The sequence below is a fragment of the Saccopteryx bilineata genome, chromosome 2, assembly GCF_036850765.1.
Source record: "Saccopteryx bilineata isolate mSacBil1 chromosome 2, mSacBil1_pri_phased_curated, whole genome shotgun sequence".
Classification (NCBI taxonomy): Eukaryota; Metazoa; Chordata; class Mammalia; order Chiroptera; family Emballonuridae; genus Saccopteryx; species Saccopteryx bilineata.
In genome coordinates this window covers 263450509-263589802 of record NC_089491.1, presented here as the reverse complement: position 1 = coordinate 263589802, position 139294 = coordinate 263450509, and the positions used below count along the sequence as shown (strand labels likewise).

General features: G+C 45.6%; 8 protein-coding genes and 1 non-coding gene across 13 annotated transcripts; 5 read left to right on the top strand and 4 right to left on the bottom strand.

The window, feature by feature from the left end:
- The first annotated feature begins 720 nt into the window (after window positions 1-720).
- Window positions 721-3197, top strand: COX6A1 (cytochrome c oxidase subunit 6A1). Its single transcript, XM_066260425.1, has 3 exons — window positions 721-876; window positions 1021-1163; window positions 2920-3197. The coding sequence occupies exons 1-3, from the start codon at window positions 774-776 to the stop codon at window positions 3001-3003; spliced, it is 330 nt and encodes a 109-aa protein (XP_066116522.1). The 5' UTR covers window positions 721-773; the 3' UTR covers window positions 3004-3197.
- A 1481-nt stretch (window positions 3198-4678) lies between these two features.
- On the bottom strand, window positions 4679-6433 carry TRIAP1 (TP53 regulated inhibitor of apoptosis 1). Its single transcript, XM_066260427.1, has 2 exons — window positions 6254-6433; window positions 4679-5629 (listed from the first exon to the last, which is right to left on the bottom strand). The coding sequence occupies exons 1-2, from the start codon at window positions 6431-6433 to the stop codon at window positions 5546-5548; spliced, it is 264 nt and encodes an 87-aa protein (XP_066116524.1). The 3' UTR covers window positions 4679-5545.
- Window positions 6434-6454: 21 nt separating this feature from the next.
- GATC (glutamyl-tRNA amidotransferase subunit C) lies at window positions 6455-17084 on the top strand. The gene is made up of 4 exons (XM_066260424.1): window positions 6455-6575; window positions 6682-6854; window positions 12752-12855; window positions 16460-17084. The coding sequence occupies exons 1-4, from the start codon at window positions 6495-6497 to the stop codon at window positions 16510-16512; spliced, it is 411 nt and encodes a 136-aa protein (XP_066116521.1). The 5' UTR covers window positions 6455-6494; the 3' UTR covers window positions 16513-17084.
- Window positions 17085-20793: 3709 nt separating this feature from the next.
- Window positions 20794-28592, bottom strand: SRSF9 (serine and arginine rich splicing factor 9). Its single transcript, XM_066260423.1, has 4 exons — window positions 28265-28592; window positions 25717-25877; window positions 23804-23976; window positions 20794-21283 (listed from the first exon to the last, which is right to left on the bottom strand). The coding sequence occupies exons 1-4, from the start codon at window positions 28450-28452 to the stop codon at window positions 21140-21142; spliced, it is 666 nt and encodes a 221-aa protein (XP_066116520.1). The 5' UTR covers window positions 28453-28592; the 3' UTR covers window positions 20794-21139.
- Window positions 28593-55343: 26751 nt separating this feature from the next.
- On the top strand, window positions 55344-58008 carry DYNLL1 (dynein light chain LC8-type 1). The gene is made up of 3 exons (XM_066260389.1): window positions 55344-55500; window positions 55721-55858; window positions 57580-58008. Exons 2-3 carry the CDS (start codon window positions 55727-55729, stop codon window positions 57715-57717), a joined length of 270 nt encoding a protein of 89 aa, XP_066116486.1. The 5' UTR covers window positions 55344-55500; window positions 55721-55726; the 3' UTR covers window positions 57718-58008.
- Window positions 58009-60335: 2327 nt separating this feature from the next.
- Window positions 60336-80168, bottom strand: COQ5 (coenzyme Q5, methyltransferase). 2 transcript variants are annotated; one of them, XM_066260412.1, is made up of 8 exons: window positions 79956-80168; window positions 78654-78803; window positions 75469-75618; window positions 72096-72317; window positions 64523-64629; window positions 61755-61843; window positions 61048-61159; window positions 60336-60965 (listed from the first exon to the last, which is right to left on the bottom strand). In XM_066260412.1, exons 1-8 carry the CDS (start codon window positions 80155-80157, stop codon window positions 60864-60866), a joined length of 1134 nt encoding a protein of 377 aa, XP_066116509.1. In that variant the 5' UTR covers window positions 80158-80168; the 3' UTR covers window positions 60336-60863. The 2 variants fall into 2 exon arrangements, with proteins under 2 accessions (XP_066116509.1, XP_066116511.1); XM_066260414.1 differs by lacking the exon at window positions 75469-75618.
- Window positions 80169-80372: 204 nt separating this feature from the next.
- On the bottom strand, window positions 80373-129963 carry POP5 (POP5 homolog, ribonuclease P/MRP subunit). Of its 2 annotated transcripts, XM_066260420.1 has the most exons (6): window positions 129201-129278; window positions 128969-129111; window positions 127926-128075; window positions 127668-127751; window positions 127326-127556; window positions 80373-80383 (listed from the first exon to the last, which is right to left on the bottom strand). In XM_066260420.1, the coding sequence occupies exons 1-5, from the start codon at window positions 129218-129220 to the stop codon at window positions 127444-127446; spliced, it is 510 nt and encodes a 169-aa protein (XP_066116517.1). In that variant the 5' UTR covers window positions 129221-129278; the 3' UTR covers window positions 80373-80383; window positions 127326-127443. The 2 variants fall into 2 exon arrangements, with proteins under 2 accessions (XP_066116517.1, XP_066116518.1); XM_066260421.1 differs by lacking the exon at window positions 127926-128075 and having other exon boundaries at window positions 129201-129963.
- RNF10 (ring finger protein 10) lies at window positions 88224-125946 on the top strand. Of its 3 annotated transcripts, none has more exons than XM_066260391.1 (17): window positions 88224-88843; window positions 103954-104153; window positions 108978-109177; window positions 110756-110846; window positions 112050-112234; window positions 112314-112450; window positions 115057-115217; window positions 117364-117489; window positions 117741-118014; window positions 118226-118359; window positions 119676-119793; window positions 120028-120123; window positions 120592-120747; window positions 123095-123195; window positions 124044-124101; window positions 124199-124357; window positions 124973-125946. In XM_066260391.1, exons 1-17 carry the CDS (start codon window positions 88687-88689, stop codon window positions 125047-125049), a joined length of 2430 nt encoding a protein of 809 aa, XP_066116488.1. In that variant the 5' UTR covers window positions 88224-88686; the 3' UTR covers window positions 125050-125946. The 3 variants fall into 3 exon arrangements, with proteins under 3 accessions (XP_066116488.1, XP_066116489.1, XP_066116487.1); XM_066260392.1 differs by having other exon boundaries at window positions 120028-120129; window positions 124278-124357; XM_066260390.1 differs by having other exon boundaries at window positions 120028-120129.
- LOC136327661 (U1 spliceosomal RNA) lies at window positions 89609-89775 on the top strand. The gene has a single exon (XR_010729836.1). It is a non-coding gene; the product is annotated as a U1 spliceosomal RNA (small nuclear RNA).
- Window positions 129964-139294: the final 9331 nt, after the last annotated feature.

Genomic DNA, 139294 nt, shown 5'->3' with positions numbered 1-139294 from the left:
ATTCCTGGGCATGCTGCAGTGGGACAAACTCTTGGCATCAGAGTTTACATTCTATCAAAGGAGACAGAGAAAATAATAATAATGATGGTGCCAGGGAGGAGGGGGGACTGGCATTTTAGATAGGTTTGGAGCGATCACGGAAGCCATGGTGCCCTCCATAAACCTTTCTTTTGTGCTTAGCTTCACCAAGGTAGGGACAGTAGGGAGAGGGGAGTACAATCTGGAGGCACACAACGCAAGAGCTTCTTTTTTTTTTTTTTCTTTTTCCCCCAGAGACATAGAGGAATAGCTAGAGACAGACAGGAACGGAGAGAGGAATAGCTAGAGACAGACAGGAATGGAGAGAGATGAGAGCATCAGTCATCAGTTTTTCGTTGCGACACCTTAGTTGTTCATTGATTGCTTTCTCATATGTGCCTTGACCGCGGGCCTTCAGCAGACCAAGCAACCTCTTTTGCTCTGAGCCCACGACCTTGGGTCCAAGCTAGTGAACTTTTTACTCAAGCCAGATGAGCCCGCGCTTAAGCTGGCGACCTCGGGGTCTCGAACCTGGGTTCTCCGCATCCCAATCCGACGCTCTATCCACTGCGCCACCGCCTGGTCAGGCGGCAAGAGCTTTTTTTGACAAGTACATGGTATGTCAGAAAAAGAGTGCGCAGGCTCCTAGGATTAAAGGACACGGTCCAATATGAACTTCTTTTGAGGCTGGAATCCCGCCTCCACAGCCCGTCCTTCAATTTCCGCTTCCGGCGTTGTGGAGATCTTGATCAAAAATGGCAGCCGCAGCTGGTTCCCGGGCGTCTGAGCTGCTGAGTCGGTTCCGGCCGCAGCTGGCGCGGTCTATGTCGAGTGGTGCCCACGGCGAGGAGGGCTCAGGTAGTGGGGCTGCGGTCGGTGGGGCGGGCCTCAACCTGTCTCCGGCGAGGCGGGCGGTACTGTGACCTTGGCTTGAAGCCTTGGGGGAGGGGGACGAAGCCCTGTGGCTCTGCCGCAGGCCTGAGCCGCCTTGCCCCTCCGCAGCCCGCATGTGGAAGGCCCTCACCTACTTCGTTGCGCTCCCCGGGGTGGGAGTGAGCATGCTGAACGTCTTTCTGAAGTCGCGCCATGGGGAGCACGAGAGACCCGAGTTCGTCGCCTACCCCCATCTCCGCATCAGGTCCAAGGTACGTCCTTGCTTTCTCTTGGAGTGTCCGTTGGCCTTTCATTCCAAATGCCCTCATTCTCTGGAAGCGTGGATTCCGGGTGTATACAGTTTTTCTTTTTTTAAAAAAAGATTTTATTTATCCATTTTTTATTGGAGACAGAGAGAGAGAGAAAAGAGATAGAGAGAACAGGGGGAGGAGCAGGAAGCATCATCAACTCCCATATGTGCCTTGACCAGGCAAGCCCAGGGTTTCGAACCGGCGACCTCAGCATTCCAGGTCGACGCTTTATCCACTGCGCCACCACAGGTCAGGCCAGTTTTTCTTTTAATAATAACCAATTTTTATTTTCTCCCATTTTGCGGAAAGGAACCTGAGACAGGGGAGGGGTGTCACTTCTCACTTTTTTCTTCAAAGTCATACAATAAGTGCCCATCAGTTTTCCTTTTCTGATTCAGCCACCTTCTGCCTTCTGATAGCTGTTCTGAAACAGTTGTCGGTTGTATAAAACTTGAAAGTTTGGGAAACTTTCTTAGAGTGACAAAGTCGGAACGTGGTTCATCTTGCTAGGATCTGGGCATCTGGCAGGTGCTAGCTACATGATAAAGAGACACCCTTTATTCTCCTCTAGGTTATATATCTTCTCAACTATTTTATTCTTTGGCTGTTGATGTAGATTTATAATTTGTTTTTCATTGTTTGTATTTTTAGCAGGAGCCTCTTCTGTTTTTTTATTCTTTAATAACTATTACATTAAATTCTTTAGTCCAGGTAGAACTGGCCTCATAGGAACTTTTTTGTTGTTGTTGTTATTTTATTGATTTCAGAGAGAGAGAGAGACAGGAACTTATGTTCCTCTACATGCCCTGACTGGGGATCGAACCAGCAACTTCTGTGCTTTGGGACGATGCTCCGAACCAACTGAGCTATTTGGCCAGGGCTGGCCTCATAGAACTTAAGATAGATTCATAGATTCAGAAATAATTTTTTGAGTCTTTGAGCCCCACTTGCACCCTTGTACAGTAGAATTAGAAGCCATACAGCAAAGTTTCTCAGCCTTTGAAATGTTCACATTTGGAGCTGGATAGTTCTTGTGGGGGCAGGCCATTCTGTTAGTTGTAGGATGTTTAGCAGCATCCTTGACATCTACCCATTAGATGCTACTAGTACCCTCCCCTCCCCCAGATGTCTCCAGATACTGCCCAGTGTCCCTGGAGAGGCAAAATCATTCTGGTTTGGAAACCACTACCCAAGAACAATGCCTTTCAAAGGTAGAATGTGAATAACTTCTCCCCCATACCCACCTCTGCCTTTTTGGTAGTGATAATTAGGACTGATACGCCAGTTAGCAGGGAGGTGGTTGTGAATAACAAACCTGAACTTGCTTTTCCTCTTATGCCCTGGAAGTTATAAGAGCACTCTTAAATTATAGGAAGGCCTGACCTGTGGTGGAGCAGTGGATAAAGCGTCAACCCGGAAATGCTGAGGTCGCCAGTTCGAAACTCTGGGCTTGCCTGGTCAAGGCACATATGGGAGTTGATGCTTCCAGCTCCTCCCCCCCTTCTCTCTCTGTCTCTCTCTCTCCTCTCTAAAATGAATAAATAAATAAAAAATATTAAAAAAGTCTAGGAAGGCTGAAACATGCTAGTAGTTAAAGGACTAATTTCTATTTTGTTTTATATATTATCTGTCACCCTATCTATTTTAAGCAGTTCATAGCAGTGCTGTTTCTGAACTATTTTCTGGGAATGTATTAATTGCCATCTTTGCTCCACAGCCCTTTCCCTGGGGAGATGGTAACCATACTCTGTTCCATAATCCTCATGTGAATCCGCTCCCAACCGGCTATGAAGATGAATAAAGAGAACCGGGACCACTACCCAGTGGGGACCACAGCACTGGTTTGGACCATTACTCTGCACTAGGACCAGAGAAGTGTATGGGACCTTAAGCTGACCTTTCCTTGTATCAAATGATTACTAGAGTGTACTAACCTTCTGTCTCATTCCTTATGGTAGGAGATGGCTTAAATAAATTAGATTGGTCATGAGCTGCGAGCTGCATTCTTTGGTATTTTTCCCTCAGAAGTTAGCATTAATGTTATTCTTTTTTCTGCAATGAAGGTCTGTGGCTGCTGTTTAGTTTTCAAGTTCCATTCAAGTCTCTGAATAACAGGGTTTATAACAGGCCTGTCCTCGGTTTCTTGTGCCTGGAGTATGTAGAGCAAAGGGAGTAGAGCCAATTAAGTAACAAGATTGGGTCCTGACAGACATTGAGTGGCCAGCAGAATGGCTGCAGTTTCATCTAAAAGGAGGTGTCTGTGATTCTCAGAGGGAGTGCTTCCTCTGTGCCATTCCATCAGCATTTGAAGTAACTGAAATAGTTGGAAGTTGAAGTCAAAATAGCATGTGGAGCAATTTTTAGAAAATCCTCAGTAGCAATTACAGTAAAAGAACATGGTTGGCTTGGAGTTGATTTTATTTATTTTTATTTTTTGTGGCAGAGACAGGGAGAGTCAGAGATAGGGACAGACAGACAAGAAGGGAGAGAGATGAGAAACATCAATTATTTGTTGCGGTTCCTTAGTTGTTCATTGATTGATTTCTCTGTTGTGCCTTGACTGGGGTACTACAGCAGACTGACCCCTTGCTCGAGCCAGTGACCTTGGGTTCAAGCTGGTGAGCCGTGCTCAAACCAGATGAGCCCACACTCAAGCTGGCGACCTCAGGGTCTCGAACCTGGGTCCTCCACATCCCAGTCTGACGCTCTGTCCACTGCGCCACCACCTGGTCAGGTGAGCTGATTTTATTTTCAAGGCTTACCCAACATTTTTGTGGTAAGATTCAAGAAGCTACAGGTTTTGGTGTCAGCACATACAGTTAACTGGTACTGCATGAAGGTGAGGCACATAGAAACACAGGGCGTGAAAACCATTTATAATCAAGAAAGAATCCCTGCTATCCTTGCCATTTCATGATATAATCACAGCCTGTGCTTCCCCGTAGAACTGTTATGCTTTGGTCAGCCTGAGTTCAGGAAAAAGGTACTTATCTTCAGCTTGCTGTCTGGCTTCCCTTGGCCAGCTTCCAACTATCTCTTTTAATCCTTGTAAAATGGACCTTAAACAGCCAAATATAAATGCAGAATGTTTTGAAATGACATTAAGGACTGCTCACATTAAATGAGTAGTAATTGGTAAAGTGTAGAGAACAGAATTTAGGCTTTTAAATCAAGTTTCATACTATTGAACCAAACTACTCAAGATAAGCAGTTGTGAGAAGTACATGACATTCCAAAGTATGTAAATGCTCACCTGATCCTGACTTTTTGTGTCATTATATAAGCATTTTTAAGATATTTGTGTAGCCAACATAAATTTTATAAGTCAGTGAAGTTTCTAATTGCTGGGCCATACTGCCTAGCTTAGCTAAAGCTTACTTTTCTCCCTTTTAAACATATAAAACTCCCCCCCCCCCAGTGTGTATCTAGGGTAATAACTGTTCTATATAGTACACCAAGTTACAAGGGGCAAATAATGATAGAAATTAAATGTTACAATTTATTGTCTTCATGATTACAGATATTACAAGGCAAGAAAGCAAACTTCTTTCTAACCGTTTTACCAGATACAGCATTTTGGCACTTTCATGATAATACAGGTTGACATAATTCATTGACTTAGGCTGAAAGCTGGCAACACCTAATCTTTCCAATTTAGGGTCTTCTTCCATAGCATACTCCAAGGATCTTAATGACTGAAGTACATTATGAGCTCCGAAATGGTGTTCTAGCATTCTTGAAGCTTAATCTGAGATCTGACACCTCTTGTTAAAACAGGGAACTGTTAAAAGCTTCCTCTTGGCTAACATAGTCCACCAACAATCTTAACATTTGTTACTACATAAACATAAAACTGCTCCTAAGCATTGACTGAAACCGTTGTGCTGGGATCCCTTTTCAGAGTATTAGTTCCCTGAGAGAAAAAGAGGTCCTAACCAATTGCTTCCATGGACAATGACCCCAGTACAGTATACCAAATGTCCTTTGAAGCATAACTTGAGAGGTCAGGCAACCGTGATCATCCTGACAAGTTTATCAGTATTTACATACAAGATATATTTAAAGCCGATATCAGATGAAGTATTGCAATCATAATCCCAAAAAATCATTCCGTTTTAACACAGTAAGTTCCTGCAAGATGCCAAAGCAAGTGAGAAATCATCCCAAAGTAAAAAGTGATGATGGTTCATCATCTTTTCCAAGTGAGAGGAAAACATCTAGAAGGAGGGGAAAAAAACCCTAAATTCATTGAATTGATGGCTATGTTCACAACCCTAATTGAGAAAATCCCCAGTGCTCAATTTTCCTGATTTAAGGAATCCATTTTCAACGTGACTGTCAGGTCAAGAAGAGCTTTCAGGCTTTTCTCTGCCATGGCCCATGAACTCCAATCCTTCAATGGGAATCTCCTTTTCCTTTATTGCTTTCTGATGGAAGAAAACACATTATAAAGATCAATATGAAGCTTATTAGTTCTGAGCAAGTCTCACTTTTCCTGTCTGCAAATGGAATAGACAGCAACTGGAGGGAGGAAGAGGGGAGAGAAACCAGACCAATGAGAGGATAATAAAAATAAAACCCTCATTAATGTCTAACAGATCAGAGAAAGGCTAACACCCAGCCTCGCCCCTGAACAGTAACAGTGGAACGAAGAGTGCACCACCACAAAAATAAAGGCAACTTGATTCTAGTTAACTTGGCCTAATCACTTCCTATTTCTGGGCGTGACTGTTCCGTTTTTCAAATACAAAGAGCTCCCACTTTGCAAATTTTAAAGTGAACACCAAGTGAACCAAAGAATATTACCGTGCTCCGTAAAAAGTAAAGCACTACAAAAATATTTTACTTTGTCATCTGGAGAGATACCAGGCGGCCTTGGCGGTGAGAGGAGGAGAAAGAACTGCCAGTGGCCTCGGTAACAGAAGAAGAACTGCCACTGGCCTCGTTTTCTCCACCCTCCCGGTCCCAACCCCCGCAGGATACGAGACGGGAGGCCGGGGACACCGCAAAGAACGCGGGGCCTAGGCGTAGAAGCGAGGGCTGCAGCTCACCTGAACACACTGCTGGTAGCGCTTGAAGAGGTCGGTGCATGGGTCCCCGGAGCTGTCCCCCTTGAGGAACTTCTCGGCAAACCAGCGATTAAAACACTGGTCATACTCGCGTTTCATGTCAGTGCATCCCTCCCCTACGCTGTTCATGGCGGCGACACTGGCGGCGCACTTTGACGTCATCACTTAGACACGTCGCTCGGCTCTGCGTCTGGGCGCCGTACGGAGGCCGAGAAGAGGAGAAATGTGGGCTCGAGCTGTGTGGCGGATCCTTCGGGCCCCGGTTGCCGGGCGCCAGGGTTTCACTTCCAAGGCAGTTCCTTCAGTAAATACCAGGAGGCGGGGGTGTCTACGCGGGTTGTGCAAGCGGGCCGGGAGGCGGAGCAGGCTGTATGCATGACCCCATACCCTCCCTCACGCGTCCTCCCCAGGGAAGTGAGAGAATCACCGCCGACGTGATCGAGCACCTGGAACGTCTAGCGCTTGTGGACTTCGGCAGCCAAGAGGCCGTGGCACGGCTGGAGAAAGCCATCGCCTTTGCCGACCGGCTTCGCGCTGTGGACACGGAAGGGGTGGAGCCTATGGAGTCAGTACTGGAGGACAGGTAAGCTCGCTACTGCAGCCCCAAAGCCTTGCCTGTGGCGCCTTCGCATCCATTTAAGGTGACGATTAGTTCCAAATCCTTTCATATTTTGATGCTCAGGTCTAATTTGCTCAGATTTACACAGCGTTTCAAAACAGAAATAATTCTTACCCAAACCCTTCAAGTGGCTTTACTGACTGGTTTATTATTTGAGAGAAAGGGAAAGAGGCACACACAGATATGTTCCTGTGTGTGCCCTGACCCTGGCTCGAACCGCTAGCTTGGGGACGACGCTCTAGGCAGGTGGCTGCATAGACAAAAGCTTCACCAAAGCAGGCAGGGCATTACTTAACCAAAGCCCTGCCCACCTCTCCAAAATGAAGCTAACTTTAAATTCCTCTAGCTTTCCATTCTTTTTGCTTCTTAAAGGCCCTTGCCCTTACCTTCAGTTTATCACACGTCCACTCCTTTTTTGCCTGCGTAATCTTTCTTCAGATTTCAACTGCTACTTTCCTCAGGACTTGTGGTTCTCTCGTGGTATTCAATAGTGCTGCAATCTAACGTATTTTATACATCTATCCGAGGTGTACTGGATTCTCTGCCTTTCCCCTTCCTCTCATGTTTGTTATTGCTCATCATGTTCTCAGCATCCAGTACTAAGCCCTCAGTAAATGTTGACTATTCTTTATTACAATCTTTGGGAAAGTAGGGAATAGAAGCACAAATTTAGAATTTCCCCAAGTCATCTAGAGGGTAACTAAAGAAATGCAACAATTATTCAAAGAATAGTTTTTGAAAAAGATGAAGAGGGATTTGGATCTGGTAGCTGGAATGGTGACTTGATATTCAGTGATTAGCAATCTTGCCATAAATTTGGAGACCAGTTTGGGTTAATGATTCCATTTTAGAGATATGACATTTGTAGGACTTTAATGTTTTGAACAGCTGCCTGACATTTTTTTTATGTGCATGCATGAGACAGGAAGTGAGAGATGAGAAACATCAACTGAGTTGCAGTACTTTTTAGTTGTTCATTATTTCTCATAAGTGCCCTGGTTGGGGGGGGGGGGGGGTCCAGCTGAGCTAGTGACCCTCGCTCAAGTCAGCGACCTTGGGCTCAAGCCAGCAACCATGGGATCATGTTGATGATCCCACACTGGAGCTGGCAACCTGGGACCTTAGCATCTCAGGTTAATGCTCTATCTAGTGTGCCACCACTGGTCAGGCATGTTGCCAGACATTTGAAATGGAACCCAGGGTGTTAGGCGATAGCCACTGTTGCTGTAAAAGCCCCGAATGGCTAATAGAAATCCCCACCCCACCCCCAAGCTAGAAGCAGGGAGGCAGTCAGACTCCTGCATGTGTAGGACTGGGATTCACCTAGCATACCTACCAAGGGGCGATGCACTGCCCATGTGAGGTATTGCTCCTTTGAGGAGGGAGCCATTCTAGCACCTGAGGTGGAAGCCATGGAGCTGTCCTCGGTGACAGGGCCAACTTTGCTCCAGTGGAGCCTTGGCTGTGGGAGGGAAAGAAGAGGGGGGAAGGTGGAGAAGCAGATGGGCACTTCTCCTGTGTGCCCTGGCCAGGAATCGAACCTGGGACTTCCACATGCTGGGCCAACACTCTTCCGCTGAGCCAACCCACCAGGGCTAACAGAAATCTTTAGGCATGTTAGTAACCTATCATTTGGTTTGAACTAAAAAGCATTAACATGCTTATGTGTTAGGCACTAATGGTTATATGCATTAACTCAGTTGTTACATAAAACCCTGGAAGGGAAATACTAGTATCTCTTTTATTTATTTATTTATTTATTATTTTTTTTTTCATTTTTCTGAAGCTGGAAACGGGGAGAGACAGTCAGACAGACTCCCGCATGCGCCCGACCGGGATCCACCCGGCACACCCACCAGGGGGCGATGCTCTGCCCATCCTGGGTGTCGCCATGTTGCGACCAGAGCCACTCTAGCGCCTGGGGCAGAGGCCACAGAGCCATCCCCAGCGCCCGGGCCATCTTTGCTCCAATGGAGCCTCGGCTGTGGGAGGGGAAGAGAGAGACAGAGAGGAAAGCGCGGCGGAGGGGTGGAGAAGCAAATGGGCGCTTCTCCTGTGTGCCCTGGCCGGGAATCGAACCCGGGTCCTCCGCACGCTAGGCCGACGCTCTACCGCTGAGCCAACCGGCCAGGGCACTAGTATCTCTTTTAGAGATAAACAGACTCAGAAAGGTTATATAACATGTCCCTAAGTTTCACTGGGAATAAGAGATTTCACGGTTTGGAACTCAGAGCCTTACTGCTTTAGATATGCCATCTAAAATCAACCCCTAGTGCCTGACCCGCGGTGGCACAGTAGATAAAGCGTTGAACTGGAATGCTGACATTGCTGGTTCAAAACCCTGTTGCTTGCTTGGTCAAGGCACATACGGGAGTTGATGCTTCTTGCTCTTCCTCCTCTCCTCTCTCTCTAAAAATGAGTAAAATCTAAAAAAAAAAAGAAAATAAGCCTGACCAGGCGGTGGCGCAGTGGATAGAGCGTCGGACTGGGATGCCGAGGACCCAGGTTCGAGACCCCGAGGTTGCCAGTTTGAGTATGGTCTCATCTGGCTTGAGGAAAATGCTCATCAGCTGGACCCAAGGTCACTGGCTCGAACAAGGGGTTACTCGGTCTGTGAAGGCCCGCAGTCAAGGTACATATGAGAAAGCAATCAATGAACTAAGGTGTCGCAACGAAAAACTGATGATTGATGCTTCTCATCTCTCTGTTCCTGTCTGTCCCTATCTGTCCCTCTTCTTTGACTCTCTCTCTGTCCCTGTAAAAAAATTAAAAATAAAAATAAATAAAATCAACCCCTTGAAACTTCTCTTTAATCGCAAATCCAGACTAACTCAGGTGACATCTAATTGCAGTCAAATACTTCAATGCTTGGGATGTCCATTAGAGCCTTATTTGAACTAAACACTCATAGTCAAAATGATTAGCTTTCATTCCAGTCTGCACCAAAGTAGAAATAAATTAGGAGGAAAGGAAACAACTTGTAGATGATGAAAGGCGGTCTGATAGTAAACTAGTTTTCTTTAGAAACTAAAACCGCAGAACTGTCCTATTGCCTGTCCAAGGGCCAGCAGAGCCACTTCTCCTTCCTTCCTGCTGCTATACTGTTTTCCATTAAATTAAAAGCTTTTTATTTGCACTTCCCAGTTACTGGTTTAAATACAGGTCTGTGGGCTTTAGAGGGCAGGGATTTTTAGTTTACAGTTGAAGCCTTTCTCACCCAGAGTTTTTCATCTGAACTAAAATACAAAGACCCAAGTGACTCTTTTCAATTCTCCCAAGAATAGTTCATGACTAATATTAGCCAAGATACACCAAAGTCGATTATCAAAATGGGTGTCCTCCAGTATCTGGGCTAAATTCTCTTATAGAACTCAGACTGAGAAAAACAATGTGAGGTAGACATTTAGTCAATCAGTAGTTCACAGGCTCCTAAAGAGCTCATCAGTTCCTGGTTAGTGTTTTATGCATGATTCCAAAGTCAAGAAAAATTAAGCAACTTGTAAAGAAAAAGGTCTGCTTGGTGTACCACTCAGACTCTGGGTTCTGTAGCTTATGATGAAGAAAAAAGGGAGGTGTGGGTTTATTCTAAAAATAACTTCATTATAAACAGTAATTAGGTGGAAATGTGTGATATTTAAATGGGGTAGCCCTGGCCGGTTGGCTCAGCGGTTGAGCGTCGGCCTAGCGTGCGGAGGACCCGGGTTCGATTCCCGGCCAGGGCACACAGGAGAAGCGCACATTTGCTTCTCCACCCCTCCGCCGCACCTTCCTCTCTGTCTCTCTCTTCCCCTCCTGCAGCCAAGGCTCCATTGGAGCAAAGATGGCCCGGGCGCTGGGGATGGCTCTGTGGCCTCTGCCCCAGGCGCTAGAGTGGCTCTGGTAGCAACATGGCGACGCCCAGGATGGGCAGAGCATCGCCCCCTGGTGGGCAGAGCCTCGCCCCTGGTGGGCGTGCCGGGTGAATCCCGGTCGGGCGCATGCGGGAGTCTGTCTGACTGTCTCTCCCTGTTTCCAGCTTCAGAAAAATGGAAAAAAAAAAAAAAAAAAAAAGAATAAATGGGGTAAATTTTGTTTTATTGAAAATGTCACAAACAGGAAATCTGATTACGAAATGAGTGAATAAACCAGTTGCTATTAGATCAGCTGTTGGGAAGCAGTACCATTTAACCTGCTGGCGGTAGTCGAGAATCTTGAATCAGAATCTCCAAGCACCCAGGAACAATTAGCACCCCTCCAGTCTGTAGGGACTAGGTAGGTTAAGCGTGATTACAGCAGGTTAAGTGCAGTTATACTCTGAATGAATGAATAGTGTACCAGGGGTCTACTAACGCCTACCAAAAGGAGCAGGTGCTATTTAGCATCCATCTCTTACTGACCTGAGAATACATCCCAGCATTATCAGATCTTTTTTTAATGTCCTTTTATTTAATCTTCCCATCAACTACATATATGAAGCATTCTACATACAAATAAGGATACTGATACACAGAGATGATAAGTAATTTGCACACATGCTATGTATGTTAAGGTGGCTGTGGTGGAAAAAACGCTTATCACTGGGGTGTGAATTAGCTGTGATTCAGAACCCAAGATATTATCCATTTTGTTCTAGTGCCCAACAGAAATATAAATTCCAGAAAGTCCAATGGTCACCTTTATGATAGTTTTTATTTTTGTTCTCAAAGTTTTCTTAAATAAACACATAATCCTTGTATGATTAGCAAGAAAAAAATAGTGCAACCTTCACTTTTTTGGCAAGACACTTAAGGTCTGGGAAGATCACACCTGTTCAGGACCACACAATTAAGACAGTACCAGATCCTGGAATGGACTCTTCATACTATGAATAAGTGTTTACTCTGTCTAGGTTTAGGCTGGGTCACACACACACAAAGAACTGTTCCTTTTCTAAAAGAATCATACACCTTAGCCCTCTAGGCAGCCTCTGCCCAGATGTTCATGTCACATCCTTGCCCCTTTGTCCCACTGGGTTTAGCCCTAGGTCTATGCCTGGCTCAAAGCAGAAAGATTGGCTGCTCCCGTCAGTGATCGAGCAGACTGATTATTCTTCAGCCAGAGTATCTGGAAGCAGGTACAGACCTCCTGTCATGCACTCTTAAACCCTGAAACAGTAGTGAATCCTCATAAGATATTTTTAGCTCCTGTTTGGTTTCACTAGTTTGCCATCTGGATACTCGAGTGGAGCCATAGGCCCAGTGAACAGTGGGAGATTCTGAAACTATGTGGTACATCTTACAAGGAGCACTTTTATCTCCACAAGGGTGGCTACAGTGACAAAAGCACTTAGGAGCATCCGAAGTGGGCGCAGACCCCAGTCCTATCACTGAGGAGCTAGTATTCTAAGTCGCTTATAACCACTCTTGAGCAGGTTACCTGCTAGGAAGACGATTTGCCATCCTTCCAATCCAGCTATTTTTTGCCCATCCTTTAGCATTGACATCACCTGTTCTGAGTTCTTGTTCCTCTACCCAGTCTGGGTCAGTGTCCTTTTCTACTCCCTTGGCAAGCTGTGCTTACCTGTTAGATTTAACACATTGTATTTTAATTGTCTTTAATTACCTATATCCACCAAAAGCAACTTACCCATGGTAATTATCCAAAAATATATAAACATCTCAATCCCAAAGATTAATAACCACTTACCGCACAGGGTTGTTGGGAGAATCTATAAACTGTAGACTGTCATTTGATTTAATGTTGACCACAGCTCCTCCACTTTTGAGCAGTGACCAGAACCTTAAGAATATGCTGTGCCTTATTCTCCCATTCTTGACCCTCTCTATCTATGCCCTTGAAGCCATGTTCTCCCACAAGGTAACCTTAAGCTTCTGGTTTTATAGATGTCTATACTTGAGATCCGACAATGTGGTAGAAGGCAACTGTGCTGAAGAGCTACTACAAAATTCCGGTCGGGTTGTGGAGGAGTATTTTGTGGCCCCCCCAGGTATGTGTTTCCCAAAGTGGTTTAACAAGATTGTCCCACAGTAAACTATAAACTAAGAACATATTAGGAACTGCGAGGCCCAAATTTGGTATGTGAAAGCACTCCAAGGAATATAAACTGAGAATTAGGTGAAAGTGGTTAAAAGGTACAAAATTCCAACTTATAAGATAAATAAGTCCTGGGGATGTAATGATAACTACAGTTAACAATACTGTATTTTGCCTGACCTGTGGTGGCGCAGTGGATAAAGCCTCGACCTGGAATGCGGAGGTTGCCGGTTCAAAACCCTGCACTTATCTGGTCAAGGCACATATGGGAGCTGATGCTTCCTGCTCCTCCCCCTTCTCTCTCTCACTCTCTCACTCTCTCTCTCTTTCTCTCTCCTCTCTAAAATAAATAATTAATTTAAAAATATATTGTATTTTATATTTGAAAGTTGCTGAGCCTGACCTGTGGTGGCGCAGTGGGTAAAGCGTCGACCTGGAAATGCTGAGGTCTCCAGTTCAAAACCCTGGGCTTGCCTGGTCAAGGCACATATGGGAGTTGATGCTTCCTGCTCCTCCCCCCTTCTCTCTCTCTCTCTCTTCTCTCTCTCTCTCTCTCTCTCTCCCTCCCTCTCCTTTCTAAAATGAATAAATAAAAAATTAAAAAAAAAAAAAGTTGCTGAGTAGATCTTTAAAGTTCTCACAAAGAAAAAACTATGAGATGAATATTAATAATATTCATCCAGGTCCGATAAATATAATTCCAGTTATTGTGGTAACTGGCAATATGTACATATATCAAATAATTATGTTGTACACCTTAAATTTATACAAAGTTATATGTCAGTTATATCTCAATAAAACTGAAAGTAAGTAAAAAAGATTAACAACTTAAAAAAGTATAAAGTGGCCCTGGCCAGCCTGACCAGGCGGTGGCGCAGTGGATAGAGCATCGGACTGGGATACAGAGGACCCAGGTTTGAGACCCCGAGGTCGCCAGCTTGAGCGCGGGCTCATCTGGTTTGAGCAAAAGCTCACCAGCTTGGACCCAAGGTTGCTGGCTCCAGCAAGGGGTTACTTGGTCTGCTGAAGGCCCGCAGTCAAGGCACGTTTGAGAAGGCAATCAATGAATAACTAAGGTGTTGCAACGCGCAATGAAAAACTAATGATTGATGCTTCTCATCTCTCTCCGTTCCTGTCTGTCCCTATCTATCCCTCTCTCTCACTCTCTGTCTCTGTAAAACATAAATAAATAAAAATTAAAATAAATAAATAAAGTGGCCCTGGCCAGTTGGCTCAGTGGTACAGCGTCAGCCTGGAATGTGGAAGTCCCGGGTTCTATTCCTGTTTAGGGCCCACATAAGAAGCTCCCATCTGCTTTTCCATCCCTCTCTCCCTCTTTCTCTCTTCCCCTCCTGCAGCCAGGGCTCAATTGGAGAGCTTTGGCCCTGCGCACTGAGAACAGCTCCATGGCCTCTGCCTCAGGTGCTAAAATGGCTCAGTTGCTGAGCAATGGAGCAATGCCCCAGATGGGCAGAGCATCACCCCCTAAGTGGGCTTGCCCGGTAGATCCTGGTCTGGGCAAATGCAGGAATCTGTCTCTTTGCCGCCTCTCCTCTCACCGAATTATTTATTTATTTTATTTATTCATTTTAGAGAGAAGAGAGGGAGGGGGAGAGAGAGAGGAGAGAGAGACAGGGGGGAGGAGCTGAAAGCATCAGCTCCCATATGTGCCTTGACCAGGCAAGCCCAGGGTTTTGAACCGGCGACCCAGCATTTCCAGGTCGACGCTCTATCCACTGCGCCACCACAGGTCAGGCTCTCCTCTCACCGAATTAAAAAAAAATTTTTTTTAGGCATAAAAGTGCATATAGGCGGTACATTAAAATGATAGTGGAGTCTAAGTGTTATGTTCACCTATAGGGGCCAGTCCAGAATAAGCAAAACAGAACTGGGGCGGGGAGTGTGGACAGCAGCAAACCTGAAGCTCAAGCCCTGCCTGAAAGGGCGCATTCCCTGCTTTCACTGCTTCTCATTCAGTGCCACGCAGGAAAGTGAACCCATTTAACCAAGGAACCTAGACATCTGGCATTTGTGTGATACTTCCCAAATTTTAAGTACTAGCAACTAATTCAAAATTTAATAAAAGACCATGCACATAAAACATACCTGCAACCCAGATGCATCCTATGAACCATCAGTTTGCAACCCCAGGTATAAAGATCAGCATCTTTAAACCTCCCTGCAACTATTTTAAATGGAAACTTTAAAATAACTCTGTGCCAGCCCTGGCTAGGTAGCTCAATTGGTAGAACATATTCCCAATATGCCAAAATTGTGGATTCAATCCCCAGCCAGGGCACACACAAGAATCAACTAATGAATGCATAAATAAATGGAATAATTTGGTATTTCTTTCAAATAAGTAACTTTAAAAAAAAATTAAAATAACTGGGCTGGCCTGACCTGTGGTGGTGTAGTGGATAAAAGTGTCGACCTGGAATGTTGGGGTTGCTGATCCAAAACCCCGGACTTGCCTGGTCAAGGCATATATGGGAGTTGATGCTTCCTGCTCCTCCCCCCACCTGTCTCCCTCTTTCTCTCTAAAATGAATAAAATCTTAAAAATAAATAACTGGGCCTTCAATAATAAAATTCAGAACCTTGGGTGGGTTGAATTGTTTTCATCTATTCTGCAGATAATGGGTCCTCATAGCTTCTGTACATTAGATATTTGGGGATAGGACTAGCATAAGCACTTGGGTAGACAGATTTCCAAGTGCCAACTTCAGAATCAGGAGATCCCCTTAGAGGAGAAAATTCTGAGCAGCCTCCAGAGACAAACATCACCCTGCCCACTGAGGGGTTACCTCTTTGGTCAGGACCAACCAATTAAAGGAAAGCTCTGGTTGAACCAAGGATGTGAAGGAAAGGTAAAAAACTTAACCATGCCTCTGATTCACTAAACCACCTCAGTTAACTGTGGAGAGAAATAAGATTTCATCCTCTATCTTAAGGCCTGCTGGTTGTCCCTGTTTCAGCAGACATATCTATTGAGCACATGCTATCTCTAAATAGAACCTTATGTCAGACTTTGCTTCTTGGGACAAAGTGAGTTCACAGTCAGTCTCCTTCCACTCCTATATGCATATAAATGGCTAATTTACCTATCTCTGCTCCTTATTTAAAAGTGCATTCCCCTCGGCTTCCTGTACCTTGTGAGCAATAAAGTTGGACAACGCGAAAAAAAAAAAAGTGCATTAATGAGGTTTCACTTATAACTGATTCTTTCAGCTATTCAGGTAGAAAAACAGGATAGTACTGCCTGACCTGTGGTGGCGCAGTGGATAAAGCATCGACCTAGAATGCTGAGGTCGCTGGTTCAAAACCCTGGGCTTGCCTGGTCAAGGCACATAAGAAGCAACTACTAGGAGTTGATGCTTCCTGCTCACCACCTTCTCTCTCTCCTCTCGCTAAATAAGTAAAATCTGTAAAAAAAGAAAAAACAGGATATTAGCTACACTTGTTTCTATGACAAACCAAGTGAGAAGTCAGCTCAGTAGAGCCACTTGGAAAGCTGGCTCAGCAATAACATTCTTTTTTGTTACTGTTTTCAAACAGGTAATATCTCTTTGCCAACGCTGGATGAAGAGCCTCCTCATAGAGCTGAGTAGCTATTCTGGGAAGGGGTGCCCTATGAAAACTTGGAAACATGTGAAAGCATTTTGTTATTATGAACACTAAAGCTCTAATTCCTTCAGTTACCTAAAAAAAAAAATCTTTTTTTATTTTTTTTATTTTTTATAGAGAGAGTGAGTCAGAGAGAGGGATAGACAGAGACAGACAGGAACAGAGAGAGATGAGAAGCATCCATCATTAGTTTTTCATTGCGCATTGCAACACCTTAGTTGCTCATTGATTGCTTTCTCATATGTGCCTTGACCGTGGGCCTTCAGCAGACTGAGTAACCCCTTGCTGGGGCCAGCAACCTTGGGTTCAAGCTGGTGGGATTTTTGCTCAAACCAGATGAGTCCGCACTCAAGCTGGCAACCTGGGTCCTCTGCATCCCAGTCCGATGCTCTATCCACTGCGCTACCGCCTGGTCAGGCGGTAACTAACTCTTCTAAAGACAGAATTGGGGCCCTGGTCAGTTGGCTCAGCGGTAGAGCGTCGGCCTGGTGTGCGGGGGACCCGGGTTCGATTACTGGCCAGGGCACATAGGAGAAGCGCCCATTTGCTTCTCCACCTCCCCCTCCTCTCTGTCTCTCTCTTCCCCTCCCGCAGCCAAGGCTCCATTGGAGCAAAGATGGCCCAGGCTGGGGATGGCTCCTTGGCCTTTGCCCCAGGCGCTAGAGTGGCTCTGGTCGCGGCAGAGCGATGCCCCAGAGGGGCAGAGCATCGCCCCCTGGTGGGCAGAGCGTCGCCCCTGGTGGGCGTGCCGGGTGGATCCCGGTCAGGCGCATGCGGGAGTCTGTCTGACTGTCTCTCCCCATTTCCAGCTTCAGAAAAATACAAAAAAAAAAAAAAAATTAAAAATAAATAAATAAGTAAATAAAGACAGAATTGGGGCTCTGGCCAGTTGGCTCAGTGGTAGAGTGTCGGCCTGGCATGCAGGAGTCCCGGGTTCAATTCCCGGCCAGGGCACACAGGAGAAGCACCCATCTGCTTCTCCACCCTTCCCCCTCTCCTTCCTCTCTGTCTCTCTCTTCCCCTCACACAGCTGAGGCTCCATTGGAGCAAAAGATGGCCCGGGTGCTGAGGATGGCTCCATGGCCTCTGCCTCAGGCGCTAGAATGGCTCTGGTTGCGACAGAGCAACGCCCCAGATGGGCAGAGCATCACCCCCTGGTGGTTATGCCGCATGGATCCCGGTCGGGTGCATGCGGGAGTCTGTCTGACTGCCTCCCGGATTCCAACTTCAGAAAAATTAAAAAAAAAAAAAAAAAAAAAAAGGCCCTGGCCGGTTGGCTCAGTGATAGAGCGTCGGCCTGGCGTGCAGAAGTCCCGGGTTTGATTCCCAGCCAGGGCACACAGGAGAAGCACCCATCTGCTTCTCCACCCCTCCCCCTCTCCTTCCTCTCTGTCTCTCTCTTCCCCTCCCGCAGACGAGGCTCCATTGGAGCAGGGATGGCCCGGGCACTGGGGATGGCTCTGTGGCCTCTGCCTCAGGAGCTGGAGTGGCTCTGGATGCAACAGAGCTATGCCCCAGATGGGCAGAGCATCGCCCCCTGGTGGGCATGCCGGGAGGATCCCGGTCAGGCGCATGCAGGAGTCTGTCTGATTGCCTCCTCGTTTCCAGCTTCGGAAAAATGGAAAAAAAAAAAAAAAAAAAAAGACAGAATTCGGAATGAACTAGCCAAAATAAGGCAATGAGTTCCTGATGCTAGTGGAAGTAAAGGTATTGTCAATTAAAAAAAAAAAATTTTCAATTTGGAAGACGTTATCTCCTTTTATCTCCTCCCAAAAAGACTTACCAAATTGCACTTAAGTGGAATTTTTCTATTTATAGAACTATTAGACATTGCATATGATCACTATGTGACAACCTGAGTTGTCTTTTTTTAGTTGCTGTTTCTGTTGACCTGAGCAAACTTTTATCTTCATCAAACACTTGAATTTGTTCTTGGGTACCCACTTTGTTCTGAACTGAGGGCTAACTTTCTGCTAAGGTTTGAAGTGTTCAAAGTAGACTACAGCCTCGGAACAAACACCTGATCTAGAACCATCTACCTTCCCACAAAATGATTATATGCAAAAAGGCTATTAGCCACACCTACAGTTTCTCTTTCTAAAAAGAACTTATAAAAAAAAAGTCTTGGGCCTGACCAGGCGGTGGCGCAGTGGACAGAGCGTCAGACTGGGACACAGAGGACCTAGGTTCAAACCCCAAGGTCGTTGGCTTGAGCCCAAAGGTCACTGGCTTGAGCAAGAGGTCACTTGTTCTGCTGAAGCCCTCCTCCCCATCAAGGCACATATGAGAAAGCAATCAATGAAGAATTAAGGTGCCTCAATGAAGAATTGGTGCTTCTCATCTCTTCCTGCCTGCCTGTCCCTATCTGTTCCTTTCTCTATCACCAAAAAAAAAAAAAAAAAAAAAAAAGTCTTGGGATAGCTAACAATACTTACTGTATATTAAAATTTTGCTGAGCCTGACCTGTAGTGGCGCAGTGGATAAAGCGTCGACCTGGAAATGCTGAGGTTGCCAGTTCAAAACCCTGGGCTTGCCTGGTAAAGGCACATATGGGAGTTGATGCTTCCAGCTCCTCCCTCCTTCTCTGTCTCACTCTTCTCTCTCTTTGTCTCTTTCTCTCCCTCTCTCTATCTCTAAAAATGAATTTAAAAAAATAAATAAAAATTTGCTGAGAGAATAGATCTTTTAACTTTTTTTTTTTTTATTCATTTTAGAGAGGAGAGGGAAAGACAGAGAGAGAGAGAGAGAGAGAGAGGAGAGACAGAGAGAGAGAAGGGGGAGGAGCTGGAAGCATCAACTCCCATATGTGCCTTGACCAGGCAAGCCCAGGGTTTCGAACCGGCGACCTCAGCATTTCCAGGTCGACGCTTTATCCACTGCGCCACCACAGGTCAGGCTGAGAGAATAGATCTTATGTGAAATATTCTTCCCTTATATGGGATGGATATGTTTATGGCCTTGGTGGTGGTTTCATGGGTGTATACTTAACCCCAAACTCATTAAGTTGTACTTATGAGCAAAATCTAACATAGTGGAGGGTCTTGTTTTTCAGGGTTTTTTTTTTTTTAAAGCTCACATAGCCCATAGACACAGAGTGTGGACTGGTGGTGGCCAGAGGGGAGGAGCATTGGGGGACTGGGTGAAACAGGTGAAGGGATTGTTGCAAAATAATCACAGGGACATAAAGCACAGCATAGGGAATATAGTCAATAATATTGTGATGTATGGTGCCAGGTACATACTGGAAATACCGGGGAAATCACTTTGTAAGTGTGTGATTTTCTAACCACTATGCTATACACCCAAACCAATACAAAATAGTATTGAAATTAAATTGTAATTGAAAATTGAAAAATTTTTAAAAGCTTAGATAGCAAGGAGAAATGAGACACATTTAGAAATAAGTGATTGAACAAAGGCCCTGGCCAAGTAGCTTAGTCCTGACAAGCCAAGGTTGCAGGTTCGTTCCCTGGTCAAGGCACAGACAAGGATCAACCAATGAATGCATAAATAAATGGAACAATAAATTGATGTTTCTCATTCTAAAAAAAAAGAATTATTATTATTATTATTTTACAGAGACAGAGTCAGGATAGATAGGGATAGACAGGAACGGAGAGAGATGAGAAGCATCAATCATCAGTTTTTCGTTGCGACACCTTAGTTGTTCACTGATTGCTTTCTCATATGTGCCTTGACCGTGGGCCTTCAGCAGACCGAGTAACCCCTTGCTTAAGCCAGCGACCTTGGGTCCAAGCTGGTGAGCTTTGTTCAAACCAGATGAGCCCGCGCTCAAGCTGGCAACCTCAGGGTCTCAAACCTGGGTCTTCCGCATCCCACTCCAACGCTTTATCAACTGCGTCACCGCCTAGTCAGGCACAAACATTTTTTAAAGTGATAGAACAAGAACTTAAGAGATTTTTTTTTGGTAACAAAACCGTCAACTTTGTTTTTGGCTAAGAGTTTCCCAATGATCTTCATGCTGCTGCCCATTCCCTTCCCCTATTTGCAGTGGGTTTTTTGTTTGTTTGTTTTTTAAAGCAGCTTAATTTACAAACTTGGTCTTGAACTTTAAGAGAACCCTGAACCTGCCCTTGGAATGGAAGTTCTCCAACCACCATCAGAGCAACTACCTTTATCCCCCAAATAAAGTTATTCACTCCTGCACCTTACCAAGTGGAACAACAACTCGGTGTTGTTTTTTAAATTAGCATGCCTGTTTGGTATAATCTATGAACTTAATCAAGGACAACCACACACATCAATTACTAAACGTTTAAAATATATTTCTAAACAGACTGGGCCCACTCAGTCACAGTAACTGCTTATCTCCATAGCAGAGCAACCCACAAAGACACAGCACTGATTTTTTTTTTTCTCCCATAATCAAGGGTGAAAAATATACAACTTGTTTCTGAACCAAAACCACAATTTCTGCAGCTGAAAATGTTTCACTGCTAATATGGCCCTGGTAGAAATTATGTAGTTTTATTTCTTTAAAAAAAAATTAAAAAAATTTCCTAAGACACTAAATCAATCTGGAATGTAAATTCTGAGCACAAAGCAGCTCAGTTCGCCTAAAAAATAAAGAAAAAATTCCCGTCACCTGTTTCAGTAGGGCCTGAAAGGAGAGAAGTAGTGTGGGGAACCCCTGCTTTGGTATGGAGAATCACGGCCTCTTGACCCAGACCGAGACCGTGAGTAGCCATAGCTGGTGCTTCTCTCTGGATAAACTCGGATGTAGGAAGTTTCTCCCTGAAATTCAAACAAAAAGTAAAGGGAATAATGAGACACAGACGAACAAAATATACCAACACTTAGTATAGCTGCTTAACAATAGTTAAGCCTGACCAGGCAGTGGCACAGTGGATAGAGCCTCGGCCTGAGATGCAGAGGACCCAGGTTTGAAACCCCAAGGTCCAAGGTCGCCGGCTTGAGCATGGGGTCACTTGTTATGCTGCAGCCCCAAACCCCACCCTGTCAAGGCACATATGAGAAATCAATCAATGAACAACTAAATTGCTGCAACAAAGAGTTGATGCTTCTCATCTCTCTCCCTTCCTGTGTCTGTCCCTATCCCTCTGTCTCTCTTGCAAAAACAAAACACACAATAACAAGTACTAAGCACTAACTAATTGCCTGGTACAATGTTATTTCATCAAGCCCTCACAATTCTATGAGGTACGTACTCTTACTAGCCCATTTCAAGAATGCTATCATTGGCCCTGGCCGGTTGGCTCAGCAGTAGAGCGTCAGCCTGGCGTGCAGAAGTCCCGGGTTCAATTCCCAGCCAGGGCACACAGGAGAGGCGTCTTCACCCCTCCCCCTCTCCTTCCTCTCTGTCTCTCTCTCCCCCTCCCGCAGCGAGGCTCCACTGGAGCAAAGATGGCCTGGGCGCTGGGGATGGCTCTGTGGCCTCTGCCTCAGGCGCTAGAATGGCTCTGGACGCAACAGAGCGCCGCCCCAGAGGGGCAAAGCAACGCCCCCTGGTGGGCATGCCGGGTGGATCCCGGTCAGGCGCATGCAGGAGTCTGTCTGCCTCCCGTTTCCAGCTTCAGAAAAATGAAAAAAAAAAAAAAAAAATGCTATCATCTGCCCAAGGTGACACAAATAATAAATGGCAACTTGATATGTGGTAAATGCTCGAATACTAGCTACTACTGTTAACATATCTATTTTTTTTTTAAGATTTTATTTTTCGGTTTTTAGAGAGGGGGGAGAGAGAGAGAGAAGGAGGGAGGAGCAAGAAGCATCATCTCCCATATGTGCCTTGACCAGGCAAGCCCAGGGTTTCAAACTGGCGACTTCAGTGTTCCAGGTCAATGCTTTATCCACTGCGCCACCACAGGTCAGGCACTGTTAAGATATCTAAATTACCACGACTAATCCCTAGAGTCTGAGAACTGTAAAGGATCTTAGAAGTCATATACAGAGTGAGGCAAACGTAGGTTTACAGTTGTTTGTATGGAAAATAAAATAATTAAATAAAAATGCAAGAATTAACTCTGTTTCACACAGTCACAACTGTAAGCTTGCTTCTGTCTCAGCCCTGTATAGTTCAATCCCCTGCCTCCTATGCATCCTTTGATGGCACCTATGAAAGGAGGTAAGCTGTACTCACTATCTCCCAGGTGTCAGGACCTGGGCTAGTTGCTCTAGTTATTTTCATAATTTATTTCCTAGCAAGTCTTACAAGACAGAGCTATTATTGTGACTATTTTGCTTATGGAGGAACCAGGGTTGAGAGTAGCTCAGCTAAGAAGCAGGAGTCATGTTTAGGCCAGCCTTTCTCCAGGCCCTTTGCCATCAGCCAGCATTCTCAGAAGATCTAAAGATGCTAAAATGAAAGAAGCCAGATGCTTTTTTCCTAGATGAAGTCGGTAATTGGATTTACCCTGAGGCTCTGCTTTGCAGTAAATTTGACCAGGTGTTGTTTTGTTTCTCCAAATTCAAGTCCTAGGGATTAGTTTTAGCAAAAGGATTTTTAAGCCACACAGTCTCCAACTCATAAAATTAGGGAAATATATGAATTCTTAGAAAAAGAACTGGGCCTAGATATCATATCCCCAGACTTCCCTTAACCCCAAAACAAGTCAGGACAGAATAATCAGAAAAATACAAACAAAAAAGAAAACAATGTCCAATTGGTAGTCTAGTATCTGGTCTCAATGGCTGGCATCAAAGGGATAGTCACTACCCAAATCAGACTGATAGGTCCAAAGCAGCAGCTGCCTTCTTGAAAGGAAGGACATCCAAGAAGGACATTGAAAACTAAGCCCTGAGGGTGAGGTGTTCAACCACAAGGAAATAACAAGGTAGCTCAGGTTTCAAAAAGAATCCTGTGCTACCCTTTGGGAAAGAAAAGTGAAGTGACAGCTCAGCCGTAGTAGCAGTACCTAGAAGAGCTGAGATGAAGAAATTGGCTTGCAGAGCCCAGACTAGACCCAGAGGAGGGACAGCCATAATATTTAGGTTCGAGAGACATTGCAGATAAGCCAGTCATGAAAGGGATGTTATCACAATAGCTCACCACATTATGACAGACTGCACCAGTATTGTCTCCAGGTTAAAAATACTATGACTGCAGACTTCTCTGTTATGACCCTGCAGGGCTTAGGCATGATGAATTCCTTGGCTTTGTCCACTTAAGATAGATCTTTAATGGTATTGTGAGGTCATCAAATGGCAAACGCATGGCCTGTTGCTACTTCTGCTAGGTCAGCTTCAGGTGGAATGGACTGGGTACAAGCTCCTCAACAGAAGGTGGGGACCCACCTCATGAGAGCGGAATTTGGTGTCATCCAGTTTACGCAGGGCATATTCCATGTCTTCTTTTCTGAGATACTCAACCATCCCCATTCCATCCTTCTGCACATCTGCATAACAGACATCCCCAGCTTCTCGCATGTGATCCTTCAGGTCCTGCCAGCTTCCTGAAGGAGGAAGTCCTAGTCATGGAGAACATAAGAGAAGAAGCCACATCCTTCAGCCGTGTAAAATACCCTGTTAGGATCCAGCAATACCTAGAGTCCCTTCTCCATTAATCACTATTTTTTAATCCTGAGGGTCCCCAAATCACAACTCTTGATAAGGGACACAAAACCAGAGAAGAACACTAAAGTATGTGTGGTAAACCACCTTAAGAAGCTAGTCCTACCTAATCTTCCAGAACAAGCCTTTCCAACATAAGTCCACCTCATTATAGATTTAGAATCTCTTAAGTATTCATAGCCTCTCTCTTTGTTCTTCATAATTAATACCAAACTCCCAAGACTTTTGAGTTTTTTTTCCATGTGAAATTTATCAGTACCAATGATTTCTTGCCTAACTGGGTTCCCAGGACATGGGAATTTGAAACCATCCAATGAAATAACCAAAGCCTAGCAGAAGATAACACAACAAAAATGTAAAGTTTGTTTCTTTGTAGGTGTGATTAACTGACAAACTAGACAAAGTACCTCTTAAAAGATCAATATTCTCCAATACAGTGAGGGAAAAGGTAAGACTCAGACGCTAAAACTAGTCGGGAGTCATACAACCCTACCTGATGTCATGAAAGGGAAATGTGCTCCTGCTCTCAAAGGCTGTGTTTACCGCTCACAGCTCAGGACTGCAGCCATTTCCTAATAGTTTTCTAAGCAGGATTTCAGAGCAGCATGGAGAGAAAAAAAGATATGTATGACATCCTGAAGGAGGGAATAGAGTCCTGGGGTTAAAAAATTACAAAGGGGCACAAGATAGGCAGATACTGACCATATCACTCTTAAGCACCAATGTGAGTCAGGTGTGATTGTGATATTCACATCTAAAAAGGTGCCAGACTCAAGACATTTCACTCCACCAAAGCCCTAAAAACACTCCTGAAATGTGCAAAAGCCCCCAGGTCTTGACCAGTATGTTATTATTTTGAAAGATGCATAAACCTCAGAGTTTATCATTTCATCACTTGTCAACACTAGACATTTCGATCTACACTTTATAATACAATCCCTAAGACATCAAGTTGTTCTTTTTTTTTTTAATTAATTTATTTATTTATTCATTTTAGAGAGGAGAGGGAGGGAGAGACAGAGAGAGAGAGAGAGGAGAGACAGAGAGAGAGAGAGGAGAGACAGAGAGAGAGAAGTGGGGGAGGAGCTGGAAGCATCAACTCCCATATGTGCCTTGACCAGGCAAGCCCAGGGTTTCGAACCGGCAACCTCAGCATTTCCAGGTCGACGCTTTATCCACTGCGCCACCACAGGTCAGGCAAGTTGTTCTTTTTTTTTACTTAAGTCCAAAATCACAAAAACTGGCTTTTTTAGGGATCCAAGGCTGGGTTAAGTTGTTTAAATCTGGCTCCTGGGATATCTTTTCTATTAAGTCCAATATGGTACATTCCAAAAGAAAACATCTTTAGAATTCCAACTCCAGGGGTTTTGCCATCATCTCTCCTTGCAACACTAGAAAACTCCTTTATAAGAACTAGTTTATGTTCTAACAAGGTGCACTACTGGTGCAATTCATTTGCAAGATACCTGTCTCACTGACAAAACAGGGCAAGGCTTCAGATTGTCAGTGTGCACAGACTATGGAAAAGGAAGCCCCTGAATGCCATGCACTGAAGAATAACAGTTAACATTTCTTGGAGGCCAGACTATGCTAAGTATTTCACATGCATCATCTCATTTGGTTTGAAAGGAACATACCTGAAACAAGAACTCGGAAATCAGATCTTCTTGTAGGAGGCCCATTCCTCCCACCACGGGGCCACCCACCCCGACTTCCGTAAGTTCTGGGGAACTCCACACGAAGCCGACACTGGCCATAATCATAACCATTCCTTCCATAAATTGCATCCTCAGCATCTCTGCAAAGAAAAGTTTGGCATTAGTGAGGGGCATGAATAACAAGTATCAAAGGAAAACCTAGAGTGAGGGGGAAATAAAAAAGGATTTTGATGCAATACTGTTTTGGTTGGAAGACCTTTCATAAAATTGGAACTAAACTTTACAGCTGTCACAGGGTTTTCTGGTGATGAAATAATATTGAATGGGAAAACAGATTGCTTACAGGACTAATTAAAAAAAAATAACAGATGACTGATTTTGCAAATAAAAGAGTGCTTCTCTAATCTTGGTGGGCACTTTCTCAAAATGCATACCATCCATTAGTCCTTTAATATTTTTTCAACAAGGCCTAGTACCATCAAGTCTACAGAAAGAAAAGCCCATTTAAGAAGAAAGCTGAAAAGACAAATGCAAATTGTCTCAAGCTTGTTTTCCTGGTAGTTTGGAAAAGTTGTCAAAACCACTATCTGGGTACAATTTCACCAAAAAAGGTAGTTACTTTTAGTCTTTCCTAGGGTTCTAGGAGAATTGGGAATGCCAATTTGATTCTCCAGTATTGGATGGCAGAAAGAATGGCCTCAGAGCTTGGGTGGACAAGCAGAGCTGAAGATAAACTAAGGAAGGCTTCATTCAGTTGTCACAGGCACAAAATCACTTGTCAAAATTTTTGCCACAGGATTAAAAGCAAGGACCATATGCAGTGCAACCCTGGCTATATTTATCATGCAGTAGGAGAGAGGCAGGACTGCTAAGGTATAAAGCAAACTTTGAATGCAAATTGAATTAAGTTCAAAATTCTTCTGCTCTTTACTAGCAGAGGTGTCTGGGTAAATGGTCAAGTTTTCACATCTCTAAATATAACTAATGTCTTTCTCACAAGAATACTGTTAGGCCCGGCTGGGTGGTATAATTGGTTAGAGCACTGTCCCCATAGGCCAAGGTTGTGGATTTGATTCCTCAGGGCACATGGCAAGAAAGAATCAACCAAGGAATGCATAAATAAGTGGAACAAATCCATGGTTTTTTCTTTCTAAAATCAATAAAAAGTTACTGTTAGGATAAAATAAGATACTGTGTGTGCAGTGCTTTGCCTGAAATTTGGCATCTAGTAATACCAAATGATAGCTTTTCTATTAGCAAAAAAACGAGGGAAGAGATGACCATGGAGCATATTATACAATAAGAATGTATTCTGAAAGGGCAGAACAGGGGGTTGAAATTCTACCTTGACCCCTTACTAGCATTCTCTTTTAGCAACTCTCTAAAACCTTAATTTCCTCATCTGTAAAACGTGATTAACATTACCTACTACATAGGTTAAAAAGGTTAAATAATGCCTACATGGTACAAGGACACAGAGGAACTGCTCAAAAACTACACCGGACCTGAATGCCTAGTTCCACTTTTGAGGCAAATTGGCAATCAAAGCCTCAGGGTGCTACCTCCCTCCCCATCCTCAAAAGCTCTCCGTGCCCCACACTACTACCCTCCCGGTTCAGGGTCAGGGAAGACACCCACGGTCATTCCTTAGAGAAGCCTGCAGGGTACAGACCGTAAAGAGTCCCCTGAGACAATGACAATGCTGGGAAACAGAACGGGGTTCCTATTCATCCCGGGTTGAGTAACCAGCAACGTCAGTTTTGAAAGTTCCTAAGTCTTTTCACGGCCAGCGGCCCAGCAATGTTTGCAAAATCACAAAGACCCCTTTAAGCTGGTGTGGGGATCGAGAGCTTCCAAGTCCTTGGGTCCCTTAGCAGCTAGCGGTACCTCACTCGTTAGGGGGCGGGGGTTCACACACACCCTCCGCGGGTGTCAGTGTCTTCGGATCCCGGATACTTTTGGAGGGACGAAGCCCCGGCCGCGCAGGGCGGCGCGCGCGGACGGAAATCTGTCCGGTCTCAGAGACCCCGTTACGACCTCCAAAGGCATCTACAGCCCCGCAGTCCGTACCCCCCTTAACGGCGAGGCCGGGTGGGGCTGCGGGCAGGGAGGGCGACGGGCCACTCCTGCTCTTTCTTCCCCGAGTCCTCTCCGGGCCGGTTCGAGGGCCAAGTTCCTCTTCAGGGTGCCTTCCGGCCGCGAGGGAGAGAAAGGTCATCGGTACCAACCCTGAGGCAGGTTTCGGCGGGCTTGGGCCCTCCGAAAGCCCAGCTTTTGTGTTAAGTAAAAAAAAAAAAAAATAATAATAATAATAATAATAATAGAGGAAGTGACGACGGCGCCAAGGGCGGCCCGGAGCCTTCTCTTGTGAGAGGAGGCCACAGCCTCCACCCGGGGGCGCCGCGAGGGGTCTGCGCTGAGAGGGGGAGGGGAAGACCGGGGGGGGGGGGGGCGGAGAGAAGGAGGCGGGGGAGGGCGGGGGCCCGGGGCCTACGGTCGGAGGGGGCCGGGAGGAGCGGGGCCTCACCGGGGATCCTCGAAACGCACGAAGGCAAAGGGCACGAGGCCGTGCCGGTTCTTGAGCTCGATCTCGCGGATACGGCCGTACTTGTAGAACAGGTCCTCCAGGTCCTTCTCGCGCACGTCGGTAGGAAGGTTCCCAACGTAGATGCGCCCGTCGCCCTCGCCGCCGCGATCGTCCGCCCAGCCCGACATCCGCACCGCCCGACGCCGCGGGCCCGCCGCAGCCCACGTCGCCGCAGCAGCCGCCGCCTCAGTCGGGGTGCCCCCGCAGCGTCCCCGCGGGCTCGGAGGCGCTCAGCCGCACAGCATTGTGGGAACGGGGAGCGGAAGCGAAGAGGTCGGAGGAAGCTAAAGGAATCCTCTTAAAGGGGACGCGGCTGAGAGAATTGCGCGTGCGCGCAAGCCAGCGCCCCCGCCCCCACCCCTTGTAGGTGAGGGCGGGCCCCTGGGCGCCAAAAGGGAGGCCATAGAATCCAGCTAATTGGGTTCAGTTCTCGAAAGCAATTCACTCACCAGTTGCGTGGAGGTGGACAAGTCGCTCAGCCTCCCTGGGCCTCAGTTTTATGCCTCTGTCGCGCCGCCTACCTCACAGGCACTAGTGAGCACTCACTGAAGTGACGCGGGCTGCGCCCAGAGTGTGCCCGGAGGGCTGTCATTCTGCTTGTAGGGCGTCGGAGGGAGGAAGCCGGGCCGCAGGCTGACCCCGCTGCGCCAAAACTAGACCTGGACGGCTGGGCTGGGCCGGGCTGGGCTGGGCCGGGTGGGGCCATGGCGGCCCTCAGCCTCAGGTCAGTAGCTCGCTGGGCCAACTTGCCCCCATTTTAAAACTGCTTAGACTGAGGGTGTAAAATGGACTAAGATGGATGTACGAGGCCTGCGGTGGATTCTATAGCTTGGACTTGGAAGGTCATCCGATACTTTGGAGGGAATAAAAGAGTCGTAACTATGGCAACTATCATTCTAGAATGCGTCCGTGGTTTATGCTTTTATTCCTCATCAAGGATGGAGGGATTCCGATGTTACAGGTGAGAAAACTGAGTCTTATAGAGGGATGAGGATTAGAAGCTGGGCTCCCACCTTGGCGCTTTTTCACATTTACATTCCTTAGTAACAGGGCGTTGCATTTGGGGACGTTACAGAAATGAAGCCTTGCATCTGAAGAGTTTTGATCTACAAAGATTTGTCATGAAACCTCTAGGGTAAATATAAGAAAGCAAATAGAGCAGAATGTAAACTGTAGCATCTAGATGGTAGGTGCAGTCAGCGTATTCACGAAACCATTCTTGAAACCTTTCTGTATGTATGAAATTTTTCATAATAAAATGTTGGGGGAAGGCATAAAACTTGTTAAAAACTAACTCTGTTAATGCTAGTAATAGGAAGGAATAAAACCAAATATTTATTCTGAAGGTAGCTGACTTGCAATTATACCACCTTTGAGTCTTTTAAAATCAAAACAGACAAAAAATTAGACCCCATATATAACTACTGAGTGTTTAACCTTTTTTTGTGTGTGTGTGTTTAACCTTTTTGGAAGGGTAGTTGAATGGCATACATCAGGCCCTGATAATATACATGTACCCATTGGTCCAGTAAATCCACTTGAAGGATTTTATCATAAGGAAATAAGAAAAATCTTCACAATAAATTATGTTCATTGTGTTTGGGAGGGGGAGATTTCCCCTCCACTACTCGGGGGTCTTATGGGTGGACCAATAATAAAATGGACATAAGACCAGATTAACAGGAAAAAATACACTTTAGTATGTGTACATGGGAAATCATGAATAATAATGCTCTCTGAAATGATGTACCCGCCAGCTTTTTGTACTTTTTAAACAACGAAACAGTAAATTTGTAAAGAAATGACAGGACAGCCCTGGCTGATTAGCTCAATTGATTAGAGCAATATTTTCCCAGGCCCCATCAGTGCCAGTCTGCCAGAAATTTCTTGCCCATCTGCAAGAGCATTAACCACTCTAATGGTGTATGAAGATTACAGAGTCTATAATCATTGGGTCTATAATTTTCATACACCATTAAGTGGTTAACTATTTCATGGACCTGCACACAAACTTGGACGGTCGGGCACCAGTCCACAAACCATTGGTTGAAAAACACTGGTTGTCCAGAAATGCCAACGTTGCAGGTTCTATGCCCTATGACCGGTGAGGGCAATGTATGGGAGACAACCAGTGAATACACAACTAAGTGGAACAACAAATAAATGCTTCTCTCTCTCTCTCTTTCTCCCCCTCCATCCCTTCCTCCCTCCCTCCTCCTCCTTTTCCTCTTACCCTCCCTGTTTCTCTTCTTTTCTGTCTCTCCAAAATCAGTTGATTAAAAACAAACAAATAGCTCCATTGGTTAAAGCATTATCCCGATACACCAAGGTTGTGGGTTTCATCCTGGGTCAAGGTACATACAAGAATTAATGGCCTGACCAAGCGGTGGCGCAGTGGATAGAGCATTGGACTGGGATGCGGAGGACCCAGGTTCAAGACTCCGAGGTCGCCAGCTTGAGCACGGGCTCATCTGGCTTGAGCAAAAAGCTCACCAGCTTGGATCCAAGGTCGCTGGCTCCAGCAAGGGGTTACTCGGTCTGCTGAAGGCCCATGGTCAAGGCACATATGAGAAAGCAATCAATGAACAACTAAAGTGTCACAACAAAAAACTGATGATTGATGCTTCTCATCTCTCTCCCTTCCTGTCTGTCTGTCCCTTTCCATCCCTCTCTCTGACTCTCTCTGACTCTCTCTCTGTCTCTGTTAAAAAAAAAAAAGAATTAAACAATGAATGCATAAATATGTGGAGCAACAAATTGATGTTTCTCCTTTCCTTTCTTTCTCTCAAATTTTAAAAAGACAGGACAAAGATACTTAGGTTTGGATGCTTATTACTGAGGAATCTAAACAAAATTTGGGCTTGGGTAGTAAATTAGTAAAGGAATAACAAGGTTTGCTTATTCATGCTTTGGGCCCTGGATTTCTTAATTCTAGAGATAGAGGGTTTCTCTTCACTCCCCTAAAGCAAGGAGGGCACTTTTCACAAGGAGATTTATTCCTGCATTCAAGGAGACAAGGGAGGGTCAACGGTGCCCTTCTTGTGCTCGCTGTTTGTCAAGTAACTTTATTTTACAGTAATTAACATTGTAGGATATTTGGGGGCAGCCTACCCTGGGCCCCTACAATTGCATTTTCTGAAATTAAAAAAAATTAAACTCCTGATAATAAGGGAGTGGTTCAATGCAATGATAATGAATATTACACAATTACTAAATGTTTTGAAAGATATTAAGGTCACGCTAATTTACTTATAATTAAAATGAATTTCAAATGGTGTTTAGTATGTAATATACGCAAGTATATGTTCTGAAAGTCTATTTAAACTGGTTGACACCAATTGTCCCTAAAGAATGGAATTATAGGAACTTTTCACTTTAAATGTTATATATTTCTGTGAAGTTGAAGATTGTTATTGCAACTATGCTTCATTTTTATATTAAAAAAAGGAACAAAATTTTATGAATTCCTATCTAGTTCTAAACAATACTATATATTGTATTTATACTTATATATACTTTTTTTTTTTTTTTTTTTGCATTTTTCTGAAGCTGGAAACAGGGAGAGACAGTCAGACAGACTCCCGCATGCGCCCGACCGGGATCCACCCGGCACGCCCACCATGGGGCGATGCTCTGTCCACCAGGGGACGATGCTCTGCCCATCCTGGGCGTCGCCATGTTGCGACCAGAGCCACTCTAGCGCCTGAGGCAGAGGCCATAGAGCCATCCCCAGCACCCGGGCCATCTTTGCTCCAATGGAGCCTTGGCTGCGGGAGGGGAAGAGAGAGACAGAGAGGAAAGCGCGGCGGAGGGGTGGAGAAGCAAATGGGCGCTTCTCCTGTGTGCCCTGGCCGGGAATCGAACCCGGGTCCTCCGCACGCTAGGCCGACGCTCTACCGCTGAGCCAACCGGCCAGGGCCCCTATATATACTTTTATTATACCTATATATACTTTTCATTGCTTGTAACAAAAAAGTATGGAAGATAATATCTTGATGATACCTCTTGATGGAAATGATTTCTCTATTTTTATTTTTATTTATGCTTTTCTGCATTTATCAGATTGTTTGTAATTAGCAGGTACTACTTTTATAATTGGAATAAAACATAATAAATTATTGCTAAAATAAAACAATCAGGACTTTCTGTTGTATTCTGGATTGTGTAAAGCTTCTAGTTCTTTGCTGGCCTTCAGAATACAAGCAGGAAAGAGTCCTGAACAATTGTGATCTTGAGTTTAAGTACATAGCCTTATAGGAGCTTACATATCCTAAAAGCACCCTAAAGTCCAGATGCTTCCTCACTGAGGGGAAGTGGAGGTTAACAGCAGCTTCTGAGTTCTACCACTCCTACACAATTGTTACCACGAAAGACAAAAAAAAAATGCTGTCTGAGACAATTGGGTAGTTTTCAAGGGGGAGGGATGAGTGGAATCAGCTAAGTGACCACTCTAAGTGGAAGACTGCTTATGAATAATAATGATTCAGTTTGTATTGTGCAAAATGTTGCAGCATGCAGTCTTACCTGGCCTAGAACATGTTGTGCCCAGATACGGGATGTGGCAATTACTGCCTCTGAAATAGAAGGAACACAGCTAAATTGCTAGGAGGCATTTATGATCATCCATAGATGATCATCCAAACGTGGATTTTGTGTTTTTTTTTTTAAATAGTTTATTCTTTTTTATATACATTTTTTAATTTATTTATTCATTTTAGAGAGGAGAGAAGGGGGGAGAGAGAGAGAGAGAGAAGGGGGGGGGAGCAGGAAGCATCAACTCCCATATGTGCCTTAACCAGGCAAGCCAGGGTTTTGAACCGGCAACCTCAGTGTTTCCAGGTTGACACTTTATCCACTGTGCCACCACAGGTCAGGCAAGGTGGATTTTGTTTAATGAGCCCAGGTACTAACCCAGTGGTAGTCAACCTGGTCCCTACCATTCACTAGTGGGCATTCCAGCTTTCATGGTGGGCGGTAGTGGAGCAACTAAAGTATAAATAAAAAGATAGATTTGGCCCTGGCCGGTGGGCTCAGAGGTAGAGCATCGGCCTGGCGTGCGGGGCACCCAGGTTCGATTCCCGGCCAGGGCACATAGGAGAAGCGCCCATTTGCTTCTCCACCCCCCCTCCTTCCTCTCTGTCTCTCTCTTCCCCTCCTGCAGCCAAGGCTCCATTGGAGCAAAGATGGCCCGGGCGCTGGAGATGGCTCCTTGGCCTCTGCCCCAGGCGCTAGAGTGGCTCTGGTCGTGGCAGAGCAACGCCCCGGAGGGGCAGAGCATCGCCCCTGGTGGGCGTGCCAGGTGGATCCCGGTCAGGCGCATGCGGGAGTCTGTCTGACTGTCTCTCCCCGTTTCCAGCTTCAGAAAAATACAAAAAAAACAAAAGATAGATTTAACTATAGTAAGTTGTTTTATAAAGATTTATTCTGCCAAACTTAGCGAAAATCTGACATAAAGTACTTGGTAAGTAATTATTATTATATGCTTTAACTTGCTGTAACTCTGCTTTATAATTTTATAAAGTAAAGTTACTTCCCTACTTTATAAATCACCATTACTGCCCTGGCCGGATGGCTCAGTGGTAGAACGTCGGCCTGCAGGAGTCCCGGGTTCAATTCTCGGCCAGGGCACACAGGAGAAGCGCCCATCTGTTTCTCCACACCCCCCCTTCCTCTCTGTCTCTCTTCCCCTCCCGCAGCCAAGGCTCCATTGGAGCAAAGTTGGCCCGGGCACTGAGGATGGCTCTGTGGCCTCTGCCTCAGGCGCTAGAATGCCTCTGGTTGCAACAGAGCAACGCCCTAGATGGGCAGAGCATCGCCCCCTGGTGGGCATGCCAGGTGGATCTCGGTCGGGCACATGCGGGAGTCTGTCTGACTGCCTCCCCGTTTCCAACTTCAGAAAAATACACACACACAAAAAAAAGTTATCACCATTACTGTGGAACCAGTGGGCAGTTAGAAAATATTACTACTAACAGAGATACAAAAGTGGGCGGTAGGTATAAAAAGGTTGACTACCCCTGTACTAACCTTTGCAGGTTAGAACGCAAACGAGGCCAAAATTTTTGCTTCATGCTCAAGGGGCCTATGGACTCCATCTTCTGCTAAGGCCACAGATCCTAGGCAGGGATGCCCTTTTGAGTTTTTGCTCCTCTATTCAGCATCACCAAGTGCATGCTATAATTTAGGCCCTGTATGAGGCTCATGGCATGCAGAACTCTGTCCTCAAGTTCTGTCCTACAGATCTGACTCAGTCTGCTGTAGCCGCCCCCCCCCCCCCCCCCCCGTCAAGGCACATGAGAAAGCAATCAATGAACAACTAAGGTGCCACAACAAGAATTGATGTTTCTCATCTCTCTCCCTTCCTGCCTGTCTGTCCCTATCTGTCCCTCTCTCTGACTCTTTTTGTGTCTGTCACGAAAAACAAAACAACAACAAAAAAGAGTTAATGCATTTCCCACAGCAAGCCATTTACTCCCTAATAAGGAGTTGGGCAGTGCCCAGTAAAAAAAAAATAATAATAAAACACTTAACAGTGAAGATAAAACATTCTCCAAACCTGCCCATCTGGTTTTCTTCCTTTCCCTATGACATCAGTCCCCTCTGGCATCCAAGCAAACAATTTCTTCTCAGTCAGGCTCAGTCATGACACTGGCCCTGGGAGCAGTGGGCAGAGGAGGAAGAGATGGGGAGTAGACCATCAGTGGGAAAATGACTCATGTCAGAGAAACGAGTCCAGGCTGGCAAGGAGAGCTGTGGGCTGGGTCGCTGTGCAATGAGTTCCTGGGCACAGCACCGTGGGAGCTTTCTCTCTGTCGATCATTGCCACTATATTTGTGATGGGGTAAAATAAAACATCTTCTGGAGAGCTCTGTAATAAAGAACTTGCCATGCAGAGGAGGACGGGGATCAGCAGCAGCAGAGCTAGGAGGTTTGGGAAGAGTTTGGATGGGGGTGCAGGGAGCTTTAGGGAAGCAAGTGCCTTGTGTGGGAGGATGAAAAGAGAAGGATGGGAAAGATAATGCAGGAAGAGTTTCAGTGTCTTGTGAATATTATTCCCTTTGGGTGTTTTCTTAAGAGGCTGTAGAAAATCTTTAACAGTGTTTTTCACATTATTTTTGGATATTGAACTGATTTTTTCTTTTTGATGTGGCCAGACAGGTAGTAACCCAAGGGCCTGGTTTTATATGAGGTACATGTACAGCAGTGAGCATACTGAGTTTGTAGCAGCTTTATTGCTCTATTTTTGCCAACTTGCGGTATTCTGATGGAATATAGCTTGTCATATCAGGCCCAATAAAATACATCATTCCTGATATGAGGATAAGAATGGCTCCAATGACCCTGGCCGGGCAGCTCGGTTGGTGCATCCTCCCGATACAGCAAGGTTGTGGGTTCGATCCCTGGTCAGGGTGCATACAAGAATCAATCACTGAATGCATAAATAAGTAAAACAACAAATCGGTGTTTCTTTCTTTCCCCCCACCACCACTTCCTCTCTAAGATCAATAAATAAAATTATTTTTAAAAAGTACATCTTTCTCATAAACAAAATAAAACCCAACCCCAAAACGCTTGTCTTCAGATTGAAACAGTCTGCTAAGGTCAAAGGCTTCCTTTTCTTGGATTCGTGGGTTTCAAGGACCAGTGAACCACTGCCTAAATAGCAATCCCCACTCGAATCCTGCAAAGTTGTAGAAGTTATAAAGTTGGATCCAAAGTATTGCATATGAGCAGGAAACTATTTATTCTGGGAGAATATCCATGTAGTGCTACCAATAGAACTTTGGATAATGATGGAAACATTCTATATCTGGGTTCTATGTGGTAGCCATTTACTGTACGCAGACATTAAACACTGAGAATGTGGCTACTGCAACTGAGGAACTGAACTAGTCATTGGAATTGATTTTAATTTAAATAGCTAAGTGTAGCTAGTGGCTACCATATAGGACAGCGCAGTTCATCACTCTTAGATGTGTGTGAACCACACCCCCACTGCCCCACTGGGACCAATGACTTTCTGTTACAGCTCTTTTGAGTTGGCACATAGTAGGTGCTTCAAAACACCTGTTGATTTTATTAACTAGTACTTAAAGAGTTACTCTAGCTCCAGAAAAAGGGAACTGAGGTCAAAAAGGACAAATGGGTTCCTTAAGTTCACCAAGTTTTATTTTCTAAGCCCCAAATTCCTTACCCTCAACACAGATCTTTTCCCTAAACATTTTCCACTCTGTCACATACCTTGGAAACTTACTGTATAGCAGAGTAAACCAGAAACACAAGCAAAGGCTTGAAGGGATTATGAAAAGATAAATAACAGTGCTAATAATGTTTTTTTAAAGACAGGGCCTTAATTTAATAGAATCCTAATGTTTTTGGACTCAAATCAATTTTGTACTAAGCAGATTTTTAATGAACTGTGTTAATATATATATAATATATATATATATAATTTGGCAATGGTATCTTAAAAGCAAACATGTTCCTTAAAGGTAAAAAATATATATATATATGGAAAATATCTGGAGGTTCTTTTTGTGTGTGTGTGTGACAGAGACAGAGAGAGAGAGACAGAAGGACAGATAGAGACAGACAGACAGGAAGGGAGAGAGATGAGAAGCATCAATTCTTCATTACGGCTCCTTAGTTGTTAATTGATTGCTTTCTCATATGTGCCTTGACCAGCCAGTGACCTTGGGCTTTACGCTAGAGATCTTTGTGCTCAAGTCAGTGACCATGGGGTCATGGTTTTGATCCCACGCTCAAGCCAGGGACGCCATGCTTAGGCTGATGATCTCACACTCAAGCCGGATGAGCCTATGCTCAAGCTGGCGACCTCGGGGTTTTGAACCAGGGTCCTCTGCGTCCCAGTCCGAAGCACTATCCACTGTGCCACTTCCTGGTCAGGCCTGGAGATTTTTTAAAAGTTAAAAAAATGAAAAGAGTCAAGAAGCTTATAAGTTATACATCCCCCAGTGTTAACACATGCACAGTAACTGAAGTTCCTTCTGTCTGGCTGAGGCTGGCTCTCCTCAGCCAGCACATGTGCAGGGCTTCTGTGAATGTCACATTGACAAACATTCCCTGCATCTAGGCAGCTGGGGACCAGTTTCTTTTGTTATTGCATCCTTCTTATGGGTTGCCAGTTCGTCTTGTCATGGCACACTCTTTGACGGGGCCTGCAGGAGCCCAGAGTTTTTCCCTCTTTGAATGCTTCAACCCCAGCTCTAAGAGCCCAGGGCTTTTTACCTGGCATCTGGGATTTGGGTGGCTTCCCCACTCCTTGTCCACTCAACATTTGTTCAGTCATTCAACTTTTACAGAGCTACAAAACGCCTGGCTCTGTGCTGGGTGCCAGAGATATAACAGTGAGCTAGAGCCAAACTCTGCCCTCACACCATTCACAGACTACTCAAAAGACTATTACCAGCCCTGGCCGGTTGGCTCAGTGGTAGAGCGTCGGCCTGGTATGCAGAGGTCCCGGGTTCGATTCCTGGCCAGGGCACACAGGAGAGGCGCCCATCTGCCTCTCCACCCCTCTCCCTCTCCTTCCTCTCTTTCTCTTCCCCTCCCGCAGCGAGGCTCCATTGGAGCAAAGATGGCCCAGGCGCTGGGGATGGCTCCTTGGCCTATGCCCCAGGCGCTAGAGTGGCTCTGAGCGCGGCAGAGCGATGCCCCCGGAGGGGCAGAGCATCGCCCCCTGGTGGGCAGAGCGTAGCCCCCTGGTGGGCGTGCCAGGTGGATCCCGGTCGGGCGCATGCGGGACTCTGTCTGACTGTCTCTCCCCGTTTCCAGCTTCAGAAAAATACAAAAAAAAAAAAAAGACAATTACCAGCCCCGGTCAGATAACTCAGTCGCTTCTCTCTCTCCCTCCCTCCCTCTTTCCCCCCCCCCCCCCCTCCCTCTTTCTTTTTTTTTTTTTTTTTTTTTTTCATTTTTCTAAAGCTGGAAACAGGGAGAGACAGACAGACTCCCGCATGCGCCGGACCAGGATCCACCCGGCAAGCCCACCATGGGGCGACGCTCTGCCCACCAGGGGGCTATGCTCTGCCCATCCTGGGCGTGGCCATGTTGCAACCAGAGCCACTCTAGCGCCTGAGGCAGAGGCCACAGAGCCATCCCCAGCACCCGGGCCATCTTTGCTCCAATGGAGCCTTGGCTGCGCCTCCCTCTTTCTTTAAAGTTAATAAATTAAAATTTTAAAGACAATTACACTCCCCAAAAAAGACAATTACAAATTCTATATGCTATGAGAAAAACAGGGTGCTCCTCAATCTCTTAACTAGGGAAGACTTCCTGGAGGGAGTGGCCTTTAAGCAGAGATCTGAAAACCCAGATGGTGTTAGCTAGATAAGTGAGGAGAAGAAAAGAAAAGCATTCCAGACAAAAGGAAAAGCATGTGCAAAGAAAGCCAAGAGGACAGAAAAAACAAACAAACCACGGTTGGTGCTTTGGGGAAGCTAAATAGCTCAGCACAGTTGGGACATGGGGTGGGAGTGAGGGGTGTTCTTTCTCACTCTACAGCCACAAGTGACTTAGGGTGAGATGCCCTCATGTAAATCAGAGCCTGGCTAAGTTAGAGTATACATGTAAGTCCTAAGTTTTTCAGCTGCTCAATGAAATCAGTGTGAGTTGCCTTTACCATACAAGTATTTATTGTATACCCCTGAATAGGGAGATTGTAAAGGGGATGAGATGCACAAGCTGGGGGGAGGGAAGGACCTGAGAGGGGTACAATCTCACCATCTCCTAGAGGAGCGAGTGGTGAATAGCAAAAAGTTGCTTGTTTGGAAGCCAGAAAGAAAGCAAAACAGGACTAAGCAAAAATCCAGTGATACCTCCCTGGCCTGAGGAATAAGGGCCACAGGGAGCGCTGTATTCAAAATGCTGAGGTGTTTATTAATAAGTCTGATGATGACCCCTAAAACTGAAAAGGACCACAAGGTCCAACCAGAGGGAACTTGTTACATGGAAAATGTGCAGTTCTGAATACCATAAAGACCTTAAAACAGGGGTTGGGAACCTATAGCTCACGAGCCAGATGTGGCTCTTTTGATGGCTGCATCTGGCTTGCAGACAAATACTTAATAAAAAAAAAAAGTAACGTTAAAAATATAAAACATTCTCGCCTGACCAGGCGGTGGCACAGTGGATAGAGCGTTGGACTGGAATGCAGAAGACCCCGGTTCGAGACCCCGAGTCACCAGCTTGAGCATGGGCTCATCTGGTTTGAGCAAAAAAAAAAAAAAATTTCACCAGCTTGGACCCAAGGTCGCTGGCTCAAGCAAGGGGTTACTCGGTCTACTGAAGGCCCATGGTCAAGGCACATATAAGAAAGCAATCAATGAACAACCAAGGTGTCGCAATGCACAACGAAAAACTAATGATTAATGCTTCTCATCTCTCCGTTCCTGTCTGTCTGTCCCTGTCTATCCCTCACTCTGACTCTCTCTGTCTCTGTAAAAAAAAATTAAAAAAAAAAAAATATATAAAACATTCTCATATATTACAATCTATTCATTTCCTACTGCTCATGTTCATGGTTGCAGGTGGCTGGAGCCAATCACAGCTGTCCTCCGGATAACACCAAATTTTTATTGGATAATGCGTAAGGGACACGGGTCGTTGTATGGCTCTCACGGAATTACATTTTAAAATATGTGGCATTGGCCCTGGCCGATTGGCTCAGCGGAAGAGCGTCGGCCTAGCGTGCGGAGGACCCGGGTTCGATTCCCGGCCAGGGCACATAGGAGAAGCGCCCATTTGCTTCTCCACCCCTCTGCTGCGCCTTCCTCTCTGTCTCTCTCTTCCCGTCCCGCAGCCAAGGCTCCATTGGAGCAAAGATGGCCCGGGCGCTGGGGATGGCTCCTTTGCCTCTGCCCCAGGCGCTAGAGTGGCTCTGGTCGCAACATGGCGACGCCCAGGATGGGCAGAACGTCACCCCATGATGGGCGTGCCGGGTGGATCCCGGTCGGGCGCATGCGGGAGTCTGTCTGACTGTCTCTCCCTGTTTCCAGCTTCAGAAAAATGCAAAAATAAAATAAAATAATAAAATAAAATAAAATATGTGGCATTGCCTGACCAGTCAATGGCACAGTGGATAGAGCATCGGACTGGGACGCAGAGGACCTGGGTTCGAGACCTCGATGTCGCCAGTTTGAGCGTGGGCTCATCGGGTTTGAGCAAGGCTCACCAGCTTGAGCCTAAGGTCGCTGGCTCAAGCAAGGGGTTACTTGGTCTGCTGTAGCCCCCAGTCAAGGCACATATGAGAAATCAATCAATAGACAACTAAGGAACCACAACGAAGAATTGATGTTTCTCATCTCTCTCCCTTTCTGTCTGTCTGTCCCTATCTGTCTCTCTGTCTCTGACTCTGTCACCAAAAAAAAAAAAAAAGTGACGTTCATGGCTCTCTCAGACAAAAAAGTTTCCGACCCCTGCCTTAAAAAGACCAAGTTCAGACCTGTGGTGGCACAGTGGATAAAGCAGCGACCTGGAAATGCTGAGGTCGCCGGTTCGAAACCCTGGGCTTGCCTGGTCAAGGCACATATGGGAGTTGATGCTTCCAGCTCCTCCCCCCTTCTCTCTCTCTGTCTCTCTCTCTTCTAAAAATGAATAAATTAAAAAAAAAAAACCAAGTTCATATATATGCATGCATGAAAAGATCTCCAAGCTATTTCTGGAACGCTTACTGTGTGCACTGTGCTAGATGCTAGGGACAGAGCAGTGGAGGAGACGGAGTGTCTGCCCCCCTGGAGAGAAGCCCCATCTCCACTGCCTTCATAATTTGCTTGCACCAGCCCCATCTCCCACACCTCTGCCAGCTTCCCTAGGATCCACTGTGTCTGAAGCCTGTACTAGGTTTTTGCAGGGGCTACTTCTCCCTGGAACATTGATTTCTCCACCTCTACCTCTTTGGAGAGGAGAGAGAGAGAGAGAAAAGCATCACTTCGTCGTTCTACCTAGTTGTTCAGCCATTGATCACCTCTCTCGTGTGCCCTGACCAGGGTTCCAACTGGCAACTTCAGCTCCAGTGGGACGCTCTATCCACTGCACCACTGGCCAGGGCGCATGCCTCTCCAGTCTTTTGCCTGGCCACACCCTCCTTGGCCTTCAGGTCCCTGATTTGGTGAGTTGGTGTTCAGTGGTGCCAAGACCTGTGTGACCCAAGTCTAGAACTTTCAGTTTGTACCTCTGTAAGCCCTAGTTGTTCCCTATTGCTGCTTTTATTCCTTCAGTATTTATCCTGGTTGATTTGTCTAATCACATTCTAGAATCTTTTTATCAAGTTCTGTATGGCATCTTGTCAGTGTTTTAATTGGAATGGTGTGAAATCTATTAATTTACATGGGGAAACTTTTTTTCATTCTTGCTGTTTTTGGCCTTCCTAGCCAGTCTTGGTATCACTTTCCATTTATTCATTTTTTTTCTATCTGTGGCTTTTAATTTTTATATTTATTGAAGTCTATATATCTAGCACTGTGCTAATACTCACTGACTTTTTGTGGTATCTTTTTTTATATTACCTCTGACAGCAAAGGTGTCATTTTTCTACACCAATTTGCCAAAACCAGCTCAGTGTCCAACAGCTTGATTTTAGCACTGCCCAGAGTGAGTGCAGACCCCCTCAGGTTAAGGGCTTAGTACCACAAGACTCACCGTCACTGTCATTTCAGATACTGCCTGCAGATGAGGTTCTTAGTCTACGCACACTTCTAACTGGCTGACTACAAATGTGGGGGTTCCTATAGACTGCATATTTATTTATTTCCCAAAATTCATATATTGTCCCAACTGCCACACTGGCTACCCAGCCCTCTCTCTTCAGTGACCATTTGATCATGTGAGCCCCCACCTATAGTCTTTCAGGGCCAGTAGTGGTCCCAGACAGAATTCATGTGTCTTAACCAGGTTCACAAGGCCTGGAAGGTCTAGCTACTGCCCACCCCTCAAGCCTCATCTCTCCTGTTCCCCCAGACCACTTCTCTGCAGCCAAGCTGGCCTTCCTTTGGTTGTCAACCTCCTTCCAGCCTTCAGGCCTTTGATCATGGTATTCCTTTCATCTGAGAAGTTCCATACACTTCTCCTTAGCATAGGCTCCTGGTCCATTAGGTTGCTGCTCAAACATGACTTTCCAGCAAAACCTTCCCTGCCTTCCAGGCTAGGGCAGAGCCCCATTAACAGCTCTCATACCAGCCTACCTTCTCTGTCATTGTATTTGTCACAACTGTAATTACATCATTGTGTGCATCTTGTTCATTGCCCACCTCTTCCACATGCAAAATGTAGACTCCATTAGGACAAGAGCCATATCTGACTTACTCCTTTTCATGTCCCTAGTGCCTAGATGGTGGCCTTATACTAAGTAGGTGCTCATCATTTGTTAGAAAAATGAATGAGTAAGAGGCAGGGCAGGAACTCTCAAGTTTATCCTCTAAGTGGCCGAAGCACTTAGGCAGGAAAAATTAAATAAGTAATGGAGTGTCTCTTGGAAAGGTGCCAAGCACCTAACTTAGGGTCTGGCCTATGGTAAAAGTTCAGAGAATGTTGCTAGCAGAATAAGTATTACCTCTCCCATCTGTAGGTACTCCTCTCTTGGAGATGATCTCATCCAGTTTCATGGCTTTAAAGGTCCTCTATAAGCTGATGGCTACCCAGATTATAGCTCTAGCCTAGGCCTCTTCCCAGAACTCATGTACAGTGTATCCAATTGCATATTTGACACCATTTGGAATGCATCTCAGACTTATCCTGGCCAAAACAACTTTTTGTTTCTGTTTTGGCCAGCACTCTTCAAACCAATCTATTATTCTTGTTGTTCAGGCTGCAAGTCTTGAGTTATATTTGACTCCTCTCTTTCCCTCACACCTTATATTAATCAGCAAATCTGTCAGTGTCACCTTCAGAACATAACCAGAATCCAACCACCTCTCATCCTACCTCTGCCTGGTCCAAACCTCCATAACCTTTGGCCTGGACTGTTGCTATAGCCTCTACCTGGCCTCTCTTCTCACACTGGTTTCCCTATGCTCTATCCTCCGTCCAGTAGCCAGGGCATCAAATCTTGGCTCAAATGGCACCTTCTCAGAGAGGCCTGCCCAGAAACTTCTATTTGAAGCAAGACCCCCTGCCTGTCACCCTTGGTCTCTACTTTATTTTTATCTTCTCAGAGTTTTTTTTTCTTTCTTTCTTTCTTTTTTTGTATTTTTCAGAAGTTAGAACCGCAGAGGTAGACAGATTCCCACATGCACCTGACTGGAATCCACCGGCATGCCCACCAGGGGGCGATGCTCTGCCCATCTGGGGCCATTCCAGCTCCTGAGGTGGAGGCCATGGAGCCATCCTCAGCGCCTGGGCCAACTTTGCTCCAATGGAGCCTTGGCTACAGGAGTCTTGACTGCCGGAGGGGAAGAGAGAGACAGAGAGAAAGGAGAGAGGGGAGGGTGGAGAAGCAGATAGGCGCTTCTCCTGTGTACCCTGACCGGGAATTGAACCCGGGACATCCACACGCCGGGCCACTGCTCTACCCCTGAGCCAACTAGCCAGGGCCAGGGTTTGATATTTTTTTATTTTTTACAGAGACAGAGATTCAGAGAAAGGGATAGACAGGGACAGAGAGAGATGAGAAGCATCAATCATTAGTTTTTCATTGCGACACCTTAGTTGTTCATTGATTGCTTTCTCATATATGCCTTGACCGCGGGGCAACAGCAGACTGAGTAACCCCTTACTTGAGCCAGCAACCTTGGGTCCAAGCTAGTCAGCTTTTGCTCAAACCAGATGAGCCTGCGCTCAAGCTGGCGACCTCGGGGTCTCGAACCTGGGTCCTCCGCATCCCAATCCGACACTCTATCCACTGCACCATCGCCTGGTCAGGCGGGTTTGATATTTTTGCTTGTTATCTTTATTCTGACAAAATGTAAGTTCCATGAAGAGGAGACTTTGCTTGTTTTGTTTTCTTGTGCATCTCTAACAGGGCTGTGGTCCCCAATTACTGTGTGTGGAGAGGGGCAGGGCTTCTTTCACACCAACCAGCAATTCTCCAGACACCAGCTGAGTGGCCTACAATTTCAGCTCAATTCTGACACCTAGAGATAGTATCAGCTTCCTCAGGTTAAGGGTTCAGTCTCATAAGACTACCCTACCCACCCTTCTTCAGATGCCAGTCGCAAGCCCAGGTTGTTACCTGTACTCCTGACCGACTGGCTATAAATCAGAAGTTCCCATGACCACGATTAATTTGTTCGAGCAGCTGACAGAACTCAGAGAAACATGTTACTTACTAGAGTACTGGTTTATTATAAAAGGACATAAGTCAGGCATAGCCAGATGGAAGAGATGCACAGGAGAAAGGGTGGACAGCTTCCATGCCTTCCCCAGGGGCATTGCCCATCCATGTGTTCACTAACCTAGAAGCTTTCTGAACCCATCTTTTTTTTAATTTTTATTTTTTGAGATTTCATTACATAGGGACACTTGGTTAAATCTTTGGTCACTGGTGATTGACCTCAATCTCCAGCTCACTCTCCTTTCCAGAGACCAGCCCCTACCCTTAGGTGCTTTCCCCAAGTCACCTTATTAACACAAACCCAGTTGTGGTGGGAAAAGTCTTGTTATAAATAGCAAGACACCCATTTCACTGTATGACTTTGAAGAGATTTCAGGAACTGAGGACAAGAGACCAAATACTATTGTGACAAAGGATGCTCCCATTACTCTTATCACTCAGAAAATTCCAAGGGTTTGGGGAGCTGTGAGCCAGGAACTGGGATGAAGACCAAACATATACTTATTATTATAAATCACAATATCACAATCCCCAGCACCCAGAACAGTTCTCTTTCAAAAATCTCTCAGCAATCATGAATGAAGGTCTAAATGAAATCTTAAATGCTCCAGAGAGTCAGGTTTCCCCTAGTCAATGAATAATAATGGAGATGCCAAAAATCAGATACCAACTACCTGTCCCTTTGGGGCCCTAGAATAATTGAGATTTAACTCAGGGCCACTTTTCATATAATTAGAGAGTGACACAGAGGTCACCTAGTGAGTCAGAGGGGGTCATTGGCCTCTAGAGCAGACTCAGTTCTTGCCTCTGAATCATGCCGGAGGGAGCTTTTTCTATAATCATTAGACCTCCCATCCCCTCCCCTGTAAGTGCCTTGTGGTTTTTTTTTTTTTAAGCAAGAGAGAGAGAGACAGGGACAGACAGGATGGGAGAGATGTGAGAAGCATCAATTCTTTGTTGTGGTTCCTTAGTTGTTTATTGATTCCTTCTCATATGTGCCCTGATGGGGGGGAGGGGCCTCCAGCAGAGCAAGTGACCCCTGATCAAGCCAGTGACCTTGGACTCAAGCCAGTGACCTCGGGCTTCAAGCCAGCAACCATGGGGTCATGTCTATGATCCCACACTTGAGCCAGCAACCCCGTGCTCAAGCTGGTGAGTCTGTACTTGAACCAGCAACCTCAGGGTTTCAAACCTGAGTTTTCAGCATCCGAGGCCGACGCTCTATCCACTGCACCACCGCCTGGTCAGGCTGACTTGTGGTCTTTACATGGGGCTGTGAGCTTGGAAATTGTGACATTTGGACTCAGTCCAGAATATCTAGGGCAGGGGTCCCCAAACTACAGCCCGCAGGCCACATGTGGCCCCCTGAGGCCATTTATCCGGCCCCTGCCGCACTTCCGGAAGGGACACCTCTTTCATTGGTGGTCAGTGAGAGGAGCACATTGACCATCTCATTAGCCAAAAGCAGGCCCATAGTTCCCATTGAAATACTGGTCAGGTGCCTGACCTGTGGTGGCGCAGTGGATAAAGCGTCGGCCTGGAAATGCTGAGGTCGCCGGTTCGAAACCCTGGGCTTGCCTGGTCAGGGCACATATGGGAGTTGATGCTTCCAGCTCCTCCCCCTGTCTCTCTCTCTCCTCTCTAAAATGAATACATAAAAAAAAAAAATAATAAATAAAAAAAAAAAAAAAGAAATACTGGTCAGGCCCTGGCCAGTTGGCTCAGCGGTAGAGAGTCGGCCTAGCGTGCGGGGGACCCGGGTTCGATTCCCGGCCAGGGCACATAGGAGAAGCGCCCATTTGCTTCTCCACCCCTCCGCTGCACCTTCCTCTCTGTCTCTCTCTTCCCCTCCCACAGCCAAGGCTCCATTGGAGCAAAAATGGCCCGGGCGCTGGGGATGGCTCTGTGGCCTCTGCCTCAGGCGCTAGAGTGGCTCTGGTCGCAACATGGCGACGCCCAGGATGGGCAGAGCATCGCCCCCTGGTGGGCAGAGCGTTGCCCCATGGTGGGCGTGCCAGGTAGATCCTGGTCGGGCGCATGCAGGAGTCTGTCTGACTGTCTCTCCCTGTTTCCAGCTTCAGAAAAATGCAAAAAAAAAAAAAAAAAAAAAAAGAGAAATACTAGTCAGTTTGTTGATTTAAATTTACTTGTTCTTTATTTTAAATATTGTATTTGTTCCCGTTTTGTTTTTTTACTTTAAAATAAGATATGTGCAGTGTGCATAGGGATTTGTTCATAGTTTTTTTTTATAGTCCGGCCCTCCAACGGTCTGAGGGACAGTGAACTGGCCCCCTGTGTAAAAAGTTTGGGGACCCCTGATCTATGGCAGTGGTTCTCAACTAGGGTCAATTTTCACTCTCCAGAGGACATTTTTAGTTGACAACTGGGCATGAGGTGCAATTGGCATCTGGTGGGTAGAGGCCAGGATGCTGTTAAGCATCCTCCAATGCACAGGATAGCCCCCCACAATAATAAAAAAAAACTTTCTGGTTCAAAATGATAGTACCAAGGTTGAAAAATCCTGGTTTAGGGTAACATTGTGGCATCGTTGACTTTCTCCATGTGCAGAGTTCTGAACCATCTCAACTTCTAGATTGTCCCTGAGAAACAAGGACTATGGCAATACCCATTGTACAAATGAGGAAACTGAGGCTCAGAGAGGCAGACTCACTTATCTAAGGTCACACACCTTTGTAGAGTAGACCTAGGTCTGCTTGGCCTCAAAGTCTGTACTTTGTCTCTCCTCTGGCTTGGCCTGCCCACTGATTGGGAGCAGAAGGGGGACTTACTAGGCCTATCTGTATGTGCCTGAATTTACCTACTGCCCCATGGACAAGAGGCTGAGCACTGAGACTTCAAAGGTATCTGTCCACGCAGGTGTGGCTTGGCTGTTGGCCAGAAGGGAGATTTTTCTTCCCTGAGTTGTCCCAGCCTGCCTGACCTCACTCTCCCTGCACTGCAGTACAGTAATTGGCTCCCAAGCTCAGTTTTCTTGCCAGCCCCAGGCTAGTGCCAGTCCTTCTCTATCAGGATCAAGCTTCTGACGTAGGAGCACTTTCCCATGGAGTCCTTCCTTTCTGGGTAGGGGCCTTTGAGTCAACTCTAGGGGTTGGTGATAGAACTCATGGTCCAAGAAAGGGCCTGAGATCCCAAAAAATCTTGAAAAGTGATTGCTGGACAGGGCTGGGAACAGTGTCATCCTGGGCTAGTGGCAGGGTTCAGGTAGAACAAGCTGTGGTCCTGTCTAGCCTGTTTGCGGAAGTAAAGCTCCAAGCCCTCCAAGGAATCCCTCAACCTGCTTATGAACAATCCCAAAGGACTTCCTTAAGGCCCTGGGAAAATTTGATAGCTAAAGTACAAAGGTAATTTGTCCAGGGAAACTCAAGACAGTTAAGGATCATTCCACAGTCAAGTTTGAGAGGAAACAATGCTGAATTAATTCGAAACACCTATCCATTCATCTCCCCAACATATATATATATATATTTTTAATTTTTTTTTAATTTATTCATTTTAGAGAGGAGAGAGAAAGGGGGAGAGAGAGACAGAGAGGGAGAGAGAGAGGAGAGAGAGACAGAGAAGGTGGGGAGGAGCAGGAAGCATCAACTCCCATATGTGCCTTGACCAGGTAAGCCCAGGGTTTGGAACTGGTGACCTCAGCATTTCCAGGTCAATGCTTTATCCACTGCGCCACCACAGGTCAGGCTCTCCCCAACATATATTTAGGGAGCTCCTGCAAGGGACCAGGATACTTACAATCTCCGGGGACACACATCAGCTCTCCTTGTCTGGGGAGGTAGGGCAGCTCAAAGATTCCAGCTACCACATGGGACTGTGGAGTCAGACCAGAGTTCAAATTCCAGCTCTATCATTCCCTAGCAGTGTGACTTTAGGCAAGGGACTTCACTTCTCTGAACCTCATTTTCCTTGTCTATGTAATAGAGAGACCACCAGTTCTTGAACTATACCTTATAGAGGTCAATGAGATAATGTGTCCAAAAAGCTTGGCACATAGTAAGATGTCAATACCTAAGAGCAAGAGCTACTATTTTTGGGACCTTAGCTAGGTCTTTAGATGCATTATCTAATATAATCCTGTCCACCAGCCTATAATGAATGTATTATCTCTATTTTAAAATCAGGGACCTGTCCCTCTGAGAGGTGAACTAACTTGTAGGAGGTCACACAACTTAGGCTTTCCCAGGTCTGTCTGATTCTAAGGCCTATGCTTTCAGAAATGTTGCCTCCTTCTAATTTTGGTTTCCTGTGATAAGAATACAAAATGTGTTTTTAGGCTCAAAAGGCTTTTCTAGCAAATTTCTAGCAAGTAGGAGTAGAACAGCATGAGTTGCCCAGATATGTATGCTATGGAACCTCAGATGGGCCACTTCAATTGTATCTGGTGAAGGAATCTTACATTCATTCCAGGAGTTTGATTTATTCTAGAGCAATTATTCTTTATCCTCTTTGGGCTCTGAATCCCTTAGTGCATCTCATGAAAGCTATAGATATATTCTCCCTGGAAAAATACCTGTAGGTACAACACACTCTTTGGCTTGTGAAACCTTTGAAATCCATCTGTGGATCCCCTTTAAGCCTTCCTATAAGGCAGCATTTCCCAAATACGGGGCACATTTCACTCGTGGTGTCCAAGATCAGTTTAGCAATATGAGAACAAAACTTTTTATATTCTAATAGTTATTTATATTTTATAGTTACCTTCTCCTTATGACAGATGAGACTGGCTTTCTATTTATGGTGATGATATAAGTTTGCCTTTAAAACTACACATTTTTAAAAGTAAAGGGAGTTGAGCCTGACCAGGCGGGGGCGCAGTGGATAGAGCATCAGACTGTGATGCAGAGGACCCAGGTTCAAGACCCCGAGGTCGCCAGCTTGAGCTAGGGCTCATCTGGTTTGAGCAAAGCTCACCAGCTTGGACCCAAGGCTGCTGGCTCGAGCAAGGGGTCACTCGGTTTGCTGACAGCCCAAGGTCTAGGCACATATGAGAAAGCAATCAATGAACAACTAAGGAGCCACAACAAAAAACTGATGATTGATGCTTCTCATCTTTCTCCGTTTCTGTCTGTCTGTCCCTATCTATCCTTCTCTCTGACTCTCTCTCCGTCTCTGTAAAAAAAAAAAAGTAAAGGGAGTTGAGCCTGACCAAGCAGTGGCGCAGTAGATAGAGCATCTGACTGGGATGTGAAGGACCTAGGTTCAAAACCCCGAGGTCGCCAGCTTGAGTGTGGGCTTGTTTGGTTTGAGCAAGGCTCACCAGCTTGAACCCAAGGTCGCTGGCTTGAGCAAGGGGTCACTCAGTCAGTTGTGGTCCCCTGGTCAAGGCACATATGAGAAAGCAATCAATGAACAACTAAGATGCCATAACGAAGAATTGATGCTTCTCATCTCTCTTCTTGTCTGTCTGTTCCTATCTGTCCCTCCCTCTGTCTCTCTCTGTCTCTATATAAAAAAAAAAAAAAAAAAAAAGTAAAGGGAGTTGCAAGGAAAAAATCGAATAAGCCATAGTAGCAGTAGGGTACAGGTATGGTAAAAATGATTCATACTGGGTTTACTTTAGTGTCATCTGAACCATCAGAGGACCTGGAACTGAACTATTCTGAGGCTCTCTAAATCTGATGGGATGGTTCTGATCAACCAAGGATACCGTTGAATCTCCACTTCCACCTCTTCCCCTGAATCCTCCCTACTGCCTATCAAAACTACAGCAGACATAGTCTTCATTCAGCCCTAAGTGCAGGCATTTTGGGGTTATACCTATTCATTTACTCAGTACTCATTCAGCAAACATCACATGCCAAGTGGCAAACATAGGCCATGCTCCATTCATTCATTCCCAGAAAGTATGAAATCCCCAGCACCCACAGATAAGCCAACCTGTCTGATGTGATGGAAAGTGCACTAGATTTGGAGTCAGAGAATCTTAGAAAACAGCTCCGCAGGTCCCTTCCCTTTTGTATTCTTTTTCCCTAAGACCAAATGCTTATTTTTCCACACCAATCCCCAGCATTGACTGGGTGTCCAACAATTCAATTTAATTTGGAGACTGACTCACAGAGTTAGCGTAGATCCCACAGACTAAGGTTTCAGTCTCACACGACTGTCCCCACTTCTGATGCTAACTGCCAGTGGGGTTCCCAGCTACCCTCACTTCGCCCAGCTGACTACAAATTTGGAGGTTTCCACAACCGCCTCCTCGGGTTCAATAATTCTCTAGAGCCTGACCTGTGGTGGCGCAGTGGATAAAGTGTCGACCTGGAATGCTGAGGTTGCTGGTTCAAAACCCTGGGCTTGCCCCGTCAAGGCACATATGGGAGTTGATGCTTCCTGCTTCTCCCCCACTCCCTCCCCCCATCTAAAATGAATAAATAAATAAATAAAATTATAAAAAAAAAAATAATAATTCTCTAGAATGACTCACAGAACTCAAGAAAATATTCTACTTACTATGACAGATTTATTATAAAGGATACAACTCAGGAACTGCCAAATGGAAGGGACGCATAAGGCAAGGTATTGAAGATGGAGGTGGCACCCATGCCCTTGCTGGGTGCAGGTGCACCAGCCTCACAGCACCTCATGGCTTTGGAGTTTTATGGAGATTTCATTTCATAGGCATGGCCCCTGGTGATTGAACTATCTCCAGCCCTTTGCCCCTCCCAGGAGGTCAGGAGATGGGGAAGGTGAGAGAAGGGACATGGGCTGGGATAGAAGGCTGAAAGTTTCAACCCTGTAATCACATGGGGGGTTCCTCTGGTGACCAGCTATCTAGATATTTGAAACTATCTAGGCCCCTCGCCCCCTAAAATAGTCACTTTGTTAGCATAATCTCAGGTGTAGTTGTTAGGGACTTATTATGAAAAATGAAAAAGATACTCTTATCAGGAAATTCTAAGGTTTTCAAGAGCTCTGTGCTAGGAACCCTGGACAAAGACCAAATATATAGATATAAAATATATATATATATTTTTTTATTTTTTATTTTTTGCCTGACCTGTAGTGGCACAGTGGATAAAGCGTCAACCTGGAATGTTGGGGTCCCTGGTTCAAAACCCTGGGCTTGCCTGGTCAAGGCACATATGGAAGTTGATGTTTTCTGTTCCTCTCCCCTTCTCTTTCTCTCTCTCTCCTCACTAAAATAAATAAATAAAGCATTTTTTAAAATAAAAAAATATATATATTTTAAATTATATCACACCTTTGAATCTTCTTAACCACAAAAAGAGAGTATTCAACTAGATAAGAGGTTGAGTGGACCATATCTAGACTGCACTACATTTTAAAAAGTGATTATGTGCCTGACCTGTGGTGGCGCAGTGGATAAAGCGTCGACCTGGAGATGATGAGGTCTTTGGTTCGAAACCCTGGGCTTGCCTGGTCAAGGCACATATATGTGAGTCGTAGGTTTGAAACCCTGGGCTTGCCTGGTCAGGGCACATACAAGAAGCAACTATGAGTTGATACTTCCCACTCCTCCCCCATGCCTTTCTTTCTCTTCTCTCTAAAATCAATTAATAAAACTTTAAAATAAAAGAGAAGACAGAAAATGAATTTGTGATCAATGTTTAAAAATATTTCTCATAAGCCCTGGCCGGATACCTTGGTTGGTTAGTGCCTCATCCTGAAGTGCAGAGGTTGCTAGTTCAATCCCGAGGCAGGGCACATAAAGGAACAGATTAATGTTCCTGTGTGTGTCTCTCTCTCTTCCTCCTTTTCTCTCTCACTAAAATCAATCAATAAAAAATTTAAATAAAATATAGTTAATATATTATAGTATATTAGTTTCAGGTGAATAACATAGTGATTCAAGAAGACTTGGTCTTTTTAATTCAATGCATAGTACGGTATGTGGCAGACATGGAATTAGATCCTGAAGATGCAGCAGTGAACACGACATGCAGGGGCAGATAAGACAATAACCATGCAAATATATACATGAGATAATTCCTTTAAAGGCATAAACGAGGCAATATCATACAATGGAGGAACTGAAAGTGGTGTTGTAGAGAGTAACTGAAGGGTAGTGGTAGAGATGGGAGTTCAAGGAAGCTGGTGTTTCAGCTGAAATCTAAATAAGCAGACAGCTATGCCAGGAGGGCAATAAGAGGAAAGGGGTCCCAGGCACAGCTGCTGGAATAACTGAGTGAATGCAAACCACTAGGTGGTAAGCAACCACTCAAACAGCTGCTATTCTTATTACCTCATCCACTTTACTCTCAGCAACTTCTGTTCAAACAAGAAGCTGGCCAAGCTCTACAGAGGGACAGATAAATAAATAAATTGTGTGTGTGTGTGTGTGTGTGTGTGTGTATGAAAAGTAAAGGCCCCCAAGAGAGATTCAGGTTCTGGTATCATCAGTAGATTCCACAGGTCTGAATCATACACTGAAGTCAGGTAGAAGCACTAACCCAGCCTCACTCCTAACTTCTTACTCAGGAATGACACCACATAGAACTATTTTAACTCCTTAAATCCATATCTAAGTATTGGAAACGTAACTGGGACGTTATCTGTTGTTCAATTTATTTACACATTAGTTGATTGTTGTATGTGCCCTGATTGGGTATGGCATTGCCACCTTGGCCCTTTCCCACGAGGCTCTAAGTAACCCAGCCAGGGCCTCATTATTCTCACTTCTTTCTCTCTGGAGTTGTGTGACTCTTCCTGGTCAAATTGTAAGGGGCTCTGGGCTCGTAAGAGTAGGTGGTCAAGAAAAATGCAGAAATGTAAACAGAAAGCTTCTGATGATTAATCTGATGACTTGTTTATGGAAGTTCAAAAACACATTATAGCCATTTAAGGGTTGGTTCAAATCCTTGCTGACTCTTGGGGACAGTTACATAAACTGATAGTTATTGATAAGATTCTCTGAGAACTATTATAAGATTCGCTGAGGACGTTGTGCTTAGAACTTTGAAAGTATTCGTTTATTTAATATTCCCAACATGCCCATGAAGTGCTTTCCTTTTAGATTTACCCCCCCCCCTTCCCCGCCATGCAGCTAAGAAAACTGAGGTTCGAACAGCTATTAAACGACAGTGCTGGGATTTAAATCTAGAACTGACCCTGCTCTCTAACCTCCCAAAACCTTGCTTTTTTTCTAACCATTTAGTGGTTAGGTTAGCCTCCCTAAACCAAAGGAAATACCTCTGAGAGGGATGCCTTTCTCTTCATCGGAGCACCTCCGCCCTAGAGATAAATCCTCAAGAAACTCCCACACAGGAAAGACTGCCACATCGGAGCAAGAAGCCCCACCCTGGGCACACACACCCAAATTCACCCAGAGGGCCTCCTCACCCCCTTTAAGGAGGTCTGCATTGCCCAGCAAGGAGACCTCACTCTTGGGGATAATCCCTTAATTCATAAGGAAACCTCTCTCATTCCTGAGGAACCTCTCCCTTATATTTAAAATAGGAGGACAGGATACATATTTTGCGGGACCCAATAATTTGCAAAAAAGAAAATGTGGAGTCCTTTGCTTAAAAATTTTTTTTCAAGAATGGGACAGTAGCCTGACCAGGCGGTGGCGCAGTGGATAGAGCATCGGACTGGGATACGGAAGGACCCAGGTTCGAGACCCCGAGGTTGCCAACTTGAGCGCGGGCTCATCTGGCTTGAACAAAAAAATAAATAAATAAAAAGCTCACCAGCTTGGACCCAAGGTCACTGGCTCGAGCAAGGGGTTACTTAGTTTGTTGAAGGCCTGTGGGCAAGGCACATATGAAAAAGCAATCAATGAACAACTAAGATGTTGCAATGAAAAACTGATGATTGATGCTTCTCATCTCTCTCTGTTCCTATCTATCCCTCTCTCTGACTCTCTCTGTGTCCTTGTGGAAAAAAAAAAAAGGAATGGGACAGTAGAACATTAAACCCTGGGGTTCCCTTTTCTGCGACTGGACTTGTCATTTGCCCAGGTAGCCGGGTCTGCTTCAGATACCCTTTCAGTAAAGGAATTGCCCACCTCTGTCAAAATCCGTAAATCTTTCTGATCTGGGGATGGACTGACTATCCTTATTCAATTTTTAAATTTTTATTTATTTATTTATTTACTTATTTATTTTTTTATAGAGACAGAGAGAGAATCAGAGAGAGGGATAGACAGGGACAGACAGACAGGAACGGAGAGATGAGAAGCATCAATCATTAGTTTTTCGTTGTACATTGTGACACCTTAGTTGTTCATTGATTGCTCTCTCATATGCGCCTTTACCACGGGCCTTCAGCAGACCGAGTAACTCCTTGCTGGAGTCAGCGACCTTGGGTCCAAGCTGGTGAGCTTTTGCTCAAACCAGATGAACCCACGCTCAAGCTGGCAACCTCGGGGTCTCGAACCTGGGTCCTCGGCATCCCAGTCCGACACTCTATCCACTGCGCCACCGCCTGGTCAGGCCTATCCTTATTCAAGAACAAATCTTGGGACAACCTCCATAAATTTGGAATCACTTCCTTGGGCTTGGGCAGAAGCTTTCCCTTGCACCCCTCTAGGCGCTGGTGGTTCTCCATAGCTCGCCTCAGCTCCACCTTCGGGTGTGTGGGCCTCACCGCGTGCGGACCATTGCCGGGGCAACCGACGCCACGAGCAGTGCATTATGGTCTGCAACAAGACGCAGAAGAAAGATCCTGGCGAAACCATTGAGGCGATGGACCAATGGGAGAGCCCTAGGCGCTAAGTGAAGCCAATAGGAATGTTTGATGGGGCGGGGGCCCAGGAGTGGGGCGGGGCATAGGCAATAGGCGGCGGCGGCTGGTGTGGGGCTTCTTAGATGCGCCACGGCTTCAGTAGCGACGGCTTCTCCTGCTGGGTTCGAGCTTTGCCAGCCCCTCCCCCAGGAGACTGTTGCAGTCGGCCATCCCCTACTCCTCAGTGAGAGACTTGGGAGTCCCCGGGGCTTTACCACCTGGTTTTGTCTCCCGCCGGACTTCTCCCGCCGTTGGGTCTGCGCGGCCCGTGTTCCCTGAAAAGTGGGGTGGGGGACATCATCCTGGGATGGCGTGGGACGGGCGGAGTGGGCCAGGGGTGCTGGCGCTCCGCAGGCGCAGTCTCCACCGCAACTCCTCACCCCTTGCCCGGCCTCCTCCCCTAGGTAACCATGTGCGACCGAAAGGCGGTGATCAAAAATGCCGATATGTCGGAGGAGATGCAACAGGACTCCGTGGAATGTGCTACTCAGGCGCTGGAGAAATACAACATAGAGAAGGATATTGCGGCCCATATTAAGAAGGTGAGGACGGGGCATGGGTGGGGAGCTCGGGTGATTGCGCGCAGCTGGGGCTAGTCACAACTTAGTTTTTCTCTCAGATCGTGCATTCTCCAGAGCGCCTGCAGAAATCCTTGAGGGCACGCAGGGCAGCTTGGGTGTAGAGGTTTCCAGAACGAACGCAAGTGAATTTTGCGCACCTTTTGGGAAGACCAGAACCTCAGCTCCCGAAGTTTTTTTATTACCCAGCTCCACGGTGGGGAAGCGCCACCTAGCAACGGTTTCTAGGATCAGGGAGCAGCGATTCCCCCTTCTGCACGATTCCTGCGCGAAAGATCCATCTGGGTGTTCGGGAGGGGGGAGCTGCGTGGGTGTATCCAGCCAGGCCGAGGGAGATCGTGCCAGTGCCAGCCTTGCAGTCGGGAGTTGAGTCGGCAGTTAAGAGAAAGGGGGTGGTAGTGGTGGTTGGGGGATTTGGGGGGGGGGGCTTGGTAAATGACAGTCTGTAGAAAGCTGGCAGAACTGCCAACTTCTCCAGCTCTGTTTTCTGGAAGAGAAGAAAGCTGGCAGTCTTAAGCCGCGAGTTTCAGTCTAGAATGGGAAGATGAGAGACTTTAGATGGAATAGAAATAAATGCCTTTATTTTTTTGACAAACGCAACAGTGCGTCCCTCTAGCTTGTAAGAATGTTAGTCTTACTCTAAAAGATGTTCATGCTGCACACAGTATAAGCTTTAGCCCCTGTATACAGTCAGTGAAGAAATTGACATGGGCATTCTGGTTAGTCCCCAAGCCTCTTGGGGAAGGGAAAATAAAGTGTTCTTGGAACTTGTTATCCTTGTGGACCAGGTGGTATATCAACATCAAGATAGATGTGGAAAGGAGGGCTGTTAAAATTATAATTAAAGATAAAATTTGACCGGTGGCTGTCAGATTCTGCTTCCAGCGTTCTTTTTATTTTTAATTTTTTAAAAGAATTTATTCATTTTAGAGAGGAGAGAGAGTGGGGGAGAGAGAGAGAGAGAGAGAGAGAGAAAGGTGGTAGGAGCAGGAAGCATCAACTCCGGAATGTGCTCTGACCAGACAAGTGCAGGGTTTTGAACCAGCGACCTCAGCATTCCAGGTCTACGCTTTATCCACTGCGCCACCACAGGTCAGCAGCATTCTTTTATAGGAGCAGTGGAAACCCAAATGTCTTGTCTCAAGTTAAAATTTTAATCCATAGTGGTTTAGATACTAATAGAGACTGTGTCTTTTTGGAAATCGTTTTTGTTATCAAGGGTACGGGAGTACAGTTAAGGAATGAATGAATAAAATGGGGTATTTTGGACTAAATATTTTCTTCAGTTTTGGGGTGCATGACAAAGAGGATTATTTAGTTCTGTTTACACAAAGAACACGATAAACTAGAAATAACTGATGTCACCTGCTATCAGTGAATATTATGGAAGTTCTAAAGGTGAAATTACCATGATAACCAAGTGCCCTGTCTTTTGAGGCTGCCCTTTCTGCCTCTTACATCCCAGCCCCCATTCCCAGCTTAGCTCAGACTGCAAGTATGTTTGCATTAATGCACTATGTAGGCGACTTGGAGTGGGGGAACATTCTTTCATTCTAAGAATTTGCAGATGCTAAGGTTTCTTCTTTCTGCCCCTTCAGGCTCTGCTTATACAGGAGGCAAACTCAGATCTCTAGTTTAATCCTAAAATTCTAGTGTTCTTTTTCTCTCCACCCCTCTCTCCCCAGGAGTTTGACAAGAAGTACAACCCCACCTGGCACTGCATTGTGGGGAGGAACTTCGGTAGTTACGTGACACATGAAACCAAACACTTCATCTACTTCTACCTGGGCCAAGTGGCCATTCTTCTGTTCAAATCTGGTTAAAAGCATGGACTGCACCACACACCCAGTGATCCATCCAAAAATAAAGGATTGCATCCTAAATTCCAAATACCAGAGACTGAAACCTGCAGCCTTGCCTAAGGGAACACCTTGATCTTGAACCTTTACTGTGTTGTTTTTGTATAGGGCATTCTCTGTACTCATTTGTTGTGGTTATAAAACAATTAGGAAAACAGCTTACATTGTATTTATTTTCTATTCCATACCTGTCTGCCCCTTGTTGTTCCTCAAAATCCATTCCTTTTCCCCCAAAATAAATCAGTTGGAGAACTATGTGTTAGTTAAAATTTGTTCAACTGATCTGGGGTTTGAAGGTGGCCCATAGCCATGGATGTTAGTTGGGGTAAGCCCTTGAAGTTTCTGTGGGATGTAGAAAAGCCTACTCAGTACTTTTGAGTCTAATTCTCATCCATCTGCAACTGTTATATATGGTAGAATATTCAGAAGTGCATGTTAGAGAAACTTTGATTAAATCTTACTTCTTACCTGGTAACTGTCCTTAAGCACTTGCTTAAAAGATGTTGCTATAGTATGTTCTGGGCCTTGGGCTTCGGGTGGTGGTGATAAATGTGTAGAACTCCTTTACATAAGCTTTCTACGGTTGTAAAATGCAAATAAGCTGATAATTAAGTTGGGCTAATGAGAAATTTGGTCTTTGAGCTATGCCCCTTCCCCTGTCAGGCCCAAAAGATAACTGGAAAGATTAAAGATGGTTTTAAAAGGGAAAGATTTTTTTGAGCTACAGCTCTCCAAGTGATTTTTTTTATATAAAGTCTTAGGAATTGAATTAAATGTGTAAGCCTGCTGTGTTGTGTTTTAATTAGCTGTGGTCAGAAATCCAGTTAACGTGAATTGAAGTTTTGGTAAAAGGCCCAATTAATGGATAAATACAGCCTTCATTAAAGATCTCCTGCTATCAATTTTTTTTTTTTTTTTTTTTTTTTTTTTTTTTTCTGAAGCTGGAAACGGGGAGAGACAGACTCCCGCATGCGCCCGACCGGGATCCACCCGGCACGCCCACCAGGGGCGACGCTCTGCCCACCAGGGAGCGATGTTCTACCCCTCCGGGGGGTCGCTCTGCTGCAACCAGAACCACTCTAGCACCTGGGGCAGAGGCCAAGGAGCCATCCCCAGCAACCGGGCCATCTTTGCTCCAATGGAGCCTTGGCTGGGGAGGGGAAGAGAGAGACAGAGAGGAAAGCGCGGTGGAGGGGTGGAGAAGCAAATGGGCGCTTCTCCTATGTGCCCTGGCTGGAATCGAACCCGGGTCCCCCGCACGCCAGGCCGACGCTCTACCGCTGAGCCAACCGGCCAGGGCCAGAACTTGAGGTTTTAAGAGTCCTGGTGAAGTTGAGCTATGTTAGAACTGGGAATATTTTCAGTCTGTGCATGTAAATACAAGCAGCCGGACATTGGGGGTACTATCTTGATTAAGCCCATATCTACTTCCAGGAAGTGGCAGCTTTTATTTTTTGATTCAGATGGGAGGAAACCACATTGCCATGGATAGAGCTGGGTCTGTGGTTTATGAAGTTCCCTCCAGTGCCTGTTCCTTGTTCATTTCAAAGGCCCACAGGCTCCAGCTGGTTGGGGAAAAAAATGTAAGCTAAAGTTTTTCTAAGGTTTAGCATTTTATTAAATGCTCTTAGTTTCTGTCTTTGAGGTAGTTGCATGTAAGATAGCCGTATCTGAAAGCCTTTCAGTGACAGGGCAAGATCTTATGATTGAAGGTACATAAATGACCCTTACTGTGCTGGGATAAGAGGCAGTGTATCTGAAGCCTTTTCAAATAGTCCTGAAATAAGCTACAATTAACAAACTGTCAGCCAACTCAAAGGTTGGTTTTTGCAATTTCTTAAGCAAGGTACCATCATAAAAACTTTAAGCTTTATCCACATATGCTAGGCCTAGTAACTCAATTGGTTAGAGCAACATCCTGAATTGCTAAGGTTGCAGGTTCAATCTCCAGTCAGGGTATGATCGTATGAATAAGTAGAACAACAAATTGAAGGATTTTTTCTTTCTCTGCCTCTGCCTCCCTCTTTCTAAAAATCAATTTTAAAAAAGCAAAAAACTTTTTTAAAACGATATGTCAGTTACTGTATTAAGGATATAGGCACTCTGTCCAGCTCTGTCCCTGAGGACTGGAGGGCATTCGACTAGACAAATAGTTTTCAGACTGTTTTTGTGATAAAGCCCTTTAAAATTTTTTTAATTTTAATTTTTGTTTTTACTGATTCTAGAGAAAGAGGAAGGGAGAGACAGAAGTTTCGATTTGTTGTCCACTTACCTATGCATTCATTGGTTGACTCTTGTATGTGCCCTGACTGGGGATCAAACCTGCAACCCTGGCGTATTGGGACGATGCTCTAATCAACCAACCTACCTGGGCAGGGCTATAAAACCTTTTCTTCAAATGTATTCTGACAAAGAAACTCTCTGTATAAGATGTAAAAGCATGAGTTTGCAGATACATTTATTCCTTTGAGGATTTGTTTTCTTCATGACAGGTATGGAGGGCACAATAGTGGCTTTCAGTAGAAGAACACTGAGTGATGACAAATGTGTTTCCCTCAAGAAAAAACCCCCAACAAATATCATAAATTGTAAACTCGTTTAATTATTCAGTACGAAATTCTAGTCGTGATTGTTAGCCCTCTGATAGACCTTGGTTTTTGGCCCTTACCCAGTCCTAGGCTGAAAAGTTGACTCAGGTATGGTTGGGAAGTTTTCTGGTTCAAATCATCATTAGGTTCCAATGATGCATCATCCCTCTGGAAGTCAGCACCAGCACAGAAACTATAACCATGCTTCAAAACTGAGCATTAGTGCTGGTTTTACCTTAATGACACACTCACTGCACGGCTGAGAAAAAGATAGGGGGAGTTGAGCCAAAAATACAGACACAGTACCTTGGAGAGAAGGCCTGAAGCAGTTCCTAATGAAAACTGAAATCAAGTGATGGGAATTTGTTTTGTCCACTGTGAGATTGGTCATATTAGAACATGAGTCCAAGGCACATATCCTTAAGAGGAGATACTCTGTTGCTGTCTCACTAGCCTGATGATCCTTCCGTTGCAGGCTTTTGACAGGATGTGAGTGGTTCATTCTCCAGGACGGTAAAGGAGTTATAGTTTGAAGCCGGAATGAACGGCCACTATGCCTGATGTTAGATTTTCATAAGTCACCTTCTGAAAACCTGCATCTTCTATCATCTCCTTGAACTCTTCCTGAAACAAAAAGGGAGACAGAGCAAGGATCACCTGCATTTCACTTTTTAGGGTTTTGTCATAAGCTACAGACGTTTCATACCTGAGATGGGAACCGTCGAATACTCTCTACAAGGTACTGGTAGGCTTTCCAGTCTCCTGCAATAACCTCTCCCAGGACAGGAATGACCTGGAAGCTATAGAGATCATAAAGCCTAAACAAAAAGGCAAAAAAGGTTAAGGTTAGAACATGCCCCTTGGTAAGAAGGAAGAAGGTCTAGATCAGGGGTCATAAACTCAAATGCCTATAGGGGTCAAACAAGTATCTAAATTAAGTGAAGTGAGCCAGGTTTAAGATCAGCAGGGAGTAGCAAGGATGTGGTTACAGGTACAGTTAGGAAGTACCATAAAAGTGGAGAAGGGCTAGTTACTGCTCAGCTCTGACTATGGCCATGTGGGAATATGCTTGCCCAAGGTTGCCATTTTATCTGATTTCTCAAGTGAAGCTAGCAATCCAGATTTTTATGTAAAGTTCCCTGATTTTTAAATATAGATATCCAAGTCAACTTAAAATGCAGGAGTCAAACTGTGGACAGACTAAAGCCTCTGGTTGTTGGTTGAGACTCTTCTGGCCTAGATGTTATCCTTTAGCAGTGGCTGACCTCTGAGGTGGCACTATCCCTCAGGGAGTCTGGGACTGAATTATGAGGTTGATGCTTGATGCTTTCGTTTACTAGCTACTTTCTATCCATTTTGGGATGGGAACCCTTGGCTAAAGAATGAGAATCAAACCCTGTTAATGATGCCAACCTGGATACAAGGGGGTTGTTCACTTGACTAAACTCCAGACAGAGAAACTGTCCTCCTGGTTTCAGGACCCGATGGGCTTCCTGGAGTGCCTGCATGAGAAAAGGAACGAAAGACACATTCCTCAGCAGGCTCACTCAATTCCGTGAGGCCGAGACAGCGTCAGCTTCTGTGGGCGCAAATTACCATCCCACGGATCCCTTGTTCACTCTCCATTGGGAAGCTAAGACAGCAGAAATATCCCTACAACATCCTAAATTTTATACGTCTTCTGCTGTTCATGAGGAGAACTTTACTGAGAGTAATCTAAACTGACTCTGGTTGGTACAACCCACATGAAAGGCATTTAAATTTTTTAAAATTTATTTATTGAGGCCCTGGCCGGTTGGCTCAGCGGTAGAGCGTCGGCCTGGTGTGCGGGGGACCCGGGTTCGATTCCCGGCCGGGGCACACAGGAGAAGCGCCCATTTGCTTCTCCACCCCCCACCCCCTCCTTCCTCTCTGTCTCTCTCTTCCCCTCCCGCAGCCGGGGCTCCGTTGGAGCAGGGATGGCCCGGGCGCTGGGGTGGCTCCTTGGCCTCTGGCGCTGGGGTGGCTCCTTGGCCTCTGCCTCAGGCGCTAGAGTGGCTCTGGTCGCCGCAGAGCGACGCCCCGGAGGGGCAGAGCATCGCCCCCTGGTGGGCAGAGCGTGGCCCCTGGTGGGCGTGCCGGGTGGATCCCGGTCGGGCGCATGCGGGAGTCTGTCTGACTGTCTCTCCCCGTTTCCAGCTTCAGAAGAAAAATAAAATAAAATAAAATAAAATAAAATAAAATAAAGAAGTTCCCCTTCCTGACTTCTTCATAAAATTTATTTATTGATTTTAGCAAGAGAGGATGGGAGAGAGAGAGAGAGGGACATTGATCTGTTCCTGTATACGCCCTGGCTGGAGATTGAACCTGCAACCTTTGTGCTTCAGAATGATGCTCTGACTGAGCCATCTGGCCAGGGCAGCAATTTTTGAATTATCAAAATCACAATGGATATCTTCTTTGATAAAGCAATTTTATGTTAAGGAATCTTACAGAAATACTTCTATGGAAATGTACTACAGCACAAGATCAGAAACATCTTAACCATTAGTGAGAGACTGGTTAAATGATAGAACATCTATACAAATGGAATCTATGCAGCTATCGAAAAGGGGAAGAGCCTGACTGGGTGGTGGCACAGTGGATAGAGCGTCAGACTGGGATGCATAGGACCCAGGTTCGAGACCCCGAGGTCGCCAGCTTGAGCGCAGGCTCATCTGGCTTGAGCAAAAAGCCCACCAGCTTGAACCCAAGGTCACTGGCTCCAGCAAGGGGTCACTCGGTCTGCTGAAGGCCCACGGTCAAGGCACATACGAGAAAGCAATCAATGAACAACTAAGGTGTTGCAACGTGCAATGAAAAACTAATGATTGATGCTTCTCATCTCTCTCCGTTCCTGTCTGTCTGTCCCTGTCTATCCCTCTCTCTGACTCATTCTCTGTCTCTGTAAAAAATAAAAAAAAAAAATTAAAAAAAAAAAAAAAAAAAAAAGAAAAGGGGAAGAGCCAGTATTTTTTATGTACCAACATGGAAAAATTTCCAAGATTTATTTTTGAGGGTAAAAGCAAGGGGAAAAGTGTTTCATATGTTAATATTTGTATTAAAAAATAAAAAAAGCCCTGGCTGGTTGGCTCAGCGGTAGAGCGTCGGCCTAGCGTGCGGAGGACCTGGGTTCGATTCCGGCCAGGGCACACAGGAGAAGCGCCCATTTGCTTCTCCACCCCTCCGCCGCGCTTTCCTCTCTGTCTCTCTCCTCCCCTCCCGCAGCCGAGGCTCCATTGGAGCAAAGATGGCCCGGGCGCTGGGGATGGCTCTGTGGCCTCTGCCTCAGGCGCTAGAGTGGCTCTGGTCGCAACATGGCGACGCCCAGGATGGGCAGAGCATCGCCCCCTGGTGGGCAGAGCGTCGCCCCTGGTGGGCGTACCGGGTGGATCCCGGTCGGGCGCATGCGGGAGTCTGTCTGACTGTCTCTCCCTGTTTCCAGCTTCAGAAAAATGAAAAAAAAAAAAACAAAACATTTAATGTGCACAAAACATCTTTCCAAAACACAAGATACTAATGATTAAAGGGAGAAGAGGCTCTGAATGGTTGGGATACAAAGGTGGGAGGAGGACTCACTGATACACTCTTGTACCTTTTGAACTTTGAATCTATTTCAGTTTTTAATTAAAAAATTATTAACTGGCTGCAGACATAGGACAGGTCTCAAACACCAAGCTAAAGACCACCATAAAGGATGTCCGAGCCAGAGCAGAAGTCAGGTAACTGGAGCCCACATTACAGAAACCAAACTGATGCCTTGTACATTGTCTTAAATGCTTTGGACAGAATGTTAAAGTATAAATAAAGAACAGCTGCATCAGATTAAGAACTGAACATTCCCTTCTTTCTATAGAGGAACCATAAATCTAGCTACTTTCTGCCAAAACAGTGTTTGAGTGCCTTGTTCCAAATCAACTTCAGAAATGCCTGTAAACCTTTGCAAACTCACAGGGTCAGATGGCTTCACACATGAGAGGAAACAGATGAAATATATCAGAGCAAGACTGACAGTCTCAAAGAGGTAAGTACCAACCCAAGCAGCCAGGGTTTCTATGGGGATCTTGCTCTGTGGTTGTGGAGAAAAGAATCTCTCCGTCTTTCATCATTCACTATGGAGCCGCTCCAAGAGAACTAGCATCCTGAGATGCAGCCATTCGTACCCGATCCATGTGTGTGACATTCCGGATCCCAAAGGCAATGGTGTAAACATCAAACTTGTCATCATCAAAGGGTAGTTCTTCAGCATCTCCCAATACCCAAGCAAGTCCTAAAAGAGAAAATTAGTTTTTTGTCTCAGTCTGGGTAGCTGTCTGTTCTGCACCCAGTGACTTGCCAAAACTGAGGTGGGAACCTCTGAACCTGTACTCAGCCAGGCAGAGCTGGACAGCCTGGATACCCCCTTTGCAGCTGGCTTCTGAAGTGGGTCAGTCTCAGCAAGCTTAGCCTTTAAACCTGTGGAATCTGATACTAACTCTGGGTGGTTACTGTCAGAATTGAACTGAACTATTTAAGATGCCTAGTTGGTGTCGGAGAATTGGAGAACTGTTTAGTGATGGACAAACATCACACCTTTGGTATCAGAAGTGGTGTCAGAAAACACCACACACCTGCCTTCTCCCTTGGATTCCTGGCCACTGTCTTAATGGGTATACTCCAATCCTGAGAACTTGAAACTGGTGTCCTTGAAGTTTAGGTGAAGTCCTCCGCCCAAGGCTCTCAGTGAAATCTAATGTTGATTTAGTTATGTCTACCCTCAAGCAGTTTTTAGTCAACTAAGGGTTTTGTATAGTGCACTGTGGTTAGGAGCCCAGATTCTGGGGTTAGACTGCCTGGGTCCAGCTTCCCCATTATTAGCTGTACAATCTTGAAAAAACTACTCTGCCTCAGTCTCATCTGTAAAATGGAGTAAACAATAGTACCCACGTCAGAGGGTCATTGGAAGTATTGTAAATACAGAATTTTGTGTTGTTATATTGATTCTACTGGAGTCATAGAGAATCAAAATGTCTCGACCCTAAGTCTGGTCGTGAATTCAGAAAACTTTAAGGATCCTGATTCAATTTTAACATTATTCAGTTTGCAGTGAACTAGATAGATATAATATATGATGTAGAAGGCAGGCTCTATGAGGAAGGCAAATGAAAATAACCTTTCTGGAAAGCAAACTAGCAGTATATAATAAGAACCTTAAAAATAAGCATATCAAAAAAAAAAAAAAAAAAAAAAAAAAAAAAAGGCCCTGGCCGGTTGGCTCAGCGGTAGAGCGTCGGCCTAGCGTGCGGAGGACCCGGGTTCGATTCCCGGCCAGGGCACATAGGAGAAGCGCCCATTTGCTTCTCCACCCCTCCGCCGCGCTTTCCTCACTGTCTCTCTCTTCCCCTCCCGCAGCCAAAGCTCCATTGGAGCAAAGATGGCCCGGGCGCTGGGCATGGCTCTGTGGCCTCTGCCTCAGGTGCTAGAGTGGCTCTGGTCGCAATATGGCGACGCCCAGGATGGGCAGAGCATCGCCCCCTGGGGGGCAGAGCACCGCCCCTGGTGGGCGTGCCGGGTGGATCCCGGTCGGGCGCATGCGGGAGCCTGTCTGACTGTCTCTCCCTGTTTCCAGCTTCAGAAAAATGAAAAAAAAAAAAAAAAAAAAAAAAAAAAAGCATATCCTGAGACCCAGCTCTTTTGACTTTTAGGAGAGGGACATTGTTGACATCGTCATAGCTACTGCTTACTGAACCCCTGATGGCAGTCTGCATTCTCACTTTCCAGTAGTGCCCCCTTATCCAAGGTTCCACTGTCTGTGGTTTCAGTTACACATAACTGCAGTTCAGACATACCAAAAAGAAGCTGTCAAGAGCTTCTTTTAAGAGAAAAGGTGAAAGCTGTCGACTTAGCAAGGAAGGAAAAAAAATCATATGCTGAGATTGCTAAGATCTACAGTAAGAATAAATCTTCTATCCATGAAATTGTGAAGGAGGGAAAGAAATTCTAGTTTTGCTGTTGTACCTCAAACTGCAAAAGTTACAGTCACAGTGTATGATAAGTACATAGTTAAGATGGAAAAGGCATTAAATTTGTGAGAAGATATGAATAGAAAACACGTTCCATTTGATGGCATATTGCGCCAGAAAACATTGAGCCTATACAAAGACGACAGCAGAGGATCTTCTGAAACGAGTGACATGAAACCATTTACTGCAAATAAGGGATGATCACACAGATTCAGGAATAGGTTTGACATTTTATCCTCTGATATCACAAGAAGAAGAAGGATACGTATAGAACAATAAGAAAGTTTGAGAGAGAGAGACCACATTCACATAACTTTCATAACAGTATATCATGATTATTCCATTTTATTATTAGTTACTGTTGATCTCTTACTGTACCCAATTTGGAAATTAAACTTTATCATAGGTGTGTATATACAGTATTGGGTAAAACAGTATGTATGTATAGGGTTTAGTACTATCCGAGGTTTCAGACATCCACTGAGGATCTTGGTACTTATCCCCCAGGGATAAAAGAGACTAGTGTACATATATTGTTTTATCCTATCCTCATACCAACGCCATGAGATAGCTGTTACTATGACCCTCATGTTTCAGGTAAGCAAAGTTTAGTCTCAAAGGTTAAAGTAGCTTGTTCAAAGTCACACCGATGGTTGAGAACTCAGGCAGCTTTATCTTAGATCCTGTGTTTCTAACACCTATAGTACTGCCTACTATGAGGTGGTTATTATTTTCTCCATTTCACTGATTGAGAGCTAGAAAGTTTAAATATTTGTCTAAGGTTATATAGTCAGTAAAAAAAATTAATGAATGCATGCAAAAATGTATAAATAAGGATGTCACAATGTTGTGCTATATGCAAAACCATTAGAAAAAATGAAAGATCAATTGGGTGTTGGTTATGTAAATTGGTTCTATGAATCATGAAACATCCATCTGGGGAAATATCATAAAAAGTAATTATTTTAAGGAATTTTTAATGTCATGGAAACATCTCATAATGATGAGTTAAGGAAGAATACTAAATTGTATATACAGGATGTTCTCAGTTTTTTTTTTCTTTGTTTTTTTTTTTTTCTTTGTTTTTTAAAAAAAATTTTATTTATTCATTTTTAGAGAGGAGAGAGAGAGACAGAGAGACAGAGAGAGAGAGAGAGAGGAGAAAGAGCAGAGAAAGAGAAGGGGGAGGAGCAGGAAGCATCAACTCCCATATGTGCCTTGACCAGGCAAACCCAGGGTTTCGAACCGGCGACCTCAGCATTTCCAGGTCGACGCTTTATCCACTGCGCCACCACAGGTCAGGCTAGTTTTGTTTTTTTTCTTAATTTATTTTTTTATTTATTCATTTTTTTAGAAAAGAGAGGGAGAAACAGAGAGAGAAAGAGAAGGTGGGGAGGAGCTGGAAGCATCAACTCCCATATGTGCCTTGACCAGGCAAGCCCAGGGTTTCGAACCAGCAACCTTAGCATTTCCAGGTCGACGCTTTATCCACTGCGCCACCACAGGTCAGGCTGTTCTCAGTTTTATAAAAAGGAAATGATTAGAAAAAAGATAGGGAGTAAATCTATTAAAATATTAAAGAGTATGTCCAGATGTTGGAATTATGGATAACATTTACTTTCTTTTCAATATTTTCCCAAAATTTTGAATTTAGAAATCCAAAATTTCAAACATATCACATTTACAGCACATCAAATCTAAGGCAACTGCCCTCAGAACTTCCATTTGGGGAGAAAGTGCTACATATAAGCATTTAAAAAACCCCGCCTGGCCTGACCTGTGGTGGCGCAGTGGGATAAAGCATCGACCTGGAAGTGCTGAGGTCGCCGGTTCGAAACCCTGGGCTTGCCTGGTCAAGGCACATATGAGAGTTGATGCTTCCAGCTCCTCCCCCCTGTCTCTCTCTCCTCTCTAAAATGAATAAATAAAAATGAAAAAAAAAAAAAAGATTTAAAAAACCCCGCCTGGGCCCTGGCCGGTTGGCTCAGTGGTAGAGCATCGGCCTGGCGTGCGGGAGTCCCAGGTTCGATTCCCGGCCAGGGCACACAGGAGAGGCACCCATCTGCCTCTCCATCCCTCCCCCTCTTCTTCCTCTCTGTCTCTCTCTTCCCTTCCCGCAGCCAAGGCTCCATTGGAGCAGCGTTTGCCCGGGCGCTGAGGATGGCTCTGTGGCCTCTGCCTCAGGCGCTAGAATGGCTCTGATTGCGGCAGAGCTACGCCCCAAGATGGGCAGAGCATCGCCCCCTGGTGGGCATGCCGGGTGGATCCCGGTCAGTCAGGCGCATGCGGGAGTCTGTCTGACTGCCTCCCTGTTTCCAACTTCAGAGAAAAAAAGAAAAGAAAAGAAAAAACGCCTGACCTGTGGTGGAGCAGTGGATAAAGCGTCGACCTGGAAATGCTGAGGTCGCCGGTTTGAAACCCTGGGCTTGCCTGGTCAAGGCACATGTGGGAGTTGATGCTTCCAGCTCCTCCCCCCTTCTCTCTCTCTGTCTCTCTCTCCTCTCTCTCTCTCCCTCTTTCTCTCTCTCCTCTCTAAAAATGAATAAATAAATAAATAAAAAAATTAAAAACCCCAAAACACCCACCTAACAGTGCTACACAGAGAAGTGCCTTTACTCATTCACTTTTACATTTATTAAATATTTCTAGGATCCTCCCACTTAAGTTTCTTCTATTTTTGCATGGTATACTTTTGCAAAGGCATTATAAGTGGAGGTTGAAAAAGCAAGGAGGAAAGATAAAAATAGTTCTATCCAGCATTTAATGATTCCCATGCAGGTGGATTTGTCCTGGCAGGTAGGAGGGCCTGAAGGGCAAGCTCTGCTATGGAAGAGAAGATTGAAACATTCCTTATTATTTCTATGTTTGCTCCCCATTCCTTATGGCTGAGTACCAGCGAGATGGGAAACATGTTTTTTCAGTAGGCGTAAGGAAACATAGTGCCTTTGTCTGGAAACACAAGTGACTGGTCTGCCTTCTGGTCAGTGTTGATGGTTAACAAAAGAGCCCTTCATCTGGGGGGTCGGGTGGGCTGCCCTTGGTGTAGGCAGCTGGTCTGAGGGTGGGGGCAGGAGGAGGAAGAATTGAGCTAAAATAACCATAGACTCTCCTGGTGGGGGAGGGAAGGAGAGGAGTACTGATGTTGACCTGAGGCACTCTGTTTTCTTTGTTGTACACCACTGCCTCTCACAGCGGCAGCCTGCATGCAGTGCTTGGCCAGCGTGGGAGAGGGCAGAGCAGGGGCTCTGGAAAGCTGGGTAAACAGGGTGCAGCTGCACACGGTGCAGCTGCCGGGATCATTCCTTCTACTTGAAATAACTGGTGGTGTGGGGGAGAAGTAGTACTTCAAAATATTTAAATGAACAGAAAACCAAATGTAAATTGTATATCTTCCCCCCACTTCCCTCAACAGACTGAGATAAATGCTTCTAAAATGTCCATCTTTAAGCTAGGCCACTTTGTGGTTGCAGTGGCTTCCTGGACATACGCAGTCACTCTGTTGTGGAGAGGACTGTGGTTTCAGAGGAGAGTAAATGCTCACTTAACATCGTTGATAGGTCCTTGGAAACTACGACTTTAAGTAAAACGATGGATAAAAAAATCAATATGACCATAGGCTAACTGATTCAAACAAGAGTTAAGTTCCTATGGTATCTTTCCAGTCATAAAAACAGCACCCAACTTCTAAAGAAAGACTCAAAACTCTTCTAATATTAAACATTGAAATAAATGTGAGCTCTAGATACATTTATGAAAGATTCATAAAAACAAATCAGATAATGGTTTTCCAACCTGATTATTCCAGTTCAGAGTTGCAGATGGCCGGAGCCTCTCTTGGCAGCTCAGATCGAAAGTGAGACTAACACTGGACAGGACGGCCTTCCATCACAGGGCCACTCACACACCCACACTCACTCAGATGGTACAATGTAGACATGCCAATGCACCTCATGTGCACAGCCCAGGGACGTGGGAAGAAACTGGAGTACCCGAAGAAAACCCACACAGACATGGGGAGAATGTGCCAACTCCTCACAGACAGTGGCCCTGGCTGGAAAACCAAAATTTTTTTCTCATCAATGTTACAATGTTGAACAGAAAAACATTATTCTAGGATATGCTGTACTGTTTATGGGTGTTTTTTCAACTATCAGTTGGGACTTCTGAGAAACTGATGTTGACATGGAGTGCAAAGGTTTTTTAGGGTTTGGGTGGTTTTTTGGGAGGGGAGAAGGAACACCAGGAAAAGATAAAAGGATGAGGAAGCATGACTGAGTGGGGAAACCTGTTAGATCTTGCTGCAGGTCAGATAGAGTCGTAGACTACTCAACAGGGGGATCTGGAGCAAAGAATGCCTGGTTAAGAGCCCTGCCTGGGACCATGGCCATCTGGGTCAGCAGTAGAGCATTGGCAAGGCGTGTAGAAGTCCCTGGTTCGATTCCTAGTCAGGGCACACAGGAGAAGTGACCATCAGCTTCTCCTCCCCCTCCTCCCTCTCTCTTTCTTTCTCTCTTTCTTCTTCTCCCACAGCCATGGCTTGAATGGTTTGAGCAAGTTGTCCCTGGGTGCTGAGAATTGCTCCATGGCCTTGTCTCAGGTGCTAAAATAGTTCAACAGAGCAGCAGTCCCAAATGGGCAGACCCTTGCCTGGTAGTAGGCTTGCCAGATGGATTCTAGTTGGGTACATGTGGGAGCCTGTCTCTCTACCTCTGATGTAATTTAAAACAAATAAACAAACAAACAAAAAAACTTTGCCTGGGAACTGTCCAGGTGCTCAGCCATCAGCTGGGCGCTAGCAGGAGAAAGCCAGGCTGGGAAGCTCAGGCAGAGCCTACAGGTGCTAAGAGCGGGAGGCTGTCAGCTAACTACACTCCTGTAGCTGAAGACCAAGTTCCTTCTTTAAGGGCAGCGCACCTGCTTGGCTTCCACATCAATCAAAGGATCCTAGTGCTGATATAGGAATGGACTGGCTCAAGAATAGGACATTTGGGGTCATAGGGGGATGGCTAGGAATTGAAAGCAAAACTTCTGTCTCAGGGCCCAGGAGTTAAGATCCAAAGATTCAGCTCCACCTGGAGATCTGACATTTAGGTTGTATTACTTGAGTGACATATATAACCTCCTTGGGCTTTGGTCATTTCCTCTGTCACACAGGGCTGATAATCTAACTCCCTGGCTTGCTGAAGGAAGGTACATTAACAGCACAAACTGGATTCACTCACACAAATTATCTTCAACTCGGCCTGACCAGGCGGTGGCATAGTGGATAGAGCGTCGGACTGGGATGCAGAGGACCCAGGTTCGAGACTCCGAGGTCACCAGCTTGAGCGCGGGCTCATCTGGGTTGAGCAAAAGTTCACCAGCTTGAGCCCAAGGTCGCTGGCTCCAGCAAGGGGTTACTCGGTCTGCTGAAGGCTCACGGTCAAGGCACATGTGAGAAAGCAATCAATGAACAACTAAGGTGTTGCAACATGCAATGAAAAACTAATGATTGATGCTTCTCATCTCTCTCCATTCTTGTCTGTCTGTCCCTGTCTATCCCTCTCTCTGACTCACTCTCTGTTTCTGTAAAAAATAAATAAATAAATAAATAAATAAAAATAAAAAAATTTTAAAAAATTATCTTCAACTCTTACCTAGCTATGAGTTTTTGAAAACAGGAAAATAAAGCACTTCAACATTTCCTGTATTCTATCTTATTTTATAAGCATGCAAACATTTCTGTAGGACTTACCTGTTTTGTATCCTTGAGCATAGGCTTTCTGCTTTCCAATCTTCAGCATCTCCTTATTGATGTCACAGACCACGACGTGGGAACTATGCAAGGAATCCTCTTCATTCTGGTACTTTTGGGCAATTTCTTCCCACGACAAATTTTGCTGGGCCCTTAACTGCCTCTTCTGCTTTCTCCGATGCTGTGTCTGAACATAGTTAAGGAACCGGAATGCAATGTCACCTGTGGGAAGTCATCAGGAGGAAAGATGGAAACATAAACAAAAACAAAAACACGCCTAACCAGGCGGTGGCACAGTGGATAGAGCATTGGACTGGGATGCGCAGGACCCAGGTTCGAGACCCTGAGGTCGCCGGCTTGAGCGAGGGCTCATCTGGTTTGAGCAAAAAGTTCACCAGCTTAGACCCAAGGTCGCTGGCTCGAGCAAGGGGTTACCTGGTCTGCTGAAGGCCCGTGGTCAAGGCACATATGAGAAAGCAATCAATGAACAACTAAGGTGTCGCAACGAAAAACTGATGATTGATGCTTCTCATCTCTCTCCGTTCCTATCTGTCTGTCCCTATCTATCCTTCTCTCTGACTCTCTCTCTGTCCCTGTAATAAATAAATAAATAAATAAATAAGAATTCCTTAAAAACACACACACACATAAAAAAAACAAAAACCCAGCATTTCCTAAACCCAAACAGGGCCACAAAGGTATAGGAGTTGGGGACTGTATGAAAATGAAGTTTGTCCTCATTTCTACAGTGACTTATTTTTTTAACTTCTAAGATTATTTAGAAAACTTTTATTTATTTATTTATTTATTTTTCATTTTTCCGAAGCTGGAAATGGGGAGGCAGTCAGACAGACTCCCGCATGCACCCGTCCAGGATCCACCCAGCATGCCCACCAGGGGGCGATGTTCTGCCCCTCTGGGGGGTCGCTCTGTTGCATCCAGAGCCATTCTAGCGCCTGAGGCAGAGGCCACAGAGCCATCCTCAGCACCCGGGCCATCTTTGCTCCAATGGAGCCTCGGTTGCGGGAGGGGAAGAGAGAGACAGAGAGGAAGGAGAGGGGCGGGGGTGGAGAAGCAGATGGGCACTTCTCCCGTGTGCCCTGGCCGGGAATCGAACCCGGGACTCCTGCATGCCAGGCCGACGCTCTACCGCTGAGCCAACCGGCCAGGGCCAGAAAACTTTTTTTAATTGCATAGTTAATTCATGGACATATTCTTACTATAAAAGACTCAATATCTCAAAATATAGACTAAAACACAAAAGTCATATCCTCTGTCCTTATCTTCTCCAGACATAACTAGAATTAAAAGCTTAATGTATAGCTTTCTAGTCTTTTTCCAATAATTTTTATGAAAGTAACATATGGGTCTAGTTACAAGCAATAATTCTCTGTCCCACCACTTCTCACTCCCCCTTCAGTTCCCCAGAGACCGTCTTTCCCAACTCTTTTAGCTCTTTCCTCTCTAGGTTACAGCTATTGCTTTTCTTTGAAATTTATACCTGCCCCGCTGTCTCTGCTTGCCTTTACTCAGCAAATTCAAATTCATCACTTTTCTTTCTTTCTTTTTTTTTTTTTTTAGTGAGAGTAGTGGGAGGGAGAGAGAAAGACTCCCGCATGCGCAGGGACTGGGATCCACCAGACAAACCCACTAGGGGGCAATGCTCTGCCCACCTGGGGCCATTGCTCCATTGAAACAGGAGCCATTTTTTTTAGCGCCTGAGGCAGAGGCCATGGTGCCAACCTCAGTGCCAGAAGTCAACTCCCTTGAGCCAATCAAGCCATGGCTGTGGGAAGAGGAGAGAGGGAGAGAGAAAGAGAGAGAAGGAGGAAGGGTAGAGAAGCAGATGGTCGCTTCTGTGTGCCCTGACCGGGGAGCTGATCATGGGACATCCACAAGCTGGGCAATGCTCTGCCACTGAGCCAACCAGCCAGGGCCCATATCACTTTTCATACTTCCTCATGGATGCCTTTGCAATCTACAGTAATGAACTAATCAATATCATATTTCTTATCCCATCACCTACAGATGGTATCTCTTGACTCCCTTCAGCCTTCCATCCCAGGTACTTTTTTTTTTTTTTTAATATTTTTTTTTAAGAAAAGGTTCTCGACCCCTGCCTTAGTGGTTCATTGATTGCTTTCTCATATGTGCCTTGACTGGGGGCTATAGCAGACCGAGTGACTCCTTGCTCGAGCCAGCAACCTTGGGCTCAAGCTGGTGAGCTTTGTTCAAACCAGACAAGCCCGCGCTCAAGCTGGCGACCTCAGGGTCTCCTCTTGGTCAGGCCATCCCAGGTGCTTTTACTGTCAAGACTGGTAACAATCTGCCTGACCAGGCAGTGGCGCAGCTGATAGAGTGTCGGGCTGAAATGTGTAGGACCCAGGTTTGAGACCCCTGAGATCACCAGCTTGAGCACGGGCTCATCTGGTTTGGGCAAAGCTCACCAGCTTGGACCCAAGGTCGCTGGCTTGAGCAAGGAGTTACTCGGTCTGCTGAAGGCCCACAGTCAAGGCACATATGAGAAGACAATCAATGAACTAAGGTGCCGCAATGAAAAACTGATGCTTCTCTTCTCTCTCCGTTCCTGTCTGTCCGTCCCTATCTATCCCTCTCTCTGACTCTCTCTCTGTCTGTATAAGCAAAAAAAAAAAAAAAGGACTGGTAACAATCTGCTTTACTGCTATAACGTCTTCTGTGCTTTGTTGACGGTTTGAGTCTAAAAGCTGAAAATCAAAGTGTTTTTTTTTTTTTTATTGATTTTTAGAGAGAGGGGAGAGAGAGAGAAGGGGGAGGAGCAGGAAGCATCAACTCCCATATGTGCCTTGACCAGGCAAGTCCAGGGTTTCGAACCGGCAACCTCAGTGTTCCAGATCGACGCTTTATCCCACTGCGCCACCACAGGTCAGGCCTTTTTTTAAAAAAAAATTTTTTTTTTTAAATTTTTTTTCTTTATTCATTTTAGACAGGAGAGGGAGAGACAGAGAGAGAGGAGAGACAGAGAGAGAGAAGGGGGAGGAGCTGGAAGCATCAACTCCCATATGTGCCTTGACCAGGCAAGCCTAGGGTTTTGAACCAGCAACCTCAGCATTTCCAGGTCGACGCTTTATCCACTGCGCCACCACAGGTCAGGCCTAAAGTGTTTACATGATTGTGACCAGGTAAATACTGTTCAGGAGAAACTAGTGCTTTCTTGTAACACTGTTTCATTGTCTTTGTTTTTCTTACACTATTTGCTAGAAATGCATCCTTAAGTTTTTCCAGTCTCTCCATCCAATGAGGTATTCTCCAGTCACTTTCTTATATATCATATTTAAATCTATTTATATGTACTCATATGAATCGACTTAAAAACATAAATGGGAGGCCTGACCTGTGGTGGTACAGTGGATAAAGCGTCGACCTGGAAATGCTGAGGTCGCTGGTTCAAAACCCTGGGCTTGCCTGGTCAAGGCACATATGGGAGTTGATGCTTCCAGCTCCTCCCCCCTTCTTTCTCTCTGTCTCTCCCTCTCTCTCCTCTCTAAAAAAAACAACAAAAAACAAAAACACAAATGGGTAGATAGCTCAGTTCGTCAGAGCATTGTCCAGAAGCACAGAGGTTGTTGGTTCAATTCCTGGTCAAGGCACAAACAGGAACAGACCGATGTTTCTGTCTCTATCTCTCTCCTTTCCTCTCTTACTAAAATCAATAAATGAACAATTTAAGAAAGAAACATGGTCTGGCCGTTTGGCTCAGCGGTAGAACATCGACCCCCTTGTGGAAGTCCCCTAATTTTTCTGAGAAGTATATATGAGCGTGCGGAGGACCCGGGTTCGATTCCCGGCCAGGGCACACAGGAGAAGCGCCCATTTGCTTCTCCACCCCTCCGCCACGCTTTCCTCTCTGTCTCTCTCTTCCCCTCCCGCAGCCAAGGCTCCACTGGAGCAAAGATGGCCCGGGCGCTGGGGATGGCTCTGTGGCCTCTGCCTCAGGCGCTAGAGTGGCTCTGGTCGCAATATGGCGACACCCAGGATGGGCAGAGCATCGCCCCCTGGTGGGCAGAGCGTTGCCCCTGGTGGGCGTGCCGGGTGGATCCCGGTCGGGCGCATGCGGGAGTCTGTCTGACTGTCTCTCCCTGTTTCCAGCTTCATAAAAATGGAAAAAAAAAAAAAATTAAAAAAAAAAAAAAAGAAGTATATATGGGATTACTTTTTTTTGTTTTTTTCACAGAGACAGAGAGAGAGTCAGAGAGAGGGATAGATAAGGACAGACAGACAGGAACGGAGAGAGATGAGAAGCATCAATCATTAGTTTTTCATTGCGACACCTTAGTTGTTCACTGATTGCTTTCTTTTTTTTTTTTAATTTTTATTTATTTATTTATTTTTTACAGAGACAGAGAGTGAGTCAGAGAGAGGGATAGACAGGGACAGACAGACAGGAATGGAGAGAGATGAGAAGCATCAATCATTAGTTTTTCATTGCGCGTTGCAACACCTTAGTTGTTCATTGATTGCTTTCTCATATGTGCCTTGACTGCGGGCCTTCAGCAGACCAAGTAACCCCTTGCTGGAGCCAGCGACCTTGGGTTCAAGCTGGTGGACTTTTCCTCAAACCAGAGGAGCCCGCACTCAAGCTGGCGACCTCGGGGTCTCGAACCCAGGTCCTCTGCATCCCAGTCCGACGCTCTATCCACTGCGCCACCGCCTAGTCAGGCTGATTGCTTTCTTATATGTGCCTTGACTGTGGGGCTACAGCAGACCAAGTAACCCCTTGCTGGAGCCAGCGACCTTGGGTCCAAGCTGGTGAGTTTTTGCTCAAACGCGATGAGCCCGTGCTCAAGCTGGTGACCTCAGGGTCTCGAACCTGGGTCCTCGGCATCCCAGTCCAACGCTCTATCCACTGTGCCTGGTCAGGCGGGATTACCTTTTTAAAAACTTTTTTTAGCCTGACCAGGCGGTGGCGCAGTGGATGGAGCGTCGGACTGGGATGAGGAGGACCCAGGTTCGAGACCCCGAGGTCGCCAGCTTGAGCGCTGGCTCATCTGGTTTGAGCAAGGCTCACCAGCTTGGACCCAAGGTCGCTGGCTTCAGCAAGGGGTTACTCGTTCTGCTGAAGGCCCACGGTCAAGGCACATATGAGAAAGCAATCAATGAACCACTAAGGTGTTGCAACGAAAAACTGATGATTGATGCTTCTCATCTCTCTCCGTTCCTGTCTGTCTGTCCCTACCTATCCCTCTCTCTGACTCTATGTCTCTGTAAAAAACAAACAAACAAACAAAAAAAACCTTTTTTAAAATGTTCATTTAATTGATTTTAGAGAGAGGGGTAGGAGGAGAGAGATAGAGACAGGAGCATTAATCTGTTCCTGTCAGTGCCCTGACCGGGGATCAAACCAGTAACCTCTGCTCTTCTGGATGATGCTCTAACCAACTGAGCCATCTGGCCAGGGCTATGGAATTACCTTTTAATTACATTTTCAAATGGGCTGCTGTCAGAATTAAGTAATGCTACTGGAGTAATGCATACTGGAGATGTAGGCAGCTCTGACCAAACCACTTCTGTAGCTTTATCTTTGTGCAACCCTTTTTTTTTATGACTGAATATCTAAAATTGGAATTGTGGGATCCTACCATAAGTATTTTAGATTTTGATAGGTTCTGCTAAACTTTCCTCCACTGAGCAGGATCTTTTACTGCCTTCTAAGATTCCATTTGGGGAGAGGACCACACCAACAAAGCCACACATTATTTTCAAACATGGAGATTAATCTACTATAATTATACATTATTCTGTTTATATAATCACATTATTGCATTACATTATACATTATTCTAATGTAATTTAACATGTACATTAACCATCTAACAATATCACCACGATGCATTTTAGAATATATAGATATATTTTTCTCACCAGATGTGTAGTGTGCACCAAGTATCAAAAAACCATGCATAAATAATTGAGCTTTTGATATCTGATGTGACAATGAATTAAGCAGAAAAGGCTGCCTAGAAAACTTATGTAATATGATAAAAGGCATTCCCCCAGAGAAAGAGACAAAATGAGTCAAAGGCTAAACAAAAGCTAAAAGTCTTTCAGATGTTAAATGTCACTGGAGTAAAAAACTGGTTTTTTACTTTTGTAATCCTGTGCATTTTATTTTTATTTTTATTTTTTAAAAAATTTTTTTTTTTAATTTATTCATTTTAGAGAGAGAGAGAGAGACAGGGGGGAGGAGCTGGAAGCATCAACTCCCATATGTGCCTTGACCAGGCAAGCCCAGGGTTTTGAACCGGCGACCTCAGCATTTCCAGGTCAACGCTTTATCCACTGCGCCACCACAGGTCAGGCCTCCTGTGCATTTTAGAAAAGTGGCAGCCACAAAGCTGATATTCTGTGCTTTTGATTGACATTCAATTGAAAAGAAAAGAGTAAAAATTTCTTAAAGCATAATGATTTTCAGCTACCATCTTTAGGCTAATGGTGGGTAAAGTAGCTCATTCCAACAAGAGATGCTAATTTCTGTAAAAGGTGCTCAATGGTACCTGAGGATACTTATATGGACATTACCTGTGCCTCCAGCAACATCGACTAGCTGGGTCCCAGGAAATGGGTGCATTTTCCAGAGCAAAAAATCTTTCCAAAAACGATGGATACCAAGAGTCATCGCATCATTCATCACATCATACTTCTTGGCCACACTTTCAAACACCTGATAGACTGACATGGGAGAAATACAATGCAATTGTGCTGCTGACAAGATTAACTTGGAAAAGTCTTCTATGAAAGAGAAGGAAGCTTTTTCACCCCTGAAATTGCCTGTCTTCCCATGTGTGCCCTGACCCTGGATCAACCTGGGAGCCAACGTGGAGCCAACGCTCTATCCACTGAGCCAACTGGCCAGGGCTTGTAGACGTTTTCTTATTCCCTGGGTGACCATAGGCTATTAGGGGTCCCCAAACTTTTTACACAGGGGGCCAGTTCACTGTCCCTCAAACCGTTGGAGGGCCACCACATACAGTGCTCCTCTCACTGACCATCAGTGAAAGAGGTGCCCCTTCCGGAAGTGCAGCGGGGGGCTGGATAAATGGCCTGAGGGGGCCGCATGCGGCCCTCCAGCTGTAGTCTGGGGACGCTTGGAAGTGAAGGAACCTCTCAGAGCCTCATCTTATCCACCTGTAAAATGGCCATAATACCTTCCCCATTATGAAATGTACAGTTGGAGTTTTAAAGTTGTTCTTTTCCATGCCTGTAGCACAGCGCTGGATTCAAACTGCTCTATAATATCTAATATTTATTGAACAATTATGAAATGTCAGGTATTGCTGAAAATGAAGTAATCTAATCCTCACAAGCACTCTAAAAAAAAAAAAAAGGTTACTATTATTACTACTTGGCAAATTTGGAAGCTGAGGTACAGAGAAGATTCTTTCCTTTTACTTTTTATAAAAAATGACCTACTCCTTTAGCAAGAGTTAAGAACGTAGTCTCTGCAGTCAGACCCAACTGGATTGGAATACTGGTTCCACCACTTACGGTTAAATTGGATAAGTTCTTCCTTAACCTTTAGGTATCAATTTCCTCATGTGTAACATGGGGAAACAATACCCACCATAAAGGTGAAATGAAAATGGAAATGTCTGTACTGTTTCTGGCACGTTATAAACGCTACATTGGTGGGATTTAGTGATAATTATTTTGCTTAAAAAGAGGAGGTGGGTCCAGGCTGGGTGGGACTCCTTCGATGTCAGGACTGCACAAGCTCAACACCGAAGCTAACATACCACGACGTTAAATCAACCCTTAGCTAGGCAGAAGAAACTAGGTCGTAGACCGCTAGATCCCTCCAGCCACTTCTCTCGCCCCTTTCACCTTTGCTCCCCTTTTCCTCCTCCGACACAGTTTCAAACCCGAAGTGCGTTTCTGCTGCCCGCTTTTCTTGCGACAAGAGCCGCGCACCCAGCGGGCTGCCTGGCCAGGAGCTACGAAGTCCAAGTAGCTGGCCGAGCCGCATCACCCTCGACCACCCACGGCCGCAGTAGCCCCATACAGCGCGACTCATGGGAGCCGCCATCTTGACAGTCGTGTGACAGCAGCCAGACAGTACGTTACGTTGCATCACTAGACGGCCAACGGCGGCCGGCCGGAGACATTCGCCGAACGCGTCCTGAAACCTGGTATTAACGAGTTATGCACGTATTTGTGGAATCCCGAGTCGGCTTAGTCTTTCAATACCTGAAGTGCCTTCTTTCACTTCCCATATCGAACACAGGATTCACCAGGAATGAGCGGACTTTAAGGAGAGCCTACAATCACTTCTCAGCGGCTGTATCTCTGAATTTGCCAACCAGTATTACCAACTTGCAAGATACCACGAAGTAACTCGTTTTCTGGTGAAGAAGGTGGGGGAAAAGAGGTACAGTGTGGTAAAAGACTGAGATTGCAGATCAATTCTATCAAACTTTGGTGTGCGTAAGAATCACCTGGTTTGATATTTAAAATGCAGATCACCAGGCCACAAATACCAGAGATTTTGAATCAGTAAATCCTATATAGGTTCTGGGAATGTTTATTTGACCAAACTTTTTGGGTGATTTTTTTTTTTTTTTACTTTTTTTTTTTTTAAGATTTTATTTATTCGGCCCTGGCCGGTTGGCTCAGCGGTAGAGCGTCAGCCTGGCGTGCGGGGGACCCGGGTTTGATTCCCGGCCAGGGCACATAGGAGAAGCGCCCATTTGCTTCTCCACCCCCACCCCCTCCTTTCTCTCTGTCTCTCTCTTCCCCTCCTGCAGCCAAGGCTCCACTGGAGCAAAGATGGCCTGGGCGCTGGGGATGGCTCCTTGGCCTCTGCCCCAGGCGCTAGAGTGGCTCTGGTCGCGGCAGAGTGATGCCCCGGAGGGGCAGAGCATCGCCCCCTGGTGGGCGTGCCGGGTGGATCCTGGTTGGGCGCATGCGGGAGTCTGTCTGTCTCTCCCCGTTTCCAGCTTCAGAAAAATACAAAAAAAAAAAAAAAGATTTTATTTATTCATTATAGAGAGAGGGGAGAGAGAGAGAGAGAAGGGGGGAGGAGCAGAAAGCATCAACTCCCATATATGCCTTGACCAGGCAAGCCCAGGGTTTTGAACCGGCAACCTCAGCGTTTCCAGGTTGACGCTTTATCCACTGCGCCACCACAGGTCAGGCTGGGTGATTTTGATGCAAGGAATTTGCAGACCATTCTTAAGAAATTTATGCCAGACAACTCTGAAAAGTAAACATCCAAAAGAAATTGGAAAGCCTATCTAGCAAGTCAGCACAAATCACCATTCAAACTTCCTCTCCTGCTGTCACACTTCTATAGTTCCACCCCAACTGGCATAGCATGGATGTTTTTAAGCTGACCAACTTTTTTACAATGAAAAAGAGGACAAAAATAAATGGAAGAAAACAATATCGTAAAGAAAAGAAACATTTTATTCATTGCAACAATAATACACTATAATATAACCGTATAATAAAAACATTTGTAATATTTTATATTGTAATTATGCTTACATGCTTATTAATTTTTTAATAATAATTGTAAGAAAAAAGTACTCATTTAGATACAAATACGTCAAATCACACGCAATGGATCGACTGTATCGATCAGACAGTTACAGATTAGTCTTCCAATATCAAAAAGGAGGACATGGCCTGACCTGTGGTGGCGTAGTGGATGGGGCATAGACCTGGAGGTGCTGAGGTCGCCGGTTCGAAACCCTGGGCTTGCCTGGTCAAGGCACATATGGGAGTTGATGCTTCCTGCTCCTCCCCCTTCTCTCTCTCTGTTTCTCTCTCTCTCTCCTCTCTAAAAATGAATAAATAAATTTATTTTTTTTTAAAAAAAGAAGGACACTTTTCAAGGGAGGACAGAACTTACAAAAGAAGGACTGTCCTCCCTAAAGGAGGACGATTGGTCACCTTAATGTTTTACGTCAACCTCAGATCCCCTCTTTTTTTAAAATGGAAAGGGTAGGCCCTGGCCGGTTGGCTCGGCGTTAGAGCGTCGGCCTGGCGTGCGGGGGACCCCGGTTCGATTCCCGGCCAGGGCACATAGGAGAGGCGCCCATTTGCTTCCCCCCCCCCTCCTTCCTCTCTGTCTCTCTTCCCCTCCTGCAGCCAAGGATCCATTGGAGCAAGGATGGCCCTGGCGCTGGGGATGGCTCCTTGGCCTCTGCCCCAGGCGCTAGAGTGGCTCTGGTCTCGGCAGAGCGACGCCCCCTGGTGGGCGTGCCGGGTGGATCCCGGTCGGGCCCTGTCGGGCGCATGCGGGAGTATGCGGGAGTCTGTCTGACTGTCTCTCCCCCTTTCCAGCTTCAGAAAAAAATACAAAAAATAAAATAAAATAAAATAAAATGGAAAGGGTAATTGTAGACCACCTTGCATGAAAGAAGATGGGGGTGTTGAGTTTTGCTAAGTTTTCTGTATGCTTCCTCTTTGATTCTTTTTTAAATTTTTTATTTATTTTTTTTGTGTGTGGTAGAGACAGAGTCAGAGAGAGGGACAGATAGAAAGGGAGAGAGATGAGAAACATCAATTCTTCACTGTGGTTCCTTAATTGTTCATTGATTGATTTCTCATATGTGCCTTGACCGGGGGCTATAGCAGATGGAGTGACCCCTTGCTCAAGCCAGTGATCCTGGGCTCAAGCTGGTGAACCTTGCTCAAACCAGATAAGCCCGCACTCAAGCTGGTGAGCTCGAGGTCTCGAACCTGGGTTCTCCACATCCCAGTCCAATGCTCTATCCACTGCACCACCGCCTGGTCAGACTGTTTCTTTTTTTTTTTTTAATGTATGTTTCCTGTAAATATTTCACAAGGAGAAAGGGCCACGGACCCTAAGAAACTATTCTGAAAAGGAGAATTTTCTTCCTGGTCTAAAGTAGCCTGACAGACACCTACCACTTTCTTTTGGAAGAACTAGACTGGGATTTCTCTTTCCCTGTTTTTTATTTTTATGAGTAATTAGAAGGCATAATTCATCCATGTAATCAGAGTCCTCATATCTTTGTTAAAGGAAATAAAAATTCATCAAGGAATCTTAGTATATCTTTCAAATCTAGTTATACATGAGAATGGACTTCAGGATTTGAAGTGGTTCTTTCTAAATACCAAATTAACTTCCTAGACCAACATTATGTAGCTATTCTCTCATTTCAATATGATCAATGGGGGGAAAAAACTGGAAAAGATGAACCAAGATAAGAACTGGTGGAGGGGCCCTGGCTGGTTGGCTCAGCAGTAGAGCGTCGGCCTGGCGTGCAGAAGTCCCGGGTTCGATTCCCAGTCAGGGCACATAGGAGAAGCGCCCATTTGCTTCTCCACCCCCCCCCCTTCCTCTCTGACTCTCTCTTCCCCTCTCGCAGCCAAGACTCCATTGGAGCAAAGATGGCCCGGGAGCTGGGGATGGCTCCTTGGCCTCTGCCCCAGGCGCTAGAGTGGCTGTGGTCACGGCAGAGCGATGCCACGGAGGGGCAGAGCATCGCCCCCTGGTGGGCAGAGCGTTGCCCCTGGTGGGCGTGCCGGGTGGATCCCGGTCGGGCGCATGCGGGATTCTGTCTCTCCACAAAAAAAAAAAAAGAAAGGAAAAAAAAAAGAACTGGTGGAGGAACCTAACCAGTGGTGACCAGGTGGTGGTGCAGTGGATAGAGCATCGGACTGGGATGCGGAGGACCCAGGTTCGAGACCCCGAAGTCGCCAGTTTGATGAGCGCGGACTCATCTGGCTTGAGCAAAAAGCTCACCAGCTTGGACCCAAGGTCGCTGGCTCGAGCAAGGGGTTACTCGGTCTGCTGAAGGCCCATGGTCAAGGCACATATGAGAAAGCAATCAATGAACAACTAAGGTGTCGCAACAAAAAACTGATGATTGATGCTTCTCATCTCTCTCCGTTCCTGTCTGTCTGTCTCTATCTATCCCTCTCTCTGACTCTCTCTTGGTCCCTGTAAAAAAAATATTAAAAAAAAATTAAAACCTGATAATTTCAAGATATTAACTGGGATCTGACTGGGTAGCTCAGTTGGTTGAAGCATCCTCCTGATACACCAAGGTTGTAGATTCAAGGATCAACCAACAGATGCATAAATAAGTGGAACAATAAATCCAGCAAGTCATTGTTTTTCTCTCTCTGTTGCAACCAGGGCCATTCTAGCGCCTGAGGCAGAGGCCACAGAACCCTTCTCAGCATCCGGGCTAACTTTGCTCCAATGGAGCCTTGGCTATGGGAGGGGAAGAAAGAGACAGAGAGGAAGGAGAGGGGGAGGGGTGGAGAAGCAGATGGGCGCTTCTCCTGTGTGCCCTGGCCGAGAATCGAACCCGGGACTCCTGCACTCCAGGCCGACGCTCTACCACTGAGCCAACCCGCCAGGCCACTTCCTCCCTCTTTAAAACCAATTAAAGCTTTTAAAAAATGATTGGCATATATATATTTATACTAATTAATGTTTTGTATAAGGTGATAATTAATAAGGAGAAAAGAGGCCTGACTTTTGGTGGTGCAGTGGATAAAGTGTCGACCTGGAAATGCTGGGGTCGCCGGTTCGAAACCCTGGGCTTGCCTGGTTAAGGCACACATGGGAGTTGATGCTTCCAGCTCCTCCCCCCTGTCTCTCTCTCTCTCTCTCTCTCCCTCCCTCCCTCTCTCTCTTCTCTCTAAAAATGAATAAATTTAAAAAAATTAAAAAAAAAATAAAGAGAAAAGAAGGGCCCAATTACAGGAATTCTAGGATTCCACCTATTTACTTGTTCATATTTGACTGCTGAAATTCCACTCATTCTTCTATTTTCTGCTCAAGTGACACCACCTTTGGGAAGTCCTCTTTTACTCCTCCCAACTGTTTGTACTTCTCTCCTTGGAACTTCTGCTCTGGTCAGCATTTTGTGTTAATTTTATAATAGCCCTATCACAATCTTTCACTGTAGTTTCTTTTTTCTTTTCTTCTCATGAATGATACTGTACAGTGTGTCCTTAAAATCATGGTGCACTTTTGAACGGTCACAGAAAAGCAAAAAAAGAAGATAGAAATGTGAAATCTGCACCAAATAAAAGGAAAACTCTCCCAGTTTCACTCCTATTCAGTGCAGTTCGATGTGGGCTCACACACAGATTTTTTAGGGCTCCTTAGGTAGCTATCCCGTATAGCCTCTACAGACTCATCACTGACTGATGGCCTACCAGAACAGGGTTTCTCCACCAAACTGCCGGTTTCCTTCAACTGCTTATCTCACCGAGTAATGTTATTCCTATGGGGTGGCGCTTCGTTATAAACGCACCAATGTTTACGTTGCACTCTGGTCACAGATTCGAATTTAGCAAGCCACAGAACACACTGAACTTTCTCCTGTACCATCCACATATTGACTGGCATGGCCGGGGGCTGCTCTGCTGTATACACGGTGTTACGTCATCATCTGCGAATGCGCACATGCTGCCACATCATCCTACAGAAAATGGGAAAGTTTTCCTTTTATTTGGTGCAGATTTCACATTTCTTTTTTTTTTTTTTTTTGTATTTTTCTGAAGCCGGACACCAGGAGGCAGTCAGACAGACTCCCGCATGCGCCCGACCGCGATCCACCCGGCACGCCCACCAGGGAGGCGAATGCTCTGCCCATCCGGGGTGGCGCTCTGTTACTACCAGAGCCACTCTAGCGCCTGGGTCAGGGGCCACGGAGCCATCCCCAGCGCCCGGACCATCTTTTGCTCCAATGGAGCCTCGGCTGCGGGAGGGGAAGACAGAGACAGAGAGGAAGGAGAGGGGGAGGGGTGGAGAAGCAGATGGGCGCCTCTCCTGTGTGCGCTGGCCGGGAATCGAACCCGGGACCCCTGCACGCCAGGCCGACACTTTGCCACTGAGCCAACTGGCCAGGGCTAGATTTCACATTTCTATTGTCTTTTGTTGCTTTCCTGTGACTGGTCAAAAGTGCACCATGACCTTATGGACACACTGTATTCAGTCATTTTATTTTATAACTGGAATTCTGGGAATTCAAAATTTACATCCTTGTGAGCTTCTTATGGATATCAGAAAAAGTTTCAACCTTGTGTTCCATATTGTTCTGCAGTGCTCTATCCAAATGAACTTTTTATTTTTTAAAAAGACTTTATTCATTTTAAAGAGAGAGAGAGAAAGCAAGAGAGAGAGAGAGAGAAGGGGGGAAGAGCAGGAAGCATCAACTCTCATATGTGCCTTGACTGGGCAACCCCAGGATTTTGATCCAGCATTCCAGGTTGATGCTTTAATCGCTGTGTAACCATAGGTCCGGCCTAGATGAACTTTTATGAGCTGGCTGCTATCCAGTTTCACTAGGATTCTCATGCGGCTTCTGGGATGCTTTTGTTTATTTCTCCTAGGCTTTTTCCAGTTGACTTAAGGCAACTCTGAGCAAGAGACAATGTCCTTCCCACTGAACTTTTTTCCCCCCAATTTACTTACCTAACTTGGGTTTTCTGGAAGGATTTCAGTTGAGTAATGGGAACAGAGATTATAATAACTTTATTTTTTTTTATTTTAATTTTTATTTATTTATTTTTTACAGAGACAGAGAGTGAGTCAGAGAGAGGGATAGACAGGGACAATCAGGAACGGAGAGAGATTAGTAGTTTTTCATTGCGCATTGCAACACCTTAGTTGTTCATTGATTGCTTTCTCGTATGTGCCTTGACCACGGGCCTTCAGCAGACTGAGTAACCCCTTCCTGGAGCCAGCGACCTTGGGTTCAAGCTGGTGGGCTTTTCCTCAAACCAGATGAGCCCGCACTCAAGCTGGTAACCTCGGGGTCTTGAACCCGGGTCCTCTGCATCCCAGTCCGGCGCTCTATCCACTGTGCCACCGCCTGGTCAGGCTATAATAACTTTCTGATCACCACTAACTTCAATATCCATGGCAGTTGTTATCGTCAGCTGCCTTAGCTGGGCCTCGACAGCCAAGTTCATTTCCAGCTCAAGGAGAGCCTGGGAAATGCCAGACTACGACTTGTCCAGCTTCTCACCATTGGGCTTCATGATCTTTGGTATCAAACTGAGCGTGGCTTTCTCCTTGGTGAGCTAGGCCTAGCCACTGTAGTTTATTTGCTTAACTACTGATAACTTAGGAAAGTAGGAGTATATTAAAATCCTCAATTTTAATGTATTGTAGTTTAATGTAGGCATTCCTTGTGCTCAGCACAATGTCTGACATATAACAGGTTTCTAACTAACTAAGGTTAGTGTGAAAATTATTTGTTGATCTCTTTAATAGTGTGTGTATGTGATCCTTTGAATCTCAAACTGCTATGGTTGGAGTGCATAATTTATAATTTTCCAAAGTACAGATGGATATGATGTGTTTCTTAGTGTCCATATTTGCAAAAATGGATAGCTGCTTATGTCATAGGTAGTGAAGACATTTACTCAATAGCTAAGTTGTGACCATGGGTAAATGATCTAAGCTTTTTTAGCCCATTTTCTCATCTGTAAATTTAAGTTATTATGAGAATTGTGTGATAATCTGTATAAACTGAACAGCATAGTGCCTGCTAATAAGCTCAGAATGACAATTATTAATGAAATGAAACATTAATTAAATATTAATAAATGATTTATTAACAATGAAATTAAGTATTGTATGAGGATGTGCTGTAAAGTGACTTTTTTTTTAAACATCTATTTGTTGTTCCATTCATTATGCATTCATTGGCTGTTTCCTGCACGTGCCCTCCTGGGGAGAACCTGCAACCTTGGCATATTTGGAGGGTACTCCAATCAAATTAGCTACCTGGCCAGGGCTGTAAAGTGATATTAAATGTAAGGTTTTGCCCTTATTGTTATTAAGAGATAGAATAAGAGCCATGAATAAATTGATATTAATACTAGTGTAAGAACTATACATTAAACAATGAATCAATAAAGGAATTCTACAGGCATTCCAATGTTTGGATGCGTTATTAGTAGTGTTTATCATTATACAATACGTTACTAGCATGCTAATACTAAAACTTGGACTACAAGTCCCATCATATTGTACGCCCTTACACAACGAGGGGAAAAAACGTGCCTGGACCCGGATGCAAGCCGAAAACCACATTTCCCAGAGTGCTTCACTTTCATCCCCTCCACATATATATATAGTCCATCCGGGTTCTTCGAGATGCTGTTTGGCGACTCGTCGCCATTCCAGGAGCAACTCGGCCTCGGCCTAGAGGCGAGTGTCGGTCGCTGTGTCGGAGACACCCGTCCCCGACACCAAGACAGCCAGCCCTCTCCCCTGCCCCGCGGTGGGAGAGCGTGTCCGGCCGGCCGGCGGGGCTCGCGCACCCTCCCTTGCCTCCCCCCCTTAGCTTCCGCCCCGCCAGGCCCGGCCCGGACCTCCGAGCCCCGGCCTTCTCCTCTTCCTCCGTCTTGGTCACTGCCGCCACCGGGCTCCACAGCCTCGCCCGCCGCTTCTCTTCCCAATTTGAGAAGCCGAGTAAGGAAACAGGGAAAAATGTCGCCATGAAGGCCGAGAACCGCTGCCGCCGCCGACCCCCGCCGGCCCTGAACGCCATGAGCCTGGGTCCCTGCCGCGCCCGCTCCGCTCCGACCGCCGCCGCCGAGGCCCCCGTTGATGCCGCAGAGCTCCCCCAACGCCGCCGCCACAGCTTCCGACATGGACAAGAACAGCGGCCCCAGCAGCTCCTCCGCCTCTTCGGGCAGCAGCAAAGGGCAGCAGCCGCCCCGCTCCGCCTCGGCGGGGCCGGCCGGCGAGTCTAAACCCAAGAGCGGTGAGGGCGGGTTGCCACGGCGGTGGGCGGGGGGCCGACCCTCGCTCTCCGTCTGCTGGGTCACACCCAAGGACAAGCTCCGCTTTCTATGAGGGTTCTTAGCTTTCTCCCCTTTTCCATGGTTCCCATTACTTACAACTAGCTTTTAATGAGCCTTGAACCGCGTGGATTACTTGAATTCTTGCATTAATACTCGAAACAGGTTGTGAAGTAGGTGCTATTCTTATTCCCATTTTGCAGATGAGGAAACTGAGGTTCAGGAAAGCTAAGGTCGCCCAGCTAGTATGTGCCTCACAGCAGGCCTTATTACCTAGTTGACTGACTCATCAGTCTATGCTCCTGACAACCCTGAGTTGTTCTGCCCTTTAATGTTGAATTAGGGTTGGATAGTGTTCAAGTTGAAATAGGGAGGGTGGGGCCCAAAGACTTTTCAAACTCAAATCTTTTATTTAATAACCTGGCACCAGAGCCATCCCTCTCTACTGAGGAGGACTTGCCCTTGAAAAGTTTTGTTCAGTGTGGAGTAGAGTTTAAGGGCGCAGGTTCTGGGTTCAGTCTTTTTAGGTTTTACAGACCTTGAGTGTGTGTCTGAATTTCCTTACCTTTAAAGGTGGAGATAATGAGAATTAAATAAGTTAATTTAGAATGCACCAAATACACATCATACTTATTTCCCTGTGTTAGGCTCCAGTTGTGTTCTTTTACAGGGAAGATTTTTGTCATTTCTGTAGTCATGCCTCTCAATGTTAAATTATGACTATGATGATACTTACCTGGCAGGGGAAATCCCATGATCACCAGGGTGGTTTTCCCAGGTCGAGGCTAATGCATTGCAATCCAGATGTGCCCACGACCCCTGCGATTTCTCCAAATGTGGGAAACTGGACTGCATCATTTGTGGTAGTGGGAGACTGCGTTCACGCTTCCCCCTGAAAAAAAAATTATGACCATGATGATAATAATAGTCTACCATTTATTGAGGGCTTACCATGTTCCAGGTGCTAGGCTAGGCTTTTACCTCTGTTAGGGACACTCCAGGCACTAACCTGTCCAACAAGTTGGAGTTTTCATCTAAAGAAGGAAACGTTGAGAGGCCAGTTTAGGAGTTGGCAGGTCTGGAGTTATAATAATCTCTGGTCTTTTGTATTGTGATTATGTTAGCAGTGGTAGAAAGATGTTTTCAGTGGGAGCAGGAAAATGTGTCAGAAGGAACATTTGGAGTCCAGTTGATTAAAACTTTCTAAGGTTAAATAACTGTATGGCTGACTTAAAAACAAAAAGAGCCTGACCTGTGGTGGCGCAGTGGATAAAGCATCGACCTAGAAATGCTGAGGTCGCCGGTTCGAAACCCTGGGCTTGCCTGGTCAAGGCACATATGGGAGTTGATGCTTCCTGCTCCTCCCCACCTTCTCTTTCTCTCTCTCTCTCTTCTCTGAAATGAATAAATAAAATAAAAAATAAATTAAAAAAAGAAAAAATTCACTTATAAAAAAAAAAAAAAAAACAAAAAGAAAAAAACAACTGTAAAGCTGACTTGAGTTCAGAGTTGGCCTGTTGGATATAGCGAACTAGTTTACCTGAGGTGCTGAGGACTTCTAGAGACTGCTTATGGAACTCAGGTGGAGACCAGTTGTCAAGATAATATGTAAATGAATGCTTTAAGTATCTAAGCTGGGATTAGTAGGTACTCTTAGGCCATGTCAGGCAGTATTATGCAGACTAATTTTGGGCTTTTGCACATGTATAGCTTTATCACAGATCCCTTTAGAGATAGAGGGTAGACAGTCTTTGAGGCCAGTGTTGGAACTGGTCAAGAGTGGTTTGACTGTTTTCTCAGTATAGGTAGTAAATAACTACTTTTGCACACTATTCCCAGATGTAAAGTTAAAAGATTTTGATTCACCAGCTATCTGAATTCTCAATTGCTGTAATTTTTCTGGGGCTCCTCTTCAACTCATTAACATAAAGTCACGAGTCAGTTGCAATAATGCTGTCAAGTTTATTCTTTGGTGAGGCGGCAGGTGAAAGTTTGCAACAATCCAAACAAAATAAAACAAGAGCAAAACCTGAGGTATTTAAGGTATTTTACTCATGCTGACCCTGACTTTGAATATGTTGACTAATGGAACTAACTCCTATTACCCCACAGGATGATACAGAATTCTGTTTTGTAGTGTGACCAAAGCAAATATTTCAGTGTTAACGCTTCAAACAGACTTGTATATTAGTTGTCGGGTTGATTTTGACTAGAGTGATTTTTGGCTTTCTGGGTTTTTTTTTGTGACAGAGAGAGAGAGAGAGAGAGACAGATAGGGACAGACAGGCAGGAAGAGAGAGAGATGAGAAGCATCAGTTCTTCGTTGTGGCTCCTTAGTCTCCTTAGTTGTTCATTTATTGCTTTCTCATATGTGCCTTGAGGGGTGGGGGTGCTACAGCAGAGCGATTGACCCTTTGCTCAAGCCAGCGACCTTTGGGCTCAAGCCAGCGACATGGTGGTCGTGTCTATGATCCCAAGCTCAAGCCAGCAACCCCATACTCCAGCTGGTGAGTCCGCGCTCAAGCTGTATGAGCTCGTGCTCAAACCGGCAACCTTGGGGTTTTAAACCTGGGTCCTCCATGTCCCCGGTTTATCCACTGTGCCACTGCCTGGTCAGGCTTGTTTTTTCTTTAAAAATTTTTTTTCATTGATATATATATATGGAGAGAGAGAGAAGCGTCAACTCAGTGTTCCACTTAGTTCTATTTATTTATTTATTTATTTTGTATTTTTCTGAAGCTGGAAACCAGGAGGCAGTCAGACAGACTCTCGCATGCGCCCAACCGGGATCCATCCGGCATGCCCCTGCCCACCAGGGGGCGATGCTCTGCCCCTCCGGGGCATCACTCTGTCGCGACCAGAGCCACTCCAGCACCTGGGGCAGAGGCCAAGGAGCCATCCCCAGCGCCCGGGCCATCTTTGCTCCACTGGAGCCTTGGCTGTGGGAGGGGAAGAGAGAGACAGAGAGGAAGGAGAGGGGGAGGGGTGGAGAAGCAGATGGGCGCCTCCCCTGTGTGCCCTGGCCGGGAATCGAACTCGGGACCTCTGCATACCAGGCCGACGCTCTACCACCGAGCCAACCGGCCAGGGCCCACTTGCATTTTTTTTCACCTATGGACAGAATGAACATTACTACAGGTGCTTAGAATACACTGTTAAAAAAGAGTAAGGAATGTAAACTTATTTCCACATTGGGTGGCTTCCCAAGCGCCCTCCTTAGAGAGAACCCTGATTATGAGTGCCATTTTAACAACTGTTTAGCTGAACTCAACAAAAAAATGAGGTATCTGTTCTGCTGAACTGGTGTCAACTGGCTAAATCCCGCCACTGGTTATATGAAATATGCAGGTGTGCCCTCAGGTAGCATTAGTTTTGTTTTTTTGTTTTTTTTTACAGAGACAGAGAGAGAGTCAGAGAGGGATAGACAGGGACAGACAGACAGGACGGATAGATGAGAAACATCAATCATCAGTTTTTCGTTGCGACACTTGAGTTGTTCATTGATTGCTTTCTCATATGTGCTTTGGCCATGGACCTTCAGCAGACTGAGTAACCCCTTGCTGGAGCCAGCGACCTTGGGTCCAAGCTGGTGAGCTTTTTGCTCAAGTCAGATGAGTCCGTGCTCAAGCTGGCGACCTCGGGGTCTCGAACCTGGGTCCTCCGCATCCCAGTCCGACGCTGTATCCACTGCGCCACCGCCCGGTCAGGCAGCATTAGTTTTTGTTTAGTGTATTTGTTAGAAAGCTTGGTCATAGTTGTCATGAGCAGTGCCTACTTTTCTGACTGCAGCCATGTATAATATTTTCCCTTAGCATAAAGGAATGTTTGTAGAGAAATACATAGTACTTAATCTATAATCCACTGCTTGCATTTAGGAACAAATTCAAAGGTAGAGTAGGAAGAGATTCGAAAATGGTTTACAAAACTCTGGGTATTGACTGTTTTTAAAGGTTGAATTGAGGAACAGCATATGCTGCCTTCAGAACATTAAGCTGAGACGAGTGCTGCCATAACAGACAGCCATCAGGACCTCTTCTACCGTGACTTCCAGATGGTTGCGATAACAAAAGTGTAGGCTCAAATTCAGCATAATTCCATAAAAAAGTTTTTCAGAAGCTGACTCAACTTTTGATGAACTTAATTCTCTTGGAAATTGTTAAAAGGATTTCTTGAGTTTCAGAGTACTGAGTTGAAGAACAGCAAGGGTAACTTGAAAAGACTTAACTTATGCCTGACCAGTGGTGGCGCAGTGGAGTGTTGACCTGGTACGCTGAGGTTCCAGGTTAGAAACCCTGAGATTGAGCATGGGTTTATCTGGCTTGAGTGGCAGGGGGATGGTGGGTTGCTGGCTTGAGCAGGGTATCATCAATGTGAACATGATCCCAAGGTTGCTGGCTTGAGCAGCAAGGGGTCACTGGCTTGGCTTCAGCCCCTCAGCCCATGTGAGAAGCAATCAGTGAACATCAAAAGTGCCGCCACTATGAGTTGATACTTCTCATCTCTCTTCTTTCCTGTCTGTCTCTCTTGGAAAAAAAAAAAAAGTAAAGTTTTAATTTGCCTTTCTTTTGTCCAAGTAACAAGAACAAGAGTTTTTCTTTGTTTTTTCAATTTCTAAATATTTAATTTCCTTTTCCTCTCTGTTTTTCCTACCTCATGTGAAGAAAGAATCTCTAGTTTCTAGTCCCTAAACTATGTGTGTCATAAATGGTCATTTGCTCCCTAGCTAGATGATTAATATACTTGAGTCTTTGTTCCTGCGACTGGCTTACATTTGCCCTTCCTGCACACAAGAAAAGGTAAATTTGGCTACCAGGATTTATTTGATCGTTCCAGTCAGAGTGGCATACCATGGTTTTTTTTGTTGGCTTATTGCTGCAAACATTTTACGTAACATTTCCTTTCTGGATATATTCCAACAGCTTTGCTCTGGGTAGAGTTAAGATGCAGTTCTAAGAATGTTTTAACAGTGGCTATCCAGAAATCCAAGAGGTTTGGGGAAAGTGATTTAAAAACAGCAAAGAAAGTAAAAAAGAGGTGAGAGAGAGGCTAGGCAGTTTATGGGCAAACACTGGACCCTGGCCAGGAGCCAGGCTCTTGCCCCATCCTACTGGGTGGGGAATGGTACTGCTGTGGAGGTTAAGGGAAGGTCAGGTATTATGAAGCAGTTATTTTGAGGTTGGTGATATGAAGCACTGTCCTGACACTCTTCCTCTTATTCTGGTACCAGAAGCCAGGTTTCTAGTAGTAATCGCCTTGAAGAATGCCTTTGAGCTGTAAATGGACCTGGAGGTTTTGATGGCTTTGGAAATTGAGGTGACTTGAAGCCTTCAGTAAAAAACCACTTAGAGAAGTTATAAGAATTTCCAGGCCTTTTGGCTTAAGTCCTTGCTTTATATGACTTTGTTGGCAGTCTAGTGGGTGCTCTTGACTGGAATAATTTATATTTATTAATAATAGGCCTTCAAATAATAATAGCAACTGTGCCAAGCACTGTGGGAGGCATTTCACAGAAATTTTCTCCTAAGCTTTATACTGTGAGGAGGGTAATCTTACAAGAAAACAGTCCTAGAGGGGTGAGAGTGATTTGTCCAACTGAATTCTTTTTTTTTTTTTTAAAGATTTTATTTATTCAATTTTCAGAGAGGGGAGAGAGAGAGAAAGAGAAAGAGAGAGAAAGGGGAGAAGCAGGAAGCATCAACTCCCATATGTGCCTTGACCAGGCAAGCCGAGGGTATTGAACAGGCAACCTCAGCATCCCAGGTCGACACTTTATCCCACTGCGCCACCACAGGTCAGGCTGTCCAACTGAATTCTTAAGTCCTAGGCAATATTTATACATATACTTTGTATGAATTCACTTAGCAAGCAGGTGACTTACTGGCACATACATCAGTCCTAATACCACTTCTCTTTTCCTTTCATTCAGAATTACTAATTTCAGGTGGTTTTACTTAATTGTTAATTGACTTTGTAGTAAGGCCATATATTGTCCCTCCAGAAGTGCTTGTCAACCACTCTGGGCGATGGGTGAGCATCATGCTTGTGATTATTATAGCATGAATCAGCAGCAGAAACTTCTTAACTGATATTCTGATCTCTAGGCTGTGCCACCTGTTAGTACTAGAACTAGAAATGTTGATGATGCCAAATTATTTAATGGAAATATTTAAGGTCTTTAATTTGGCAATGGGGAGAAGAGACTGAGATATACTTACAGTTGTTCGTAGAGAATTTTCTGTTAGGGAAATGTAGAGTAACTGAGACACTGGGTTAAGTTCTCAAGTCTCTTGTTGATTCTGGGATCCCCAATTCTGGATCTGAGCCATTTAACTAATAGTCTTGTCCCTTTTGGAATATGTCTTGACAGTAGTTCTTGGAAGGCTATGCATTAGAATCTCCTGAAGACCTTTTTTAAAAATATGGATGTATGGCCTGACCTGGTGGTTGTGCAGTGGATAGAACATCGGACTGGGATGTGGAGGACCCAGGTTCAAAACCCTGAGGTCGCCAGCTTAAGCGCGGGCTCATCTGATTTGAGCAAGGCTCACCAGCTTGAGCCCAAGGTCGCTGGTTCGAGCAAGGGGTCACTTTGTCTGCTGTAGCCCCCGGTCAAGGCACATATGAGAAATCAATCAATGAACAACTAAGGAGCTGCAATGAAGAATTGATGTTTCTCATCTCCCTTCCTGTCTGTCTGTCCCTATCTATCCCTCTCTCTGACTCTCTCTGTCTCTGTCACAAAAAAAAAAAAAAAAAAAAGGATGTGTGATGTCCTTCCCTAGTGATTCTTTTGATCTGGGTTGGTTCCTTGAGTCTTGATATCCACAGCTTAAAAAGTGTCTGCAAGTGATACTCTTGTGTAGCCAGGATTTAGAACCAGCACTTTGAAATTTAAAATTTTCAACAGAGAACGTTTATCCCAGGAACTTAACTTGACTTTTATTCTGTTTTCCAAAAATTAAATCAGATCATTTCATTACTATCTCCTATAAGAGAAAGGAGAACAAATTTTACCCCAAAGTTATTTACATGTATATCCTGGCAAGTTGTCTATAAAACGTTTCCAAAACTGTACTCTCAATTTTATCTCTCGGTTCCAGGCCTGACTGTACCTTCAGTCTTGAGCTGCCTGTTGCCTGGATGAAGAGATAAGAGCCAACCTTTCACTTTAATTTGTTTGTTTTTTAAATGTATTTATTGATTTTAGAGAGGGAGAGGGAGAAACATCGATTTGGTTTTCCATTTATGCATTCATTGGTTGATTCTTTAAAATTTTTTTAAAAATTTTGTTTTTTTATTGATTTTAGAGGCAGGGGGCAAGAGACAGAAATGTTGATCTGTTCCTGTATGTGCCCTGACCAAGTATTGAACCTATAACCTTTGCATGTCAGGATGATACTTAACCTAGCTATCCATTCAGGGCCGTTGGTTGGTTCTTGTATGTGCCCTTACCGGGGATCACAGTCTTGGCATGTAGTGACAATGCTCTGACTGAGCTGGGCTAGGGCCCAGCCTCTCACTTGAGCTGTCTGGCCTCATACCTTTAGGTAAATGGAAGACAAGATGAGGGAGTTGATTTTAGCAACTAAAATCGTAAATCTGTATGTGGTCAGTTGTTGTAATCTGTTTTAGAAATATCACTTCTCTCTCCATCAGAGAGCAGTTCTGTAAGGATTATGAAACTCTTTCCTTGCCAGTGTGGTAATAAGTAGCTAAAATGAAAGCAACCCTTCTGCTAAGTTCCAGCTTACTTTCTTGAGCCCTCAAAGTATAGAATCTGGCTTTACCTAAATCTGTGCAAGCTATCAGGTGCTTGTCTTGGAAGCATCAGGGTCAAATACAGGATCATCTGAAACAGTCTTGAATAATGAGGTTTGGGGAGTATGTTTTCTGTATATTCCTCTTCATAAAGCCTCATTTGTTCTCATGGGATAGTTAGCCGGGATTCTGTATCCCTCTGAAATCTTATTATAAATGAATTCCTTGGGAAGAGGGCAAGGCAAAATTTGTATATCTGAAGCCTCATTTTTTTTTTTTTTTTTTTGGTTTAGTGAGACAGAGAGAGGGAGAGACAGGAAGGGAGAGAGATGAGTAGAATCAGCTTGTTAGCTGTTCATTGATTGCTTCTTATATGTGCCTTGACTAGGGGACTCAAGCCGAGCCAGTAACCCCTTGCTCAGGCAAGTGACCTTGGACTCAGCCAGTGGTCTTTGGCTTTAAGCCAGTGACCTTTTCAGGTCAAGCCAGCAACCATAGGATTATGCTAATGATCCCACACTGAAGCTGGTTAGCCTGCACTCAAGCTGGATGAGCCCATGCTCAAGATGGTGACCTTGGGGTTTTGAACCTGGGGCCTCAGCATCTCAGATCACTCTCACTTTTTTTAAAAAAGATTTTATTTCTTGATTTTTAGAAGGAGGAGTGAAGAGAGAGAGAGAAAGAGAGAGCAAGATCATAGTTGCTTCACTTTAGTTGTTTGTTGATTCCTTCTTGTATGTGCTTTGACCAGGCTAGCTAGGGTTTTGACTGGTGACCTCAGCATTCCAGGTTGAGGCTCTATCCACTGTGCCACCACGGGTCAGGCAGAAGCCTCACTTTCTGGTTGATACTATGGATGCTATGTTTGACAACTGTTGCTAACTCAAAAAGTTGGTAACAGTGTCACTTTGCCTATCTGGGATCTCAAGGTAACTGGTAGGACTGTGAACCTAGCTTGGCAGTTATTTGTGTGACCATCTGTTTTTTGTTTGCATTGCTGGCATCTTACCTATTAGCTTATCTCCTAGGTGGTAGTTTGGTTAGGTTTGGAGAGGAATGGCATGTCCTTCCTCTTCCTTTTATCCCATGTTGTTGACAAACTGAGTGTAAGGTGATTGCTGTCAAAACTTGGAGTGTGGTTTATCAGCTCATGTTTCCTTTTCTCCGATGTGCTTCACTTGAATTTTGTTTAGTCTGCTATAAGAGAAATTGGTAATCTTGTCTAGAAATAATTTTTCTAGTTAGTAGTTTTTAAAATTACTGAAATAATAAGTATATAGAACAATAATTCTGTTTGTTGAAGTCAGAATCTTAAAGGGTGAGACCTGAGCACAGGAATCCCTTAAAAGCTCATCTGAGTGATTCTTACAAACTGATAAAAGTGGAAAGTTCCATTTCCCAAAGGTAACTGTCATTAACATTTTCTAGACATGTTTTTGTTAATTACATATTTTTATTTTAAAAAAATATTTATTGATTTTACAGAGTGGGGGGTAACGAGAAGTAGGTGCTTCACTCTAGCTGTTCATTGGTTGATTGTTGTATGTGCCTCCATCTGGCAGACCCAGGACTTTGAACCGGTGACCTTAGTGTTCCAGGTCAGCGCTCTATCCGCTGTGCCACCACAGGCCAGCCAATTCCGTATTTTAATTTATTTATTTTTGTATTTTTCCGAAGTTGGAAACGGTGAGGCAGTCACACAGACTCCCGCATGCGCCCGACCAGGATCCACCCGGCACGCCCACCAGGGGGCGATGCTCTGCCCATCTGGGGCATGGCTCTTGCAACCAGAGCCATTCTAGCGCCTGAGGCAGAGGCCACAGAGCCATCCTCAATGCCCGGGCCAACTTTGCTCCAATGGAGCCTTGGCTGCGGGAGGGGAAGAGAGAGACAGAGAGGAAGGAGAGGGGGAGGGGTGGAGAAGCAGATGGGCGCTTCTCCTGTGTGCCCTGGCCGGGAATCGAACCCAGGACTCTTGCACGCCAGGCCGACGCTCTACCACTGAGAAAACCGGCCAGGGCCCAATTCCGTATTTTTAACATAAATGGAATTAAGGCTATATATTTTGGGGAAGAAACTTGAGTTTCTGAGGCTCATGCAGAATTCTTTTGACTTTGTAAACCACCAGTCCCTTCAAGTTGGAGGGTAACCTAATGGATTTCTTCATTAAAAGTCCTTCATTTTCCATTCTCTCTAAGGTTTTGCTTTTAAAGCCATTAAGTTAGTATGCAGACTTGATATGGTCAGATTTCTATGTTGAAATAAGGCAGCATGGAATGAGCGAAAGGACAAGAATGTTAATTAATTACTCTTTTTTATATTCTAAGACTAATTTGGAGATCTCTTGCACCTTTACTTAGTTGTGAATGGTTCTCCAGATAGGTTTTATTTTACCTTTTTTTTTTTTAACGGAGACAGAGAGATAGATAGGGACAGACAGGAATGGAGAGAGATGAGAAGCATCAATCATCAGTTTTTTGTTGTGACACTTTAGTTAGTTGTTCATTAATTACTTTCTCATATGTGCCTTGACCATGGGCCTTCAGCAGACCGACTAACCCCTTGCTCAAGCCAGCGACCTGGGTCCAAGCTGGTGAGCTTTGCTCAAACCAGATGAGCCCGTGCTCAAGCTGGCGACCTTGGGGTCTCAAACCTGGGTCTTCCGCATTCCAGTCCGACGCTCTATCCACTGCGCCACCACCTGGTCAGGCTTACTTTTTTTTTAAGCTGGTAAACTTTGGCACATGTTAAATATATCTGGCGAGGGCCCTGGCCGGTTGGCTCAGTGGTAGAGCGTCGGCCTAGCGTGCAGGAGTCCTGGGTTCGATTCCCGGCTAGGGCACACAGGAGAAGCGCCCATCTTCTTCTCCACCCCTCCCCCTCTCCTTCCTCTCTGTCTCTCTCTTCTCCTCCCGCAGCCAAGGCTCCATTGGAGCAAAGATGGCCCGGGCGCTGGGGATGGCTCTATGACCTCTGCCTCAGGCGCTAGAATGGCTCTGGTTGCAACAGAGCAATGCCCCAGATGGGCAGAGCATCGCTCCCTGGTGGGCATGCCGGGTGGATCCTGGTCAGGCACATGCGGAGTCTGTGTGACTGCCTCCCCGTTTCCAACTTAAAAAAAATACAAAAAAAAAAAAAAAAAGTCTGGCGAGGGTTTTTTGTTCAATTTGGGGTAAAATAATCTATGGAGTTTAGCTCCTCAGTGGAAAAAAATTGGATAAAGAATTCAAGCAAGGCCCTGGCCGGTTGGCTCAGTGGTAGAGCGTCGGCCTGGCGTGCAGAGGTCCCGGGTTCGATTCCCGGCCAGGGCACACAGGAGAAGCGCCCATCTGCTTCTCCACCCCTCCCCCTCTCCACCCCTCCCCCTCTCCATTCTCTCTGTCTCTCTCTTCCTCTCCCGCAGCCGAGGCTCCATTGGAGCAAAGATGGATGGCCCGGGCGCTGGGGATGGCTCCTTGGCCTCTGCCCCAGGCACTAGAGTGGCTCCGGTGGTAACAGAGCGACGCCCGGAGGGGCAGAGCATCGCCCCTGGTGGGTGTTCCGGGTGGATCCCAGTCGGGTGTATTCGGGAGTCTGTCTGACTGTCTCTCCCCGTTTCCAGCTTCAGAAAAATACAAAAAAAAAAAAAAAAAAAATTCAAACAAGCTCTTCACACAAAATATAAATGGTTAGCAGATTGAAGAAGTGTTTGTTGCTAGTCATCAGAGAAATTAAAATTAAAAATAAAGTTATTTTGACCATTCAATTTAACAAAATTTATTCGACTCAGTATTATCAAGATTGTAGTGCCTGGGCCCTGGCCGGTTGGCTCAGCGGTAGAGCGTCGGCCTGGCGTGGGGGGGACCCGGGTTCAATTCCCGGCCAGGGCACATAGGAGAAGCGCCCACTTGCTTCTCCACCCCCCACCCTCCTTCCTCTCTGTCTCTCTCTTCCCCTCCCGCAGCCAAGGCTCCATTGGAGCAAAGATGGCCCGGGCGCTGGGGATGGCTCTTGGCCTCTGCCCCAGGCGCTAGAGTGGCTCTGGTCTTGGCAGAGCGCCGCCCCGGAGGAGCAGAGGGGCAGAGCGTCGCCCCTGGTAGGCATGCCGGGTGGATCCCGGTCGGGCGCATGCGGGAGTCTGTCTGACTGTCTCTCCCAATTTCCAGCTTCAGAACAATACAAAAAAAAAAAAAAAAAGATTGTAGTGCCTGGCCCTGGCCGGTTGGCTCAGTAGTAGAGCGTCGGCCTGGCGTGCAGGGGTCCTGGGTTCGATTTCCGGCCAGAGCACACAGGAGAAGCGCCCATCTGCTTCTCCACCCCTCCCCCTCTCCTTCCTCTCTGTCTCTCTCTTCCCCTCCCGCAGCGAGGCTCCATTGGAGCAAGATGGCTCGGGCGTTGGGGATGGCTCCTTGGCCTCTGCCCCAGGCGCTGGAGTGGCTCTGGTCCTGACAGAGCATCACCCCCTGGTGGGTGCTGGGTGGATCCTGGTCGGGCGCATGCGGGAGTCCTGGCGCAGTGGACAGAGCGTTGGACTGGGATGCGGAAGATCCAGATTCGAAACCCCGAGGTCGCTAGCTTGAGCATGGGCTCATCTGGTTTGAGCAAAGCACACCAGCTTGGATCTAAGGTTGCGGGCTCAAGCAAGGGGTTACTCGGTCTGCTGTAGCCCCCCCCCTCCGGTCAAGGCACATATGAGAAAGCAACAATGAACAACTAAGGTGTTGTAACAAAAAACTGATGATTGATGCTTCTTGTCTCTCTCCGTTCCTGTCTGTCCCTATCTATCCCTCTCTCTGACTCTCTCTCTCTGTCTCTGTAAAAAAAAAAAAGATTGTAGTGAATTAGACATTCTTACAGTGTTAGAATATAAGTAAATTGGTATAATGGTTTTAGAAAGCAACTTGTAGATGTGTAAAAGGCTTTAATGATTATATCTGATCTGCTAATTCCATTTTGAAATTTCATTTGACATAATCATACAAATGGGCCTCTGTAAAAAGTGGCTCCCCATACTATATTAAACTAGCAAAATATACAGCAGTAGGGCGTTGGTTATATTATTTTATAAGTGTATGGTAAACAGTCATGCTTTTGAAGATGATGGATGCATGAAAATAGTCATGGAGTAATAGGTAGAAGACAGTATATCTTGTATACCTGTCATTTTGTGGAAGATGTGTGTGTGGCACATGGGTAAAATGGGCAGTCAAAGGAAATTAAATACTTTATAGGTTGGTATGAGTACTGGTAATGTAAATTATTATTCTGGATTTCAAAATTTAACATTCTTTTTTTTTTTTTTTTTTTTTTACAAGGACAGAGAGTCAGAGAGAGGGATAGATAGGGACAGACAGACAGGAACTGAGAGAGATGAGAAGTGTCAATCGTCAGTTTTTTGTTGCTGTTGCGACACTTTAGTTAGTTGTTCATTAATTGCTTTCTCATGTGTGCCTTGACCGTGGGCCTTTAGCAGATCGAGTAACTCCTTCGTTGAGCCAGTGACCTTGGGTCCAAGCTGGTGAGCTTTTATTTTCTTTTTTTTTTTTTGCTTCAAGCCAGATGAGCCCGCGCTCAAGCTGGTGACCTAAGGGTCTCGAACCTGGGTCCTCTGCGTCCCAGTCCGACACTCTATCCACTGCGCCACCACCTGGTCAGGCAAAATTTAACATATTTTTACAATTGGAGAAAAAATCTGGAAATATTTTTTAAAAGGGTATAACTCATATTGATCTAATATGCTCTTAGAGTTCAACTTTTTTTGTCAATAGCTCTCACAAGCTGTTGCAGTATAGAATCTAGCAATGCTGTAATTTTTTTTTCTTTTTTTTTTTTTCCATTTTTCTGAAGCTGGAAACAGGGAGAGATAGTCAGACAGACTCCCGCATGTGCCCAACCAGGATCCACCCAGCACGCCCACCAGGGGCGATGCTCTGCCCACCAGGGGGCGATGCTCTGCCCATCCTGGGCATCGCCATGTTGCGACCAGAGCCACTCTAGCGCCTGAGGCAGAGGCCACAGAGCCATCCCCAGCACCCGGGCCATCCCTGCTCCAATGGAGCCTCGGCTGCGGGAGGGGAAGAGAGAGACAGAGAGGAAGGTGCGGCGGAGGGGTGGAGAAGCAAATGGGCGCTTCTCCTGTGTGCCCTGGCCGGGAATCGAACCCGGGTCCTCCGCACGCTAGGCCGACGCTCTACCACTGAGCCAACCGGCCAGGGCAATGCTGTAGTAATTTAAGGAAAAAATATCTTCTATCCTGTCACAGTAGAGTACTTTTACCTAATATAGATATTTTTTATATATATAAAGGCTGTTCCTTTTCCTGTTAGTTTGTTTGAGTGGACTTTTGCAAGAGCAGTGGTTAGTTCTGTAAAACAGAAAGACATGGACTGAGTGAGACTCTGTGTGGTTTAATTTATCTAGTATTTGTCCTGAGGGAGGGACCCTTTAGGTTTCATCATTAAAAAAATAACAACAAGGCCTGACCTGTGATGGCGCAGTGGATAAAGCGTCGACCTGGAAATGCTGAGGTCGCTGGTTCGAAACCCTGGGCTTGCCTGGTCAAGGCACATAAGGGAGTTGATGCTTCCAGCTCCTTCCCCCTTCTCTCTCTCTCTCTTTCTCTCTCTCTCTCTCTCTCTCCCTCTCTTCTCTCTAAAAAAAAAAAATAACAACAAGCCTGACCAGGCGGTGGCGAAGTGGATAGAGTAGAGGACCCAAGTTCGAAACCCTGGGGTCGCCTGCTTGTGTGCGGGCTCACAAGCTTGAGCACAGGGTCTCTGGCTTGAGTGTGGGATCATAAACATGACCCCATGGTCTCTGGCTTGCCCAAGGTCGCTGCTTTGAAGCCCAAGGTCACTGGCTTGAGCAAGGGGTCAGTTATTCTGCTGGACCCCCCCTCCCATCAAGGCACATATGAGAAAGCAGTCAATATACAACTAAGGAGCTGCACGAAGAATTGATACTTCTCATCTCTCTCCCTTCCTGTTTGACCCTATCTGTCCCTCTCTCTGTCTTTCTGTGTCTCTCACGGAACAACAACAACAAAAAAACAAAGTACCTTAACCTTACTATATGATGTTTTGCCCAAGGCACTAATGCTCTGGCCCAAATCCAGAATTCTTGGAGGTCGTGGAAGGGCCCATTTACCTTTTTTAAAAAGAGGTTAAAAGTAGAAAGTTTTATTAGTGAAGCAGTGAGACAGAGTGGCTACGTCACAGACAGGGCAGCCCCTATTTACCCTTGTTTAAGCACAATTTTGTTGGGAGGTTGAGAGCAATTGGCCAAGTATATATATATATTTTTTCTCAACTAATTCTTTTGTGTTTCTTGCTTTTAGATGGAAAGAACTCAAGCGGATCCAAGCGTTATAATCGCAAACATGAACCTTCCTGCCCCAAAAATGAAAATTTTAGCAACCAGTCCCGTCGCTCCAATTCACAGAAAAGCAAAACTTTTAATAAGATGCCTCCTCAAAGGGGTGGTGGCAGCAGCAGCAAACTCTTTAGCTCTTCTTTTAATGGTGGAAGACGAGATGAGGTATGTTCTTTCTAGAGCATAAGCATGAGGTCTGAATTTTTTTTTCTAGTTTATCAAAAGTTGGGAGTAGGGGAGCAAGAGGTGAATAGAAAGTAAAACTGTTGATTAGGTGCTGGCTGGTTTGCTCAGTGGTAGAGCATCGGCCCGGCATGTAGAAGTCCTGGGTTTGATTCTTGGCCAGGGCACACAGGAGAAGCGCCCATCTGCTTCTCCACCCTTCCCTCTCTCTTTTCTCTCTGTCTCTCTCTTCCCCTCCCACAGTCAAGGCTCCATGGAAGCAAAGTTGGCCCTGGGCGCTGAGGATGGCTCGTTGGCCTCCACCTCAGGCATTAGAATGGCTCCGGGTGCAGAGAAGCAACGCCCCAGATGGGCAGAGTATCGCCCCCTGGTGGGCATGCTTGGTGGATCTGGGTCTGGCGCATGCGGGAGTCTGTCTGACTGCCTCCCCGTTTCCAACTTCAGAAAAATACAAAAAAACAGTGTTGAATAGTTGAAGATTAACTGGGTTTAGAACTTGTCCTCCTTTTTCCCTTGAAGGTTATGAAAATTTGCTTGAAGGAAGATGATATCATAATTATGAATTGTGAAAAATTATAAAAAACTATAGCAAATTTGGGATACCTGGATACCCCCCCCCCCCCCTTTTTATTGCAAGAGAGAGAGAGAGAGAGAGAGAGAGATACGGACAGACAGACAGGAATGGAGAGAAATGAGAAGCATCAACTGGTAGTTGCGGCACTTGAGTTGTTCATTGATTGCTTTCTCATATATCCTTTGACCAGGATGCTGAGCCAGTGACCAACCCCTTATTGAAGCCAATGAACTTAAGCTTAAGCCAGCGACCATGTGATCATATCCATGATCTCACGCTCAAGCTGGCAACCTTGCGCTCAAGTTGGTGAGCCCATGCTCAAGCCAGATGAGACTGGGCTCCAGCCAGTGAGCTAAGGGATTTGAACCTGGGTCCTCAGCATCCCAGGTCGACACTCTATCCACTGCACCACCACCTGGTCAGGCTGTATAGTCCTTTTTTTCCCTTTTTTTTCCAAGTGAGAGGAGGAGAGATAGATTCCGGCATGTGCCCCGACCAGGATCTACCTGGCATCCCCTGTCTGGGACCTATGCTCTGCCCATCTTGGGCCGTGTTTGCAACTTAGTTATTTTTAGTGCCTGAGGCAGTCTGCTCCACTGAGCCACCCTCAATGTTGGGATCTATGCGCTTGAACTAATTGAGCCATGGCTGTGGGAGGGGAAGAGAGAGAAAGAAGGGGATGGGGGAGGGGTGGAGAGGTAGATTGTTGCTTCTCCTGTGTGCTCAGACCAGGTATTTTTTTATTATTATTAATTATTATTATTATTATTTTTTGCAGAGACAGAGAGTCAGAGAGAGGGATAGATAGGGACAGACAGACAGGAACGGAGAGAGATGAGAAGCATCAATCATCAGTTATTCATTTTGATACCTTAGTTGTTTATTGATTGCTTTCTCATATGTGCCTTGACCGTGGGTCTTCAGCAGGCGGAGCAACCCCTTGCTCAAGCCAGCAACCTTGGGTTCAAGCTGGTGAGCTCTTTTTGCTCAAGCCAGATAAGCTCTCGCTCAAGCTGACGACCTCGGGGTCTTGAACCTGGGTCCTCCGCATCCCAGTCCGACACTCTATCCACTGCGTCACCGCCTGGTCAGGCTCTAACCAGATGTTGACCCCAGGACACCCACACGCTGGGCAGATGCTCTACCACTCAGCCAACAGGCCAGGGCCTATATTGTCCTTTTATTATCACTCTTGAATTACAAGTTTTCTTTGGAATATTTAGGTGATAAAATGACATTAATTAATCAATGACATTTGCCCAGTACTATCTAGCAAAATGTAAAATGCCATGTTTTTAGTCATAGATACTATGATTTTAGAAGTTTTCTTTGATATTCTTCTTTAAGGACATAAAGACTTACATAGAAGAGAGTTCACTGCAGCATTGTTTGTAGTTACAAAATTTAGGAAACAACCAGCTGCCATCGCCAAGGGACTGGTTAAATAAATTATCCTGCTGTGTTGAATGTTTCATACTATGTCACCATTATAGAATAGGACAGATTTAATAGATACACTCATGCAAGCATTCATTCACCAGAAATTTACTCCTTGCCTTCTGCTGGGCACCAGATACCATTTAGGAGTCTGCAGTACAACATCAGGTGGAACATTCTTTCAGGAGCTTATATTCTAGTTTGGGGAGACATTAAATAAACAATTGTATAATAAATCTGATGGTAAGTGCTTTGTGAATTTAAAAATAAACTGAGAGGTAATGGGACAAATCAATATATATTGATTTTAGGGGGAGAGAGAGAGAAGCATTCATTTGTTGTTCCACTTAGTTGTGCACTCGTTGGTTGCTTCCTGTATGGGCCCTGACCAGGGATCAAACCCGCCACCCTAGTGTTTCTGAAAAACACACTATCTGACTAAGCTAACTGGCCAGGGCAAGGAATACAGTTTTAGAAGGTAGCTGAGGAAAGCTTCTCAGAGGAGGTGAGTTTTGATTAGAGTCCTGAATGAAGCAAGGGAACAACCACACCATATAAGTTTGAGGAAGAGTGTCTTAGCTGGAAGGAATAACAAGTGCAAGAGTGCAGAGGTGGCACTGTTTTTGGTGTGTTTGAGGTAAAGCAAGTCACTACTGTGAGTGGAGGAGAAGTAGGAAATGAAATCAGATAATGGGAGAGAGGGGTCAGATCACGTGGGCCCTTGAGGACTTTGGCTTTTGTTCAGAAAGATAAGCTAATGTGGGGTTTGAGAAGAGACATAAGGTAATCTGACTTGGAGGTTTTGTTTGTTTTTCTTCATTTGTATGACTTGGAGTTTTAAAGGGGAGAGTAGAAGCAGGGAGACTAGTTAGGAGCTATTAAGCAATTACTGGTGAGAGCAAAGGAAGCTTTGAAACAGTGATGGTGGTGAAAGGTGGTCAGATTTTTTAATATGTTAGGTATGTGGTCTGAGCAGGGAAATGAATGAAGGATGTTTTTGGCAGTATCCCAGTTCAAGTACCATTTGCTAAATGGGAACGATTTCAAAAGGAGTACAGGGTTTTGGGGGGATGTTTTGAGATAAAGAACTTCGTTTTGGAAATGTATTTGTGTTGTAATTTCTTTTAAATCTCTAAGTAGAATTAGGTCATTGACTGAGTCTGGAATTGAAGGGTGGAGGGCTGTCCATGCAGTTGGTGTTTACCACTGTGGAACTAAGAGGTCATTTAGGAAGTGGATGTTGCAAAAAGCTGACTGGATTCAAGGACTGAGCCCTGAGTCAGATTAATGATAAGGAACCAACGAAAAGGGAGGAAAAGAGTTGAAAGCCATTTGGAGAAAGTGATCAGTTTTGTTCTATGATGCTGATAATCTGAGTATGATTAGGACTGAATGTTGCCATTAGATTTGAAAATGTGATGGTAGGTTGTTGGCCTTGAGCTGCTTTGGTGGCATGGTGAGGACAACCTGGTTGGCATAGATTTAAGGAGAAAGGCAAGTTCAGGCAGTACTTTCTACTGGCTTTGCTCTAAGGCAGCGGTTCTCAACCTGTGGGTCGCGACCCTGGCGGGGGTCTAACAACCAAAACACAGGGGTCACCTAAAGCCATCGGTTGAGAACCTGAGAACTGCTGCTCTAAGGAGAGCAGAGAGGTGAGGTAGTGGTTTGAAGGGAGTGTGAAGTCAAGAGAGAGTTTAAGTTTGGAGAATTTACAGCATAAATTTGCTAATGGGATTGTTTTGGTGGGTGGTGGTGTTTTTCATGTTTCCTGCCCCTTTCTAAATTGTTTCTGAGTCTGCTGATTGGGTTTATTTCAGGACCAAGAGCTAAGTCTGCCTACATGTTCTAATTCTGTCAGTTTTAATTAATATTGAATAGCAGTATGTGTCTTAGATAAGAGGTCTCTGGCAGGATCCTGAGCCTATGGCAGTTAGCAGCTTGCCTACAAGCTACCTCCAGTGTGTAGTTCCACAGACTTGCTTTTGCCAGAAACAAACCAAAGAAGTAGCTAACAAGAGTGAAAGTGTAGGAGTCCTATGGGATTGTGAAAAGATTAATCTAGTAAATAAATTTTTGTGCTTCAGTGTAGCTAAAGAAGTTAATTTGTCATTTAATGGCTAATTGCCACTTAGGGCAGATGAAACAGTTCAGTGGTTGGCAAACTCATTAGTCAACAGAGCCAAATATCAACAGCACAACGACTGAAATTTCTTTTGAGAGCCAAATTTTTTAAATTTAAACTACATAGAAAAAAACAAAACAAAAAAAACCCTTAAACTACATAGGTAGGTACATTCCTTATCAAGGTAGCGCCCGCACATGGTATTTTGTGGAAGAGCCCCACTCAAGGGGCCAAACAGCTACATGTGGCTTGCGAGCTGCGGTTTGCCGTACACTGGTTTAAGTAATTGTATGTTAAGAGCTCTTTTTCCCCTTTCCACTTCCATCTAGATCTTAGGTAGACCTTTTGCATTACCACCTCCAAAATGATTGTGTACTTTAAGCCTATGATTTTTTGTTTGTTTTAATTTTAGAGAGCAAGAGGAAAGGGGAGAGAGAGAGAAACATTGATTTATTGTTCCTCTTACGTATGCATTGATTCTTATATGTGCCCTGGCTGGGGATCAAACCTGCAACTATGTCATATTGAGGATGACTGTCTAACCAACTGAACTACCTGGCCAGGGCCAAGCCTATGTTTTGTTTAAGTTATGAAAGGAGGGATTGTGCTGGTTTCTGCTGTAAATTATTATCATCTTAATTGAAATGCTCTGATTCATTTTCATTCTTTCTAGGTAGCAGAGGCTCAACGGGCAGAGTTTAGCCCTGCCCAGTTTTCTGGTCCAAAGAAGATCAACCTGAACCACTTGTTGAATTTCACTTTTGAACCCCGTGGCCAGGCGGGTCACTTTGAAGGCAGTGGACATGGCAGCTGGGGGAAAAGGAACAAGTGGGGGCATAAGCCTTTTAACAAGGAACTCTTTTTACAGGCCAAGTGAGTATGGCTACTCTTAGGAGGAAAGTGAAATTGAGTTTCTGGGCAGTTGTGCTGAGAAGAAACTCCTTTTAAACTACTGTGAGAGAGAGGCAGGAAGGAAGTTGATCTAGTTCCTTTTCCCTTTTTTTTTCTTTTCTCTTTTTCTTTTGGCAAGTGTTGAAAATTCATTTTCCAAGTGAACACCCTTGGTGCTTAAAAGACTATAATGTTGCCTGACCAGGCAGTGGTGCAGTGGATAGAGCGTCAGACTGGGATGCGGAAGGACCCAGGTTTGAGACCCTGAGGTCGCCAGCTTGAGCGTGGGCTCATCTGATTTGAGCAAAAGCTCACCAGCTTGGAACCAAGATTGCTGGCTCGAGCAAGGGGTTACTCGGTCTGCTGAAGGCCCGCAGTCAAGGCACATATGAGAAAGCAATCAATGAACAACTAAGGTCTCGCAAAGAAAAACTAATGATTGATGCTTCTCATCTGTCTCTGTTCCTGTCTGTCTGTCCATATCTATCCCTCTCTCTGACTCTCTCTCTGTCTCTGTAAAAAAATAATAAATAAATATCTTACACTAAAAAAAAAAATATAATGCTTAAAAAATACATTCTGGCCCTGGCCGATTGGCTCAGTGGTAGAGCGTCGGCCTGGCATGCAGAAGTCCCGGGTTCGATTTCCGGCCAGGGCACACAGGAGAAGTGCCATCCTTGGCTCTGCCCCAGGCGCTGGAGTGGCTCTGGTCTCAACAGAGCGACCACCCCGGAGGGGCAGAGCATCATCCCCTGGTGGGCAGTGTCGCCCCCTGGTGGGCGTGCCGGGTGGATCCCGGTCCGGCGCATGCGGGAGTCTGACTGTCTCTCCCCCTTTCCGGCTTCAGAAAAATACAGAAAAAAAAAAAATACATGCTAAAATTAAGTAATGCCTTAGTATCATGATGAAGTAGTAAAAGTATTTGCTTTGGAATTGGACTCAGATTTAAATCTTGTTCTGACCTTCGATTGTGGGCAGTTTACTTAACCACTTTGATATTCAGCTTCTCCTCTATAGAGGAGCAAAGGTTACTTAAGGGAGAATTGAATGACAAGTGGAGAACTTGGCATACATTTGCTTAAATACTGATTCCCTTTTTTCTTGAATGTGGTGTTGGTTATAATGTAAGAAGATTTAGCTTTGGCTCTAGATGCAAATAACCATTTAGTACTTTATATAAACTGGTACTCAAGTTATTGAGAGCAGCCTTTTCTACTACCTTGAAGACTAGCTATGCTCCAGGGTTTCTGGGGGTGAGGGAACACTCTGGTTTCCTACTGCTTGATGGAGCCACAGTCTGGGTTAATTTTAGTTCAGGGGAGGCCTACAGGGTGCTTGGCTGGGCTTAAAAGCAGAAAAAACAGAGCTTGTGGATTTAGACTTCCACCCACTGAGTCTTTGGATTTCCTCCAGAGCCAGGGCTCAGAACTGAGTTGAGTGCTTCCCAAACCATGGCTGCTAATGGCCTGCATTTGATTTCTAAGTGTAGAGGTGAGTCTCTGCTGAGAGCTTGTTGGTGGCTTCTGACAGTCTGCCTTTTCCTTGTCTTCCTATTTCTAGCTGCCAATTTGTGGTGTCTGAAGACCAAGACTACACAGTTCACTTTGCTGATCCTGATACCTTAGTCAATTGGGACTTTGTGGAACAAGTGGTGAGTATATCAGCTAAGTTTATAAGCTGTTAGTGGGAGAGAGAACTAAAGAAAGGAATAGTGACACAGAGCTCTTGGCTGGGTTCACTGCCACTATCCTTTTCTGCACGGCCTTACTGAGGACATTCCCAGAGATCAGTCCTGCTTTCTTCTGGAGTTCATTTTGTGTGCTCTAATTGGCACTCACTCGCAGGACTGGGGAGTTGGAGAGCCTGAGCTGAAGGTATGAAAGCAGTGCTATCTACTACCTCCTTTCTCCTGGGAAGAAGTAACCAGGGGAATACATGAGGGGCTCTGGTTACACTCTTGACCCAGGGTGGACTTATTACATGGACATTGCTTCATTGATAGCCATTTGTAGTAATCAGTGTCAAATCAGCCCTCAGCCTTGTGGCTGGTGAATGAGCCACATCATATATACGTACTTTTGTCCAAGCCACTGCTATGTCCGTTTTCTTTTTTAAGATTTTATTTACTGATTTTAGAGCAGAGAGAGAGAAAGGCAGGAGGGAGGGAGGAGTGGGAAGCATCAACTTGCAGTTGCTTCTTGTATGTGTCTTGACCGGGTAAGACCAGAGTCTTGAACCAGCAACCTTAGCATTCCACTATGCCACCACAGGTCAAGCTATATTTGTTTTCTATTGAAATTATAAGTGCTGGTAACCCCTTGCTGTCCTAGGTTATAAGATATAAAATATATACCTTTGAGAATGATAGGCCCCTAAGCCTGGACTCCTGTTACTGCGAAAATTCATTAAATTATCTGAGCAAGACATAAAGCCTATGAAACTTAAATTTTGTGTTCATTGGTTTACAAAAAAAAGAGGTCCATATAAAGTGAAAGTTTCATTGACTCCTGTGTTGGAAATTACATGACTCTAGACCCTTTTTAGGCCTTTGTGTGTACATATAAATCTTCTTTTTGTAAATAGGATCATATATTGATTTTTGTTATTTTTTCCCTTTGCTATTATAGAACCCCCAGAATACCTGTTATGTAGTTATTATATTAAACCATTATGTTTTTCTTTATGATTTACTTAAAGTGCTATCATACTTATAACTTGCATTGTTGAACAATTTTAATGGAGTTGTATGAAGGTTGAGTAGAGATGTATGGGGATGGGAGAGGAGAGCCTTTACCTTTGACAATCCCTAGTTAATTCTGAAAGCTGTGTAACTTATGACGGCATTTTGTTTCAGCGTATTTGTAGCCATGAAGTGCCATCTTGCCCAATATGCCTATATCCACCAACTGCAGCCAAGATAACCCGTTGTGGACACATCTTCTGCTGGGCTTGCATCCTGCACTATCTTTCACTGAGTGAGAAGACCTGGAGTAAATGCCCCATCTGTTACAGTTCTGTGCATAAGAAGGATCTCAAGAGGTGAGATGGAGGTATTTATTAGATTAGACCCCAGTCTGTTAACTCCTTGTCCTGCTACATCTAAATGTCCATGTTACAGTGTTGTTGCCACAGAATCTCGTCAGTATGTTGTTGGTGATACCATTACGATGCAGCTGATGAAGAGGGAGAAAGGGGTGTTGGTGGCCTTGCCCAAATCCAAATGGATGAATGTAGACCATCCTATTCATCTAGGAGGTGAGTTTGGTTAATTTTGGGGGGCATTTAGCCCTGGATACACCTGTCAAGGCTATTGAATGTCTTTCTCTGTCAGAAATTTAGCTTTTGGTGCTCTCACTTTGGCAACACATACATTAAAATGAGAAATTTAGCCTTTGGGCATGCAATTTCTAGCATTTCCAAATATTTACAGGATTCTAGTAGGTTAGGGTAGAGTTTGCAGAGTGGCTTAACTCTTGGTTTCAAGTTTGGTTCAGTTATATGTATTTTAATTTTTTATTTTACAAGGCTTTGTTGAATAGTATCTGGCACTGTGCCTGTTCTTGGAGATTCCATTCAGTAGAAGAGATAAGACTGATAGCCAGGCAGTTAGGCTATATAGTGTGGTAAGTGCCTACAGTGGGGAAAGTCCAAGGGGTTGTATTCCCTGTAGAAACTAGAATTGCATTACAGTGGCATTTCAGTCTCTGGGCAAAAGAGCTTTCTCACTAAATATATTGAAAGAATTGACTCCTCTTACAGAGAAAAGAATAAAAGTAGATCCCTATTATATTACCATTCATAAAAATCAATTCCTGATGGATTTGAAGAACTAAGTGAAAACTTCCAAAACTTTTAAAACTTTAAACGAAAATAGACATTATCTTTTTTTTTTTCTTCTTTTCCAAGTGAGAGGAGGGGAAATAGCATGTGCCCCAACCGAAATTCATCCAGCAACCCCCATCTGGGGCCATGCTTCCAACCGAGCTATTTTTAGCACCTAAAATGAAGTCTCCTTGGAGCAATCCTCAGCGCCTGGGGCCAGTTTGCTCTAACCTATCAAGCCATGGCTGCAGGAGGATGAAGAGAGAGAAGAGAAGGGGGAGGAGTGGAGATGCAGATGGTCTCTTCTCCTGTGTGTCATGACAGAATGGAATCTGGGAAGTTCATGTGCTGCGCTGATGCTTTACCACTGAGCAAACTGGCCAGGGCTGACAATATCTTTTTATTTAAAAAAAAAAAATTTTTTTTTTTTTTTTTTTTTGGTGCCAATGCTGTTGTTTATTGCGCGGAATAGGGGTGTGGAGGTTAGTGGGGTGTGGTGGGAGCATTGCTGCCTCGGCTCGTCAGTACATTCATCATGAAGGTGGGGAATCCCCAGCCTCATCCCCACTCCCCAGGTACAGCCAGGACTGCTGGCCCCTGGGTGCTGGGGGGTGCTGTGTGTGCCTGCTCCAGGGAGGTCACCTGAGGGCACACACGGACAGAGGTGGGGCCAGTTATTGCGTGAGTGTGATGGGAGCAGCGGGGAAGCCGGCAGGCCAAGTATTGCACTTAAACAGAATCCTCATCTGACGGCAGGCCACCTATGAAGGTGGGGGTGGGTGGAAGTCCACGGCCATCTCTTCTCAGCCATGGGGTTGCTCCCTTCCTGTTTCACAGTTGGGGGAACTGAGGTACCATGGTGAAGGGAGCCCCCTCACATGCTCGTGAGGCCACCACTAGGGGCGGGGGCAATGTGAGTGGGCGCAGGGTGATGAGGGGGGACGGCAGGGGCCCGTCTGTCCAACTACAACTACCTAAGACTCCTCTATGGCTTCTGGGGTGGGCAGCCGGGGCAGCGCGCAATGGCATGGCTTTGGTTTGGATGAAGGCCCTGCCCCTGGCCCACCTAGGCCCTCCGGGTGGTGCAGCGAGGGTCACAAGTTGGACGAGAGGCGCTGGCGCGCCGAGTCCAGCGGGTCGAGGCCTCCTGTGGTGCTGGGCAAGGCTGAGTCCCTGCAGTCACAGCCCGGGTGGCTGGCATGGGCCCCAGGCGTGGCGTGGAGCTGCTGGCTGGACGCGCATGGGCTGTGGGGCTAGGGCCGGGAGTGCCATGGAGCAGAGAGGGCTGTGAGGCGGATAGGGCAATATCTTTTTAAATCCTCATGCATGTCATTAACCATTTCTTTGTTATTGTACTGATTGGTTACAGCTTTGTAAATTATACATCATGCTATCTGTAATCAGTGGATATCAATTGACTAAATTTTTTACTGTATTTTTGGGTTTCTTATGATAGATTCCTCCTATGATGGGGCCAGAGTTAAACACCTTATTTATTTTTTATTTTTTTATTTTTATTTTTATTTTTCTGAGGCTGGAAACAGGGAGAGACAGTCAGACAGACTCCCGCATGTGCCCGACCGGGATCCACCTGGCACGCCCACCAGGGACGATGCTCTGCCCCTCTGGGGCGTTGTTCTGTCGCGACCAGAGCCACTCTAGCACCTGGGGCAGAGGCCAAGGAGCCATCCCCAGCGCCTGGGCCATCTTTGCTCCAATGGAGCCTTGGCTGCGGGAGGGGAAGAGAGAGAGAGGAAGGGGGGGGGGATGGAGAAGCAAATGGGCACTTCTCCTATGTGCCCTGGCTGGGAATCGAACCCGGGTCCCCCGCACGCCAGGCCGACGCTCTACCGCTGAGCCAACCGGCCAGGGCTTAAACACCTTATTTAAAGTCATTGTTAAAATTTATTTTTAGGAAATTATGCTGAATTACTTCATCTTCACCTTAGAAAAAAAGTTCTGTGTGAAAGTTTTTGTTTAGCCATATGGTTGTGAGCGATGAGTGTTGCATTTTTGTGATCTTCCTTGCTGTCTTGTAGATGAACAGCACAGCCAGTACTCCAAGCTGCTGCTGGCCTCTAAGGAGCAGGTGCTGCACCGGGTAGTTCAGGAAGAGAAAGTAGCGCTAGAGCAGCAGCTGGCAGAGGAGAAGCACAGTCCTGAGTCCTGCTTTATTGAGGCAGCCATACAGGAGCTCAAGGTGAGGTGGTGCCCTAGAAACAGGACAGGATGGCGAAGGTAAGTTACTTCAACCCTACATTTAAGATGATTGGAAGGGAATGACTGAAAAGGCTGATTTTCTCTGAGCTTTGGTGATGGAAGGGAAGGGCTGAGCTAGATGATTTTAAGCAGCCTCTGGAACTGAAAGGAAAATGTCGGAATGATCTGGAGTTTCTTAGGTTAGCTGTGTTCTTAGTTAAGCAAGGTATACTTTCTGTTTTCTAGAACACTTGGATTTATTTTTAGAGATTTTTTTTTTTTAAGATTTTATTTATTCATTTTAGAGAGAGGAGACAGAGCGAGAGAGAAGGGAGAGAGGAGCAGAAAGCATCAACTCCCATATGTGCCTTGAGCAGGGAAGCCTGGGGTTTTGAACCAGCGACCTCAGTGTTCCAGGTCAAGGCTTTTACCCACTGCGCCACTGCAAGTCGGGCATAGAGATGTTTTATTTGAGGGACATTGTGGAGAAAATATTATGGCCTGTCCAGCAGGCCTAGTGATATCTGCTGAGGATTTTGGAGCAGCAAGAATTACCCAAATAAAAAATTTCCTGTGTCTCGTATCCTCTACAATAGGGATTCTTTTTTTTTTTTATTTTTTTTTATTTTTTTTTATTTTTTACAGGGACAGAGAGAGTCAGATAGAGGGATAGATAGGGATAGACAGACAGGAACGGAGAGAGATGAGAAGCATCAATCATCAGTTTTTCCTTGAGATACTGTAGTTGTTCATTGATTGCTTTCTCACATGTGCCATGACTGCAAGCCTTCAGCAGACCGAGTAACCCCTTGCTCGAGCCAGTGGCCTTGGGTCCAAGCTGGTGAGCTTTTTGCTCAAGCCAGATGAGCCCATGCTCAAGCTGGCAACCCCGGGGTCTCGAACCTGGGTCGTTCTGCATCCCAGTCCGACGTTCTATCCACTGCGCTACCGCCTGGTCAGGCTACAATAGGGATTCTTAAGGTTTAACAAGCGTCAGAATCACTGGTTGTTGGGGTCCAGCCTAAGAAATTGATTCAGTGGTTACTGTACTTAAATTTATCTCACTTAAGCTTCATACATCTTGATACGATTGATATAACTGTCCCCTTTCCAAGATGATGAAATGGAATAATGGGTTAAGGAATTTGCTTGAAGACACCTAACTAATTAGAGGTGAATCTGGTATTTGAATTCCTGTCTCTGACTTCTAAGTCCTCCCTAGGTAGGGTCCTGTGTATTTACATTTTATTTTCTCTCTATAGTGCAGAGCATTTTAAAAAATGCTTTTTGCCTGACCTGTGGTGGCACAGTGGATAAAGCGTCGACCTGGAAATGCTGAGGTCGCCGGTTCGAAACCCTGGGCTTGCCTGGTCAAGGCACATATGGGAGTTGATGCTTCCAGCTCCTCCCCCCCTTCTCTCTCTCTGTCTCTCTCTCTTCTCTCTCTCTCTCTGTCTCTCTCCCTCTCTCTCTTTCCTCTCTAAAATGAATAAATAAAATAAAAATCCGGCTTAAAAAAAAAAATGCTTTTCAGGCCTGACCTGTGGTGGCGCAGTGGATAAAGCATCAACCTGGAAACACTGAGGTTGCCAGTTCAAAACCCTGGGCTTGCCTGGTCAAGGCACATATGGGAGTTGATGCTACCTGCTCCTCCCCCCTTCTCTCTCTCTCTCTCTCTCTCTCTCTGTCTCTCTCTCTCTTTCCCCTCTCTATAATGAATAAATAAGTCTTTAAAAAAAATGCTTTTCAGGTAGAAGAAAAACTACATAGAAGTAGAGCTGTCCTCACTGAGTTGGTCTTGGCCAAATCCCTCCTGCCTCCTGAGCACTCCTGACTGGGACACTCTCAGCATAGTTTGTAAAAGTTAGTTCTGTGTTCTTGGATTTCTGTTTAGGAAGCTTCTGTGTAGTGTAGTGTTGTCATTGTCAGAGACTCTAACAGAATACCATCCTATTTAAGTACCAGATGCTTTTTAATTTCTGTTTCCCTTAAAGATTGAGGATTTTAAACACTTAAACTTCCCATTAGGTCTTGTTGCCTTTCATCTTTTGGTCCTGTTGAAAGAGGTCATTGAAAGCTCTTGCCCTTCAAATTTACGTGTATTTCTGGAAACTGAGGTTTCTCCTGTCTTCTCTCTGGTGGTCTAGACTCGGGAAGAGGCTCTGTCAGGATTGGCTGAAAGCAGAGGTGAAGTCACTGGTGTCATGGCTGCTCTGGAACAACTGGTGCTGATGGCTCCCTTGTCGAAGGAGTCCGTTTTTCACCCCAAAAAGGTGAGTATATCCCTGTTTAGACTAAATGGCTGCTGTTCCTCAGATACTGCTGTTGAGCAGGTAGGCACTGTGGGAGATCGAACTTTCCTGGAAGAACAGCAGACTGTATTTCCTGCGTGTTTATTAGTTCTTTCCCCAGGGGTGTTAAATCAGTGAATACGACAACTAAGGTAAACACGCAGGAGCTTGGTTCCTGTGCCTGCCTTTGCCACCACGTTTACTTTCTGTTGACCTAGAATTTATCCCAATAGGGAGTGCTAGAGTACGTGTCTGCTTTTGATGAAGAAACCGCCGAAATTTGTTCTCTGCGCTCTTCTCGTCCTCTTGGTCTCCCTCTGGTAGAGGAAGAGGAAGCAGTGTCTGAACCAGAGCCTGAGGGGCTGTGGGAGGCCTGTGATGACTCCGAGTTAGCAGATGACAATCTTGGAGAGGGGACTATTTGTTCTGAGTCCACCCAGCAGGAACCCATCACTAATTCAGGCTTTGCACACCTAAGCAGCTCTCCTTGTTACTACTTTTACCAAGGTAAGGGTCCCTGAGGAGGAGGGCTGGGTTGCCACAGAGATGTTTCAGAGAGATGACCTGACTCTGAGTAGGAGTTCTCACCAGTAGGTCCTAGGCACTTCGATCTCTTGTGCCTTTGGGTTTCGGGAGGGGGAGGCAGGCGTATCTATAAGGAAGGCCCTGTATTGAGGACTGGCCAAGACTGCTGTGTGATGGAGCCACTTGTCTTCAGCGGAGGATGGGCAGTACATGTTTTTGCACCCCGTGAACGTGCGCTGCCTCGTGCGGGAGTACGGCAGCCTGGAGCAGAGCCCCGAGAAGATCTCGGCGACAGTGGTGGAGATTGCTGGCTATTCCATGTCTGAGGTAAGGTGTCTTGGAGGTGAGCCTAGCCAACCCAAGTTCACCAAACTTCAAGGCCTTTAGTTTTTGTATTTTAAGTCTATTTTTGTCAGTGATGGTGCTCGTGAATTTTTAAAAAATTAAATGGTGCTACTTTTTAAAAATTAAGTGCCACGGTTCTGTTAAGTCAGTCACTGCTGCTCTCTGCTTTGCAGGTTATTTACTGTGGTTTGGTAATACAGGTGTCTCCTACTTTAATTCAAGATGCGTTTGTTTTTGTTTCTCTTTCTCTTTATTGCTTGGGAGAAATGTCCAAGGAAACAAAAAGCCCTTGGAGGACGTTTTTAAAGCTATTTTAATGAGACTTAAAATTGCATTTTTGGCTTAGATACCTATGAATTAATTGCCTGATAATTTATATATATGTTTTTGCCCTTTGAGAGTTAGCCCTTTATCGATCTGAAATTTATTATAAGCCTAGACCTTTTGAATAGTATAAACTTTCCATAAAACTTGCAGAAAAAGAAAAGAAAATTAAACCTAAATTGATGGGCATCAGGCCCTAGCTGGTTAGCTCAGTGGTAGAGTGTCAGCACGGCACGTGTGGAAGTCCTGCGTTTGATTCCTGGTCAGGGCACACAGGAGAAGCACCCATCTGCCTCTCCAACCCCTGCTCTCCCCTTTTCCCTTCCTGCAGCTGTGGCTCAAATGGTTTAAGCAAATTGGCCCCAGGTGCTGCTCAGGTGCTAAAAATAGCTTGGTTGAGAGCATGGACCCAGATGGGCAGACCATGGGCCCCAGACAGGGGTTGCCAGGTAGATCCCGTTCAGGGCGGATGTGGGAGTCTGTCTCACTGCCTCCCTACCTCTTACTTAATAAAAAAAAAAAATTTGATGGGTTTAATTTTTTACTGTTTTAGGGCAAGCTCTGTACAAGAGAGAAATCTGCTTTATGTGTTTACCCAGTTATCTTTAACTCTGACAGTGGTTTCTAGATTTTTGCCAACAAATAACTTTTAATTTTCCTTATTCTTTCCCCTCAATCTTGGACCCCAGAAAAATCAGAAATAGCCGATCAGCTTTAGATAATTTATTACTGGACTCAATTCATTTATTTGCAGCACAAACCAAAAAACTGTTCTTGGTTGTTTAGTCTACCTTACTGTAGCTTATTAATTGCCACTTAATGTTTGGTTTTTCGAGATGGTGATAACTTGAGCACTACACTTTGACCCCAGTGCCATCTGCGAGTGTGTGTAGACTGTTGGATGTCTGGGATGGGAATCTGCCCACAGAGTAAGGCCTGGTCTTAGTGGAGCGTTGGTCCCTTTTCCACTGTAGGATGTTCGACAGCGTCATAGATACCTCTCTCACTTGCCGCTCACCTGCGAGTTCAGCATCTGTGAACTGGCTCTGCAGCCTCCTGTGGTTTCTAAGGAAACCCTAGAGATATTCTCAGGTCAGAATGCCCCGACTTTGCTTCTTTGTATAGTGGATTCAGGGATTCTTGTAGACACCCAGGGTGGGAAGAGTTAAGGAGTGGTGTCATGATTCTCAGAACCTCCTGGTACACTCCATCTGTTCATGCAGCCCAGCTAGGGCCACTTGTGTGGCCTTAGCTTCTAGTCAGCTGGGAGAAGGGAATGGCAAGGTTGTCCTGAGTCTGCCTCCTCATTACCTGACCAATCCACAGATGACATTGAGAAGAGGAAGCGTCAGCGCCAGAAGAAGGCTCGGGAGGAGCGCCGTCGAGAGCGTAGGATTGAGATGGAAGAGAACAAGAAACAGGGCAAGTGTACGTTCAAGAACTCTCATCTTTGACCAGTACAGCTGTGCATCACTATACAGTCACTGTACAGAGGCTCGGGAGCCACACTGCTTGGGTTCACATACCAGCTCTGCCACTTGTTTTCTTCAATTCTTAAGTGTGAATTGTGAGAGTAATGTCTTCATAGGCTTAATAGAGAATTAAATTAGTTAAATTGGGTCAAAGTGCATAGCCCATAGTAAGAAGATTGAATTTATCCTTGGCAGAGTGGGTGAAAAAAGCTGTGGGGGAAAGAACTGGAGAGCTGCTGAATGCTAGGGATAATTGTCCCGCATGTTCTCTGGCTGAGTCCTTAACCTCACCTTTGACTCTCTAAGGTGCCAGTTATAAATTTTAAGTTTAAAATTTCTTTCTACATCCTACTTCCCTGTTGAAAAAGAGTTGAGGAAATTTGTAAATGGACCTACCATTCTCATCTTTCTTTTGCAGACCCAGAAGTTCATATTCCCCTGGAGAATCTACAGCAGTTTCCTGCCTTCAACTCCTATACTTGCTCTTCCGATTCTGCTTTGGGTCCCACCAGCACTGAGGGCCATGGGGCTTTCTCCATTTCTCCTCTTAACAGAAGTCCAGGTTCCCAAGCAGGTAAAGTTGGGATATAAAGAATGAAGTCACCTAGCCCTGGATAGTGATGGTTAGAGCGTCGTCCTGAGGCACACAGGTTGCAGGTTTGATTCCCAGTCAGGGCACTTACAGGAACAGTTCGATGTTCCTCTCTTTCTATCTTGCTGAAATCAGTAAATGAAAGAAAGAAATTAAAGAAGGAGTAAAGTTGCCTATAGCCACAGATCTTAAAGCATAGCCCCAGTGCATGAATTTATAACACTGACCTATTTGCCTTGTTGGGGTCTTTAGGTGACTAATCGTACTTTGGGTAGTTAGTGTATTTCTGAGGTACATCAAATTCTTGCCATTTGATTCACCTTTCCCATGGGCTGTACTGATTATGCCTTAGCTTCTAAAAACCTCAAAGCAGTTGATATGGCTGGGTTGTTAAATACGGATTTTCCCCTGCGACCCTGCTGTTTTATTTCTAGTTTCTGCCTTTGAGGGACTCCCCCCTGTGTGCTTAAGTATGTTTGTACGTGTCTCCTTGTAGCGTTGTTTATAATAGGTTAAAAAAGGTCTACTGATAGGTAAATGGCTAAATTATAGCACTTATATGTTGAAATATACCTATTAAAGAAGGAAATAGCTTGCTTCATGAACTAATGGGTAGACCTTTGAGCTAATGATGTAGAACAAAACAAAACATTATATCATTTGTGGGTTTTAAAGAAAAACCACATAAAACAAAGCATTTCATTATTGGTTCGTATATCTAAATGTATAGAAAAATACTGGATGGTTCTGTTCCAAACTAGTAATAACGTTCCATTCTAGGGAGTGAGACCAGGATTGAGAGGCCTTAGCTGTTAAAAAATATTTTTTTCTCATATAGACTGTTACTGTGTTATGAAATTAAACACTTAAGAAAGAGTTGCTATAATTTCAGAGTGATACAATTTCTGATCTTCATCCACCTAGCGGATACTACTTTATTGTTCTTGTCAGGTATTTAAAAAAATGTGCAAGATCAGAATATTTAAAACTCTTGATTACCCTTGTGATCATATGCCTATCACTGATTAGGAGCCTGAGGCTAAGGCAGGGCCCTGGTTCATGGCAGGAACTAGGACTAGAACCTGGATCTTGAGGGCTGCACGACCATGATGCTCTGAAGAGCATGTTTAGGAAGAGAGCTGCTATCCAAAGGAATACAGCAAAACATCAACTGCCTTGTTTATAATATAAAGATTGTGTTTTCACATACTAGTTTTCCTAAGGGTATGGGCTTTAGTGGGTTTAGGAAAAAGCAGTTAGGTGGTCATAGGAATAGTAGTACTAAACAGCCCCGGCTGGCTGTGGAGGGGCCTTCTAGTGGGAGAGTGAATGGGCTTCTCCGTTCTAGTAGTGACCAGAAGAGTAGGTAGACGTGATCCTGATCCTGGGAAATGTTCAACATAAGGTCAGAAAGGCTGGGGAAGACTATTTCCTGGGAATTATCAGGGAAAAGCTTGCATCTTCATTCTGGATTTTGTTGATGTGTGTGTTTCCCACGCTCCAGTTGGATTCTAACTGAATATTCTCAAGACATGGACATCTGCTAGCTGGAACATAAAGGTTGACCTAATTAAATTTTATATCTTGGAGCTTTTTCATCTATATAAAACCAGTCCAAACCTAGGCTATAAGAACCAGCCAGTGTGGAAAGTGCTTCTCTTAATGTGGGAATAGATTCTCCCATAACTTTTAGTGTTATTGTAAACACTAAACTTATGAATAATAGGCCATGTTCTTGGCTTTTTGAGAATATGTCAGAATTTAAGTTGGATTGAGGTTTGCTTTTTTTTTTTTTTTTCCTGAAGCTAGAAACAGGGAGAGACAGTCAGACAGACTCCCGCATGCGCCCGACCGGGATCCACCCGGCACGCCCACCAGGGGCGACGCTCTGTCCACCAGGGGGCGATGCTCTGCCCATCCTGGGCGTCGCCATGTTGCGACCCTCCTGGGCGTCGCCATGTTGCGACCAGAGCCACTCTAGCGCCTGGGGCAGAGGCCACAGAGCCATCCCCAGCGCCCGGGCCATCTTTGCTCCAATGGAGCCCTGGCTGCGGGAGGGGAAGAGAGAGACAGAGAGGAAGGCGCGGCGGAGGGGTGGAGAAGCAAATGGGCGCTTCTCCTATGTGCCCTGGCCGGGAATCGAACCCGGGTCCTCCGCACGCTAGGCCGACGCTCTACCGCTGAGCCAACCGGCCAGGGCTGAGGTTTGCTTTTTGAGATGAGATTGTTTATCCACATCTGATTTAGGGTTCATCTCTTCAGACTTGTTAGGAGGATACTCTAGCTCCCTGGAACTTGTTCGTATAATCAGGTCTCTGGTTCCTTTCAGATTTTCTGCTGACCCCTGTGTCACCCACTGCCAGTCGGGGCAGTCCTTCATTCTGCATCGGGAGTCTGGAAGAAGACTCTCCCTTCCCTTCTTTTGCCCAGGTGAAAATCCTTTGTGAGGCAGCCCAAGTGTATCTAACATGGACTCTGCTGCCTGTTCTTTTCTGGAAATTCCTTTGTTGAAGAAGGGGAGGCTTGCATGCTAATGTCAAACTGACTAATAATCATGGAAGGCGGCCTGACCTGTGGTGGCGCAGTGGATTAAGCGTTGACCTGGAAATGCTGAGGTCGGCGGTTCAAAACCCTGGGCTTGCCTGGTCAAGAAACATATGGGAGTTGATGCTTCCAGCTCCTCCCCCTTCTCTCTCTCTCTGTCTTTCCTCTCTCTCTCTCTCTCTCTCTCTCTCTCTGTCTCTCCCTCTCCTCTCTAAAATGAATAAATAAATAAAAAATAAATTAAAAAAAAAAATCATGGAAGGCTTTCTTAAGAGGGGAGCTCATGGATTTATTTTTATTATGTTTTTTAGAGAGAGACAGGAAGGGAGAGAGATGAGAAGCATCAACTCATAGTTGCAGCACTTCAGTTGTTCCCTGATTGCTTCTCATATGTGCCTGGACTGGGGGGCTCAAGCCAAGCCAATGACCTCTTGCTTGAGTCAGCAACCTTGGGTTTCAAGCCAGCAACTGTAGGTTCATGTTGATAATCCCACGCTCCAGCTGGATGAGTTCACACTCTAGCCAGTGACCTCGGGGTTTCGAACTTGGGACCTCAGCATCCCAGGTCAACACTCTATTCATTGTGCCACCAACCGGTCTGGCTCATGGATTTAGTCTTAGATGGGTAACAAGGAGGGAGGCTAAGAGTAGTTGAGGAAGAATCAGTTCTCATTATTTAATAGATCATTAGAGTTCCTTCCTTTCACCCCCCCCCCCCCCCTCCACTTTGGCAGATGCTGAGAGTTGGAAAAGCAAAAGCAGATGTGTGGCCCAAAACTGCTCCAAGGAAAGGTAAGGATGGCCCTCCTGGTGAAAGGGGTAGTTTGGTCCCTTTCAGAAAATACAAGTCTCTAGCATTGTTTCTAGAGTTAACACTGGTATTTTTTAGATGAGAACAGCTTAATTCCTCCTGCCACTGTGGACAGTGATGGGGAGAGTGATAACTCGGATCGTGTTCCTGTGCCCAGTTTCCAGAATTCCTTCAGCCAAGCTATTGAAGCGGCCTTCATGAAGCTGGACATGCCAGCTACTTCAGACGCCCTCTCTGGTAAGGGCAAAGAACCGGAGTGCCTGGCCTGGAGCTGTCCTTCCCACCGGCGTCCAGTCGGGCACTTTCCCCTGAGCCTTTAGGCTCACCTTCTAACTGCCATCTAACATTGCATTTGGTATGTCACATAGCACCTTTTTGCCACCTCAGATTAATCCTTGAGGCTTGGATGTGAAATACTGAGAAATTCTTTTCCCCTTTTTAAGACACAGTAGTGGAGAGTAGATTTTGGGATCCTGAGTGGGTAAAGGGTGGCTCATAGATGCAGAAATTGGGTTTGAAGTCCCCCACTCTGTGGTATTCATAATTAGATGTGAATAACAGATTTATGGTGTGTTTCCCATGTGTGTCTGGCATTGTGCTGATTTTATTTTCCTATCAGCCATATTAAATGGGCATAATTCTCATGTTAGAGATGAGGAAACAGAGGTCTAGGGAGATAAGAGACTTGCCCAAAGACAAACACCTAAGAGTATGCAAGGACCGGTGTTTGAATACAGGCATTCTGATTCCAGAGCCTACACTCTGAGCTGCATCTTGTTCTCAGTAATGAAAACTGGCCAGAGGACCCAGGGATGGCATTCTAAACTAAGCTCTCTTACTGTTTCTATTTAGAAGAGAAAGGAGGAAAGAAAAGAAAAAAACAGAAACAGAAGCTCCTGTTCAGCACCTCGGTTGTCCACACCAAGTGACACTAGTGGCCCAGGCTACCTTCTCCATCTGGTTTTCTGTTTTCCATGCTTTTGTTTTGCTGCTCTAATTTTTTAAGTATTTGAGTTTGAACAGATTAGTTTTGGGGGAGGGGGTTTCCACAATGTGAGGGGGAACCAAGATTTTAAATACAGTGTATTTTCCAGCTTCCCATCTTTACACCAAAATAAAGTATTGACACTCACAGAGATCTCTTCCTGCCAAGATTTTTAGTTTGTTGCCAGGTTAGTCTTTTTGGCAAATGTGTAATTAGTTTTTTTCAATCCCAAATAACTTTGAGTTCTTTCAGTATCCCTTGGAGCAGCCCAAATCAGTGTTACATAGCACTGCTCAGCTCTGACTCATGTCAGGGCATATCATGGTTTCTGCACACCTATCAGTGTGCTTTTTAAAAATAGTTGAATCTTTTCTATATGTTCAGTTCTCTTAGAGAAATAGGGATGGGAATAAAATGGATTTAGGATACCCAGCTTGAATTCCAGTTTTTTATCTGACATGGCCAGGCTATTGGGCCAGACCTGGCTTGCACTTGCATGTGTGATGGAGGGTTTTGCCTCTTGCACGTGGTTTCTGTTTGGCAAGGAAAGTTGTAACTCACTAAGGAAGCTTTGGGACCTGCCAACCTTTAAGTCAAACTTGTTTCAAGTAACAGTGGCTTAAATTGTAGGAACAGAGGAGTCCAGCACAAATTGAGGCAGAGCAGGATGGGTTTGAAAGCAGTGGCATTGCCTACTGCTTCTCTATTGTCTAGAGTAGTCTTATGCCTTGATTTGAGCTAAATTTGAGTGATGTGAGTTCTTTTGCTGCTTAATAAAGTAACCTCTAGGTATAATAGGATGTGAAGGCAAACAGTTGTAATAAATTACCTGCACAAGCAATGTGAGCTTTCTGTTTTTTTAAAGTCCAATTCAGGTCAGCTAGACACACTTATTAATAGGTTAAAGTAATAGAATTCCTCAAGCTCTTAGTAGCTATCATGGAGTAATGTCTTTCCTAGTATCAAATCTAAATAAAGGGTTTGTGATCTAGGCTTAGCTTTAACTTGTCATTCTTAAAAAGAAGCAGTTCAACCTGACCAGGTGGTGGCGCAGTGGATAAAGCGTTGGACTGGGATGCCTAGGACCCAGGTTTGAGACCCCGAGGTCGCCAGCTTGAGCGCGAGCTCATCTGGTTTGAGCAAAAAGCTCACCAGCTTGGACCCAAGGTCGCTGGCTCGAGCAAGGGGTTACTCGGTCTGCTGAAGGCCCACGGTCAAGGCACATATGAGAAAGCAATCAATGAACAACTAAGGTGTCACAATGCGCAACGAAAAACTAATGATTAATGCTTCTCATCTCTCCGTCCCTGTCTATCCCTCTCTCTGACTCTCTCTCTGTCTCTGGGGGGAAAAAAAAAAAATTAAAAAGCAGTTCAGCCTGACCCGGCGTGGCGCAGTGGATAGAGCGTCAGACTGGGATGTGGAGGACCCAGGTTTGAGACCCCCAAGGTCGCCAGCTTGAGCGCGCACTCATCTGGTTTGTTTGTTTTTTTGTGTGGGTTTTTTTTTGTATTCTTCTGAAGCTGGAAATGGGGAGAGACAGTCAGACAGACTCCCGCATGCGCCCGACAGGGATCCACCCGGCACGCCCACCAGGGGCGACGCTCTGCCCACCAGGGGGCGATGCTCTGCTTCTCCAGGGCGTCGCTCTGCCGAGACCAGAGCCACTCTAGCGCCTGGGGCAGAGGCCAAGGAGCCATCCCCAGCACTCGGGCCATCTTTGCTCCAATGGAGCCTTGGCTGCGGGAGGGGAAGAGAGAGACAGAGAGGAAGGAGGGGGGGTGTGAAGAAGCAAATGGGCGCTTCTCCCATGTGCCCTGGCCGGGAATCGAAACTGGGCCCCCCGCACGCCAGGCCGACGCTCTACCGCTGAGCCAACTGGCCAGGGCCACGCTCATCTGGTTTGAGCAAGGCTCATCACTGGCTCGAGCAAGGGGTCACTTGGTCTGCTGTAGCCCCTTGGTCAAGGCACATATGAGAAATCAATCAATAAACAACTAACGAACCGCAATGAAGAATTGATGTTTCTCATCTCCTTCCCTTCCTGTCTGTCTGTCCCTCTCTCTGACTCTGTCTCTGCCACAAAAAAAATAAAGTTAAAAAAAAAAATGTTCAGAAGTCCTGCATCAGGAACTCTGGCTGGGATGAGGGTGTTGTAGCTTGAGATGAGAGGCTACATTGAAAGAAAATCCACAAATCTATCAAACGTGTCTGGGACTTTAACATCCATTTTATTATGGAGAAAGATCCTGGAAATGTAGAGGATCCTGCTGCCTCCCAGAATGTCCTGTTCCAGCAAGTGGGCCTGAGTCTTGGGCACACTGCAGCCTGCAGAGGTTCAGTCCATTGCTTCAGCAGCCTCCTCACCATCACCATCTGAGAGCTCCTCCTCACCCGACTCCTCCAATAAACAGCTTTTTGTGATAGACTTCTGGATAGCTTCCCTCTCTCCTGGAAAAGGCAGACAGAGCAGGGATGGAAGATGTCTCCAACAGTGTGACCATTTACTCAGCTGAAGGAGGTCAGGCACTGCTCAGTGGACATTGGGTTAGTGCTGCTTACCTTCATCAGTGCAGTTCTGCAACAAGATCAACAGCTGTCTCCTGTTGTACTGGATCAGGAACTTCTGACATGTTCTAATTGTACCTGGCACATGAAAGACTTATGGTCAACAGCTTGTAAAAGGTGTCTGCCTCAAAGACTTGCAGAACTAGGGGAAAGCAGCTTGTTCTTGGCAGGATAGGAAGACCTATTGACCAGTCAGGACTGAATTCTGAACCTGTTATCTATTAAAATCCAGCCACACCACAGCACTCCTACCTCCCACATGTAAAGTGTTGAGAAAACACGGGTAACGGTGTCCTTTGTTCTCCAACTGTGTGATGAAGGGCAGAGCTGACCACACGAGTTGGTAGAATTCCTTTCGGCATCGAAGCAGCACTATTCCGGTATAGGCATTGAGGTATCGCACTACAGCAGGAAATATAATCATTTTGGGAAACTTTGGATCCTCAAGATCAGGTTAAAATTTTTACAGTAACTGAAAGCCTATACTGTCTGCCAGAGACTGTTCGAGACAGTGGGTTGCACTTGGGACGCATCAGTGAGTAAAAATATTCCTGAAGGAAAAATTTAGAACAGACCTTCATTTATGGGAGGATAGACAATATCCAATGCCCTACACACCACTCAGAACTGATGAGTTTAGAATTTTAAATGTTCTAATTCATTGGCTTGTTAACTCAATAAATTGGGAGTGGGGAGGCAGAGATCCATCTTCATCAGAAGAAAACCCTTGGCTGAAAAAAGGTTCTGCAGCAGCCAACCGAGTCTCACCTGAGGTCGAATTGTCCCTACGTGCAACTCCCCCATATTCCATTTTGAGCATGTGTGAAAAGAGGGAATTTAGATTTGTGTGCCTGTGGGTAGGGCCCTCCCCTTCCTCATTTATATACACACAATTATATGTTTTATACAGGCCCTATTAAGTAAGGGCTTTTCAGTGTTCTTTTTTCCATGTGATGGCAATGTAACCAGTCACCCAACTTAACAGAAACTATACACGTCTGCCCTTATTTAATTCTCTCCATCCTATAAATGCAGTCGCAATCCTAACATACACGTCAAATAGGTACGTGCGACTCTTGCCCAAAGTTCCATTGCCTTCTGCTCTTAGCTCTGTAACTTGGATTCATCCAGATCTGGGGCTCGGGCTCCCAGATGCCTAAGGAGGATGACATTTAGAGAGGACGGTGCATCAGGCTTGGCAGCTCCCTAGATCACTGTGACCTTTCTTTTTCCTTCCTCCGGCCCCCAATCCCTCCATGTCTTGCCGTTGGCCCAGATCCCCAGCACCTTCGCACCCGCAAAGCCGATGGAGCAGGCGGCCGCGCCGTAAGTCCCGTGCACGCGGGCAATCGTGTCCCGTACAAGGCCGCTCAGCATTCGGTCATCTAGACTCAGGCGGCAGCGGGGGTCGTCAGACACCACTTCGCAGAGCAGGTACCTGCGGCAGGCGAGAGGGAGGTGAGCACGGGGTAAGGGCCGCGGGCACTTGGCAGGGAAGGCAGTGAAGGGTAGACAAGAGATGCCTACCTATGCTTGAAACGCACCATGGCGACCTCCGCTTCCGGCGTCCAGACGCACAAACGATGTCTGTGTTCCGAAAGGCGGCCAATAGGAAGTTAGCCTCCGCAGTCTTACAGCCACTCAGAGAGGGATGCAGGATAGGAAGGCGGAGCTATAATGTTGAGAGGCCGAGCCCAGTGTCACTCTCCCACAAGCCTCGCCTCCGTTTGCGTTTACAAAGCGCAAGCGTATTGCTGAGTTCCAGACTGATTTGGTTGGTTCCGAACTGCGCTCTGTGTCGGAGCCGTTTCTGGTTGAGAGGGATATGTTTGCTCACCAGAGTCTGCAGTGTTGTAGGATGCAGTTACAGAATGTGGGGCCCTCGGGATGTTTACTTTCTGTTACACTGCAATACAGTCGTGTATGCACTTATATTCTCTCCCTAAATCTGGGCGGTGGAACTCTTGCATTTACAGGCCAGGGATTGATAACAGGAAGTAGGACGCTTACTTTCAGGTTAGGGCTCGGTTTACTTTTTCCATACAGCCAAATAATGTTATTACTGGGACAACAATCTTACGGAGACAGGTATATTGTCTCGTGTTTTTTTTTGCAGAAATGATCGGTGGTTATATTTTACCATTTATAAACTGAAAAGCGCAAAGAAACAAAAATGTTATAATCCCATCACCAGAGAACAATTCACGATGTGTTTTTGTTTTTGTTTTCCCCGTTATTTCTCTCCTGTGCCAACGTTTCTCAAAGTGAGATGCAGGGACCACTGGGTGTTCCAAAATTCCAAGGTCAAAATTTCTTTAGTAATAACAGTAAGATGTTATTTGCCTTCTTTACTCTTTCACAATAGACAGTAAAATTTTCCAGAGGTTACATGACATGTAATGACATCGCTTTGTTTAATGAGGTTGTATATTGTTTTGAACACTTCTGTTTTAATATCCATGATAAGTATTGATATATGTCACAAAAACAAAAGCTCCCTGGATTCTAAATAATCTGAGCATAAAGGGGTCCTGAGACAATGAAAACAGTTTGAGATAATAACAGCTGCTCTATGCTGTTATATTTTTCTTTTCTTTTTAAGCATAGGATAAGACGGTTTAGTACCTCTTTTCCTGCTTGAATATATATATATATTTTAAACTCTCTTATTGAGGTATAACATACATAAAGTGAATATGGGTGTACAACTCAATGAGTTTTTTACATATATATAGACTTGTGTAACTACCACCCAGATTAAGAGAGCATTTCCAGCACCCAAGAAGGTTCCTATACCTTCTTCCCAGTCAAAATCCTTCCCCAAAGTACCCTCTATTCTGACTTCTATTATGAAAAATTAATTTTGCCTGTCTTTGAACTTCTGATAAATATCTGATAGCATGTTGTGTGTGTTTGTGTGTATTTTTTCACCCAACATAATGTCTGTAAGATTCATTCACCTTGTTTGACTACATTTTCATATCAAATGTTCAGCAAAATTTTTCAGCTGCACAGTATTGTATTCTTTGGATGTACCACTGTTAAATTTATCAATATTCCCATTATGGACGTTTCAGTTAGTTCCAGATTTTCTTGTTATATTCAGCACTTTGATTCACAGCCTTGTGACTAGGTCTTTATTCTTTATACCTATCCCTGAATTAGTAGAACTGTCAAAGATTTGGCTGGCCCTGTAAGGTCTATAAAGAAAGGCAGGTTGCCTGACCAGATGGTGGCGCAGTGGATAAAGTGTCGGACTGGGATACGGAAGGACCCAGGTTCGAGACACCGAGGTCGCCAGCTTGAGCGCGGGCTCATCTGGCTTGAGCAAAGAGCTCACCAGCTTAGACCTAAGGTCGCTGGCTCCAGCAGGGGGTTACTGGGTCTGCTGAAGGCCCGTGGTCAAGGCACATGTGAGAGAGCAATCAATGAACAACTAAGAAGTCGCAACGCGCAACGAGAAACTGATGATTGATGCTTCTCATCTCTCTCTGTCCCTGTCTATCTCTGCCTCTGTAAAAAAAAAAAAAAAAGAAAGGCAGGTTTAACAACTGATTATTTGCAAGATCTGGAAAGAGTCCTCAATTTTCCCATCTCTCACTTTTCACCACCATAAAGGAGGGATACAGAGGAAAGAAAGGGGCGAGAGGAGGGGGAGGCAGAAGAGCAGTGACCCTGCTGAGGGACCAGTGTCAGGTCTTTTTCACCAAGAACAATCTTATTATCCAAAAAACGGTCCCCCTTTCTGCCAGCAGGGGGCGTCAGAAGCCCGTTGTACAGAGAAAAAGACGGACTAAGATTCTTCCGTCCCTAAAATAACGCCACTAACACTTTCTAGCCTTCAGCTCACTTAATCCCAACATTTTATGAGATGTAGTTGGGGCTCAGATCAAACACAGATCCAGTAAGAAGCAGGATCAGAATTCGAACCCAAAGCCATCCTACTCCAGAGTCCTTGCTCTCATCTACAGACTGATGTCCCGCGCGTGGTTTTGCTTGTTCACTCGTATGAAATGGAGAGACTATTCACGTAGGTTCGAATCCCTTTTTCGTCATTTTCCAGCCACATGCTGTCGGGGAGGTTAATTCATGTCTCTAGATCTCTGTTTCCTCATTTGTGCAATAGGCTAATAATGGTTCGTCCCTCGTGGGTGGATGTAAGATTTAAACGAGTTTTAACGTGGGCAAACCGCTTAGCACAGTAAGTTCGCACTAAACGCTGTTTTGAAAGAATGATCTACTCCTCCCCCTAGGCACGGCCCCTCGGTGGAAGCATGCTGCTGTGCGGGACCCCTATCCTCGGACCAGGCTGGGCCTCCTGCTGGCTCCACGAGGGTCAGGATACCAGCGGTAGCCCCGCGGGTCCGGCGGCCGGGACTGGCAGCGTCGGCGGCGCAGCCCCCTCCCTGCGGTAATTACCTAGTGCAGGCTTTGGCTCCGCAGCCGCTAATTACACGTCTCCTAATGAGGCCGGCGGCTGTTTGCAATCACACGGGTCTCCGCCGCGCGGCGCGGGAGGCCGCTGGGGAATCCGCCCGCGGAAGCGTGGAGGGCGGCGAGATCCTCTGGGCGGTGACCAGTGTGGGCCCAGACCTCGCGTCTTCCCGGAATGTGGTCACCTCGGCACTCTCCCAGCCCGGCCACAGAGCCATCATTATCTGCACTTCCCAGGTGAGCGGGGGGCGTGAGGCTCGGAGAGAACTCACACAGGCACAAAACTCACGCAGGAATAGGCTAATAGTGATCTTCCTTACCCCTAAGCCAGTGAGTGCTCTTGACCGATTCAGGTACTGCCTGGATCAATGAGGTATTTATTATTATTATTATTATTATTATTATTATTATTATTATTGCTTGCTGTTGTTATTCCTGGGACTCCCAGAGAAAGGTCCCAGATCAGATAAATGGGGCATAAAGGAGGAGAGCTTAAGAAACTTCCTTTGAGCACTCACCCTTCTTCCCACCTGAGGGTTCCCACATTCACTTTGTGCTGTTGGGTCAGACACAACACTGAATGTTAATTCTGGCAAGACCTTTAAAGCTTACTTGAACATATAAATCACACAACCCATTTCACAGACTGGGAAATCTGGAACATTCTCGAGGAGGTGGTTGAAGCAACTGCTAAAATGTTCAGTAAGATGGAGGTGGGGAAGCCACAACTGTTCACCTTTTTGCAGGACCTGCTGGTGTGGGATCCAGAGAAACTGCCTATATTCTCCATCTTTTTAAAAAAAATTTGCGACAGAGACAGAGAGAGGGACAGATAGGGACAGACAGACAGGAAGGGAGAAAGATGAGAAGCATCAATTCTTCACTGTGGCATCTTAGTTGTTCATTGATTGCTTTCTCATATGTGCCTTGACCGTGGGGCTACAGCAGAGCGAGTGACACCTTGGGCTCAAGCCAGTGACCTTTGGACTCAAGCCAGGACCACAGGATCAATGTCTATGATCCCACGCTCAAGCTAGCAACTCCATGCTCAAGCTGACAACATCAGAGTTTCGAACCTGCGTCCTCCACATCCCAGTCCCACCCTCTATCCACTGCCTAGTCAGGCTATTATCCCTTTTTATATTATGAGCCACCATTCATTAGGCTCTTACTATGTGCCAGGCACTGAACTAAGCACTTTGTGTTTGACTTCATTTAGTCCTCACAACAACCCTGTGCCAGCAGTTCCCATCATTCTCTGAGGCTTAGAGAGGGGAAGGACTTGCTCAAGGTCACACAGTAATTTCAGTCTGCAAAAGACCTTTTGTTTCATTCTAAAACCTGTGCTCTTAACCCCTTGCTCTCTACCTCTTATGGGATGTCTGGGACCTAGAAGTGTGTTCTGGAAGGCAAATGCAATTTGGGTGTCACTCAGTGGTACTTCTGACATCTAAGGGATCCCTATCAGCCCGGATGCTGCCCTGGAGGATGGTGGCAAAGGAAAATTGTGTCTGTTTTAGCGTTTTGCTAAGCAGCTGCTGCTCATTAGGGGCTCCTGCTCTTCTAATCCAATCAACCAATTCCCTGTAAAGCCTTTATGGGGACAATCTGGATAAAATTAAACCCTCCATCTGCCTGGCCAGGGTCCTGGGGAGTAGCCACATCCTCCGGGCTGCTGGGGCAGACATGGCTCTCCCTGGACCTCAGAGTCAGAGCATCATATCTCTTTCCTCCCTTGTCCTCACTGCTATGTGGACCTCTTTCCCCTTCCCTCGCCTGCTGCGAGGATTTGCTCATCCAGATATTAATTGAAATTACAAGGGCTCTACTGTTTGACCTGGCAATTTCTCCGCCAGGAATTTATCCCACAGAGATACTTAAACTTGTGCCAAATGACAGGTGAACAGGATGTATGTGTCTTGCAGCACTGTTTGTGATAGCATAGGGCAGCTTCACATTGCTAGTAAGCTGCAGAGCCAGGATTTGGACCAGACTGTCCCTATACAGCTTCTCTGGCTTTAGATGCATGGAAAATTTCCAAAAGATGACACAAAGCTATTGATGGTTACTCAGGTGAGAGGAGTTAAAGGTGTGAAATAGGAGGGGGACTCACTTTTTACTGTGTCCCCTTTTGAACTATTTTATTTTACCATGTGCATATGTTAGTTTCATAATTTTAGAATTGTTTCTAAGCCCCAGACCCCAAAGTATGTTATTAGTAGTCCTTGCCTTTATTCTGGAAGTGGGCACGATCATTATCCCCATTCTACAAGTGAAGAGGCTGAGCTCACCCAGGCGACCTGGCCAGGCCATATGGCTAGGAATGGCGAAGGGGGACTGACTCAAGCCAGTGTTCATACCCCTAATTTATATTACCCCCCTGGGCTTGGAAGGTTCAGAGGAGAGAAAAGTAGTTAAAGAATCTACTCTGGAGCCACCTAGCCTGGGTTCAAGTTCTGATTCAGCCTACTCACCAGCTGTGTGACCTGAAGTAAGTCACTTCCCCTCTCTGAACCTCAGCCTCCTGTCTCTGAGGGTTAAATGACTTATCTCCATGTCAAGTGCTTAGAACGGGGCTTGTCTCATCCTGAGTGCTCAAGAAATGTTAGGTATTTTTATAGCCTTGTTCTGAACATGGTCTTCCCCAACTTCAAGCTCAGAGCAGGTCCTTCTCCCAGCTGATGGGTTCAGCTGTGGCTGCTCCTGTATTCTTCCCAAAAGGCAAAGCCCAGCTACCCTGTGCTCCAGCCTCCAGCGGAAGTCCTTTGGAATCGATTCTCCTGGGTTTCCTTGGTATGGTGGTTATGATCAGAACTGATCACATCACCAGAGCTGGAAAAATGGGCAGAACCACAGGGCTGGTGTGGCCCAGATCCAGGGTGAGCCTGCGATGGGCGGCCTCCCAGTTCGGGATGTTCCCAGCGCCTTCCCACCGCTCATGCTTGGAGGGAGAAGGGACTCAAAATAGCTGTTGCTTCCCCAGCACGGCACTAGGCCAGGGACAGGAATAGACATCTGGGGGTGGCTGCCTCAGCTTCCTTCAGGGGTCTGGGGGGGCTGGGAATAGGTAGAGGCCAGATTCCCCTCACCGGGGCGGAGGGTAGTGCAGCTGTCAGTATACAGTGACTTACCTGTGACAGTCCAGCCTATGGAAAGTATTGCCCCAACTGGGGCTGGCTGGTCAGCAGGTCACTGGCACTGGCCAGATACCAGCCAGGGTCTGAAATCTTTAACTAATTGAAATCTTTAATTTCAACAGTGGCTCCTCTCTTGGCAGATGGGGAAACTGAGGCCCAGAGGGAGGTTCATGTGCTTGAGATTGATCACAAGGCTGGTTAGAAGCCGTGCTAAGAGGAGAGGCAGGCTTTGAGAGGCGGTGTAGGGTGGTGGATATAGGGTTAAAGGACTCAGACTGGGCACAAATCCAGCCTCCATTTATTTATTTATTTATCTATCTATTTATTTATTTCCTCTTTCTCTCTCTCTCTCTCTTTATTTATTTATTTATTTTTGGTATTTTTCCAAAGTGAGAAGCAGAGAAGCAGTCAGACAGACTCCCACATGTGCCCCACTGGGATCCACCTGGCACGCCCACCAGAGTGTGATGCTCTGCTCATCTGGGGCGTTGCTCCATTGCTGCTGGAGCCATTCTAGTGCCTGAGGCAGAGACCATGGAGCTGTCCTCAGCGCCCAGACCAACTTTGCTCCAATGGAGCCTTGGCTGCAGGAGGGGAAGAGAGAGATAGAGAGGAAGGAGAGGGGGAAGGGTGGAGAAGCAGATGGGCACTTTTCCCTTGTGCCCTGGCTGGTAATCGAACCTGGGACTTCCACACGCTGGGCCAATGCTCTACTGCTGAGCCAACCAGCCAGGGCCCAGCCTCCACTATTTCTGATCTGCATGCTCTCGCGCCTCAATTTCATTACTTGTAAAATGGGTACAATAATAGTACCCGCCTCTGGTTGACTGTGAAGATGAATGAGTTAATACTTGGGTTCTATTAGGTTTATTATTATTTCCTTACCAGATTCCTCACTTGTTCATTCCTAAGACATTGAGCCAGCTGCAGTGGTAGGCCTGGCTCATGGCAGCTCACAGTGTGGCAAGAAGAGACCCGTTGACATTTCAGGGAGCCTGCCCATGCCAGCTTCTGTGCTAAGCATTTTTATCTGCATGTCTCATTTATTCCTTACGACAGCCTAAAAGGAGCTATTACCATGCCCTGTTTTAAATAGACAAGGGGAGGAAGGCTCAGAGGGGCACACAGCCAGGAGGTAGCAGCAGCAGGATTTGAAACCCTGGCTGCTTGCCTGCATAGCTCATGCAGGTAACCACTGCATGACACTGTCATACTTCCAGGAGATGATGGACAAGTCATTGAGTTGGTGCAGTCCAGGGGTTGGGTAGGAAGTGTTAGGTATATGTAGGAGGGCTTCACATTCCCAGCCTTGACATTTATCACTCCAATCCCCACACACCAGTCCAATATCACATGTGAAGTGATCCCCAGCCACACTACTGAATTCTTACCTTGAGTCCTACTATGTGCCCGGCCTGTGCTAGGCTCTGAGACGATAGAGACTTCATTCTTGCCCTGAAGTTGCTCATGGTGTGGTGAGAGAGACAGTTTTCTGAAGTGGCAAGAGCTATTCAGGGGCAGCTGCTGTGATAAGGGGAAGAAAGGGGGCCAGAGGGTACCTGGCAGAAGTACCTAACTTAGCGTGGGAAGTCACGGAAGGCTTCCTGGAGGGGGTGATATCTGAGTTGAGGCTAAAAGGAGACAGCCAGAAGAAGAGAGAGGTGGTAGGAAAGAGTGTTCCATACGGAGAGATGGCTTGTATTAAGAGGAAATGCTAAGTTCCAAGAACTGTGAGTAGGAGGCCTCGAGGTGTGGATGAGGGGCACTGAGGCTGCAGAGATAGACAGGGACAGATCATTCAGGGTCTTGATGCCCACACTAATGTGCTTGGATACTATCTGGAGGGTGGAGAGAATGAAATCAGGGGCTATAAGGTTCAGGGGAGGACGAACCTCAGGAGGCTAGGCTGAAAGTGCGTAGGCTGTTGCCTGGAGCGAAAAGGGAGACTTGGATGGGGGTACCAGAGAGAAATGGGAAGCTTTGTGAAGTTTTTAGAGGTAGAATTGGTTATGTATTGCTGTGTAATAAATCACTCCAAAACTTTGTGTCTTAAAACAACTTATTTTTCATGATTCTGTTGGTGACAAGGCAGTCCTGTTTTATGTGGTGTCAGCTAGGGGCACTGGGATGGCTGGAAGTTTCCAGAATGGCCTCACCCACATGGCTGACAGTTGGTGCCAGCTGCCAGCTGGAATCTTAGCTGCGGCTGTTGGCTGGGGGACCTTAGTTCACACCTGTGTGGCCTCTCCATGGGGCTGGGGCTTCTCATGTTATAGCAGCTTCTGGTAACAGAAGCTAACATGGTTTATAAGAAGACCTGGACTCAGAAGTCCCAGAACATCACTTCTGTTGCATCCTAGTGATCAAGGTCAGTCTCAAGAGCAGCCTGATCCAAGGGGAGGGATAATAAGTACTATCTCTTTGATTATAATGATGATACAGAATTTAGTGGCATTTAATGCATTTACAATGGTATGTGACCAACACTTCTTCCTATTTTCAACTTTTTTCTCACCTCATGAGAACACTATACTCAGTATGCCATTCCTCCCTATTCCCTCTCTCCCCAACGGTGGCAACCTGCTTCTTGTCTCTATAGATTTGCCTATTCTGGATATTTCATATAAAAGGAATCATATGCCTGACCAGGTGGTGGCGCAATGGATGGAGTGTCAACCTGGGATACTGAGAATCCAGGTTTGAAACCCCAAGGTCACTGGCTTGAGTGCCGGCTCACCAGCTTGAGCGCAGGGTTGCCTGCTTGAGCATGGGATCATAGACATGACCCCATGGTCGCTGGCTTGAGCAAGGGGTCACTGGCTCACCTGGAGCCCCCCCCAATCAAGGCACCCATGAAAAACAATGAATAAACAACTAAAGTGACACACCACGAGTTGATACTTCTCATCTCTCTCTCCCTATCTGTCTTTCTCTGTCTCTCTTGCTAAAAAAAGGAAAGAAAATAGGAATTATACTCTGTGTGACCTTTGTGACTGGCTTCTTGAACTTTAAGTTTCATCCAAGTTGTAGCATGTATCAGTTTTTTATTTCTGAGTAATACTGCATTGTATGGCTAGACCACAATTCTTTTATTCATTCATATCATCAATCATATCCGTTGCTAGACATTTGGGTTGCTTCCACCTTTTGACTATTGTGAATAGTGCTGCTGTGAACATTGGTAAATAAGCATATGTTTGAGTCCCCATTTTTTTTTCTTTCTTTTTTTTTTTTTCTGAAGCTGGAAACGGGGAGAGACAGTCAGACAGACTCCTGCATGCGCCCGACTGGGATCCACCCGGCACGCCCACCAGGGGGCGACGCTCTGCCCACCAGGGGGCAATGCTCTGCCCCTCCGGGGCGTCGCTCTGTTGTGACCAGAGCCACTCTAGCGCCTGGGGCAGAGGCCAACGAGCCATCCCCAGCACCCGGGCCATCTTTGCTCCAATGGAGCCTTGGCTGCCAGAGGAGATGAGAGAGACAGAGAGGAAGGAGAAGGGGAGGGGCGGAGAAGCAAATGGGCGCTTCTCCTGTGTGCCCTGGCCGGGAATTGAACCTGGGACTTCTGCACGCTAGGCCGACGCTCTACTACTGAGCCGACCGGCCAGGGCTGAGTCCCCATTTTTAATTCTTTGGGTATATATATTGAATACCTAGGAATAGAATTGCTAGGTCACATGGTAATTATATGTTTAACTTGTTCAGGAACTACCAAACTGCTTCCCATAGTGGCTATGCCATTTTACACTCCCACCAGCAATAGACAAGGACTCATATCTCTGCATCCTTGTCAGCACTTACTATTTTCCATTTGTTTTTTTTTTTAAATATTTTCCATTTATTTAAAAAATGTTAAAGCCATCCTAGTTAATGTGAAGTGCTATCTCATTGTGGGTTTGTTTTGTGTGTGTGTGTGTGTGTATGTACATAGAGAGAGGGGCAGATAGGGACAAACAGATAAGAAGGGAGAGAGATGAGAAACATCAGTTCTTTATTGTGGCACCTTAGTTGTTCATTGATTGTTTTCTCATATGTGCCTTGACCGGGGGT

Excerpts from the sequence above, each read along its gene's own strand:
- COX6A1 (XM_066260425.1), top strand. The coding sequence starts at position 774 with ATGGCAGCCGCAGCTGGTTCCCGGGCGTCTGAGCTGCTGAGTCGGTTC. Across the intron at positions 877-1,020 it reads CCACGGCGAGGAGGGCTCAG|CCCGCATGTGGAAGGCCCTC; the intron begins GTAGTGGGGCTG and ends GCCCCTCCGCAG. Across the intron at positions 1,164-2,919 it reads ATCTCCGCATCAGGTCCAAG|CCCTTTCCCTGGGGAGATGG; the intron begins GTACGTCCTTGC and ends TTTGCTCCACAG.
- TRIAP1 (XM_066260427.1), bottom strand. The coding sequence starts at position 6,433 with ATGACGTCAAAGTGCGCCGCCAGTGTCGCCGCCATGAACAGCGTAGGG. Across the intron at positions 5,630-6,253 it reads GCTACCAGCAGTGTGTTCAG|AAAGCAATAAAGGAAAAGGA; the intron begins GTGAGCTGCAGC and ends TTCTTCCATCAG.
- GATC (XM_066260424.1), top strand. The coding sequence starts at position 6,495 with ATGTGGGCTCGAGCTGTGTGGCGGATCCTTCGGGCCCCGGTTGCCGGG. Across the intron at positions 6,576-6,681 it reads CTTCCAAGGCAGTTCCTTCA|GGAAGTGAGAGAATCACCGC; the intron begins GTAAATACCAGG and ends CGTCCTCCCCAG. Across the intron at positions 12,856-16,459 it reads GTATTTTGTGGCCCCCCCAG|GTAATATCTCTTTGCCAACG; the intron begins GTATGTGTTTCC and ends GTTTTCAAACAG.
- SRSF9 (XM_066260423.1), bottom strand. The coding sequence starts at position 28,452 with ATGTCGGGCTGGGCGGACGATCGCGGCGGCGAGGGCGACGGGCGCATC. Across the intron at positions 23,977-25,716 it reads TTTCCGAGTTCTTGTTTCAG|GACTTCCTCCTTCAGGAAGC; the intron begins GTATGTTCCTTT and ends CTCCATGACTAG. Across the intron at positions 21,284-23,803 it reads CCAAATTCCGCTCTCATGAG|GGAGAAACTTCCTACATCCG; the intron begins GTGGGTCCCCAC and ends TTTGAATTTCAG.
- DYNLL1 (XM_066260389.1), top strand. The coding sequence starts at position 55,727 with ATGTGCGACCGAAAGGCGGTGATCAAAAATGCCGATATGTCGGAGGAG. Across the intron at positions 55,859-57,579 it reads TTGCGGCCCATATTAAGAAG|GAGTTTGACAAGAAGTACAA; the intron begins GTGAGGACGGGG and ends CTCTCTCCCCAG.
- COQ5 (XM_066260412.1), bottom strand. The coding sequence starts at position 80,157 with ATGGCGGCTCCCATGAGTCGCGCTGTATGGGGCTACTGCGGCCGTGGG. Across the intron at positions 72,318-75,468 it reads TATCCACTGTACCACCACAG|GTGACATTGCATTCCGGTTC; the intron begins GTCAGGCCTCCC and ends GACTTCCCACAG. Across the intron at positions 60,966-61,047 it reads TTCGACGGTTCCCATCTCAG|GAAGAGTTCAAGGAGATGAT; the intron begins GTATGAAACGTC and ends TTTTTGTTTCAG.
- RNF10 (XM_066260390.1), top strand. The coding sequence starts at position 88,687 with ATGCCGCAGAGCTCCCCCAACGCCGCCGCCACAGCTTCCGACATGGAC. Across the intron at positions 120,748-123,094 it reads AAGTCCAGGTTCCCAAGCAG|ATTTTCTGCTGACCCCTGTG; the intron begins GTAAAGTTGGGA and ends GGTTCCTTTCAG. Across the intron at positions 124,102-124,198 it reads CAAAACTGCTCCAAGGAAAG|ATGAGAACAGCTTAATTCCT; the intron begins GTAAGGATGGCC and ends GGTATTTTTTAG.
- POP5 (XM_066260420.1), bottom strand. The coding sequence starts at position 129,220 with ATGGTGCGTTTCAAGCATAG. Across the intron at positions 129,112-129,200 it reads ATGGTGCGTTTCAAGCATAG|GTACCTGCTCTGCGAAGTGG; the intron begins GTAGGCATCTCT and ends CGCCTGCCGCAG. Across the intron at positions 128,076-128,968 it reads CTGCTCCATCGGCTTTGCGG|TGCGATACCTCAATGCCTAT; the intron begins GTGCGAAGGTGC and ends TTCCTGCTGTAG.